Source organism: Rattus norvegicus, chromosome X (genome assembly GCF_036323735.1).
Source record: "Rattus norvegicus strain BN/NHsdMcwi chromosome X, GRCr8, whole genome shotgun sequence".
Classification (NCBI taxonomy): domain Eukaryota; kingdom Metazoa; phylum Chordata; class Mammalia; order Rodentia; family Muridae; genus Rattus; species Rattus norvegicus.
This window is the reverse complement of record NC_086039.1, coordinates 25,153,355-25,297,533: the sequence shown is the minus strand read 5'-3', so window position 1 is coordinate 25,297,533 and position 144,179 is coordinate 25,153,355. Positions and strand designations below refer to the sequence as shown.

Below are 144,179 nucleotides of genomic sequence, written 5' to 3'. Positions count from 1 at the left end.
GGAAAATCAGATGGGCTAATGTCCCTGAAGTGTTTAAATGACTCTCAAGATAATCACAGCTTAGGCTAGGAAGGCAAAGTTTGTGAGAGCCTATCAGCCAGCCCTTGATCTGAACTGAAATATCTGCCTAACAGTACTTCTTTTATTCAAGGTACTTCCACTCTTCTTGTGAGTCTGTCCATCTGTGGTTAACATTTCCTGCTACGGTGTAGTGAATTTGTAAATCTGTCATCTTCCAAATGGATCACTTCACCTACAAAACAAAAAGGTAAAAATTTAAAAATAAGTTATATGGAGGCTTCCTAAATTGGATCATTAAGAAATTTGGGCCTCCACTTTTGGTTTTCAGACATGGGGATCACAAAATTCTGCCAAGGATGTGAGGGCGATCTGGCTGCGACATCTGTCACCCCATTGATCGCCAGGGTTGATTCGGCTGATCTGGCTGGCTAGGCGGGTGTCCCCTTCCTCCCTCACCGCTCCATGTGCGTCCCTCCCGAAGCTGCGCGCTCGGTCGAAGAGGACGACCTTCCCCGAATAGAGGAGGACCGGTCTTCGGTCAAGGGTATACGAGTAGCTGCGCTCCCCTGCTAGAACCTCCAAACAAGCTCTCAAGGTCCATTGTAGGAGAACGTAGGGTAGTCAAGCTTCCAAGACTCCAGACACAAAATTCTGCCAAGTTAGCTCATTTATCTTGCATGACAGCATTCTCCACTGGTTTCCAATTGTGCTTCAAAACCTGCAGTCCACTGCCTCAGAATGGCATTGCCAACGAAAAGATTGTGAGCAGGGTATTATTTAAGCCACCATCAGTTGCATCCCCATCTTGCTGATGTAACTTCCCAAGTAGTGCAGTTTGTGTATTATCCTAGTTAGGAAGCACATTCCCCAGAGACTGTGGAGTAGTGGGGAGCCAACAAGGAAGGTTTCCTGGCTAGGAGATCCAGTATGTAGGCCCCTCACATCTTTTGCATAGGCAATGACAATGACATGATCCACATGCCTAATAGCTAAAGGACTATGCTTCCTTACTTTTGGCTTAATGAATCAGTGGGATTCCTCAGTGGGATTTTTCTCATTTTCATTATTGCTACATCCAAAGATTTGAGTTGACAAATGATTAACATAGTTGCTTCACAGTGTTAATGAGGAGTGTAAGTTTTTGTATCAAAGAAAATATTTGCTCAGCCAAAATACCTCAATATACTTTATATGTTGCACCTAAATAAAGCCAATTATGTTGAGTAAGAAAGGCTACAAAATGGACATATTTATGATTCCTCATCTTCTACATCCAGAGTTTAGTTTTGTGACCTCAGTGCATCATACATGATAGTTAGGTCATCACTACACCAAGCTGTATCTCCCAGTCACTTTCAAATAGAAGCTTAAGGTTTTGCTCACTCTTGTTTAAACTATAAAGCATCATGCATACATTTCTTTAGAAACGTACACATTTTAGGGAAATGTGCAAACAGGAATGTTCATGGCTACTCCACCAATTGATTTGCTTAGAGTTTCTAATTTTTGTGCAAGTTTTATGTTCCTCCTTCCTTGGCTATTTAAAGATGTTATGTTTTCTTTGGACACAATTGGGCATTCCATTTTTTTTTCATGTTGCTTGTCTTTTTCAAGATCATATATATTTATCAACTCTCTATAATAGTCGTATAATATTCCACTTACCATACTAGAGAAGTCACAATTAAACTGTGCATTTTCTGCTTTACTTACTGATTTACATTATTAATTTTTTTCTGTTTTGGAAACTGTACTGAAATAAATATCACTTTATATAAGATATTGTTAAACTCTTGTCTCTTACTATTAATTGCAAGAAATAAAATTCTGAGTAAACAAATGTGAACATTTCAACTTGTGAAAGGTATTGCCAAATTGTTGTCTAAAATATATTATATCGGGCTGGAGAGATGACTCAGTGAATAAGAAGAGCATTGGCTCTTCCAGAAGACACCTGTTCCCCTCTCAGTACCTACACCGTAGCTTACATCTATCTATAACTCCAGTTCCAGGGGATCCAATGCCCTTTTCTGGCCTCCACACAAAAGTGGGGCACCAGGCATGGATGTGGTTCACAGACATATGTACAGGTAAATAATAAAATAATTTTAAGAATCTTATAATGGCTACTCCTGTTACAATCATGGATTTCTTTTGTTCCTTCTCTAAAAAGATTTACTTTAGATTATGTATCCCTATGTCTGTGTAGATATGTCTGTGGATATGTGCATACAAGTACAGGTCCTTGTGGAGGCAGAAAAGGCCATCAGATCACTCAGAGTTATAAGCAATTGTAAGTCACCCAGTGTAAATGTTGGAAACTGAAATTGCATCCTCTGTAAGAACAGTACACGCTTTACCACTGAACTGTTTCTCTAGTTCTTCCTATATTCTTATCTATAATATTTAGATCATTTAAACACAAACTTCGAGACATCAGAGGCAAGAATGAATACTTCATACTTGAGAAACCATGACTCATTCTGTTTTTCACACTTTATGTTCCTACTTGAGTCGATAATTGTCCTGTCTCATCTTCAGATTTGCAGGGTTGAAGGAATGGATCTTCATATTGACTGGCTTCCTCTGCAGCCTTTTATCTTCGGGCCTTGGCATAATCCTTGCAAGAAGCAAATACTGGCGCCTCTGGGAATTCAACAGTAAGGTTGTCCAGTTTGTGTACATCGGACTGTGGGAGGCTTATTACCATCAGGAATTTAACATCTCTGGGTCGGCAACCAGAATTCTGATGCACAGCTCTATCAACTCGACCTGGACCATTTCACCTGAATTTCAGTACTCGCAGAACCTCGTATTGCTGGCAACGTTAATAAAGCCTGTTGTCCTGGTTTTCATCTCAGCAGCCATTAGGGTCAGCTTTACCAAAGCCTCATTACCATACATTCAGATAGTTTGCTACAAGTGCTCTGTCTTAATTCTGATCATCAGTAGCCTTTGTACCATTATTTCAGTGACCTGGAATCATGTGGTAGACCTCTATGGCAAAAGCACCCTTGACTTTCCACCAACCTTTCCAGTTAAGAAAGAAGCCCTGATAAAGAAACACAACACCCCTGTTTTTCCAATAGGGCTCCTGACAACCACCCTGTCACTCCTTGGTGTGTTTACGTTCCTCATTGAGATCAGGGCATTGAAAGTTCAGAGTAAGCTGAATGCCCAGCATGCTTCTAGACAGGCTGGTCAAAATGTCTGAAATATGAGCTCTGAAATTTGCAACATCTGTCAGGAGACTCCTCGAAGAAATTTCCCAGTTGCACACAATACTTGTGTAGTCATCAATTTATTTCAAATAAAACATCAATTTGCTTCCTGGGTATGTGTGTCCAAAGTGTATGTGTTCCCCTGCCGGTCAAATATGTTCCTTTCTTTAAATGTTTCACATCCTAAATTCTGCAGGCCATGGTCATGTCTTCAAATGCTGCCAACAGGCAATAGCAGGCAAGAGTACAGTATAAATAAGTACATGTTGTCTAAATAAACACAGTGAATCCCAAGTGAAAGAAGGTTTGTAAGCGGGCACCTCAACACAAAAAATGAACCACATTCTTACGTGGAGACACTTAAGTATTCATCTCTCCAGAGGATAGAGATGTACCTCTTAGCCTAGTGCCAAGTGATATCAGAACCAGGTGTCAGATCCTCTGAAACAGGAGTTACAGATGATTGTAAACCACCATATTAGTGCTGGGAACTGAGACAAGGCCCTATGCAAGAGCAACAAATACTCTTAGTTGTCAAGCTATCTCTTCAACCCAGTTTCTTACTGTTTTGTTTGTTTAATTTAATTTTTGTTTTTTGAGACAGGATCTCACTATGTAGCCTTGACTGGCCTGGAACTCACTATAAAGACCAGGTTGACCTCCAGTTAGTTTACCTAGACCCACCTGCCTCTAATTCCTGAGTAATGAGATTAAACGTTTGCACCACCATGCCTGGTAGCCAGCCCAGAGTCTTAAAATTTTGTTCTTTGGTTTCCATAGTGGAGAGGTCTGTGGACCCACTGAGATGTGGGCAGTCATATGGAGATAACTATTCATATAGAGACAAATCTGCTTTCCTTCTTAGGGCTGTTTTAGTCCTAAGCAAATCTAGAGTCAGTCTAAAGTGCTGGGATTTAAGACGTGTGCCACCACTGCTTGGCCTATTCTTGGCTCTTTTAAGCCAGTTTCAGTAAATATTACTGTAAGTAGGTAAAAATAAACATAAGGATTTTGATAATCAATTATCAAACATATATCATTCTTAAATGCCTCCACAAACCTTGTTCAACTAAGAACTTCTATGACTTCACTTTGAACCTTAATGGCTTTTGTCCTCTCCTTTCATCTTTTATTCTTAGGACAAAAGCTTTGTGTTATCATAACAAATCCATCCTTATGTAAAATATTCCTTTATCTTTTTAACCTTTGCAACAACAAAAATATATCCACAGACGCGAACCCTTCCCAGCAATTCTTTTTTGCCTACTTACTGTTGGTTTCTTGCTGCACTTCCCTAACAAGAATTGAGCTCAAATTGCATCTATGGCTCATGGTGACAAATTAAGATTACTTGTACACATAGGGTTAGCTACCAAGCAATTTTTTCTTTGTAAATCTCAAAGTTCCTCTCTGTTGGATTTTTAAACACACACACACTTTCCCCGGTGGTGTGGAGGTTTGAATGAGAGAAATGGTTCTCATACTCTCAGGTATTTGAGCACATGGTTCTCAGTTAATGGTGTGTTGGGAGGTGATGCAGCCTTGTTGGAGGAAGTTGATTGATGGGAGCAGGTTTTGAGAATCTATAGCATTAGCCTACATCCAGTTAGCTGTCCTCCCTCCAAGCCTGCTTGAGTTTAATTGAAGATAAGTGGAGGTGTGAGTGTTCAGCTTCCTGTTCCTGCTGCCATGCCTGCCCTTTGCTGCTATAAAAATCCCTCTGAAACCATGGTCCCAAATAAACTTTACTTTCTGTAAGTTGCCTTGGTCAGGGTGTTTTCATCACAACAACAGAAAAGAAAGTAATAGATGTAATCTTTTTTTTCATCTTTATTAACTTGAGTATTTCCTATTTACATTTGGATTGTTATTCCCCTTCCTGGTTTCCAGGTCAACATACCCCTAACCCCTCCACCTCCCCTTCTCTATGAGTGTTCCCCTCACCATCCTCCCCCCATTACCGCCCTCTCCCCAACAATCACGTTCACTGGGGGTTCAGTCTTGGCAGGACCAAGGGCTTCCCCTTCCACTGGTGCTCTTACTAGGCTATTCATTGCTACCTATGAGGTTGGAGCCCAGGGTCAGTCCATGTGTAATCTTTGGGTAGTGGCTTAGTCCCTGGAAGCTCTGGTTGGTTGGCATTGTTGTTCATATGGGGTCTCAAGTCCCTTCAAGCTCTTCCAGTCCTTTCTCTGATTCCTTAGACAGGGGTCCCATTCTTAGTTTAGTGGTTTAATGATGGTATTCGCCTGTGTATTTGCTGTATTCTGGCTGTGTCTCTCAGGAGAAATCTACATCTGGTTTCTGTCAGCCTGCACTTCATCCATCTACTCTAGCTTGGTGGCTGTATATGGATGGGCCACATGTGGGGCAGGCTCTGAATGGGTGTTCCTTCTGCCTCTGTTCTAAACATTGACTCCCTATTCCCTCCCAAAGGTATTCTTGTTCTCCTTTTAAAGAAGGAGTGAAGCATCTGCATTTTGGTCATCCTTCTTGAGTTTCATGTGTTCTGTGCATCTAGAGTAATTCAAGCATTTGGGCTAATAGCCACTTATCAATGAGTGCATACCATGTGTGTTTTTCTGTGATTGTGTTACCTCACTCAGGATGATATTTTCCAGTTCCAAACATTTGCCTATGAATTTCATAAAGTCATTGTTTTTGATAGCTGAGTAATATTCCATTGTGTAGATGGACATTTTCTGTATCCATTCTTCTGTTGAAGGGCATCTAGGCTCTTTCCAGCTTCTGGCTATTATAAATAAGGCTGCGATGAACATAGTGGAGCACGTGTCTTTGTTATATGTTGAGGCATCTTGTGGGTATATGCCCAAGAGAGGTATAGCTGGATCCTCAGGCAGTTCAATGTCCAATTTTCTGAGGAACCTCCAGGCTGATTTCCAGAATGGTTGTACCAGTGTGCAATCCCACTAACAATGGAGGAGTGTTCCTCTTTCTCCATGTCCTCGCCAGCATTGCTGTCACCTGAGTTTTTGATCTTAGCCATTCTCACTGGTGTGAGGTGAAATCTCAGGGTTGTTTTGATTTGCATTTCCCTTATGACTAAAGATATTGAACATTTCTTTAGATGCTTCTCAACCATTCAGCATGCCTCAACTGTGAATTCTTTGTTTACCTCTGAACCCCATTTTTTTAATAGGATTATTTGTCTCCCTGCAGTCTAACTTCATGACTTCTTTGTATATTTTGGATATGAGTCCCCTATCAGTTGTAGGATTGGTAAAGATCTTTTCTCAAACTGTTGTTGCTGTTTTGTCCTAACAACAGTATCATTTGCCTTACAAAAGCTTTTTAGTTTTATGAGATCCCATTTATTGATTCTTGATCTTAGAGCATAAGGCATTGGTGTTTTGTTAAGTAAATTTTCTTGAGTGCCCATGTGTTCCAGATGCTTCCCTAGTTTTTCTTCTTAGTTTGAGTGTATCTGGTTTGATGTGGAGGTCCTTGATCCACTTGGACTTAAGCTTTGTACAGGGTGATAAGAAGGATCGATCTGCATTCTTCTACATGCTGACCTCCAGTTGAACCAGCACCATTTGCTGAAAATGCTATCTTTTTTCCATTGGATGGTTTTGGCTCCTTTGTCAAAAATCAAGTGACCATAGGTGTGTGGGTTCATTTCTGGGTCTTCAATTCTATTCCACTGGTCTACCTGTCTGTCTCTGTACCAATACCATGCAGTTTTTATCACTATTGCATGGTAATACTGCTTGAGTTCAGGGATAGTGATTCCCCCTGAAGTCCTTTCATTGTTGAGGATAGCTTTAGCTATCGTGGGTTTTTTGTTATTCCAGATGAATTTGCAAATTGTTCTGTCTAACTCTTTGAAGAATTGGATTGGTATTTTGATGGGGATTGCATTGAATCTGTAGATTGCTTTTGGTAAAATGGCCATTTTTACTATATTAATCCTGCCAATCCATGAGCATGGGAGATCTTTCCATCTTCTGAGGTCTTCTTCAATTTCCTTCTTCAGTGTCTTGAAGTTCTTATTGTACAGATCTTTTACTTGCTTTGTTAAAGTCACTCCGAGGTACTTTATATTACTTGGGTCTATTATGAAGGGTGTCGTTTCCCTAATTTCTTTCTCGGCTTGTTTCTCTTTTGTATAGAGGAAGGCAACTGATTTATTTGAGTTAATTTTATACCCAGCCACTTTGCTGAAGTTGTTTATCAGCTTTAGTAGCTCTCTGGTGGAACTTTTGGGATCACTTAAATATACTATCATATCATCTGCAAATAGTGATATTTTGACTTCTTCTTTTCCGATCTGTATCCCCTTGACATCCTTTTGTTGTCTGATTGCTCTGGCTAGAACTTCAAGAACTATATTGAAGAAGTAGGGAGAGAGTGGGCAGCCTTGTCTAGTCCCTGATTTTAGTGGGATTGCTTCAAGTTTCTCTCCATTTAGTTTAATGTTAGCAACTGGTTTGCTGTATATGGCTTTTACCATGTTCAGGTATGGGCCTTGAATTCCTATTCTTTCCAGGACTTTTATCATGAAGGGGTGTTGAATTTTGTCAAATGCTTTCTCAGCATCTAATGAAATGATCATGTGGTTTTGATCTTTCAGTTTGTTTATATAATGGATCACGTTGATGGTTTTCCGTATATTAAACCATCCCTGCATGCCTGGGATGAAGCCTACTTGATCATGGTGGATGACTGTTTTGATGTGCTCTTGGATTCGGTTTGCCAGAATTTTGTTGAGTATTTTTGCGTCGATATTCATAAGGGAAATTGGTCTGAAGTTCTCTTTCTTTGTTGTGTCTTTGTGTGGTTTAGGTATAAGAGTAATTGTGGCTTCGTAGAAGGTATTCGGTAGTGATCCATCTGTTTCAATTTTGTGGAATAGTTTGGATAATATTGGTATGAGGTCTTCTATGAAGGTTTGATAGAATTCTGCACTAAACCCGTCTGGACCTGGGCTCTTTTTGGTTGGGAGACCTTTAATGACTGCTTCTATTTCCTTAGGCGTTATGGGGTTGTTTAACTGGTTTATCTGTTCCTGATTTAACTTCGGTACCTGGTATCTGTCTAGGAAATTGTCCATTTCCTGAAGATTTTCAAGTTTTGTTGAATATAGGTTTTTGTAGTAAGATCTGATGATTTTTGGAATTTCCTCTGAATCTGTTGTTATGTCTCCCTTTTCATTTCTGATTTTGTTAATTTGGACGCACTCTCTGGGTCCTCTCGTTAGTCTGGCTAAGGGTTTATCTATCTTGTTGATTTTCTCAAAGAACCAACTTTTGGTTCTGTTGATTCTTTCTATGGTCCTTTTTGTTTCTACTTGGTTCATTTCAGCTCTGAGTTTGATTATTTCCTGCCTTCTACTCCTCCTGGGTGTATTTGCTTCTTTTTGTTCTAGAGCTTTTAGGTGTGCTGGCAAGCTGCTGACATATCCTCTTTCCTGTTTCTTTCTGCAGGCACTCAGCGCTATGAGTTTTCCTCTTAGCACAGCTTTCATTGTGTCCCATAAGTTTGGGTATGTTGTACCTTCATTTTCATTAAATTCTAAAAAGTTTTTAATTTCTTTCTTTATTTCTTCCTTGACCAGGTTATCATTGAGTAGAGCATTGTTCAATTTCCAAGTATATGTGGACATTCTTCCTTGATTGTTATTGAAGACCAGTTTTAGGCCATGGTGGTCCGATAGCACACATGGGATTATTTCTATCTTTCTGTACCTGTTGAGGCCCGTTTTTTTTTTTTTTTTTTTTTTTTTTTTTTTTTTTTTTTTATTAACTTGAGTATTTCTTATATACATTTCGAGTGTTATTCCCTTTCCCGGTTTCCGGGCAAACATCCCCCTCCCCCCTCCCCTTCCTTATGGGTGTTCCCCTCCCAACCCTCCCACCATTGCCGCCCTCCCCCCATAGACTAGTTCACTGGGGGTTCAGTCTTAGCAGGACCCAGGGCTTCCCCTTCCACTGGTGCTCTTACTAGGATATTCATTGCTACCTATGGGGTCAGAGTCCAGGGTCAGTCCATGTATAGTCTTTAGGTAGTGGCTTAGTCCCTGGAAGCTCTGGTTGCTTGGCATTGTTGTACTTTTGGGGTCTCGAGCCCCTTCAAGCTCTTCCAGTTCTTTCTCTGATTCCTTCAATAGGGGACCTATTCTCAGTTCAGTGGTTTGCTGCTGGCATTCGCCTCTGTATTTGCTGTATTCTGGCTGTGTCTCTCAGGAGCGATCTACATCCGGCTCCTGTCGGTCTGCACTTCTTTGCTTCATCCATCTAGTCCAATTGGGTGGCTGTATATGTATGGGCCAAATGTGGGACAGGCTCTGAATGGGTGTTCCTTCAGTCTCTGTTTTAATCTTTGCCTCTCCCTTCCCTGCCAAGGGTATTCTTTTTCCTCATTTAAAGAAGGAGTGAAGCATTCACATTTTGATCATCCGTCTTGATTTTCGTTTGTTCTAGGGATCTAGGGTAATTCAAGCATTTGGGTTAATAGCCACTTATCAATGAGTGCATACCATGTATGTCTTTCTGTGATTGGGTTAGTTCACTCAGGATGATATTTTCCAGTTCCAACCATTTGCCTACGAATTTCATAAACTCGTTGTTTTTGATAGCTGAGTAGTATTCCATTGTGTAGATGTACCACATTTTCTGTATCCATTCCTCTGTTGAAGGGCATCTGGGTTCTTTCCATTTTCTGGCTATTATAAATAAGGCTGCGATGAACATAGTGGAGCACGTGTCTCTTTTATATGTTGAGGCATCTTTTGGGTATATGCCCAAGAGAGGTATAGCTGGATCCTCAGGCAGTTCAATGTCCAATTTTCTGAGGAACCTCCAGACTGATTTCCAGAATGGTTTTACCAGTCTGCAATCCCACCAACAATGGAGGAGTGTTCCTCTTTCTCCACATCCTCGCCAGCATCTGCTGTCACCTGAGTTTTTGATCTTAGCCATTCTCACTGGTGTGAGGTGAAATCTCAGGGTTGTTTTGATTTGCATTTCCCTTATGACTAAAGATGTTGAACATTTCTTTAGGTGTTTCTCAGCCATTCGGCATTCCTCAGCTGTGAATTCTTTGTTTAGCTCTGAACCCCATTTTTTAATAGGGTTATTTGTTTCCCTGCGGTCTAACTTCTTGAGTTCTTTGTATATTTTGGATATAAGGCCTCTATCTGTTGTAGGGTTGGTAAAGATCTTTTCCCAATCTGTTGGTTGCCGTTTTGTCCTAACCACAGTGTCCTTTGCCTTACAGAAGCTTTGCAGTTTTATGAGATCCCATTTGTCAATTCTTGATCTTAGAGCATAAGCCATTGGTGTTTTGTTCAGGAAATTTTTTCCAGTGCCCATGTGTTCCAGATGCTTCCCTAGTTTTTCTTCTATTAGTTTGAGTGTGTCTGGTTTGATGTGGAGGTCCTTGATCCACTTCGACTTAAGCTTTGTACAGGGTGATAAGCATGGATCGATCTGCATTCTTCTACATGTTGCCCTCCAGTTGAACCAGCACCATTTGCTGAAAATGCTATCTTTTTTCCATTGGATGGTTTTGGCTCCTTTGTCAAAAATCAAGTGACCATAGGTGTGTGGGTTCATTTCTGGGTCTTCAATTCTATTCCATTGGTCTATCTGTCTGTCTCTGTACCAATACCATGCAGTTTTTATCACTATTGCTCTGTAATACTGCTTGAGTCCAGGGATAGTGATTCCCCCTGAAGTCCTTTTATTGTTGAGGATAGCTTTAGCTATCCTGGGTTTTTTGTTATTCCAGATGAATTTGCAAATTGTTCTGTCTAACTCTTTGAAGAATTGGATTGGTATTTTGATGGGGATTGCATTGAATCTGTAGATTGCTTTTGGTAAAATGGCCATTTTTACTATATTAATCCTGCCAATCCATGAGCATGGGAGATCTTTCCATCTTCTGAGGTCTTCTTCAATTTCTTTCTTCAGTGTCTTGAAGTTCTTATTGTACAGATCGTTTACTTGCTTGGTTAAAGTCACACCGAGGTACTTTATATTATTTGGGTCTATTATGAAGGGTGTCGTTTCCCTAATTTCTTTCTCGGCTTGTTTCTCTTTTGTATAGAGGAAGGCAACTGATTTATTTGAGTTAATTTTATACCCAGCCACTTTGCTGAAGTTGTTTATCAGCTTTAGTAGTTCTCTGGTGGAACTTTTGGGATCACTTAAATATACTATCATATCATCTGCAAATAGTGATATTTTGACCTCTTCTTTTCCGATCTGTATCCCTTTGATCTCCTTTTGTTGTCTGATTGCTCTGGCTAGAACTTCAAGAACTATATTGAATAAGTAGGGAGAGAGTGGGCAGCCTTGTCTAGTCCCTGATTTTAGTGGGATTGCTTCAAGTTTCTCTCCATTTAGTTTAATGTTAGCAACTGGTTTGCTGTATATGGCTTTTACTATGTTTAGGTATGGGCCTTGAATTCCTATTCTTTCCAGGACTTTTATCATGAAGGGGTGTTGAATTTTGTCAAATGCTTTCTCAGCATCTAATGAAATGATCATGTGGTTCTGTTCTTTCAGTTTGTTTATATAATGGATCACGTTGATGGTTTTCCATATATTAAACCATCCCTGCATGCCTGGGATGAAGCCTACTTGATCATGGTGGATGATTGTTTTGATGTGCTCTTGAATTCGGTTTGCCAGAATTTTATTGAGTATTTTTGCGTCGATATTCATAAGGGAAATTGGTCTGAAGTTCTCTTTCTTTGTTGTGTCTTTGTGTGGTTTAGGTATAAGAGTAATTGTAGATTCGTAGAAGGAATTCGGTAGGGCTCCATCTGTTTCAATTTTGTGGAATAGTTTGGATAATATTGGTATGAGGTCTTCTATGAAGGTTTGATAGAATTCTGCACTAAACCCATCTGGACCTGGGCTCTTTTTGGTTGGGAGACCTTTAATGACTGCTTCTATTTCCTTAGGAGTTATGGGGTTGTTTAACTGGTTTATCTGTTCCTGATTTAACTTTGATACCTGGTATCTGTCTAGGAAATTGTCCATTTCCTGAAGATTTTCAAATTTTGTTGAATATAGGTTTTTATAGTAAGATCTGATGATTTTTTGAATTTCCTCTGAATCTGTAGTTATGTCTCCCTTTTCATTTCTGATTTTGTTAATTTGGACGCACTCTCTGTGTCCTCTCGTTAGTCTGGCTAAGGGTTTATCTATCTTGTTGATTTTCTCAAAGAACCAACTTTTGGTCCTGTTGATTCTTTCTATGGTCCTTTTTGTTTCTACTTGGTTGATTTCAGCTCTGAGTTTGATTATTTCCTGCCTTCTACTCCTCCTGGGTGTATTTGCTTCTTTTTGTTCTAGAGCTTTTAGGTGTGCTGTCAAGCTGCTGACATATGCTCTTTCCTGTTTCTTTCTGCAGGCACTCAGCGCTATGAGTTTTCCTCTTAGCACAGCTTTCATTGTGTCCCATAAGTTTGAGTATGTTGTATCTTCATTTTCATTAAATTCTAAAAAGTTTTTAATTTCTTTCTTTATTTCTTCCTTGACCAGGTTATCATTGAGTAGAGCATTGTTCAATTTCCACGTATATGTGGGCATTCTTCCCTTATTGTTATTGAAGACCAGTTTTAGTCCGTGGTGGTCCGATAGCACGCATGGGATTATTTCTATCTTTCTGTACCTGTTGAGGCCCGTTTTTTGACCAATTATATGGTCAATTTTGGAGAAAGTACCATGAGGAGCTGAGAAGAAGGTATATCCTTTTGCTTTAGGATAGAATGTTCTATAAATATCCGTTAAGTCCATTTGGCTCATGACTTCTCTTAGTCTGTCGACATCACTGTTTAATTTCTGTTTCCATGATCTGTCCATTGATGAGAGTGGGGTGTTGAAATCTCCCACGATTATTGTGTGAGGTGCAATGTGTGTTTTGAGCTTTAGTAAGGTTTCTTTTACGTATGTAGGTGCCCTTGTATTTGGGGCATAGATATTTAGGATTGAGAGTTCATCTTGGTGGATTTTTCCTTTGATGAATATGAAGTGTCTTTCCTTATCGTTTTTGATGACTTTTAGTTGGAAATTGATTTTATTTGATATTAGAATGGCTACTCCAGCTTGCTTCTTCTGACCATTTGCTTGGAAAGTTGTTTTCCAGCCTTTCACTCTGAGGTAGTGTCTGTCTTTGTCTCTGAGGTGTGTTTCCTGTAGGCAGCAGAATGCAGGGTCCTCGTTGCGTATCCAGTTTGTTAATCTATGTCTTTTTATTGGGGAGTTGAGGCCATTGATATTGAGAGATATTAAGGAATAGTGATTATTGTTTCCCTTTATATTCATATTTGGATGTGAGGTTATGTTTGTGTGCTTCCATTCTCTTTGTTTTGTTGCCAAGACGATTAGTTTCTTGCTTCTTCTAGGGTATAGCTTGCCTCCTTATGTTGGGCTTTACCATTTATTATCCTTTGTAGTGCTGGATTTGTAGAAAGATATTGTGTAAATTTGGTTTTGTCATGGAATATCTTGGTTTCTCCATCAATGTTAATTGAGAGTTTTGCTGGATACAGTAACCTGGGCTGGCATTTGTGTTCTCTTAGGGTCTGTATGACATCAGTCCAGGATCTTCTGGCCTTCATAGTTTCTGGCGAGAAGTCTGGTGTGATTCTGATAGGTCTCCCTTTATATGTTACTTGACCTTTTTCCCTTACTGCTTTTAATATTCTTTCTTTATTTTGTGCGTTTGGTGTTTTGACAATTATGTGACGGGAGGTGTTTCTTTTCTGGTCCAATCTATTTGGAGTTCTGTAGGCTTCTTGTATGCCTATGGGTATCTCTTTTTTTAGGTTAGGGAAGTTTTCTTCTATGATTTTGTTGAAGATATTTACTGGTCCTTTGAGCTGGGAGTCTTCACTCTCTTCTATACCTATTATCCTTAGGTTTGATCTTCTCATTGAGTCCTGGATTTCCTGTATGTTTTGGACCAGTAGCTTTTTCCGCTTTACATTATCTTTGACAGTTGAGTCAATGATTTCTATGGAATCTTCTGCTCCTGAGATTCTCTCTTCCATCTCTTGTATTCTGTTGGTGAAGCTTGTATCTACAGCTCCTTGTCTCTTCTTTTGGTTTTCTATATCCAGGGTTGTTTCCATGTGTTCTTTCTTGATTGCTTCTATTTCCATTTTTAATTCCTTCATCTGTTTGATTGTGTTTTCCTGGAATTCTTTCAGGGATTTTTGCCATTCCTCTCTGTAGGCCTCTACTTGTTTATTAATGATTTCCTGTGTTTCCCTAAGTGTGTTCATGTCTTTCTTGAAGTCCTCCAGCATCATGATCAAATATGATTTTGAAACTAGATCTTGCTTTTCTGGTGTGTTTGGATATTCCATGTTTGTTTTGGCGGGAGAATTGGGCTCCGATGATGGCATGCAGTCTTGGTTTCTGTTGCTTGGGTTCCTGCGCTTGCCTCTCGCCATCAGATTATCTCTAGTGTTACTTTGTTCTGCTATTTCTGACAGTGGCTAGACTGACCTATAAGCCTGTGTGTCAGGAGTGCTGTAGACCTGTTTTCCTCTCTTTCAGTCAGTTATGGGGACAGTGTGTTCTGCTTTCCGGCGTGTAGTTTTTCCTCTCTACAGGTCTTCAGCTGTTCCTGTGGGCCTGTGTCTTGAGTTCACCAGGCAGCTTTCTTGCAGCAGAAAATTTGGTCTTACCTGTGGTCCCGAAGCTCAGGTTCGCTCGTGGGGTGCTGCCCAGGGGCTCTCTGCAGCGGCAGCAACCAGGAAGACCTGTGCCGCCCCTTCCGGGAGCTTCAGTGCACCAGGGTTCCAGATGGTCTTTGGCTTTTTCCTCTGGCGTCCGAGATGTGTGTGCAGGGAGCAGTCTCTTCTGGTTTCCCAGGCTTGTCTGCCTCTCTGAAGGTTTAGCTCTCCCTCCCACGGGATTTGGGTGCAGAGAACTGTTTATCCGGTCTGTTTCTTTCAGGTTCCGGCGGTGTCTCAGGCGCAGAAGTCCTGCCGCTCCTGGGCCCTCCCCCACGGGAGCCCAGAGGCCTTATACAGTTTCCTCTTGGGCCAGGGATGTGGGCAGGGGTGAGCAGTGTTGGTGGTCTCTTCCGCTCTGCAGCCTCAGGAGTGCCCACCTGACCAGGCGGTTGGGTCTCTCTCTCACCGGGTCTGGGAGCAGAGAGCTGCTGCGGGCCGGGATCCGCGGGTGTGGGACTTCCGGTAAACACAGACCGTGCCTCCTAGAGAAATTCTGCTTCCGTGTCCCAAGCTCACCAGGCAGCTTTCTTGCAGCAGAAAATTTGGTCTTACCTGTGGTCCCGAGGCTCAGGTTCGCTCGTGGGGTGCTGCCCAGGGGCTCTCTGCAGCGGCAGCAACCAGGGAGACCTGTGCCGCCCCTTCCGGGAGCTTCAGTGCACCAGGGTTCCAGATGGTCTTTGGCTTTTTCCTCTGGCGTCCGAGATGTGTGTGCAGGGAGCAGTCTCTTCTGGTTTCCCAGGCTTGTCTGCCTCTCTGAAGGTTTAGCTCTCCCTCCCACGGGATTTGGGTGCAGAGAACTGTTTATCCGGTCTGTTTCTTTCAGGTTCCGGCGGTGTCTCAGGCGCAGAAGTCCTGCCGCTGCTGGGCCCTCCCCCACGGGAGCCCAGAGGCCTTATACAGTTTCCTCTTGGGCCAGGGATGTGGGCAGGGGTGAGCAGTGTTGGTGGTCTCTTCCGCTCTGCAGCCTCAGGAGTGCCCACCTGACCAGGCGGTTGGGTCTCTCTCTCACCGGGTCTGGGAGCAGAGAGCTGCTGCGGGCCGGGATCCGCGGGTGTGGGACTTCCGGTCGAGGCCCGTTTTTTGACCAATTATATGGTCAATTTTGGAGAAAGTACCATGAGGAGCTGAGAAGAAGGTATATCCTTTTGCTTTAGGATAGAATGTTCTATAAATATCCGTTAGGTCCATTTAGCTCATGACTTCTCTTAGTCTGTCTACATCTCTGTTTAATTTCTGTTTCCATGATCTGTCCATTGATGAGAGTGGGGTGTTGAAATCTCCCACTATTATTGTGTGAGGTCCAATGTGTGTTTTGAGCTTTAGTAAGGTTTCTTTTACACATGTAGGTGCCCTTGTATTTGGGGCATAGATATTTAGGATTGAGAGTTCATCTTGGTGGATTTTTCCTTTGATGAATATGAAGTGTCTTTCCTTATCGTTTTTGATGACTTTTAGTTGAAAATTGATTTTATTTGATATTAGAATGGCTACTCCAGCTTGCTTCTTCTGACCATTTGCTTGGAAAATTGTTTTCCAGCCTTTCACTCTGAGGTAGTGTCTGTCTTTGTCTCTGAGGTGTGTTTCCTGTAGGCAGCAGAATGCAGGGTCCTCGTTGCGTATCCAGTTTGTTAATCTATTTCTTTTTATTGGGGAGTTGAGGCCATTGATGTTGAGAGATATTAAGGAATAGTGGTTATTGCTTCCCGTTATATTCATATTTGGATGTGAGGTTATGTTTGTGTGCTTTCATTCTCTTTGTTTTGTTGCCAAGACGATTAGTTTCTTGCTTCTTCTAGGGTATAGCTTGCCTCCTTATGTTGGGCTTTACCATTTATTATCCTTTGTAGTGCTGGATTTGTAGAAAGATATTCTGTAAATTTGGTTTTGTCATGGAATATCTTGGTTTCTCCATCTATGTTAATTGAGAGTTTTGCAGGATACAGTAACCTGGGCTGGCATTTGTGTTCTCTTAGGGTCTGTATGACATCAGTCCAGGATCTTCTGGCCTTCATAGTTTCTGGCGAGAAGTCTGGTGTGATTCTGATAGGTCTCCCTTTATATGTTACTTGACCTTTTTCCCTTACTGCTTTTAATATTCTTTCTTTATTTTGTGCGTTTGGTGTTTTGACAATTATGTGACGGGAGGTGTTTCTTTTCTGGTCCAATCTATTTGGAGTTCTGTAGGCTTCTTGTATGCCTATGGGTATCTCTTTTTTTAGGTTAGGGAAGTTTTCTTCTATGATTTTGTTGAAGATATTTACTGGTCCTTTGAGCTGGGAGTCTTCACTCTCTTCTATACCTATTATCCTTAGGTTTGATCTTCTCATTGAGTCCTGGATTTCCTGTATGTTTTGGACCAGTAGCTTTTTCCGCTTTACATTATCTTTGACAGTTGAGTCAATGATTTCTATGGAATCTTCTGCTCCTGAGATTCTCTCTTCCATCTCTTGTATTCTGTTGGTGAAGCTTGTATCTACAGCTCCTTGTCTCTTCTTTTGGTTTTCTATATCCAGGGTTGTTTCCATGTGTTCTTTCTTGATTGCTTCTATTTCCATTTTTAATTCCTTCATCTGTTTGATTGTGTTTTCCTGGAATTCTTTCAGGGATTTTTGCCATTCCTCTCTGTAGGCCTCTACTTGTTTATTAATGATTTCCTGTGTTTCCCTAAGTGTGTTCATGTCTTTCTTGAAGTCCTCCAGCATCATGATCAAATATGATTTTGAAACTAGATCTTGCTTTTCTGGTGTGTTTGGATATTCCATGTTTGTTTTGGCGGGAGAATTGGGCTCCGATGATGGCATGCAGTCTTGGTTTCTGTTGCTTGGGTTCCTGCGCTTGCCTCTCGCCATCAGATTATCTCTAGTGTTACTTTGTTCTGCTATTTCTGACAGTGGCTAGACTGACCTATAAGCCTGTGTGTCAGGAGTGCTGTAGACCTGTTTTCCTCTCTTTCAGTCAGTTATGGGGACAGTGTGTTCTGCTTTCCGGCGTGTAGTTTTTCCTCTCTACAGGTCTTCAGCTGTTCCTGTGGGCCTGTGTCTTGAGTTCACCAGGCAGCTTTCTTGCAGCAGAAAATTTGGTCTTACCTGTGGTCCCGAAGCTCAGGTTCGCTCGTGGGGTGCTGCCCAGGGGCTCTCTGCAGCGGCAGCAACCAGGAAGACCTGTGCCGCCCCTTCCGGGAGCTTCAGTGCACCAGGGTTCCAGATGGTCTTTGGCTTTTTCCTCTGGCGTCCGAGATGTGTGTGCAGGGAGCAGTCTCTTCTGGTTTCCCAGGCTTGTCTGCCTCTCTGAAGGTTTAGCTCTCCCTCCCACGGGATTTGGGTGCAGAGAACTGTTTATCCGGTCTGTTTCTTTCAGGTTCCGGCGGTGTCTCAGGCGCAGAAGTCCTGCTGCTCCTGGGCCCTCCCCCACGGGAGCCCAGAGGCCTTATACAGTTTCCTCTTGGGCCAGGGATGTGGGCAGGGGTGAGCAGTGTTGGTGGTCTCTTCCGCTCTGCAGCCTCAGGAGTGCCCACCTGACCAGGCGGTTGGGTCTCTCTCTCACCGGGTCTGGGAGCAGAGAGCTGCTGCGGGCCGGGATCCGCGGGTGTGGGACTTCCGGTAAACACAGACCGTGCCTCCTAGAGAAATTCTGCTTCCGTGTCCCAAGCTCACCAGGCAGCTTTCTTGCAGCAGAAAATTTGGTCTTACCTGTGGTCCCGAGGCTCAGGTTCGCTCGTGGGGTGCTGCCCAGGGGCTCTCTGCAGCGGCAGCAACCAGGGAGACCTGTGCCGCCCCTTCCGGGAGCTTCAGTGCACCAGGGTTCCAGATGGTCTTTGGCTTTTTCCTCTGGCGTCTGAGATGTGTGTGCAGGGAGCAGTCTCTTCTGGTTTCCCAGGCTTGTCTGCCTCTCTGAAGGTTTAGCTCTCCCTCCCACGGGATTTGGGTGCAGAGAACTGTTTATCCGGTCTGTTTCTTTCAGGTTCCGGCGGTGTCTCAGGCGCAGAAGTCCTGCCGCTGCTGGGCCCTCCCCCACGGGAGCCCAGAGGCCTTATACAGTTTCCTCTTGGGCCAGGGATGTGGGCAGGGGTGAGCAGTGTTGGTGGTCTCTTCCGCTCTGCAGCCTCAGGAGTGCCCACCTGACCAGGCGGTTGGGTCTCTCTCTCACCGGGTCTGGGAGCAGAGAGCTGCTGCGGGCCGGGATCCGCGGGTGTGGGACTTCCGGTCGAGGCCCGTTTTTTGACCAATTATATGGTCAATTTTGGAGAAAGTACCATGAGGAGCTGAGAAGAAGGTATATCCTTTTGCTTTAGGATAGAATGTTCTATAAATATCCGTTAGGTCCATTTAGCTCATGACTTCTCTTAGTCTGTCTACATCTCTGTTTAATTTCTGTTTCCATGATCTGTCCATTGATGAGAGTGGGGTGTTGAAATCTCCCACTATTATTGTGTGAGGTCCAATGTGTGTTTTGAGCTTTAGTAAGGTTTCTTTTACACATGTAGGTGCCCTTGTATTTGGGGCATAGATATTTAGGATTGAGAGTTCATCTTGGTGGATTTTTCCTTTGATGAATATGAAGTGTCTTTCCTTATCGTTTTTGATGACTTTTAGTTGAAAATTGATTTTATTTGATATTAGAATGGCTACTCCAGCTTGCTTCTTCTGACCATTTGCTTGGAAAATTGTTTTCCAGCCTTTCACTCTGAGGTAGTGTCTGTCTTTGTCTCTGAGGTGTGTTTCCTGTAGGCAGCAGAATGCAGGGTCCTCGTTGCGTATCCAGTTTGTTAATCTATTTCTTTTTATTGGGGAGTTGAGGCCATTGATGTTGAGAGATATTAAGGAATAGTGGTTATTGCTTCCCGTTATATTCATATTTGGATGTGAGGTTATGTTTGTGTGCTTTCATTCTCTTTGTTTTGTTGCCAAGACGATTAGTTTCTTGCTTCTTCTAGGGTATAGCTTGCCTCCTTATGTTGGGCTTTACCATTTATTATCCTTTGTAGTGCTGGATTTGTAGAAAGATATTCTGTAAATTTGGTTTTGTCATGGAATATCTTGGTTTCTCCATCTATGTTAATTGAGAGTTTTGCAGGATACAGTAACCTGGGCTGGCATTTGTGTTCTCTTAGGGTCTGTATGACATCAGTCCAGGATCTTCTGGCCTTCATAGTTTCTGGCGAGAAGTCTCGTGTGATTCTGATAGGTCTGCCTTTATATGTTACTTGACCTTTTTCCCTTACTGCTTTTAATATTCTTTCTTTATTTTGTGCATTTGGTGTTTTGACTATTATGTGACAGGAGGTGTTTCTTTTCTGGTCCAATCTATTTGGAGTTCTGTAGGCATCTTGTATGCCTATGGGTATCTCTTTTTTTAGGTTAGGGAAGTTTTCTTCTATGATTTTGTTGAAGATATTTACTGGTCCTTTGAGCTGGGAGTCTTCACTCTCTTCTATGCCTATTATCCTTAGGTTTGATCTTCTCATTGAGTCCTGGATTTCCTGTATGTTTTGGACCAGTAGCTTTTTCCGCTTTACATTATCTTTGACAGTTGAGTCATTGATTTCTATGGAATCTTCTGCTCCTGAGATTCTCTCTTCCATCTCTTGAATTCTGTTGGTGAGGCTTGTATCTACAGCTCCTTGTCTCTTCTTTTGGTTTTCTATATCCAGGGTTGTTTCCATGTGTTCTTTCTTGATTGCTTCTATTTCCATTTTTAATTCCTTCAACTGTTTGATTGTGTTTTCCTGGAATTCTTTCAGGGATTTTTGCGATTCCTCTCTGTAGGCTTCTACTTGTTTATTAATGTTTTCCTGTGTTTCCCTAAGTGTGTTCATGTCTTTCTTGAAGTCCTCCAGCATCATGATCAAATATGATTTTGAAACTAGATCTTGCTTTTCTGGTGTGTTTGGATATTCCATGTTTGTTTTGGTGGGAGAATTGGGCTCCGATGATGGCATGTAGTCTTGGTTTCTGTTGCTTGGGTTCCTGCGCTTGCCTCTCGCCATCAGATTATCTCTAGTGTTACTTTGTTCTGCTATTTCTGACAGTGGCTAGACTGTCCTATAAGCCTGTGTGTCAGGAGTGCTGTAGACCTGTTTTCCTCTCTTTCAGTCAGTTATGGGGACAGAGTGTTCTGCTTTCGGGCGTGTAGTTTTTCCTCTCTACAGGTCTTCAGCTGTTCCTGTGGGCCTGTGTCTTGAGTTCACCAGGCAGCTTTCTTGCAGCAGACAAGTTGGTCTTACCTGTGGTCCCGAGGCTCAAGTTTGCTCGCGGGGTGCTGCCCAAGGGCTCTGTGCGGCAGCAGCAACCAGGAAGACCTGTGCCGCCCCTTCTGGGAGCTTCAGTGCACCAGGGTTCCAGATGGCCTTTGGTGTTTTCCTCTGGCGTCCGAGATGTATGTACAGAGAGCAGTCTCTTCTGGTTTCCCAGGCTTGTCTGCCTCTGTGAAGGTTCAGCTCTCCCTCCCACGGGATTTGGGTGCAGAGAACTGTTTATCTGGTCTGTTTCCCTCAGGTTCCGGCGGTGTCTCAGGCAGGGGTCCTGCCGCTCCTGGGCCCTCCCCCACGGGAGCCCAGAGGCCTTATACAGTTTCCTCTTGGGCCAGGGATGTGGGCAGGGGTGGGCAGTGTTGGTGGTCTCTTCCGCTCTGCAGCCTCAGGAGTGCCCACCTGACCAGGTGGTTGGGTCTCTTTCCCACAGGGTCTGGGAACAGAGAGCTGCTGCGGGCCCGGGATCCGCGGGCGTGGGACCTCCGGCAAACACAGGACGTGCCCGGTCCTAGATGAACTCTGCCTCTGTGTGTCCCGATCTCACCAGGCAGCTCTCTTGCAGCAGACAAGTTTGTCTTACCTGTGGTCCCGAGGCTCAAGTTTGCTCGCGGGGTGCTGCCCAAGGGCTCTCTGCGGCAGCAGCAACCAGGAAGACCTGTGCCGCCCCTTCCAGGAGCTTCAGTGCACCAGGGTTCCAGATGGCCTTTGGTGTTTTCCTCTGGCGTCCGAGATGTATGTACAGAGAGCAGTCTCTTCTGGTTTCCCAGGCTTGTCTGCCTCTCTGAAGGTTCAGCTCTCCCTCCCACGGGATTTGGGTGCAGAGAACTGTTTATCTGGTCTGTTTCCCTCAGGTTCTGGCGGTGTCTCAGGCAGGGGTCCTGCCGCTCCTGGGCCCTCCCCCACGGGAGCCCAGAGGCCTTATACAGTTTCCTCTTGGGCCAGGGATGTGGGCAGGGGTGGGCAGTGTTGGTGGTCTCTTCCGCTCTGCAGCCTCAGGAGTGCCCACCTGACCAGGTGGTTGGGTCTCTTTCCCACAGGGTCTGGGAACAGAGAGCTGCTGCGGGCCCGGGATCCGCGGGCGTGGGACCTCCGGCAAACACAGGACGTGCCCGGTCCTAGATGAACTCTGCCTCTGTGTGTCCCGATCTCACCAGGCAGCTCTCTTGCAGCAGACAAGTTGGTCTTACCTGTGGTCCCGAGGCTCAAGTTTGCTCGCGGGGTGCTGCCCAAGTGCTCTCTGCGGCGGCAGCAACCAGGAAGCAAGAAATCTTTTAAAAACAAGGGCATAGTGCCAAAATTTTTCACCTGTTTACCTTCGAACTGAAGTGTTAGATAATAGAAGGCAAATTCCCGTCCTTGTTCTAGCTAGAATAGAGTAGCACAGCTTCAAAGTTAGTCTGAAAAGTCATTTTCTCCTCCTCCATGTTTAACCACAAATCTGTTAATGTTTCCAATAGCACCCTAAGGCCCCTAATTTTCATCCAACACTTGAAATGAATTTCTTTTTTCCCCTCTTTTTTTCCTTCTGGGCACCATCTCTTAGACCTGTAACATTTACTAACCATTTTAGGATTCTTTACCTGAATTACCCTTTTCTCGTGTTTTAATTTCTTCTTGAAGCTAATGTAGGGATTGGGATGGGCTATCGAGTCAACTTCCTCTTCTATTACATAGTTTTCATGATCTGATCCATCTGCTACTGCTCACAGGTCATTTTGTCCTTTGCTTCATTTTATGGAACACAAGGAGGTGGCAATTCCATGAGGAGGGGATCCAGAACTTTTATCTGGATTTCCCATGTCTTTTTTTCCTTTTAATTTATTTGTGTGTGTGTGTGTGTGTGTGTGTGTGTGTGTGTGTGTGTGTGTGTATGCAATGTATCTGTGAATGCCAGTGGTGGTGGGGTGCAGAAGAGAGCTTCTCCCAAGTAATCTAGAATCCCTAAGTAACAAAGTGAAATATATGGATAAATGCCCAGATTTATTCAGGTAAAGATTTGATATGTCAAAATTTAATAATTTATGCTAATCCAAAAACCCCACCCTGTCTGAAGGAAATAAATTGTGCTTTCTGTTAGATGAAAGAGTTAACTCTTTTGTTCCCCTTCCAGTGTAACAGAGGAGGGCTAGAGAGATGTCTCAGCAGTAAAGAGTGCTTTCTACTCTTCCAGAGGACTCAGTTTTGATTCCCACAACCTACATAAGCTGCCTATAACTCCATATCCAGCAACATAGATTCATGTTGTCACAAACATCATGTTCCAGCATAATGAAATTTAATGAAGTGTTTGTAGACACAGAACAAATAATACAAATAACTTTTCAAATACATTGAAGCACCACATAGGCAGGTTATAGCAATGTAGGGAAATGTCTATTAAAGGTTTCAGGTGCTACCTGATGACATTCTTAGCTTTGGAGTTAGTGATATCTACTGATTTATTAAGTGAAGACAACCAAAAAGGCTTCATAAGATAGCCATGAGGCTGTTAGTTCAGATAGAGAGATGGACAACAGGTGGCTAATTGAAAGGGCTGCAGTTTGCCCAAGATTATACAATTAGAAAGTTCTAGTCAGCCAATCGGTTTTGTAGTTTATTGATCACACATCTGCCATTTTGTGGCCTCTTCAGTCCATAATCATCAACAAAAAGCAGCTTTTGATTATGTGCTTTAGTGTCTGAATCTAGATCGTCTATTGCTGTCCCATCACTAGGCCCACATTGCTCAAACTCTGGAGAGTTGCTGCCTCCAGCATTTGTTCTGTTTTCAGTAGTGAATGATTTTATCATGTCTGTAATAAATCATGCTTTGTGCTGCTTTACGTGAAGACTAAAGCAAGCAGGCAAACAAGCAAACAAATGGTACAGTGGCCCTCACCTCTACCCTAGACCTCGGCTTCAAGGAGATTGCCACACGTTCAACTCCAGCTTGTTCAACACTGTCTCAGAAAAGCAAAATCATGAAAAATGAATTTAAAACATGTTACAGAGCATTTATATACTAAGGAAGATTGATGTAAAGCCCCACTGCATGTTTAAAATGATTTTTTAAAAAATCAATATGGACTAAAAAGAGCAATTACTGAATGTAGTATCTTATTTGATATCAAATAAAAATATTTGTATCAATACATACATGATAATTCAGGCAGTTAAACTACAAAAAGAAGCCTTTCTTTAAAGAACCTAAAAGTAGACTCCCTAATTTCCAACAAAGAACATAGAAAACAACAAAAATATGTAAAAGGGGTGCTTCCACTGGATATTTTGGGCACAATGGTACTATCCTCTCTCTGAAGTCATCTCTTGGTGTTAATTAGGATCCCTTTTTCTCTTGCTTTCTCTGTCCCAGAGGTGGATTACAGAGGCCTATGAGAGGGCTTGTCAAGATATCAGCAAGGGTCAGTAAGGCTTCTGGGTCATGGTGGCCATGTTTGAAGCTGTCAGCCAATTGGTTTCCTCTACTGATTAGTTTATTGTACCTTTAATGTTCTCTTCATAATGTACTATAGTGACCTCGAGAGTTTTTACATGAAAAATTTTAGATGAAACAAGATCTGCAGTCTATATCTGATAGGACTATTTTGGGAATTTTAATGATCCCCCTTATTTCCAGGTTGCAGCGTTGGCATGTAACGGTGGGAAAGGATATTTACATTTTGTGTGTCCATGGTTACCTATGGCTGGCTATCTTCTGTCAATTCCAAGGCTTTAGTTGCAGTTATAAGCTTGGCTACTTGACTACATGGATCTGAGCTAGGCCCCTGTGCATATGTTATGAGTGTGTAGTTTGGTATTCTTGTGGGACTCCTCACAGTTGAAGTGGGGGCTGTTTCTGACTATCTTCCCTTCCTTTGGGATCATTTACCTCCTACTGGGTTGCTACATCCAGACTTAATATGAGGGGAGGTGCCTAGTCTTATTGCAACTTAATATGCCATGTTTGATTCATATCATGGGAGGTCTTCCCTTTTCTGAAGAAAAACAGGAGAAACAGAGGATGAGTGGATGAACAGGAGGCAGGGAATGACTGAGAGGGAAAGAGGGAGGAAGGGAGGGAAAACTGCTTTGGAGATGTAACATATGAGAGATGAATAAATAATTCACTCACCTGAACAGGCTTGTAAATAATAAACTGGCTATTCCATTTCTAAAGTACAAATTAATGCCAATGAAGATTTTGCTAGATAACAAAATAAATTACAGAGAATGTGACCAAAAGATACATTGCTTACAGGGCATTAAAGAAATATAGACTGTATTACTTAAAAATACAGTTTGGCTAATTGAACTGCAGTACCAAATGTTCTTCCCTTGTGGTGTCTTCAAGGGAGGTAATTCAGTGTCCCACTAACGTTGTTGTATCAATTATGTAAGCCAAACATAATCATGGTTTTTTAAGGGCAGGCCAGGGCTGGAGAGATGGCTCAGCCATTAAAGTCTAACCTCACAACCAAAAATATAAGGGCAGGCCTTCAGGTTGGTTTTTGGAAAATTGGATATGGAAATCACATCTAAACTGTCATAAGTAGCCTGACCTGAACTTTCAGGGAGAGCTAAAAAAGCAACTGTGTTATATAGAATAATTCCCTGGAGAGTAACCTAAGGGTTGTTTACTAAAAGGGACTGTTAATAGATAACCTTACTTTCTGGCTGAAGAGATTTGCTTGACTCTAATAAAGAAAGGAATCCATGCACATGAGAGACTCAAATGTGAACTCAAAGGTTCCTTAGCAGCCAAGTGATGATGATGCAAGCCTTTAATCCCAGCACTCAGGAGGCAGAGACAGGAGGAACCAGCCTAGTCTATAGAGTTCCAGGACAGTAAGGGCTACATAGAGAATCCCTGTTTTGAAAAACAGTTTCCTTAGCCGGTACTGTTCTGTCAATAGCCAGAGGAAGGGGTTTGGTCTCAGGCCACAAATTATATGGTTTCATGACTATGCCATGGGTTACTAGTATGGGCCTATGGTTCCCATAGTAATCCCTTGTTTTTGATGATATATGGTTAAAAATGTTTATCACTCCCAGGTAATTCCAAGGCTTAAAACTTCAGGAGAACTTTTAAATTTTTTAATGCAAATTTTTTCTTATCTACCAAGTTGTGTAAGAGGGAAAGGGAGCATGTATTCTGAGTTATTCTGAACTTGTTATATAGAGGCTTGGCTCTTTCCCTATAAGCCTGAACACATAGTTAACAGCCCCCAGTTCATCCAAGAAATGCCTGTATCTTCTTATGGGTCTGAGGAAGGGAGAGATGTGGGGAAGCTGAAATAGTATCTGTGGATAAGACCTAGTGTCCCAGGGTCAGAATGAAGCTCAGTTACTTTCCCCCTTTATTTAAAAAGTAAAGAGTTTTTGCCTCTTCTTGGAGACCTTATACTCCCTTTTAAGGCAAGGTTTCCTAAAGATTATTTATTCCTTGGACATAAGAATAACTACATGTTGAGTTATAATTCCCTCTGCAGGTTTCAGTTACTTTAGATCTCAGGTCTGGGCTTAGCCAAAAATAGTGAGGCTATCACAAAATCCTTGAGGTAGGGTAGTGTATGGAAGTTATTGTGGTCACCTGCCAGTTGTGGTTCATTCAAAGGCCAGTAAGAATGAAGGAACTGGGAATATTGGTCAAAGGGAATGAAGAAATCTAATCTGTACAACACTAGGTTTCTAGGTTTCTTGTCCCAGAAGTATATTAAGATTAGACTCTACCAGGTATAATAATGTGATCTCATTTACAATTCTTGTGTCCTATACTAATCTGTAAGAGCTATTAGGTTTTTGGCATAACCAATATGGGGGATCTCATAAGGGGCGTTGTAGCACTTAAAGGGCTAATGTTGTAGAAATTGGTCATAAGTGGGCTTAAGTCTACTAACATCCAAAGGTTTACAGGTGTATTCTTTCTTAAATGGGAATTGAGTAGGATCTTTTCGTTTTGTTTGACTGGGATGAGCAGATACAGCTTGACCTGAAATTCTTGACTTCCATCTATGTAGACAAGCAGGAAATGCTTACATTCCTTTGGGTTTGAGCCTGTCTTCTGAAAGCCCAATCGTGGGCAGCATCTTTTGAGTTATGACTATTAGGACATAGGTAAAATGTTAAGGTCTAGATAAAATGTTAAAGCCTAGGTTAACAGTTACCTAGCTAGCCTCTATTATAAGGAAACTTTCTCATATGTTTTTGCAGTTACTAGGAAATTTTCTAATGCTAAGATTGATTATTCTGTGCCCTGAGAAACCAATTATGATAAAAGTCAGTAGAACTGTTTTGTATTGTTACCCACAATAGGATTGGACTCAAACCAACTACCCAATTGCACCTCCTACACCTTTGTATAAGCTTTTATGGTATAGGCTGCCCCTGGGATGGACCCCAACATAAGAGAGACACCTGCACCAATATAAGAAACTATCTGGAATAACACTTCCATTTTGAGTAATGGTCAAGTAGAGTTTAAGTTCCCAAGACCTCCCTGTGAACTAACACCGTACTTGGCAGAAAGAGACATGTACGTGTTCCTGGTTGGCAAGTTAAGCCATGAACATTAGACAAATCCCATTCTGGTAGATAAGTTAAGACATGAACGTTAGACAAGGCAAGTCTTCTACCACAGTCGGATACATCTTCCATGGGTTGCAGTGGAAACAGGATGAATGTATAACAAAGCCATGTTCCTAAGGAAATTTCATATTCCTAAATTCTGATTGGTGGAATAACTTAAAAACCCTCTAGGATCTAATTCAGTGTCATGGTTCAGTTCCTGAATCTGGACCAGGGCTCTGTTTGACCAGCCCTGGGGGTGTATACTCAATAAACTATCCCTGTCTAAGATGGGTGTTGAGGTTATTTCTGGATCCCAAGAATGACCAGGGACAAGAATCTCTTTGGTTAAAAGCTCCCTTCCTGATAAAAGGGTGGCTTATGAGAACAGAATAATTAAGATTATTTTGTTTCTAATGCATTTGATTGGTTCTTGCTGCCATCTTGTGGTCTGATGGAAGAATGCTTTGTGGATGTAGATACTAGAAATTATTGTTTTCTATTTTTGAGATTCTAATTTCTCCCTTTTCTTTCTTACCTCTCAACACTCCCATATAACCCTCCTTGCTCTCTTGCAAATTCATTGTCTCTTTTTATTAATTATTATTATTATACACATGCATTCATAGATATCATATGCATATACATGCATTCCATCAGAGCATGAGATGGCAGCAAGAGCCAATCAAATGCTTTATGCATATGCATATGCGTATACATTACATACATACATACGTACATACATACATACATTACTAAATTCACAAATAGAACCTTCTCAGTCTACATAACATTACTTTTATGTATAATTTCAGGGATGAGCATTTGGTACTGAATAAACAATTGGTGTGCTCTTCCCTAGGAAAGACTATTTCTCCCACTCTTATTATTCCTTAGTTGCCTGTAGTTCATTGTATAGGGTTGGGGCTTTGTGGACTTTCCACATCCACTTTGACATATCTATTGCTGTTGTTCTTGTTCAGTTAAGACTGGGCTCTACAACTCTTCATTTTGATTGTGGGTTTTTTTTTGTTATAGTCTCTATCTTAGTTGTTCTATTACTGCAAAGAGACAGCATGACTAACACAACTCTTATACAGGAAAACATTTAATTGGGGGTCTTGCTTACAGTCTCAGAGGGTTGGTTCATTATCATCATTGCAGGAAGCAGATACAGATGGTGGTGTAGCAGTAGGTGGGAGCCATCTTGACCAACAGGCATCAGACACAGACAGCCACACTGGGTCTGTTGTGAGCTTTTGACACCAAACCCCAGGGACACACTTCCTTCAACAAAGCTACTCCTCCTAATCCTTCCAAACAGCTTACCAACTGGGGACTAAACCTTCAAATATGTGAGCCTATGAGAGCCACTCCTATTCAAACAAGCACAGTTTTTCTTGCAAAGAGCAGTTTCCTTGATGAGGGGGTGAGGATTATATTTAACTGTGGGTATAAGAACAAATATTTAGAACATAGTTAGGAATTATTCTACTTCAGTAAAGTGATGGTTGTAGGTTCTCCTCCAAGATCCATGACTTCATTAGCCCTGGGTACTTATCTAAGATTCTAGTACTAGGCATGATTTCCTCCTGTTGAGTGGTCTTAAGTACAGTTAAAGAGCTGTTGATTACCACAAAGGTATGAATGCCACTTCTGAGCCCTTAGGGTTACCATGTCAGGCTGGTCATTGTAGTTTACAGGTGTAATAGCTGGGTAAAACTGTTGCTTTCTTCTCTCCTTTAGAAGCTTTTGTGATGGTTTACATATGTTTGGCCCAGGGAGTGGCACTATTAGAAGGTGTGGTCTTGTTGGAGGAAGTGTGTCACCGTGGGCATGGGCTTAGAGACCCTCCTCCTAGCTGCCTGGGGATGCTCAGTCTGTTTCTGGCTTCCTTCGGATGAAGATGTAGAACTCAGCTCCTCCTGCATCATGCTGCCATGCTCCTGCCTTGATGATAATGGACTGAACCTCTGAACCTGTAAGCCACCCCCAATGAAATGTCCTTTTTAAAACTTGCTTTGATCACAGTGTCTGTTCACAGCAATAAAACCTAATTAAGACAGCTTGCATAGTACCTCCTCATACCGTGAAAGCTAGTCCTTAAGGAGGACTGTTTCAGGTCAGTTTTAGCTCCAGGTCCTCTGGATCCTATGTGTAAGGTGCATGATGTCTTCACCAATAGGGACTTCTTTTCCCTCTCTAGGGGACAACCAAGAGAATCTGCAATAGCCTTTAAGGTTTTAGAGCCTCTTGAACAATTCTGATGACCAATTCAAAAAAGGGATTATCATGTCTGATGTTGGGGGTTTTTGTTATATGGTCTTTGGCTCTTGGAGGAAGCATTATACACAGAGTTGAGTATATTATAGGTTTTTTTAAAGGGAGACAGTTAATAGTATGATTCATTATGACTTTTCAAACATCCTTTCTGCTATCATTCCTCTCTACAATAGCAATAGTCTTATTTGGGGATCTATGAGACTTAATCAGATAAGATTCTAAAATAAATAACTCATTTTTGCACTGGCTTTTTATTTGTTAGCATCTGGTATCTAGTAGGGGCATTGTTGCCCTATTATAGGGTAATCCCATTTTAACTGTGCATGCATGCATGAGAGCATTCGTGTGTGTGTGTGTGTGTGTGTGTGTGTGTGTGTGTGTGTGTGTGTGTGTGTTTAGGAAACTTCTACAGTAGTAGGTTTCAGTAGAACTTTCCCAGGTCCATTGTTATTTATCTGTCTCCATATTCCATCTTCTACCCTGACTACAACCCAATTTAACCCTTTCTAGTCCATTATTTCTTTTAAAGCATTTATACCAGTGTGTTCTATATACTCCCTTAAATCCCATCCTCCATAGCCTCTTGGTGATTTCCTGACCTCTATGGGAATTTCAACTAAAACACACATATCTGAAGATTTAAAGTTAACATTTTTATTCATTCACCAATTGGCCAATTCTCTTTGCTGGGTATTTTAAATGGAGCAGCAATGAATGTGAATGAACAGATGTCTCTAGAGTAGGATATGGAGCTCTTTGGGTGTATATTCAAAAGTAGTATAGCTGGGTCATCAGGTAGATCTAAGTCTTTTAAAGAACCTCCACATGGATTTCCATAGAGAGTGTACCAATTAACATCACCAGCAGCAGTGAATAAGTGTTCCCCTATCCCCACATCCATGGCAAAATGTTTTTTTTTAGTTTTTTTAAGTGGGGTAAGATGATATTTCAAAGTTGTTTTAATTTGAATTTCCCTGCAGCTAAAGGATTTTGTTTTCTTTTGATTGATTAATTTTGTTAGCTCCTCATATAGTCTAGATACTAATCCACTGTCAGATAAAATAGCTAGTGTAGATTTTTCTTACTCTGTAGCCTGTCTCTTCATTCCAGTGATGATATTTTTGATGCATGCAAATATTTTAATTTTTTTATAAGATAGCACTTTTTAATGTTTATTTTTCTTACAAACATGTTGCAAGAAAGTACCGATAACAGGAATTCCAGAAGTATTGTTCTGTAGTTTTCTTACCTATTGGCAGAACCATAAGTGTGGCAATGCAATATTATAAGAATATATCTTATATTCTATGAGGATGTATATCTTTTGCTGAAAACATCAAATATAGAGGCTGAAAGCAAACTTCTAAAATGAATATGCCTTTATAGATATTGGTTGATAAACAGTGATGCTTGTAATACAGTTTGTTATCTTAATCAGTTAAGGTCAGTTAGAGTCAGTGACTTAATCACTTGTAAAAACTTCCTTAAAGATTTCGGTAAAGTATCCCATTCCTTCCCCCATGTGATGCTTTTATTGCTGTTCAATAAAGACAGCAAAGCTCTTTGTTAAGGACAGACCCATAGAGATAACAAAAAGACATATACACAGAGACAGAAGACAGAGGGATTCATTCACAAGACAGCTTCAGGTAGGCAAAGGTTCAAACTAATGCAATAGATAGAGTATGGAATGCACAGGGAGCATGAAGTAGAGAATTCAAATGTGGACTCACTCTTAGTTAAATGATTCCAAGGGAAAAGGCTTTCATTTCTTTCCTTAATTCAATTCAGATGCTTTATTAATCACTAATGCATTTAATCCACTCACATATGCAGAAACTATTAGCTGATGATATTGTTTGTTTGCTTGTTTTGCATAAATATAAGCTGAGAAACATAAAACTCACCACAGTGTGAAACAATTAGCCCTGTCATTTGAAAGGCATGAGCTCAGAACCCTGAACTTTCAGGACAAACCTTAACTCTGGGTTTGTGTTTCTGAGCTCCCACCTCCTTGCAGAGCTAGGATACCTTTTAACCTGTCATGATCATGACAACACAGCTTGAACCTCAGAACACACCAGAGAAATCTGGTCCTCATTATAATCATGAAAAACCTATTTCTTAGCTAGACTATGTAAAAAGTCTATGGTAATTCTGTAGTATCTTTCCCCAGCCTATGCAGGAATATATGGGTATACACAGAAAATTATAAGGAACAATCAATAAAACATCGACAAATTGTTAAACAGTACAGTGTCTGTGGTAGTTAAATTTTTATGTTTTTTTAAATCTAGAGAGTTTTCTAAAGTGCCTACTCTAGTTTACACTCCCATAAGTAGCATATAATAGTGTTCCTTTCCTAACAATCATGTCAAACCTAATTTATTTTAGTAATGGGCGTTACAATTGGGTTGAGATGGAATCTTTTTTTTTATGCTGGAGCTACACAGTATTGCTAACTCTCATTCTTTTTTTTTTCTTCTCCATCTTTATTAAATTGGTTATTTCTTACTAACATTACAATGGTTGTTCTCTTTCCCAGTTTCCAGGTCAACATCCCCCCAACCCCTCCCATACCCCTTCTATCTAGGTGTTGCCCTCACCATCCTCCCACCATTACTGCCCTCCCCCCAACAATCACGTTCACTGGGGGTTCAGTCTTCGCAGGACCAAGGTCTTCCCCTTCCACTGGTGCTCTTACTAGGCTATTCATTGCTACCTATGAGGTTGGACCCCAGGGTCAGTCCATGTATAGACTTTGGGTCGTGGCTTAGTCCCTGGAAGCTCTGGTTGCTTGGCATTGTTGTTCATATGGGGTCTCAAGCCCCTTCAAGCTCTTTTAGTCCTTTCTAAGATTCCTTCAACGGAGGTCCTGTTCTCAGTTCAGTGGTTTAATGATGGCAATCACCTATCTACTTGCCACATTCTGGTTGTGTCTCTCAGGAGAGATCTACATCCGGTTCCTGTCAGCCTGCACTACTTTGCTTCATCCATCTTATCTAGTTTGGCGACTGTATATGTATGGGCCACATATGAGGCAGGCTCTGAATTGGAGATCTTTCCGTCTCTGTTCTAAACTTTGAAAGCTATTCCCTCCCAAGGGTATTATTGTTCCCCTTTTAAAGAAGGAGTGAAGCATCTGCATTTTGGTCATCCTTCTAGAGTTTCATGTGTAATGTGCATTTAAAGGAATTCGAGCATTTGGGCTAATATCCACTTATCAATGAATGCATACCATGTGTGTTTTTCTGTGGTTGGGTTACCTCACTCAGGATGATATTTTTCCTATGAATTCCATAAAGTCATTGTTTTTAATAGCTGAGTAATATTCCATTGTGTAGATGTACCACATTTTCTGTATCCATTCCTCTGTTGAAGGACATCTGGGTTCTTTCCAGCTTCTGGCTATTATAAATAAGGGTGCTATGAACATAGTGGAGCATGTGTCTTTGTTATATGTTGGGGCATCATTTAGGTATATGCACAAGAGAGGTATAGCTGGGTCCTCAGGTAGTTCAATGTCCAATATTCTGAGGAACCTCCAGACTGATTTCAAGAATGGTTGTACCTACCAGTCTGCAATCCCACCAACAATGGACGAGTGTTCTTTCTCCATATCCTCACCAGCATCTGCTATCGCCGGAGTTTTTGATCTTAGCCATTCTGACTGCTCTGAGGTGGAATCTCAGAGTAGTTTTGATATGCATTTCCCTTATGACTAAAGATGTTGAACAGTTTTTAGGTACTTGGCAGCCATTTAGCATGCCTCAGCTATGAATTCTTTGTTTACCTCTGAACCCCATTTTTAATAGGGTTATTTGTCTCCCTGCAGTCTAATTTTATGACTTCTTTGAATATTTTGGATATGAGTCCCCTATCAGTTGTAGGATTAGTAAAGATCTTTTCCAGAACTATTGGTTGCCATTTTGTCCTAACAACAGTATCATTCGCCTTACAAAAGCTTTGTAGTTTTATGAAATCCCATTTGTTGATTCTTGATCTTAGAGCATAAGCCATTGGTGTTTTGTTAAGGAAATTTTCTCCAGTGCCCATGTGTTCGAGATTCTTCCCCACTTTTATTCTATTAGTTTGAGTGTAATTGGTTTGGTGTGGAGGGCCTTGATCCACTTGGAATTATGCTTTGTACAGGGTGATAAGCATGGATCGATCTGCATTCTTTTACATGCTGACCTCCAGTTGAACCAGCACCATTTGCTGAAAATGCTATCTTTTTTCCATTGGATGGTTTTGGCTCCTTTGTCAAAAATCAAGTGACCATAGGTGTGTGGGTTCATTTTTGGGTCTTCAATTCTATTCCACTGGTCTACCTGTCTGTCTCTGTACCAATACCATGCAGTTTTTATCACTATTGCACGGTAATACTGCTTGAGTTCAGGAATAGTGATTCCACCATAAGTCCTTTTATTGTTGAGGATAGTTTTAGCTAACCTGGGTTTTTTGTTATTCCAGATGAATTTGCAAATTGTTCTGTCTAACTCTCTGAAGAATTGGATTGGTATTTTGATGGGGATTGCATTGAATCCATAGATCAATTTTGGTAAAATGGCCATTTTTACTATATTAATCCTGCTAATCCATGAGCATGGGAGAACGTTCCATCTTCTGAGATCTTCTTCAATTTCTTTCTTCAGAGACTTGAAGTTCTTATCATACAGATCTTTCTCTTGCTTGGTTAAAGACACACCGAGGTATTTTACATTATTTAGGACTATTATGAAGGGTATCGTTTCCCTAATTTCTTTCTCGGGTTGTTTCTCTTTTGTGTAGAGGAAGGCTACTGACTTATTTGAGTTAATTTTATACCCAGCCACATTGCTGAATGTGGTTATCAGGTTAAGAAGTTCTCTTGGAACTTTTGGGATCACTTAAATATAATATAATATCATCTGCAAAAAGTGATATTTTGACTTCTTTTCCAATCTCTATCCCTTTGATCTCCTTTTGTTGTCTGATTGCTCTGGATAGAACTTCAAGAACTATATTGAATAAGTAGGCAGTGAGTGGGCAGCCTAGTCTAGTCCCTGATTTTAGTGGGATTGCTTCAAGTTTCTCTCCATTTAGTTTAATGTTAGCTACTGGTGTGCTGTATATGGCTTTTACTATGTTTAGGTATGGGCCTTGAATTCCTAGTCTTTCCAGGACATTTATCATGAAGGGGTGTTGAATTTTGTCAAATGCTTTCTCAGCATCTACTGAAATGATCATGTGGTTTTGTTCTTTCAGTTTCTTTATATAGAGGATTATGTTGATGGTTTCCATATATTAAACCATCCCTGCATGCCTGGGATGAAGCCTACTTGATCATGATGGATGACTGTTTTGATATGCTCTTGGATTCGGTTTGCCAGAATTTTATTGAGTATTTTTGTGTCGATACTCATAAGGGAAATTGGTCTGAAGTTCTCTTTCTTTGTTGGGTCTTTGTGTGGTTTAGGTATAAGAGTAATTGTGGCTTCATAAAAGAAATTCAGTAGTGCTCCATCTGTTTCAATTTTGTGGAATAGTTTGCATAGTATTGGGATGATGTCTTCTATGAAGGTCTGATAGAATTGTACACTGAACCCAGCTGAACATAGGCTCTTTTTGGTTGGGAGACCTTTAATGAATGCTTCTATTTCTTTAAGAGTTATGAGGTTGTTTAAATGGTTTATCTGTTCCTGATTTAACTTCGGTACTGGTATCTGTCTAAGAAATTGTGAATTTCCTGCAGATTTTCTAGTTTTATTGAATATAGGCTTTTGTAGTAGGATCTGATGAATTTTTGAATTTCCTCTAGTTCTGTAGTTATATCTCGCTTCTCATTTCTGATTTTGTTAATTTGTACACACTCTCTATGTCATCTCGTTAGTCTGGTTAAGGGTTTATCTATCTTGTTGATTTTCTCAGAGAACCAACTTTTGGTTCTGTTGATTCTTTCTATGGTCCTTTTTGTTTCTACTTGGTTGAATTCAGCTCTGAGTTTGATTATTTCCTGCCTTGTACTCCTCATGGCTGTATTTGCTTTATTTTGTTCTAGAGCTTTTAGGTGTGCTGTCAAGCTGCTGATATATGCTCTCTCCTATTTCTTTCTGCAGACACTCAGACCTATGAGTTTTCCTCTTAGCACAGCTTTCATTGTGTCCCATAAGTTCGGGTATGTTGTACATTCATTTTCATTAAATTCTAAGAAGTCTTTAATTTCTTTCTTTATTTCTTCCTTGACCAGGTTATCATTGAGTAGGTGTATATGTGGACATTCTTCCCTTATTGTTATTGTAGACCAGCTTTAGCCCGTGGTGGTCTGATAGGAAGCATGGAATTCTCTCTCTATTGAGGCTGGTTTTATGACTTATTATATGATCAGTTTTGGAGAAAGCACCATGAGGTGGTGAGAAGAAGGTATATCCTTTTGTTTAGGATAGAATGTTCTATAAATATCTGTTAAGGCCATTTGGTTCATGACTTCTCTTAGTCTGTCTGTGTCTCTGTTTAATTTCTGTTTCCATGATCTGTCCATTGATGAGAGTGAGATGTTGAAACCTCCTACTATTATTGTGTGAGGTGTAATGTGTGCTTTGAGCTTTAGTAAGGTTTCTTTTATGTACATAGGTGCCCTTGTATTTGGAGCATAGATATTTAGGATTGAGAGTTCATCTTGGTGGATTTTTCCTTTGATGAATATGAAGTATCCTTCCTTATCTTTTTTGATGACTTTTGGTTAAAAATCGATTTTATTCTATATTACAATGGCTACTCCAGCTTGCTTCTTCAGACATTTGCTTGGAAAGTTGTTTTCCAGCCTTTCACTCTGAGGTAGTGTCTAAGACAGACACTAGCCTTTGCTTGGAAAGTTGTTTTCCAGCCTTTGTCTCTGAGGTGTGTTTCCTGTAGGCAGCAGAATGCAGGGTCCTCACTGCCTATGCAGTTTGTTAATCTATGTCTTTTTATTGGGTAGTTGAGTCTATTGATGTTGAGAGATATTAAGGAATAGTGATTGTTGCTTCCTGTTATATTTGTATTTGGATGTGAGATTATGTTTGTGTGCTTTTCTTCTCTTTGTTTTGTTGCCAAGACGATTAGTCTCTCCCCTTTGTTGGGTATTTCAGCTAATGACATCCCCATTGGGTCCTGGGAGCCTCTTGCTTTCCTGGCATCTGAAACTTTCTGGTGGCTACCCCCAGTTCCCCATCCCCCACTGCTACACTCTCTCCTTCCACACCAGATCCAGCCCTCCCTTTCTTTCTCCCTCCCAGATCCTTCCCTTCCTCTACCTCCCTTGATTATTTTGTTCCCCTTTCTAAGTAGGACTGAAGCATCCACACTTTGGTCTTCCTCCTTCTTGAGCTTCACATAGTCTGTGAGTTGTATTGTAGGTATCAAAGTAGGAGATTTTTTCCTAATATCCACTTATCAATGAGTGCATACCATGTGTGTTTTTCTGTGATTGGGTTACCTCACTCAAGATATTTTCTAGTTCCATCCATTTGACTATGAATTTCATGAAGCCATTGGTTTTGATAGCTGAATAGTATTCAATTGTGTATATGTACCACATTTTCTGTATCCATTCCTCTGTTGAAGGGCATCTGGGTTCTTTCTAGCTTCTAGCTATTATAAATAAGGCTCCTGTGAACATAGTGGAGCATGGGTCCTTTTTATATGTTGGAGCATCATTTGGATATATGCCCAGGAGAGGTATAGCTGGGTTCTCATGTAGTACAATGTCCAATTTTTTGAGGATCCTCCAGACTCACTCCAAAGTGGCTGTACCAGCTTGCAATCCCACCAACAATGGAAAGAGTGTTCTCCACATCCTTACCAGCATCTACCGTTACCTGAGTTTTTGATCTTAGCCATTCTGACTGGTGTGAATACATCCGGAATTTTATCCATTTTCCTTCCAATTTCTAGTCAATAGAATTACTTAATTTTGTTTTGCTGAGACACGGTCTGGCTGTTCTATAACTCACAACATAGATCCAGCTGGTCGCAAACTCACAAATATCTGCCTGCTTCTGCCTCTGCCCCTCTGCCCCTCTGCCCCTCTGCCCCTCTGCCCCTCTGCCCCTCTGCCCCTCTGCCCCTCTGCCCCTCTGCCCCTCTGCCCCTCTGCCCCTCTGCCCCTCTGCCCCTCTGCCCCTCTGCCTCTCTGCCCCTCTGCCCCAGCCTGTCTCCAGAATGCAAGGGTTAAAGGTGTGTGGCACCACACCTGAATATAGACTTTAAAATCATGTCTATGATTCTTTGAATTGCCTGAGTAGTTCTTGCAAATTAATTTTAGCCTTGAGATTTTTCAGATTTTCTTGCAAAGGGACCACAGTGCTGTAATCTTTCCTCTTATAATTACTTTTATTGTGCTTGTAGATTTATGTAAGTTGTGTTTTCATTTTCATTTTTATTAAATTCTAAGAATTTTAAATTTTCTTTCCTGATTTCTCTCTTGACTTTTCCATTCTATAGTGTGTTGTTTGGGTTTCCATGAGTTTATATAGTCTCTTCTTGCTGATATCAAGTTTTACTCCACTGTGCCCTAAAAGCATTCAGGATATTATTTCAATTTCCCTAAATTTGTTGAGACTTGTTTTGCATCCTAATTCATGGCTTATTTTGGAGAAATTTCCATGGGCTGCTGAGAGGAAAGTAGTTGTTCAGTGTTTGGGGTTTAGGTGGAAGCCTGTTAGAAATAGTTGTTTTCTTTTTCTTTCTCTCTTTCTGTTCTCTCTCTCTCTCTCTCTCTCTCTCTCTCTCTCTCTCTCTCTCTCTCTTTCTCTCCCTTCCTCCCTTTCCTCCTTCCCTGCCCCCTCTCCCTCTTCGTTTTCTGAGACAGGGTTTCTCTATGTACCCATAGATGTCCTGGAACTTGCTTTGTAGACCAGGCTAGCCTCGAACTCACAGAGCTCTGCATGCATCTGCTTCCAGAATGTTGGGATTAAAGTCATGACACACCACACTGAACTTGACATAGTTGTTTTCTAACTGGTAGAATAATTCTTTATGGATATAAATATTTAAAATAATTTCTTGCTTATTTTCTACTTATTCTGTCTTCTTGTGTACTGGTAGAAGAATGTGTTATGGAAATGAAGCATTGAAATATTTTGCTTGTACTGTATGTGCTGGTTCTCTGATTCGATCACATGGAAAACTGCAAGAACACTATATGAACATTGGATACCTGTTTCTGCTGTTTGTTGAGTTTCTGGTGCCATCTTGTGGCCATATAAGTTTAGAATAATTAAAATTCGTTTTGCTTTCTACAGCATTTGATAAATTTACACCACTGTGGAGGTATCCAAATCCCTTCAGGGAGAGAGCTGGACTCTCAGAAGTGCACACAATCCTGAGAGATCAGGGAATACTTCCACTTCTGCTCACATTTCTGCCCCAAGAGGAACCTGCTTAGGGTCCTCTGGATAGAAGAAACTAGGAGCAGTCAGGGACAGGAACCTTCTGGTTTCTGCCGGTCACCTGGAGCTCTGACATACCTGAGAGCAGAGGTAAGACCAATGTTGCAGCTCCAAGCGACACGCCTGGAGGCTTTAGGTCATGCAAACCCAGGAGCAATTATCTGTTCCTAGATCTGGCTGAAAAAAAAATAGGTCTACAGGAGTGCTGACACACAGGCTTACAGGAAGGTCAAGCCACTGTCAGAAACAGAAAGACAAACTATCACCAGAGAGATAGTGAGAGGCAAGCGCAGGAACCCAAGCAAATGAGACCAAGAATATTTGGCCTGAGCAAAGCCCAGTTCTCCCACCAAAACAAATACTGGATATCCAAACACACTGGAAAAGCAAGATTTGGATTTAATATCACATTGAATGATGATAGAGGACTTTAAGAAAGCCATGAATAACTCCCTTAAAGAAATACAGAACAACACAGGTAAACAAGTAGACGTTCTTAAAGAGGGAACACAAGAATCCCTTAAAGAATTACAAGAAAACACAACCAAACAGGTTAAGGAATTGAAGAAAACCATCCAGGATTTAAAAACGGAAATAGAAACAATAAAGAAAGCACAAAGGGAAACAAGCCTAGAGATAGAAAACCTAGGAAGGAGATAAGAAGTCATTGATGCAAGCATCATCAACAGAATATAAGAGATAGAAGAGAGATTCCAGGGGCAGAAGATACCATAGAAAATATTGACACAACCATGAAAGATAATGTAAAATGCAAAAAGCTCCTAGCACAAAAAATCCAGGAAATCCGGGACACAATGAAAAGGTCAAACCTAAGGATAGTAGGTATAGAAGAGGACGAAGACTCCAAAATTAAAGGGTGAGTAAACATCTTCAAGAATATTATGGAAGAAAACTTTCCTAACCTAAAGAAAGAGATACCCATAGGCATACAAGAAGCCTACAGAACTCCAAATAGATTGGACCAGAAAAGAAATTCCTCCCATCACATAATGGTTAAAACAACAAATGCACAAAACAAAGAAAGAATATTAAAAGCAGTAAGGGAAGAAGGTCAAGTAACATACAAAGGCAGAACTATCAGAATTACACAAGATTCTCACCAGAGACTATGAAAGCCAGAAGATCCTGGACAGATGTCATACAGACCCTAAAAGAACACAAATGCCAGTCCAGGTTACTGTACCCAGCAAAACTCTCAATTAACATAGATGGAGAAACCAAGATATTCCACGACAAAACCAAATTTAAACAACATCTTTCTACAAATCCAGCCCTGCAAAGGATAATAAATAGCAAAGCCCAACAAAAAGAGGCAAGCTACACCCTAGAAAAAGCAAGAAACTAATCTTTTTGCAAGAAAAGTAAAAGAAGAGAAGCACACAAACATAATCCACCTTCAAATAGGAAAATAAGAGGAAGCAACAATCATCACTATTCCTTAAAATCTCTCAACATCAATGGACTCAATTCCCCAATAAAAAGACACAGATTAACAAACTGGACACATGATGAGGACCCAGCATTTTGCTGCCTACAGGAAACACATCTCAGAAACAAAGACAGATTCTACCTCAGAGTAAAAGGCTGGAAAACAATTTTCCAATCAAATGGTCTGAAGAAGCAAGCTGGAGTAGCCATTCTAATATCGAATAAAATCGACTTTCAACCAAAAGTCATCAAAAAAGATAAGGAAGGACACATCTTATTCATCAAAGGAAAAAATCAACCAGAATGAACTCTCACTCCTAAATATCTATGCTCCAAATACAAGGGCACCTACATACATAAAAGAAACCTTATTAAAGCTCAAAGCACACATTTTACCTCACACAATAGTAGTAGGAGATTTCAACATCCCACTCTCATCAATGGACAGATCATGGAGACAGAAATTAAACAGAGACATAGACAGACTAACAGAAGTTTTGAAACAAATGGACTTAACAGATATTTATAGAACATTCTATCCTAAAACAAAAGGATATACCTTCTTCTCAGCACCTCATGGTACCTTCTCAAAAATTGACCATATGATCAGTCACAAAATATGCCTCAACAGTTACAGAAAGATAGAAATAATCCCATGCATCCTATCAGACCACCACAGACTAAGGCTGGTCTTCAATAGCAACAATAACGAAAGAATGCCCACATATACATCGAAGTTGAACAATGCTCTACTCAATTATAATTTGGTCAAGGAAGAAATATAGAAATTAAAGGCTTCTTAGAATTTAATGAAAATGAAGGTACAACATACCCAATCTTATGGGACACAATGAAAACTGTGCTAAGAGAAAAACTCATAGCGCTGAGTGCCTGCAGAAAGAAACAGGAGAGAGCATATGTCACCGGCTTGAAAACACACCTAAAAGCTCTAGGACAAAAACAAACAAGGACACCCAGGAGGAGCAGAAGGCATGAAATAATCAAACTTAGAGCTGAAATCCACCAAGTAGAAACACAAAGGACTATACAAAGACTCAACAGAACCAAAAGTTGGTTCTTTGAGAAAATCAACAAGATATATAAACCCTTAGCCAGACTAACCAGAGGACACAGACAGTGTGTCCAAATTAACAAAATCAGAAATGAAAAGGGAGAAATAACAACAGAGCCAGAGGAAATTCAAAAAATCATCAGATCCTACTACAAAAGCCTATATTCAACAAGCCTTGAAAATGTAGAGAAAATGGACAATTTTCTAGACAAATCCAGGTACCAAAGTTAAATAAGGAACAGATAAAGCATTTAAAAAGCCCCATAACTCCTAAAGCAATAGAAGCAGTCATTAAAATCTCCCAACCAAAAAGAGCCCACAACTAAGTAGGTTTAGTCCAGAATTCTATCAAGCCTTCATAGAAGACCCCATACCAATACTGTCCAAAATATTCCACAAAGTTGAAACAGATGGAGCACTACCAAATTCCTTCTATGAAACCACAATTACTCTTATACCTAAAACACACAAAGACCCAATAAAATAAGAGAGCTTCAGAACAATTTCCCTTATGAGTATTGACACAAAATTACTCAATAAAATTCTGGCAAACTGAATCCAAGAACACATCAAAACAATCATCCATCATGATCAAGTAGGCTTCTCCCAGGTCTGCAGGGTTGGTTCAATATACAGAAAATCATCATTGTAATCCACTATATAAACAAACTCAAAGATAAAAACCATATGATCACTTCATTAGATGCTGAGAAAGCATTTGACAAAATTCAACACCCCTTCATGATAAAAATTCCTGGAAAGAATAGGAACTCAAGGCCCATACCTAAACATAGTAAAAGCCATATACAGCAAACCAGTAGCTAACATTAAACTGAATGGAGAGAAACTTGAAGCGATCCCACTAAAACCAGGGACTAAACATGGCTGCCCACTCTCTCCCTACGTATTCAGTATAGTTCTTGAAGTCCTAGTCAGAGCAGTCAGACAGTGAAAGGAGGTAAAACGGATACAAACTGGAAAAGAAGTCAAAATATCACTATTTCCAGATGATATGATTGTATACTTCAGTGACCCCAAAAGTTCAACCACAGAACTACTAAGCCTGAAAAACAATTTCAGCAAAGTAGATGGGTATAAAATTAACTCAAACTAATCAGTAGCCTTCCTCTACACAAAAGATAAACAGGCTGAGAAAGAAATTAGAAAAACAACGTCCTTCATAATACTTGCAAATAATGTAAAATTAGGGAAACTACACCCTTCATAATAGAGCCAAATAATATAAAGTACCTCGGTGTGACTTTAACCAAGCAAGTAAAAGATTTGTACAATAAGAACTGAAGAATTGAAGACCCAGAAATGAATCCACACACCTATGGTCACTTGATTTTTGACAAAGGAGCCAAAACCATCCAATGGAAAAAAGATAGCATTTTCAGCAAATGGTGCTGGTTAAATTGGAGGGCAACATGTAGAAGAATGCAGATCGATCCATGCTTATCACCCTGTACAAAGCTTAAGTCCAAGTGGATCAAGGACCTCCACATCAAACCAGACACACTCAAACTAATAGAAGAAAAACTAGGGAAGCATCTGGAACACATGGGGACTGGAAAAAATTTTCTGAGCAAAACACCAATGGCTTATGCTCTAAGATCAAGAATCGACAAATGGGATCTCATAAAACTGCAAAGTTTCTGTAAGGCAAAGGACACTGGTTAGGACAAAACGGCAACCAACAGATTGGGAAAAGATCTTTACCAATCCTACAACAGATAGAGGCCTTATATCTAAAATATACAAAGAACTCAAGAAGTTAGACCACAGGGAGACAAATAACCCTATTAAAAATGGGGTTCAGAGCTAAACAAAGAATTCACAGCTGAGGAATGCCGAATGACTGAGAAGCACCTAAAGAAATGTTCAACATCTTTAGTCATAAAGGAAATGCAAATCAAAACAACCCTGAGATTTCACCTCACACCAGTGAGAATGGCTAAGATCAAACACTCACGTGACAGCAAATGCTGGCGAGGATGCGGAGAAAGAGGAACACTCCTCCATTGTTGGTGGGATTGCAGACTGGTACAACCATTCTGGAAATCAGTCTGGAGGTTCCTCAGAAAATTGGACGTTGAACTGCCTGAGGATCCAGCTATACCTCTCTTGGGCATATACCCAAAAGATTCCCCAACATAAAAAAAAGACACGTGCCCCACTATGTTCATCACAGCCTTATTTATAATAGCCAGAAGCTGGAAAGAATCCAGATGCCCTTCAACAAAGGAATGGATACAGAAAATGTAGTCCATCTACACAATGGAATATTACTCAGCTATCAAAAACAATGACTTTATGAAATTCATAGGCAAATGGTTGGAACTGGAAAATATCATCCTGAGTGAGCTAACCCAATCACAGAAAGACATACATGGTATGCACTCATTGATAAGTGGCTATTAGCCCAAATGCTTGAATTACCCTAGATGCCTAGAACAAATGAAACTCAAGACAGATGATCAAAATGTGAATGCTTCACTCCTTCTTTAAAAGGGGAACAAGAATACCCTTGGCAGGGAAGAGAGGCAAAGATTAAAACAGAGACTGAAGGAACACCCATTCAGAGCCTGCCCCACATGTGGCCCGTACATATACAGCCACCCAATTAGACAAGATGGATGAAGCAAAGAAGTGCAGACCGACAGGAGCCGGATGTAGATCGCTCCTGAGAGATACAGCCAGAATACAGCAAATACAGAGGCAAATGCCAGCAGCAAACTAATGAACTGAGAATAGGACCCCCGTTGAAGGAATCAGAGAAAGAACTGGAAGAGCTTGAAGGGGCTCCAGACCCCATATGTACAACAATGCCAAGCAACCAGAGCTTCCAGGGACTAAGCCACTACCTAAAGACTATACATGGACTGACCCTGGACTCTGACCTCATAGATAGCAATGAATATCCTACTAAGAGCACCAGTTGAAGGGGAAGCCCTGGGTCCTGCTAAGACTGAACCCCCAGTGAACTAGACTGTTGGGGGGAGGGCGGCAATGGGGGGAGGGTGGGGAGGGGAACACCTATAAGGAAGGGGAGGGGGGAGGGGGATGTTTGCCTGGAAACCGGGAAAGGGAATAACACTTGAAATGTATATAAGAAATACTCAAGTTAATAATAAAAAAAAATGGCCATTTCACCAAAAGCAATCAACAGATTCAATGCAATCCCCATCAAAATTCCAATCCAATTCTTCAGAGAGTTAGACAGAACAATTTGCAAATTCATCTGGAATAACAAAAACCCAGGATAGTTAAAATTCTCCTCAACAATAAAAGGAATTCCAGGGGAATCTCTATCCCTGAACTCAAGCAGTATTACAGAGCAATAGTGATAAAAACTGCATGGTATTGGTACAGAGACAGACAGATAGACCAATGGAACAGAATTGAAGACCCAGAAATGAACCCACACACCTATGGTCAGTTGATATTTGAGAAAGGAGCCAAAACCATCCAATGGAAAAAAGATAGCATTTTCAGCAAATGGTGCTGGTTCAACTGGAGGTCAGCATGTAAAAGAATGCAGATCGATCCATGCTTATCACCCTGTACAAAGCTTAATTCCAAGTGGATCAAGGCCCTCCACATCAAACCAGATACACTCAACCTAGTAGAAGAAAAAGTGGGGAAGCATCTAGAACACATGGGCAATGGAGAAAATTTCCTGAACAAAACACCAATGGCTTATGCTCTAAGATCAAGAATCAACAAATGGGATCTCATAAAACTAAAAAGCTTCTGTAAGGCAAATGATACTGTTGTTAGGACAAAACGGCAACCAACAGTTTCGGAAAAGGTCTTTACCAATCCTACAACTGATAGGGGACTCATATCCAAAATATTCAAAGAAGTCATGAAGTTAGACTGCAGGGAGACAAATAACCCTATTTAAAAATGGGGTTCAGAGGTAAACAAAGAATTCACAGTTGAGGCATGCTGAATGGCTGAGAATCATCTTAAAAATGTTCAACATCTTTAATCATAAGGGAAATGCAAATCAAAACAACCCTGAGATTTCACCTCACACCAGTGAGAATGGCTAAGATCAAAAAACTCAGGGGACAGCAAATGCTGGCGAGGATGTGGAGAAAGAGGAACACTCCTCCATTTTTGGTGGGATTGCAGACTGGTACAACCATTCTGGAAATCAGTCTGGAGGTTCCTCAGAAAATTGGACATTGCACTACCTGATGACCCAGCTATACCTCTCTTGGGCATATACCCAAAAGATTCCCCGACATATAAAAAAGACACATGCTCCACTATGTTCATAGCAGCCTAATTTATAATAGCCAGAAGCTGGACAGAACCCAGATGCCCTTCAACAGAGGAATGGATACAGAAAATGTGGTACATCTACACAATGGAATATTACTCAGCTATCAAAAACAATGACTTTATGAAATTCATAGGCAAGTGGATGGAACTGGAAAATATCATCCTGAGTGAGCTAACACAATCACAGAAAAACACACATGGTATGCACTCATTGATAAGTGGCTATTAGCCCAAATGCTTGAATTACCATAGATACAGAGAACACATGAAACTCAAGAAGGATGATCAAAATGCGAATGCTTCACTCCTTCTTTAAAAGGGGAACAAGAATACCCTTGGCAGGGAATAGGGGGGCAAAGTTTAGAACAGAGGCAGAGGGAACACCCATTCAGAGCCTGCCCCACATGTGGCCCATACATATACAGCCAGCAAACTAGATAAGATAGATGAAGCAAAGAAGTGCAGACCGACAGGACCCAGATGTAGATCTCTCCTGAGAGACACAGCCAGAATACAGCAGATACATAGGCGAATGCCAGCAGCAATCCACTGAACTGAGAACGGGACCCCCGTTGAAGGATTCAGAGAAAGGACTGGAAGAGCTTGAAGGGGCTCAAGACCCCATATGAACAACAATGCCCACCAACCAGAGCTTCCAGGGACTAAGCCACTACCCAAAGACTATACATGGACTAACCCTGGACTCTGACCTCATAGGTAGCAGTAAATATCCTAGTAAGAGCACCAGTGGAAGGGGAACCCCTTGTCCTCCCAAGACTGAACCCCCAGTGAATGTGATTGTTGGGGGGAGGGTGGTACAAGGGGGAGGATGTGGAGGGGAAACCCATATAGAAGGGGAGGGGGAGGGGTAGGGGGATGTTGACCCGAAAACCAGGAAGGGGATTAACAATCGAAATGTAAATAAGAAATACTCAAGTTAATAAAAAAAATGGGGTATAGACCTAAACTACTCATTCTCAGCTAAGGATTATTGAATGGCCAAAAAGCACCTAAAAAATGTTCAACATCCTTAGTCATCAAATACAAATCAAAACAACTCTGAGATTCTACCTCACACCAGTCAGAATGGCTAAGATAAAAAAACTCAGGTGACAGCAGATGCTGGCAAGGATGTGGAGAAAGAGGAACACTCCTCCATTACTGGTGGGATTGCAAATGGGTACAAACACTCTGGAAATCACTCTGGAGGTTCCTTAGAAAATTGGACATTGGTGCAGCAGGAACACTGTGTCTGAGACACCGCCAGAACCTGAAGGGCCTGACCGGATAAACAGTTCTCTGCACCCAAATCCTGTGGGAGGGAGAGCTAAACCTTCAGAGAGGCAGACACGCCTCCAGACACAGGCCCACAGGCACAGCTGAGGACCTGTAGATAGGAAAAACTACCCGCCCGAAAGCAGAACACTCTGTCCCCATAACTGGCTGAAAGAAAACAGGAAAACAGGTCTACAACACTCCTGACACACAGGCTTATAGGACAGTCTAGCCACTGTCAGAAATAGCAGAACAAGGTAACACTAGAGATAATCTGATGGCGATAGGGAAGCGCTGGAACCCAAGCAACAGAAACCAAGACTACATGGCATCATCGGAGCCCAATTCTCCCACCAAAACAAACATGGAATATCCAAACACACCAGAAAAGCAAGATATAGTTTCGAAATCATATTTGATCAATATGCTAGAGGACTTCAAGAAAGACATGAAGAACTCCCTTAGAGAAACACAGGAAAACATTAATAAACAAGTAGAAGCCTACAGAGAGGAATCACAAAAATCCCTGAAAGAATTCCAGGAAAACACAATCAAACAGTTGAAGGAATTAAAAATGGAAATAGAAGAAATCAAGAAAGAACACGTGGAAACAACCCTGGATATAGAAAACCAAAAGAAGAGACAAGGAGCTGTAGATACGAGCTTCACCAACAGAATACAAGAGATGGAAGAGAGAATCTCAGGAGCAGAAGATTCCATAGAAATCATTGACTCAACTGTCAAAGATAATGTAAAGCTGAAAAAGCTACTGGTCCAAAACATACAGGAAATCCAGGGCTCAATAAGAAGATCAAACCTAAGGATAATAGGTATAGAAGAGAGTGAAGACTCCCAGCTCAAAGGACCAGTAAATATCTTCAACAAAATCATAGAAGAAAACTTCCCTAACCTAAAAAAAGAGATACCCATAGGCATACAAGAAGCCTACAGAACTCCAAATAGATTGGACCAGAAAAGAAACACCTCCCGTCACATAATAGTCAAAACGCCAAACACACAAAATAAAGAAAGAATATTAAAAGCAGTAAGGGAAAAAGGTCAAGTAACATATAAAGGCAGACCTATCAGAATCACACCAGACTTTTCGCCAGAAATATGAAAGCCAGAAGATCCTGGACAGATGTCATACAGACCCTAAGAGAACACAAATGCCAGCCCAGGTTACTGTATCCTGCAAAACTCTCAATTAACATAGATGGAGAAACCAAGATATTCCATGACAAAACCAAATTTACACAATATCTTTCTACAAATCCAGCACTACAAAGGATAATAAATGGTAAAGCCCAACATAAGGAGGCAAGCTATACCCTACAAGAAGCAAGAAACTAATCGTCTTGGCAACAAAACAGAAGAAAAGCACACAAACATAACCTCACATCCAAATATTAATATAACAGGAAGCAAAAATCACTATTCCTTAATATCTCTCAACATCAATGGCCTCAACTCCCCAATAAAAAGACATAGATTAACAAACTGCATAGACAGTGAGGACCCTGCATTCTGCTGCCTACAGGAAACACACCTCAGAGACAAAGACAGACACTACCTCAGAGTGAAAGGCTGGAAAAAAACTTTCCAAGCAAATGGTCAGAAGAAGCAAGCTGGAGTAGCCATTCTAATATCAAATAAAATCAATTTTCAACGAAAAGTCATCAAAAAAGATAAGGAAGGACACTTCATATTCATCAAAGGAAAAATCCACCAAGATGAACTCTCAATCCTAAATATCTATGCCCCAAATACAAGGGCACCTACATACGTAAAAGAAACCTTACTAAAGCTCAAAACACACATTGCACCTCACACAATAATAGTGGGAGATTTCAACACCCCACTCTCATCAATGGACAGATCATGGAAACAGAAATTAAACAGAGACGTAGACAGACTAAGAGAAGTCATGAACAAAATGGACTTAACAGATATTTATAGAACATTCTATCCTAAAGCAAAAGGATATACCTTCTTCTCAGCTCCTCATGGTACTTTCTCCAAAATTGACCATATAATTGGTCAAGAAATGGGCCTCAATAGGTACAGAAAGATAGAAATAATCCCATGCGTGCTATCGGACCACCACGGCCTAAAGCTGGTCTTCAATAAAAATAAGGGAAGAATGCCTACATATACGTGGAAATTGAACAATGTTCTACTCAATGATAACTTGGTCAAAGAAGAAATAAAGAAAGAAATTAAAGACTTTTTAGAATTTAATGAAAATGAAGGTACAACATACCCAAACTTATAGGACACAATGAAATCTGTGCTAAGAGGAAAACTCATAGCGCTGAGTGCCTGCAGAAAGAAACAGGAAAGAGCATATGTCAGCAGCTTGACAGCACACCTAAAAGCTCTAGAACAAAAAGAAGCAAATACACCCAGGAGGAGTAGAAGGCAGGAAATAATCAAACTCAGAGCTGAAATCAACCAAGTAGAAACAAAAAGGACCATAGAAAGAATCAACAGAACCAAAAGTTGGTTCTTTGAGAAAATAAACAAGATAGATAAACCCTTAGCCAGACTAACCAGAGGACACAGTGTGTCCAAATTAACAAAATCAGAAATGAAAAGGAAGACATAAATACAGACTCAGAGGAAATTGAAAAAATCGTCAGATCTTACTATAAAAGCCTATATTCAACAAAACGTGAAAATCTGCAGGAAATGGACAATTTCCTAGACAGATACCAGGTACCGAAGTTAAATCAGGAACAGATAAACCAGTTAAACAACCCCATAACGCCTAAGGAAATAGAAGCAGTCATTAAAGGTATCCCAAAAAAAAGAGCCCAGGTCCAGATGGGTTTAATGCAGAATTCTATCAGACCTTCATAGAAGACCTCATACCAATATTATCCAAACTATTCCACAATATTGAAACAGATGGAGCACTACCGAATTCCTCCTATGAAGCCACAATTACTCTTATACCTAAACCACACAAAGACCCAACAAAGAAAGAGAACTTCAGACCAATTTCCCTTATGAATATCGATGCAAAAATACTCAATAAAATTCTGGCAAACCCAATCCAAGAGCACATCAAAACAATCATCCACCATGATCAATACCAGGCATGCAGGGATGGTTTAATATATGGAAAACCATCAACGTCATCCATTATATAAACAAACTGAAAGAACAAAACCACATGATCATTTCATTAGATGCTGAGAAAGCATTTGACAAAATTCAATACCCCTTCATGATAAAAGTCCTGGAAAGAATAGGAATTCAAGGCCCATATTTAAACATAGTAAAAGCCATATACAGCAAACCAGTTGCTAACGTTAAACTAAATTGAGAGAAACTTGAAGCAATCCCACTAAAATCAGGGACTAGACAAGGCTGCCCACTCTCTCGATACTTAGTCAATATACTTCTTGAAGTTCTAGCCAGAGCAATCAGACAACAAAAGGAGGTCAAGGGGATACAGATCAGAAAAAATAGTCAAAATATCACTATTTGCAGATGATATGATAGTATATTTAAGTGATCCCAAAAGTTCCACCAAAGAACTACTAAAGCTGATAAATAACTTCAGCAAAGTGGCTGGGTATAAAATTAACTCAAATAAATCAGTAGCCTTCCTCTACACAAAAGAGAAACAAGCTGAGAAAGAAATTAGGGAAACGACACCCTTCATAATAGACCCAAATAATATAAAGTACCTCGGTGTGACTTTAACCAAGCAAGTAAAAGATTTGTACGATAAGAAATTCAAGACTCTGAAGAAAGAAATTGAAGAGCTCAGAAGATGGAAAGATCTCCATGTTCATGAATTGGCAGGATTAATATAGTAAAAATGGCCATTTTACCAAAAGCGATCTACAGATTCAATGCAATCCCCATCAAAATTCCAATCCAATTCTTCAGAGAGTTAGACAGAACAATTTGCAAATTCATCTGGAATAACACAAAACCCAGGATAGCTAAAACTATCCTTAACAATAAAATGACTTCAGGGGGAATCACTATCCCTGAACTCAAGCAGTATTACAGAGCAATAGTGATAAAAACTGCATGGTATTGGTACAGAGACAGACAGATAGACCAATGGAACAGAATTGAAGACCCAGAAATGAACCCACACACCTAAGGGCACTTGATTTTTGACAAAGGAGCCAAAACCATCCAATGGAAAAAAGACAGCATTTTCAGCAAATGGTGCTGGTTCAACTGGAGGTCAACATGTAGAAGAATGCAGATCGATCCATGCTTATCACCCTGTACAAAGCTTAAGTCCAAGTGGATCAAGGACCTCCACATCAAACCAGATACACTCAAACTAATACAAGAAAAACTAGGGAAGCATCTGGAACACATGGGCACTGGAAAAAATTTCCTGAACAAAACACCAATGGCTTATGCTCTAAGATCAAGAATCGACAAATGGGATCTCATAAAACTGCAAAGCTTCTGTAAGACAAAGGACACTATGGTTAGGACAAAACAGCAAACAACAGATTGGGAAAAGATCTTTACCAGTCCTACAACAGATAGAAGCCTTATATCCAAAATATACAAAGAACTCATGAAGTTAGACCGCAGGGAGACAAATAACCCCATTAAAAAATGGGATTCAGAGCTAAACAAAGAATTCACAGCTGAGGAATGCCGAATGGCTGAGAAACACCTAAAGAAATGTTCAACATCTTTAGTCATAAGGGAAATGCAAATCAAAACAACCCTGAGATTTCACCTCACACCAGTGAGAATGGCTAAGATCAAAAACTCAGGTGACAGCAGATGCTGGCGAGGATGTGGAGAAAGAGGAACACTCCTCCATTGTTGGTGGGAATGCAGACTGGTACAACCATTCTGGAAATCAGTCTGGAGGTTCCTCAGAAAATTGGACATTGAACTGCCTGAGGATCCAGCTATACCTCTCTTGGGCATATACCCAAAAGATGCCCAAACATATAAAAAAGACACATTTTCCACTATGTTCATCGCAGCCTTATTTATAATAGCCAGAAGCTGGAAAGAACCCAGATGCCCTTCAACAGAGGAATGGATACAGAAAATGTGGTACATCTACACAATCTAATATTACTCAGCTATCAAAAACAATGACTTTATGAAATTTGTAGACAAATGGTTGGAACTGGAAAATATCATCCTGAGTGAGCTAACCCAATCACAGAAAAACACACATGGTATGCACTCATTGATAAATGGCTATTAGCCCAAATGCTTGAATTACCCTAGATGCCTTGAACAAATGAAACTCAAGACGGATGATCAAAATGTGAATGCGTCACTCCTTCTTTAAAAGGGGAACAATAGAAATACTCAAGTTAATAAAAAAAAAAGAAAAAAGAAAAAAAAAAAGAAACACCCAATTTAATAAAGATGGAAAAAAGTGAAAAAATGAAAAAAATAAATTCAGAAGTACATAAAAGCTTGTATATTCTCTACATGTTGTAATAAAAATCATTTTTTAGACACCCGCGGATCCCGGCCCGCAGCAGCTCTCTGCTCCCAGACCCGGTGAGAGAGAGACCCAACGGCCTGGTCAGGTGGGCACTCCTGAGGCTGCAGAGCGGAAGAGACCACCAACACTGCTCACCCCTGCCCACATCCCTGGCCCAAGAGGAAACTGTATAAGGCATCTGGGCTCCTGTGGGGGAGGGCCCAGGAGCGGCAGGACTTCTGCGCCTGAGACACCCCGGAACCTGAAAGAAACAGACCGGATAAACAGTTCTCTGCACCCAAATCCCGTGGGAGGGAGAGCTAAACCTTCAGAGAGGCAGACAAGCCTGGGAAACCAGAAGAGACTGCTCCCTGCACACACATCTCGGACGCCAGAGGAAAAAGCCAAAGACCATCTGGAACCCTGGTGCACTGAAGCTCCCGGAAGGGGCGGCACAGGTCTTCCTGGTTGCTGCCGCTGCAGAGAGCCCCTGGGCAGCACCCCACGAGCGAACCTGAGCTTCGGGACCACAGGTAAGACCAAATTTTCTGCTGCAAGAAAGCTGCCTGGTGAACTCAAGACACAGGCCCACAGGAACAGCTGAAGACCTGTAGAGAGGAAAAACTACACGCCGGAAAGCAGAACACACTGTCCCCATAACTGACTGAAAGAGAGGAAAACAGGTCTACAGCACTCCTGACACACAGGCTTATAGGTCAGTCTAGCCACTGTCAGAAATAGCAGAACAAAGTAACACTAGAGATAATCTGATGGCGAGAGGCAAGCGCAGGAACCCAAGCAACAGAAACCAAGACTGCATGCCATCATCGGAGCCCAATTCTCCCGCCAAAACAAACATGGAATATCCAAACACACCAGAAAAGCAAGATCTAGTTTCAAAATCATATTTGATCATGATGCTGGAGGACTTCAAGAAAGACATGAACACACTTAGGGAAACACAGGAAATCATTAATAAACAAGTAGAGGCCTACAGAGAGGAATGGCAAAAATCCCTGAAAGAATTCCAGGAAAACACAATCAAACAGATGAAGGAATTAAAAATGGAAATAGAAGCAATCAAGAAAGAACACATGGAAACAACCCTGGATATAGAAAACCAAAAGAAGAGACAAGGAGCTGTAGATACAAGCTTCACCAACAGAATACAAGAGATGGAAGAGAGAATCTCAGGAGCAGAAGATTCCATAGAAATCATTGACTCAACTGTCAAAGATAATGTAAAGCGGAAAAAGCTACTGGTCCAAAACATACAGGAAATCCAGGACTCAATGAGAAGATCAAACCTAAGGATAATAGGTATAGAAGAGAGTGAAGACTCCCAGCTCAAAGGACCAGTAAATATCTTCAACAAAATCATAGAAGAAAACTTCCCTAACCTAAAAAAAGAGATACCCATAGGCATACAAGAAGCCTACAGAACTCCAAATAGATTGGACCAGAAAAGAAACACCTCCCGTCACATAATTGTCAAAACACCAAACGCACAAAATAAAGAAAGAATATTAAAAGCAGTAAGGGAAAAAGGTCAAGTAACATATAAAGGGAGACCTATCAGAATCACACCAGACTTCTCGCCAGAAACTATGAAGGCCAGAAGATCCTGGACTGATGTCATACAGACCCTAAGAGAACACAAATGCCAGCCCAGGTTACTGTATCCAGCAAAACTCTCAATTAACATTGATGGAGAAACCAAGATATTCCATGACAAAACCAAATTTACACAATATCTTTCTACAAATCCAGCACTACAAAGGATAATAAATGGTAAAGCCCAACATAAGGAGGCAAGCTATACCCTAGAAGAAGCAAGAAACTAATCGTCTTGGCAACAAAACAAAGAGAATGAAAGCACACAAACATAACCTCACATCCAAATATGAATATAAAGGGAAACAATAATCACTATTCCTTAATATCTCTCAATATCAATGGCCTCAACTCCCCAATAAAAAGACATAGATTAACAAACTGGATACGCAACGAGGACCCTGCATTCTGCTGCCTACAGGAAACACACCTCAGAGACAAAGACAGACACTACCTCAGAGTGAAAGGCTGGAAAACAACTTTCCAAGCAAATGGTCAGAAGAAGCAAGCTGGAGTAGCCATTCTAATATCAAATAAAATCAATTTCCAACTAAAAGTCATCAAAAAAGATAAGGAAGTACACTTCATATTCATCAAAGGAAAAATCCACCAAGATGAACTCTCAATCCTAAATATCTATGCCCCAAATACAAGGGCACCTACATACGTAAAAGAAACCTTACTAAAGCTCAAAACACACATTGCACCTCACACAATAATAGTGGGAGATTTCAACACCCCACTCTCATCAATGGACAGATCATGGAAACAGAAATTAAACAGTGATGTCGACAGACTAAGAGAAGTCATGAGCCAAATGGACTTAACGGATATTTATAGAACATTCTAACCCAAAGCAAAAGGATATACCTTCTTCTCAGCTCCTCATGGTACTTTCTCCAAAATTGACCATATAATTGGTCAAAAAACGGGCCTCAACAGGTACAGAAAGATAGAAATAATCCCATGCGTGCTATCGGACCACCACGGCCTAAAACTGGTCTTCAATAACAATAAGGGAAGAATGCCCACATATACGTGGAAATTGAACAATGCTCTACTCAATGATAACCTGGTCAAGGAAGAAATAAAGAAAGAAATTAAAAACTTTTTAGAATTTAATGAAAATGAAGATACAACATACTCAAACTTATGGGACACAATGAAAGCTGTGCTAAGAGGAAAACTCATAGCGCTGAGTGCCTGCAGAAAGAAACAGGAAAGAGCATATGTCAGCAGCTTGACAGCACACCTAAAAGCTCTAGAACAAAAAGAAGCAAATACACCCAGGAGGAGTAGAAGGCAGGAAATAATCAAACTCAGAGCTGAAATCAACCAAGTAGAAACAAAAAGGACCATAGAAAGAATCAACAGGACCAAAAGTTGGTTCTTTGAGAAAATCAACAAGATAGATAAACCCTTAGCCAGACTAACGAGAGGACACAGAGAGTGCGTCCAAATTAACAAAATCAGAAATGAAAAGGGAGACATAACTACAGATTCAGAGGAAATTCAAAAAATCATCAGATCTTACTATAAAAACCTATATTCAACAAAATTTGAAAATCTTCAGGAAATGGACAATTTCCTAGACAGATACCAGGTATCAAAGTTAAATCAGGAACAGATAAACCAGTTAAACAACCCCATAACTCCTAAGGAAATAGAAGCAGTCATTAAAGGTCTCCCAACCAAAAAGAGCCCAGGTCCAGATGGGTTTAGTGCAGAATTCTATCAAACCTTCATAGAAGACCTCATACCAATATTATCCAAACTATTCCACAAAATTGAAACAGATGGAGCCCTACCGAATTCCTTCTACGAATCTACAATTACTCTTATACCTAAACCACACAAAGACCCAACAAAGAAAGAGAACTTCAGACCAATTTCCCTTATGAATATCGACGCAAAAATACTCAATAAAATTCTGGCAAACCGAATTCAAGAGCACATCAAAACAATCATCCACCATGATCAAGTAGGCTTCATCCCAGGCATGCAGGGATGGTTTAATATACGGAAAACCATCAACGTGATCCATTATATAAACAAACTGAAAGAACAGAACCACATGATCATTTCATTAGATGCTGAGAAAGCATTTGACAAAATTCAACACCCCTTCATGATAAAAGTCCTGGAAAGAATAGGAATTCAAGGCCCATACCTAAACATAGTAAAAGCCATATACAGCAAACCAGTTGCTAACATAAAACTAAATGGAGAGAAACTTGAAGCAATCCCACTAAAATCAGGGACTAGACAAGGCTGCCCACTCTCTCCCTACTTATTCAATATAGTTCTTGAAGTTCTAGCCAGAGCAATCAGACAACAAAAGGAGATCAAAGGGATACAGATCGGAAAAGAAGAGGTCAAAATATCACTATTTGCAGATGATATGATAGTATATTTAAGTGATCCCAAAAGTTCCACCAGAGAACTACTAAAGCTGATAAACAACTTCAGCAAAGTGGCTGGGTATAAAATTAACTCAAATAAATCAGTTGCCTTCCTCTATACAAAAGAGAAACAAGCCGAGAAAGAAATTAGGGAAACGACACCCTTCATAATAGACCAAAATAATATAAAGTACCTCGGTGTTACTTTAACCAAGCAAGTAAAAGATCTGTACAATAAGAACTTCAAGACACTGAAGAAAGAAATTGAAGAAGACCTCAGAAGATGGAAAGATCTCCCATGCTCATGGATTGGCAGGATTAATATAGTAAAAATGGCCATTTTACCAAAAGCAATCTACAGATTCAATGCAATCCCCATCAAAATACCAATCCAATTCTTCAAAGAGTTAGACAGAACAATTTGCAAATTCATCTGGAATAACAAAAAACCCAGGATAGCTAAAGCTATCCTCAACAATAAAAGGACTTCAGGGGGAATCACTATCCCTGAACTCAAGCAGTATTACAGAGCAATAGTGATAAAAACTGCATGGTATTGGTACAGAGACAGACAGATAGACCAATGGAATAGAATTGAAGACCCAGAAATGAACCCACACACCTATGGTCACTTGATTTTTGACAAAGGAGCCAAAACCATCCAATGGAAAAAAGATAGCATTTTCAGCAAATGGTGCTGGTTCAACTGGAGGGCAACATGTAGAAGAATGCAGATCGATCCATGCTTATCACCCTGTACAAAGCTTAAGTCGAAGTGGATCAAGGACCTCCACATCAAACCAGACACACTCAAACTAATAGAAGAAAAACTAGGGAAGCATCTGGAACACATGGGCACTGGAAAAAATTTCCTGAACAAAACACCAATGGCTTATGCTCTAAGATCAAGAATTGACAAATGGGATCTCATAAAACTGCAAAGCTTCTGTAAGGCAAAGGACACTGTGGTTAGGACAAAACGGCAACCAACAGATTGGGAAAAGATCTTTACCAACCCTACAACAGATAGAGGCCTTATATCCAAAATATACAAAGAACTCAAGAAGTTAGACCGCAGGGAAACAAATAACCCTATTAAAATATGGGGTTCAGAGCTAAACAAAGAATTCACAGCTGAGGAATGCCGAATGGCTGAGAAACACCTAAAGAAATGTTCAACATCTTTAGTCATAAGGGAAATGCAAATCAAAACAACCCTGAGATTTCACCTCACACCAGTGCGATTGGCTAAGATCAAAAACTCAGGTGACAGCAGATGCTGGCGAGGTTGTGGAGAAAGAGGAACACTCCTCCATTGTTGGTGGGATTGCAGACTGGTAAAACCATTCTGGAAATCAGTCTGGAGGTTCCTCAGAAAATTGGACATTGAACTGCCTGAGGATCCAGCTATACCTCTCTTGGGCATATACCCAAAAGATGCCTCAACATATAAAAGAGACACGTGCTCCACTATGTTCATCGCAGCCTTATTTATAATAGCCAGAAAATGGAAAGAACCCAGATGCCCTTCAACAGAGGAATGGATACAGAAAATGTGGTACATCTACACAATGGAATACTTCTCAGCTATCAAAAACAACGAGTTTATGAAATTCGTAGGCAAATGGTTGGAACTGGAAAATATCATCCTGAGTGAACTAACCCAATCACAGAAAGACATACATGGTATGCACTCATTGATAAGTGGCTATTAGCCCAAATGCTTGAATTACCCTAGATCCCTAGAACAAACGAAACTCAAGACGGATGATCAAAATGTGAATGCTTCACTCCTTCTTTAAATGAGGAAAAAGAATACCCTTGGCAGGGAAGGGAGAGGCAAAGATTAAAACAGAGACTGAAGGAACACCCATTCAGAGCCTGTCCCACATTTGGCCCATACATATACAGCCACCCAATTGGACTAGATGGATGAAGCAAAGAAGTGCAGACCGACAGGAGCCGGATGTAGATCGCTCCTGAGAGACACAGCCAGAATACAGCAAATACAGAGGCGAATGCCAGCAGCAAACCACTGAACTGAGAATAGGTCCCCTATTGAAGGAATCAGAGAAAGAACTGGAAGAGCTTGAAGGGGCTCGAGACCCCAAAAGTACAACAATGCCAAGCAACCAGAGCTTCCAGGGACTAAGCCACTACCTAAAGACTATACATGGACTGACCCTGGACTCTGACCCCATAGGTAGCAATGAATATCCTAGTAAGAGCACCAGTGGAAGGGGAAGCCCTGGGTCCTGCTAAGACTGAACCCCCAGTGAACTAGTCTATGGGGGGAGGGCGGCAATGGTGGGAGGGTTGGGAGGGGAACACCCATAAGGAAGGGGAGGGGGGAGGGGGATGTTTGCCCGGAAACCGGGAAAGGGAATAACACTCGAAATGTATATAAGAAATACTCAAGTTAATAAAAAAAAAAATTCAAAAAAAATCATTTTTTAATAAATTCATAAAATTTTAAAAAAAAGGGGGGGAACAATAATACCCTTGGCAGGAAATAGAGAGGCAAAGATTAAAACAGACATAGAAGGAACACCCATTCAGAGCCTGCCCCACATGTGGCCCATGCATATACAGTCATCCAATTAGACAACATGGATGAAGCAAAGAAGTGCAGACCGACAGGAGCCGGATGTAGATCTCTCCTGAGAGACACAGCCAGAATACAGCAAACACAGAGGCGTATGCCAGCAGCAAACCACTGAATTGAGAATAGGACCCCCGTTGAAGGAATCAGAGAAAGAACTGGAAGAGCTTGAAGGGGCTGGAGACCCCATAGGTACAACAATGCCAAGCAACCAGAGCTTCCAGGGACTAAGCCACTACCTAAAGACTATACATGGACTGACCCTGGACTCTGACCTCATAGGTAGCAGTAAATATCCTAGTAAGAGCACCAGTGGAAGGGGAAGCCCTAGGTCCTGCTAAGACTGAACCCCCCAGTGAACTAGATTGTTGGGGGTGGGCGGCAGGGGGGGAGGATGGGGAGGGGAACGCCCATAAAGAAGGGGAGGTGGGAGGGAGATGTGTGCCCGGAAACCGGGAAAGGGAATAATACTTGAAATGTATATAAGAAATACTCAAGTTAATAAAAAATAAAAATAAAAAAATAAAAAACAATAAAAGGGGAACAAGAATACCCTTGGAAGGGAATAGAGAGGCAAAGATTAAAACAGACACAGAAGGAACACCCATTCAGAGCCTGCCCCACATGTGGCCCATACATATACAGCCATCCAATTAGACAAGATGGATGAAGCAAAGAAGTGCAGGCCGACAGGAGCCAGATGTAGATCGCTCCTGAGAGACACAGCCAGAATACAGCAAACACAGAAGCGAATGCCAGCAGCAAACCACTGAACTGAGAATAGGACCCCCATTGAAGGAATCAGAGAAAGAACTGGAAGAGCTTGAAGGGACTCGGGACCCCATATGTACAACAATGCCAAGCAACCAGAGCTTCCAGGGACTAAGCCACTACCTAAAGACTATACATGGACTGACCCTGGACTCTGACCTCATAAGTAGCAATAAATATCCTAGTAAGAGCACCAGTGGAAGGGGAAGCCCTGGGTCCAGCTAAGACTGAACCCCCAGTGAACTAGATTGTTGGTGGGAGGGCGGCAATGGGGGGAGGATGGGGAGGGGAACACCCATAAAGAAGAGGAGAGGGGAGGGGGATGTTTGCCCGGAATCCGGGAAAGGGAATAACACTTGAAATGTATATAAGAAATACTCAAGTTAATAAAAAAAAAAGAAAATTTGACATTACATTACCTGAGGACCCAGCTATACCTCTCTTGGGTATATACACAAAAGATGCTCCAGCATACAACAAAGACACATGCTCCACTATGTTAATAGCAACCTCATTTATAATAGCCAGCAGCCGGAAACAACCCAGATGCCCTTCAACAGAGGAATGGATTCAAAATATATGGTACATTACTACTCAGCTATCAAAAACAAAGACTTCATAAAATTCATAGGCAAATGGAGTGAACTAGAAAATATCCTGAGTGAGGTTACTCAATCACAGAAAAACACAATTGGTATGCACTCACTGATAAGTGGATATTAGCCTACATGCTCGAATTACCCTAGATGCAATCCACAGACCACAGGAAGCTCAAGAAGAAGGATGACCAAAATTCAGATGCCCTCACTCCTTCTTAAAAGGGGAAAAATATCCATAGGAGTGGATATGGAAGCAAAGTTTAGAGCAGTGACTCAAGGAATGGCCATTCAGAGACTGCCCCACATGTGGCCCATATATATATACAGCCACTAAAACTAGATAAGATTGATGAAGCTTAAAAGAAAATGCACACTGAAAGGGACTGGATATAGATCTCTCCTGAGAGACATATCCAAACATGTCCAATACAGAGGTCAATGCTACAGCAAACCACGAAACTGAGAATAGTCCCCCCTTGGGGGGAATTAGAGGAAGTATTGAAAGAGTTGAAGGAGCTTGCAACCCCATAAAAACAACGCCAACCAACCAGAGCTTCCAGGGACTATACCACTACCAAAAGACTATACATGGACTGACCCTGGGCTCCAACTGCATATGTAGCAGAGAATAGCCTTATTGGGGTACCAGTGAAAGGGGAATCCCTTGGTCCTGCCAAGGTTGGACCCCCAATGCAGGGGAATATGGGGGAACAATAAGGGAGAAGTATGTGGGGAATACCCGTATGGGGGAGGGTGTGGGGAGGGATGGGGTTTATGAACAGGAAACCGGGAAGGGGAATAACATTTGAAATGTAAGTAAAAAAATATATCTAATAAAAAATTTTAAAAAGAGGATAATGAGAATTTTAATTTCTGTAGTAAAAGCAATATATCCATTGTACATACTAATATTTATGCTAGTATATTATAATATACTTTTGGAAAATTTAGACACAGAAGGGAACTGTCTAGTTCAGTTTTTCCCTCTGGAAAGACGAAAAGCTTTTTGGCTCTGAAATCTTTGATAAAAGTAGTACATAATTTTCGTATCTACAGAATATTGCCACTAGTAGGACCTCCAAATTTGAGTCTCCAACACTATGTAATCCGGATAGGGTTTAACCCTATATCTTGCATGCCTTCATTAGGGGACTTAAACACACAGTTCAGGAATTCCTTATACTAATTTATACATTTCTTTTCTAGGAATGCTACAAGAAGCATTACATAATAAATGAATGCTGTTAAAAATAAGTTCTGATTAGTTAAAAGTAACAAGCATTAGCAGATACAAAACAGCCTGTTCAGAATGGATCGTGGGCACCAGCCTTCCCACAGAATCTTCAAGGAGGGGTAGGGGTAAAAAGTCCCACAAAACTGTCTTAAAATAATATAATTAGATACATATGCACTGTGAACAGTTCTCCCACTCTCCAGTGGACAGAAGAATCTTTCCATGCCCACTGCACTTCAGAGTGCCCAGGGTTTCCATCATGAGCCATACAACTTATGGTGAGCCTCTGGAGCCCTCACAGATACAAGTTGGAATTCTCTCTCTCTCTCTCTCTCTCTCTCTCTCTCTCTCTCTCTCTCTCTCTCTCTCTCGTGTGTGTGTGTGTGTGTGTGTGTGTGTGTGTGTGTGTTAGATAACTGTGTTTGGCAGAATTACTTTTGACAGCTGGATGCTAAAAATCATGTTCTGTTTAGAGGAGGAGGGACACACATTGAAGACCTAGGTGCAAGTTCTGGGTCTATAAAACACTCTGTGCTCTGTGATCACCACCCCTTCAACAACTTCATCTCTCATCAGAGGCATTGGCTGAGTCATTCTTGTCTAGCTTGACGGGTTCAGGGAATTCATTGTATAGCTCGACTTCTGTTTCCTGCTTAAGGGTGTTCTGAGCAATTGTCTGAAAAGCCTGCTCCACATTGATGAACTCTTTGGCAATGGTCTTGAAGCAGTGAATATTGTTTGCTCTGTAGCACCAAGCCCATACCCTCTTTGTGGCCACATGTCTTGTCTTTGAGGTCAATTTTGTTTCCCAACACAAAAGGGAAGTTCTTTGGCTCCTAGGTGCTGGCCTGAATAAGAAATTTGTCTCTTTTGCTGTCCAGGGTTTTGAATGTGTTGGAGGCAGTCATATCAAACACCAGAATGCAGCAATCTGTACCTGTGTAGAAGGCCACACCAAGAGACTGGAACCATTCTTGACCAGCTGTATCCCAGATCCACACGGTAACAATTCTGTAATCCACCATCACCCCCTGCTCTTATTGTGGTTTTGTACTGGCTACTAAACTTATTCATATGCTAGTTCATGAGACATGTCTTTCCAGCAACCACAATCTCCCAGGCTGATGCCCTTCAGCAGGACTTTATTCTTAGATGTCATCCTTTAAGTGTAGGGTCCACTGAGGAGGAGGCACAACAGCAAACAGATACAGAAGTCCAACTCAGGTTTCAGGGGGTTCTTCAGAGCTACCCAGCCCCAACCACAATAGCCAATGCCACCCCATCGGGTTTTATCATCAGTAAACCTTTTAATTCCTTTGCATTTAAGAGTATTATCAGTTCAGAGAACCTGATTAGGGTCCTTAAGAGTAATTGTGACAGAAATGACTGTTAATGAGTTCTCCGGAACGGAAGAATTCTAGAATTTAGGAAGGATATTTTTGGACGAGGTATGGGTCTATACACAGACTGTGGGGTGATGTTGTCTGAGGTCCCAGTGAACTCTAGACCATTACAGGATAGAGCACTGAAGGACAAGAATGTTATAAGAATCACTAGATTATCAATGAGACTTAAATGAACCTGAACTTTAGACATGATATCCCTATCTAGGAGAGAAATAGGGCAACAATGTAAGACAAGAAATAGAGTGAAAGGATATTTGTTTATCATATATAAAGTTTTTATAGTTGGGGCTGGGGATTTAGCTCAGTGGTAGAGCGCTTACCTAGGAAGCGCAAGGCCCTGGGTTCGGTCCCCAGCTCCGAAAAAAAAAGAACCAAAAAAAAAAAAAAGCTAAAGTTTTTATAGTTACTCATGAAACTTTTATGGTTAAGGAACAAAATGAGGTCATAATCCAAGGCATCTTTCAATGCACTGGTATGAATATTAAGTAGTTGAATTACAACAAAGTAGGTAAATCTCTGATATAGATTTCATATATTATTGGATGATATTCTTGGTTTTGAGTTAGTTGTACCTAGTGGCCTGCTAGCAGGAGTCAAAAGGTTTTATATGATAGTCTCAAGGGCTCTTAGGTCAGACACAGAGGTGGGAAATGATTGCTTATTAAAGGAAATATACACATCTTCAGATTATTGAGTTTCTTAATATACAGGGGAAGTTTTTAAAACTGATCTGTTAACTTGAATACATTTGGAAAACTTCTTAGGGCAGAGATGTGATTATTATGACACGGTAAATATGTCAGCTTTTGTTTTTAGACTTGAAATCAGAGAGCGATATGAAAGATTAATGTGCTCTGACATTCATTTTCATATATTCTAGGTTTATTAATCATTTTTCCTTCAGTGCCATCAATTAAAACTGTAATTTCATAAGATCACTTGACAAGTAGGTAAGTTCATTTTAATGAAAGTCCATAATCCGACCAATGAAGTAATAAAACAAATGAGACAGAAAAGATAATAAAGAGGCATTTGGCCATTTTCTGTCACAGGCCATTTGGACATTGCTGAGTCCTTGGAAATTTTAGTCATCTCAAAAATCCTTGCTGTAGCAACATGAAGTTTTGGATTGTTTTTCAAGGTGAAGTACATTCAGTTTCAGATATTAGGAAGAACTTGTATGTTTAAGGGAAATGTGAAAGAAATGAAAATCACACCACTGCACAAAAACAGGATGGCTGCTAGAAATGCCACTACCATGGCAATGCCAACCTGCTGAATATGTGGGTAAAAAGGCATATGGAAAGATGGTGGAAAAGCAATCCCTTCATTGTTTATGATGGAGAAATAATTGCACAAGACAGCAAGGAAGACAAAGCTACTGGCAATGATGTTCAGAACCGCTGAAAGGCCAAAGGCATTGTAGGTGACATCCCGCTCTTGTCTTCCTGTGTACACATTTCTAAGAGCAACAACAGTGGCTGCTTTTCCAATCAGGCAGAAAATGCAGGTGATCAACATCAGGTGCTGAGCAACACGAATATCCAAAGGAACGAAGGTGTCATGGTAGCTGTATTGGTAACACATTCTAATATTGCTGAAGTTGTCATGGTGGTAGATGCAGGTTTTCCACACTCCCACAAAGGCCACAGTAGGGTAAGAGATCACAGGTTCCTTCGAGTACCACACTCGCCACTGTGGGAGGCCCATGGAAGTGATGCAAAGAATCCATGCTATGGTGGACAAAGCAAAACCTCCTACCTGGCAACTGGAACCTTTGTTGAACAATATCATGATGACAGTGAACACAACTGCAAAGAAATACAAGACAAAATAAGGACAGGCTCCTCAAGCCTGAGACACTGTCAGTTAGGTGACTAGTAACAGGAAGTAATAAATGTAATAAATGTTTGAGAAAATGAATGTAATAAATGTAATAAATGTTTCTGAAAATTGCTATTGGGAATGTGGCCTGAGCAAATTACAAGAAGATCCTTCTAAGAGAATTTACTATGGCTTGACAATAAATTCTAACAGTTCCATTTCTGATGGTTGGTTCAGATATACAATGAGGCTTGAATACAGATATTCAGCCACGAAGATGATCACCAATTTGTAATATTGGGAAATATCAAGACCAGCATAACCTATGTTTCAAGTTCCAGGCCAGCCAGGGCTTCATAGTGAGACCCTATATAAAATAAATAAACAAACAAAAAAAGTAATATAGCAAAACCAATAAATGATTAATTAATTAACAAAAATAATATAAGATTCTGGAAAACAAATACAGTTCAGTGTACATCACCTTGAAGCAAACCAATTCACTAGAATATTTGTCATATGTCTTAAGAACTTAAGAAAATGTTCACCAGGAAGCAAATCTAAAATGCATAGAAACCAGTACTTGGTTGGAGCTCCGTCTTCCCTCCTGTCTGCACCTACACCTGCAGCAGTGGCATATCAGCACACTGCACCCCACCCCACAGCTCTGCCTGCCTCCCAAGAAGCTGACTCTACAGGTGAGACACATACCCCACCCCAAACATCCACACCTGCTGTGGCCCCAACAAGCCTAGCAGCCCTGGGCTCTGCACTGCCCAGTTGAAGCTCCATCTTCCAGCCTCACCTACACCTGGAACAGTCTTGGATCAGTAAAGTACACCCTATCTCACAGCTCCACCTGCCTCCCAGGTGGCTGGCTCTAACCTGAAACACATGGTTCTGCCTACCTTCCAGGAGGACTGCTCAAACCTGAGGCACACAATTCCAACTGCGTTGCTGGATGGCTGCTCCAACCCAGGATACCTAGGCCAGCCAATACCAGAAACAACAAGAAGGTGAAAGGCAAGTGCAAGAACATAATCAATAGAAACCAATACAATATAGCACAATCAAAACCCAGCTCTCCTACGAGCAGCAAGCCCTGAATATACTAACACACCTGAAGAGTAAGACCGTGACCTTGAATCCCATCTCATGGAGATAACAGAGACCTTAAATGATGATATAAAATAATTCCCTTAAAGAAATACAGGAAAATACAATCAAGCAGGTGAAGGAAATGAATAAAATGTTCCAACACCTAAAAGGGAAATAGAAGCAGTAAAGAAAACACAAATGGGGACAACCGTGGAAGTGGAAAGCCTAAGGAATAGAACAGGAACTACAGGTACAAGCATCACCAAGAAGATACAAGAGATGAAAGAGAAAATCTTAGGTGTAGAAGATACCATAGAAGAAATGGATACATCAATCAAAATAAATGACAACGTGAAAAGTTCCTAACTCCTATCTCCAATCTATAATTAGGTTGAAGACTAAATAGTTAGTCCCACAATTTAAGTTGTTTAACATTTAAGAAGATGGTCTAGGTTTAAAAAGATGTTATTAGGATGAAAATACAAGTTAGGATAGAAAATCATTTAGACATAAAGCTCTAAACTCATCAAGAGAAGAAAGATAATTGAATACTTTATCTAAGCTGCCAAATATAAATGGACTAGATATTGTTAATGTGTATCATACCACATAGTTTTCAATTTTTTGTAATTATTATAATTGTATTCAATTTATATTTGAAAGAAAAAGAGCCTGTTTCTGAACTAAAAGGGAGAATTGTAGAGAGAAAAAATCTAATCATAAAAGAATGGCAAGGGTAACATTTAATGATCCACTCACAACTGAAAAATCAAATGAAAGAACTAGAACTCTAGTCACTTGTCAAACTAACCTCCATCACTACTTGGAAAACTCTCCTAGTAATTCAAACTTTATAGTTCATATTAGACCATTTTATTATAGATGAGAATCTCAAGGAAAAAAATTCTACTAAAGTGGATACTTTAGGAATATATTGATCCATAGTTTCCAACTGGAAACTTGACAATTTATGCTATTACATTTTCCACTTGTTTTAAAGGACATTTAATAAAACCTCAAAAATTAAATGAGTCAAATGTGGTGGTGCACTTGAGAGGCAGAGGTCATGGGATCATGGCTTGAGGCCAGCCTGGGATATTGAATATTGAAATATTGTAAGACCTATTTCAAAATAACAACAATGGCAACAACAACAAAGAAAAATGAAGGCTGGCTATACAGCTCAGCTGCTTGACCTTGATATGCAAGACTATATATTTTTATAGCACTGTAAAAACAGTAAATTAATTATTCTTAGTATATTCATAGAATAGAAATTTTGATAGTGTACTCATTTTAAAGTGAATAAACAATGGGCAATATTACCAAAATAAAATACTCATTAATGTAAAAAATATGTTCCTACCTCAAAACATCCAGGAAACTTAGGACACTATGAAAACATCAAACCTAAAACTAATAGGAATAGAAGGTGAAGATTTAAGTTCAAAGGGGCCAGAAAACATCTTCGACAAAATCATAGAAGAAAATTCTCCTAACCTAAAGAAAGAGATGGCAATAAATGTACAAGAAGGTTACAGAACAGCAAACAGATTCGACTAGAAAAGAAAATCCTCTTGCCACATAATAATCAAAACACTAAATATACAGAAGAAAAGTGATTAAAACCTGCAAGGTAAAACTGCCAAGTAACATATAAAGGCAGACCTCCAGAATTACACCTGACTTCTCAACAGAAACTCTAAAAGCCAGAAGATTCTGGACAGATGTCTTGCAGACCCTAAGAGACTGCAGACGCCAGCCCCGACTACTATACTCAGCAAATGTCTCAATCACCATAGATGGAGTAACCAAGATATTCAATGACAAAACCAAATTTTAACAACATATTTCTACTAACCTAGGCCTACAGAGGATGCTAGAAGGAAAACGCCAACACAAGGAGGATAACTACACCCAAGAAAACACAAGTTACTAATCATCTCACAGTAAAACCAAAAGAAGAGAAACATACACACACACAGTAACACCTCCAAAAAACAAAATAACAGGAACTAACAATCATTTGTCATTAATATCTCACAACATCAATAGACTCAAATCACCAATAAAAAGACACAGGCTAACAGACTGGATGCCAAAATAGGATTGATCATTCTGCTGTATACAAGAAACACACTTCAGAAACAAAAATAAACGTTATCTCAGAGTAAAGGGTTGGAACATGATTTTACAAGCAAACAGAACCAAGAAACAAGCTGGAGTAGCCATTCTAATATCTAGTAAAATAGACTTTCAACCAAAAGTTATCAAAAGGGTTGGGGAAAGGACACTTCATACTCAAAGAAAATATCCACCAAGATGACATCTCAATTTTGAACATCTATGCCCCAAATGCAAGGGTACTCACATTTGTAAAAGAAACTTTACTAAAGTTCAAATCACACATTGAACTCCACACAATAACACCAATGGGCAGGTTATCAAACAGAACTAAAAAGAAAAACAATGAAAGTAACAGATATTATGAACCAAATGGATTTAACATGCATCTGCAAAACCTTTCAACCAAAAACAAAAGAATACACCTTCTCAGCACCTTATGGAATCGTCTCCAAAACTGACCATATAATTGGACTCAAAGGAAACCTCAACAGATACAAGAAAATAGAAATAACCCCTTGCATTCTATCACATCACCATACAGCAAGGTGAGCTTCAACAACAGAAACAACAGAAAGCCTACGTACTAATAGAAAGTGAACAACTCTCTACTCCATGATCATATGGTCAGGGAAGAAATAAAGAAAATGAAGACTTTCTAGAATTCAATGAAAATGAAGGCACAACATTCTCAAACTTATGGGACACAATGAAAGCATTGCTAAGAGGAAAATTCAGAGCACAAAGTGCCTTAATAAAGAAATAAGAGAGATCTCAAACTAGCAACTTAACAGCACACCTAAAAGCTCTAGAACAAAAGAAAGTAAATACACCCAAGAGAAGTAGATGGGAGAAAATAGTCAAACTCAGGGCTGAAACCAACCAATGCAATACAAAGAATCAACAAAACCGAGAGCTGGTTCTTCGAGAAAATCAAGAAGATGGGTAACCCTTAGATAAACTAACTAAAAGCCACAGAGACAGTATCCAAACTAACACTATTGGAAATGAAAAGGGAGATGTAACAATAGAAACTGAGGAAATTTTAAAAATCATTAGGTCTTACTTCAAAAGCTGTACTCCACAAAACTGGAAAATCTAAATGAAATGGATGTGTTTCTAGACAGATACCACCTACCAAAATTACATCAAGATTGGGTAATCTATCTGAACAGTCCGATAAACCCCTAAAGAAATAGAAGTAATCATTAAAATTCTCCCAAACAACAACAAAAAAAGCCCAAGGCCAGATGGTTTTAGTGAAGAACTCTACCAGACCTTCAAAGAATAATACAAATACTCCTCAAACTATTTGACAATAGAAACAAAAGGAATGCCACCTAATTCATTCTGAGGCCACAGTTACCCTGAAGCCTACACTGCACAAAAATTCAACAACAACAAAAAAAGAGAACTTCAGACAAATTTCTTTCAAACCAAATCCAAGAACAAATCAAAAGCATCATTCACCACAATCAAGTAGGCTTCATCCCAGGGATGCAGGAATGGTTCAATATAAAAAAGAACTCCATCAACATAATCTACTATACAAACAAACTGAAAGAAAAATCACATGATCATTTCATTAGATGCTGAAAAATCCTTCTACGAAATCAAACACCCATTCATGTTAAAATTTTGGAGAGATCAGGGATTCAAAGTACATACATAAAAATAATAAAAGATACATATACAAACCAACAACCAACATCAAATTAAATGGAGAGAAACTTGTAGCAATCCCAGTAAAATCAGAGACAAGACCTTTTCAGTGTAGTACTTGAAGTTCTAGCTAGAACAATAAAACAAAAGGAGATCAAGGGGATACAAGAAAAGGAAGAGTCATGGTGTCATTATCCGTGGATAATATGATAGTATTTATAAACAATCCCCAAAATTCTACCAGATAACTCTTACAGCTGATAAATACCTTCAGCAAAGTGGCTGGATGTGAAGCTAACTCAAAGAAATCAGCAGTTCTCCTTTATACAAATGATAAACAGACTGAGAAATTATGGAATAACATAAATTAACTAAGCAAGTGAAAGATCTGTATAACAAGAACTTCAAGTCTCTGTAGAAAGAAATTGAAGTAGATATCAGAAAATAGAAACATCTTCCATACTCATGGATAGATAAGATTAACAGTGAAAATGGCCAACTTACCAAAAGCAATCTACAGATTGGATGCAATCTCCATCAACATTCCAACACAATTTTTTAACAGACCTTGAAAGAACAATTCTCAACTTCATATGGAAAAGCAAAAAAACTGGGATGCCAAAACCAAGTCTGAACAATAAAAGAACTCCCACAGACATCACAGAGCAATAACGATTTTTTTAAAAATGAATAAAACAGTATGGTATTGGTGTAGAAACAGACAGGTTGATCAATGGAATCATATTGAACTTCCAAAAGTAAACTCACACATCTATGAGCACTTAATTTTTGACAAAGAAGCCAAACCATATGTTTTGGCTATACAAACATCATGATCAAGAAGCAAATTGGAGAGGTTTATTCAACTTACACATCCACAATGCTGTTCATCACCAACAGAAGTCAGGACTGGAACTCAAGCAGGTCAGGAAGCAGGAGCGATGCAGAGGCCATGGAGGAATGCTGCTTACTGGCTTGATTCCCCTGGCTTCCTCAGCTTGCTTTCTTATAGAACTCAGGACTACCAGCACAGGGATAGTACCACCACCAACGGGCTGGGCCCTCCCCACTTGATCCCTAATTGAGAAAATGCCTTACAGTTGGATTTCATGGAGGCATTTCCTCAAGGGAGGCTCCTTTCTCTGTGATAACTCCAGCTTGGGTCAAGTTGACACAGAAAACCAGCCATTACAACTGACCCCTTGTCAACTTGACACACAAATACATTACTATTAAGCCTCAACCCTTACTTTCTTATTTATCCCCAAAATCTAAAGAATTTTAAAAGTCCCATAGTCTACAAATTCTTACATATTAAAATTTCAACCCCTTTAAAATATCCAATCTCTTTTGAAATTCAAAGTCTTTTTACAATTTGAAGTCTCTTAACTGTGGGCTCCACTAAAATATTTTCTTACTTCAAGAGGGAAAACTATCAGGGCACAGTCACAGTCAAAAGCAAAAACAAACTCTAACCATCCAATGTCTAGGATCCACTCACGATCTTCTGGGCTCCTCCAAGGTCTTGGGTCACTTCTCCAACTCTGCCTTTTGTAGCACACAGCTTGTCTTCTAGGCTCCAGCTGCCTGTTCTCCACTGCTTCTGGTATTCTTCATGGTCATCCCATGGTACTGGCATTTCCTCTGCTGCAACTGGACTGAACTTTCACAAATAGTCTCTCATAGGCTCTTTTCATGGTGCCAATCCTCAAATTCCCTGCATAACTCTTTCAGTACTAGGCCTTCAACTGCCACTGAGGGTACACCTTCACCAATGGCCTCTCCTGGCCTCTCCTAGTACCAAGCATCTGCTGCTACCCCTTCATGTTTCAAAACCAGTACCACCTGGGTGACTCTTATACATTACCAAGCCAACATGAGGTACAACCATGGCTGCCTCTGGACACAGCTCTCTGTACTCTCAGGAAACACTTCTCAGATTTCACCTCAGTGATGCTAGTCTCTTCTTAATCACTGCTAACTTCTTAGCTCCAGCTAACCAGCATCAATCATCCCAGGAATGCAAAGGTTTCACTTTAGTAGTTCTGGCATCTTGTTAATCACAGATGATTCTTCAACCCCAGCTAACCAAAACCACAGCATAATCAAAACAGCAATGGCCATGATCTTTAACCTTCCCAATGGTTATACTTCCAGACAGGAGCCTATTATAGCTGTCTTTTGAGAGGCTCTATTCAGCAGCAGACTGAAACAGATGCAGTTACACACAGCCCAACATTGGATGGAAGTCGGGTACATTTATGGGAGAGTTGGGGGAAAGATTGAAGACCCTGGAGGAAAAGGGAACCCTATACGAAGACCAAAAGAGTCAACTAACCTGGACCCCTCAAAGACTCAGCCACCAATCGAATAACATATTCCGACTGCAACAAGGTCCCCAACACTTATGTAGCAGACATGCAGCTCAGTCTCCATGACTGGACTATCTAGCCTCAGTGAGACAATGTGGCAGAGACTTGATGTGTCAGGGTGGGGAGATATTCAGGGGGACCACCCTCTCAGAGGAGAAAGGGAAGGAGAATTTGGGGTAGGAGTCTGTGAAGGAAGGACTGGGAAGGTGAAAAGTATTTGATATATAGATAGGTAGATAGATAGATAGATAGATAGATAGATAGATAGATAGATAGATAGATAGATAGATAGGAAACCAGTAAGCATATTTTTGTGCTATTGTTCTGTCATATTTTTAAATATCTTTTATTTAGATATAGTTGTTTTTCTTCCCTTTTCTTTTCTTTTTTGAATTTTATTTTGCTTTTTGAGACATAGCCTCACTAGTATACAAGGATTTTCTCCAACTCACTAAGTGGCCCAGGTTGTCACATACTCAAGGAAATTCAGGTGCCTCCAAATTCTGAATACTTGGATTATAGGCATGTGCTACTATGCCTGCATTGTGTCAGGTTTTATATTGTTGTTTTATGGCTGTTGTTATTTTTTGAAGTGATGTTGTTAGAACTCAGGGACTTGAGTGTGCTAGATAAATGGTTTGCCTCACCATCTCCAAAAGTGTGTTTTCAGGGTCTTTATTTTCAGGTACTATCTATAATCATGTCCTTGGTGACAAAGAAAGAAAATATGAGAAATGAACTGCTAGATCGGATCCAAGGGAAAACATTTTCCTGAAGTCAATTATCTTCTGCATGAGAACGTAACTCCTGGAAACAAAGATCTAAAGAAGTTTCCATTTTCATTGCTTAAGAAGGAGCACTTAGGGGCTGGAGAAATGGCTCAGCATTTAAGAGCACTTACTACTCTTGCAAATGACCTGGGTGCAGTACCCAGCACCCACATGGTAGTTCATAATTATAACCAGGTCCAGTGGATCTGATGCCTCTTCTGATTCCTTGGGCTCCAGCACACACACACACACACAATATTAAAATATTTTAAAAGCAGCATTTACAGATGGCACTTACTCACTGTTTGGTCCATAGTTTGCATTTCTTATGTGACTGCTATTTGTCTGCTACTAAAAACTGTTTCAGCTTCAGTCAGTGTGGAAAGACGTATCAATGCTTGTTTCAGCTGGGGAGATGGTGGATAGATGAAGCTACATAATGGAGGTGTAATGATGGGAAATATTCTCAAAGCATACTGTGATGGTTTGTATATGCTTGGCCCAGGGAGTGGCACTATTAGAAGGTGTGGCCTTGTTGGAGTAGGTATGTCACTGTGGGTATGGGCTTTAAGACCCTCTTCCTAGCTGCCTGGAAGTCAGTGTCTAGCAGCTTTCAGATGAAGATACAGAACTCTCAGCTCCTCCTGCACCATGCCTGCCTAGATGCTGCCATGCTTCCACCTTAATGATAATGGACTGAACCTCTGAACCTGTAAGCCAGCCCCAATTAAATGTCTTTTATAAAGACTTGCCTTATCATGGTGTTTGTTCACAGTAATAAAACCCTAACTAAGACAGATCCTTTTCCTAGCTCAACCAAAAGGAGAAGTCTAAATGTGAGAAACAGGGAGAGGGGATGCCACCATGTGTCTGAGACCTGCTCTGGATGGTGAGGTCAAAATGTAGCCTAGCCTTAGAGGCTGCTGAATGGCAGGTGTAGGTTCAGGTGAATGAAGGACAAGTGAGAGAAGATATCCAATTTAGTCTGTGAAGATTACTGAGTTCTGGAAGTTCTAGTGGCAGTATCCTAGACAGAGGCACAGAGTGAAAGAATGTGGCAAGCTGGTTCCTGAAATCACATTTAATCTCCAAAACAATCTGCCAAGGACCATATTAACTATTATCATTATTTTTGAACAGATAATCCTGACCAAATTAGTTTTTGGCAACGGAGATTGAAGTTATGGTGTCACACATACTAGGTAAGCAGTAAACTACTGCACTATATTGCTAGCCCTGTAAAAATTTATATTTTGAGACAGAGTGTTGAAAGGTGTCCAAAGTCGTTCAGGAAGACATTTTTTGAGATGGGGTCTCTCTGTGTAGTTCCGGCTGTCCTGGAACTCTCTATGTAGACCAAGCTTGACTTCCAAGTGCTGTGATTAATGGCATGTGCCACAGCCTTCAGCTTAATGAAAACATTCTCTTTGATATAGTTTGTTTGATCTGAGTTATGACTTTAATATGCTGGATTTAAACTCACTATGTACCCCAGACTGTACCTAAACTTGTGTGACTGGCCTCAAATCCAGTGTGGAGAGAGACTGGACTTGAAATGGTGTTCCTCATGCTTTGGCCCCCACCCTGGGTACCATGTTGCATTTATATGAATAGTATTTAGAAGACAATGAATACTTGCTTGCATTAAATTCCTGGGATGCCTTTGCGGTTGAAGGGTGGATGAAATGAAGGAGTACACATTTTATCCCTAGTCTAAAAGCTCCCACCAGAGAAGCCATTTTGTGTTTAATTGACATCAACAGATTCAACAAACTAGCTCTTTGTTCTAGGACTATCTCTACTGCCAAAAGTCTAAAAGAATCAAAAGTTCTATTAAATGGCCACTTAAGTGGGTAAGAGAAATAAGGGAGTTCAGGTAGACCATAGAAACAGAAGAGACACTACCTTGCACTCTGCACAGTGTGTGTGTGTGTGTGTGTGTGTGTGTGTGTGTGTGTGTGTGTGTGTTTTGCAGGCTGTGTAGCTCTGGAAAAGAACAAGGAAGGCTACTAAGGACATCACAAAAACATAAGAATAGTCTTGGATGGTTTTTAATGTGTTTAAAACAACCTTTTATAGGAAGAGGACTTTTCCAAATCATGAGGATACTCAAGTTGCCCAGGTATCTTGGTTGTGCAGCAGAAAATCACCTCTAGGAGGCAGAAGTGGAGTCAAAGAAGGTAGCCACAGGACTGATCTACCCATCATGATGAGAACTGTCCACAACACATACACACATATGCACACACGCCCATATACACACACAGAGAACACCACACACCAAAACATTACTTACAAACAGGTGTTTATTTACATATAGGCACACAGACACTCTCACACATCAAAACATGTAAACATAGACACAGGTGCATAGGCACATGGTATGACAATGAGGATAGCTTCTCTACAAGGTGTCAATATTACAAAATTACGCTATCTCATGTGCTGCTTGATGTACATTGAGAACATACATGTCTTACCAGACTTGTAAGTATGCCTGCATAAATCAAAAGGTCTGGCACCTGCAGCTTTTCATAAAGACAGGCCTGTGAGTGGAAGTGGGAATCACAGATGAGAATGAGACTTCAGGCCACATTTCCTGACCTTTTGCTACAATTCAGATAGGGAACATAAGACACAGAATGTAACAACAAAGGAAGGCAGGAATGTCACAGAAAGACAGACAAAGAGACAGAGGAGAGACAGAGAATGGTGCTAATGCATGATGGTATCATTGCCATACTACATATCACTAACCTGGATGAAAGTCCACACTCAAAATTCAAAGCATGTCTCTACAGAGTTTGTTCTGTCTTTCATATTACTGTGATGTTGAGAAAAAATTCATTAATTTGAACCATCATAACTCAAAGCTTCAGTGTTGCTCAGATTTCCACAGGTGTGGCCAAAATACTTGAGAAAAAACTTAGAAAGGAATTATTTAGTTTGGGTCAGATTTCAGAGATTTAAGTCCATTGTCCTTGGCTTTATGGATTCCGTGAGGACTGAAGCCAGACATCTCTGTGGTAAGAGCCTTTGACCAATGCTATTCACCTCATAGAGTACAGGAGTCAGAGACAGAAGGGACCAGGCATAAGGTAAAATCTTCAAAGGCGTGCATGCTGGTACCTACTGTGAGCTATGTCCTGTCAAGAACCTCACACAACAATGCCACCATATAGAGACCAAATATTTAACACATGAGCCTTGTAGCAGAAATATCACATGAGAACTATAACATTATCTCAGAAGAACAAACACTGTGTGATTGCCCTAAGGGGATCCCTGGGGTGCTCAATTCCTCAGAGGCAGAAAGTAGAATGGTGGTTACTAGTAGCTAGGGAAGTCAGAAATGGGAGATGACATTCAATGAGGACAGCATTTCTGTTAGGAAAGATGAACAGTGGTGGCTGCTCCATGGCACTATGAATATATTTATAGCCACAGATCTGTACACATAGACATGTCAGTGACAAATTGTGGTATGTATATTTAGCCACATTAGTATATATAACAAAGATGGGTGGAGCTTCTACTAACCAGCAATGCTGTCTTCAAGTGAACCAGTGACCAGCTATGTGGCAAAACAAACAGCTATCTGGGCCAGCAGAGATGATGAGGACACAGCTCTCCTAATATGTCCTTTGATGCTTGTTGCTGGCGACACAGTCGGCCTGATTTGTAGTTCTGAGAATTCTATGATGTCATCAAATTCCAACCCTTTTGAACCCCTGTTTTCAGACATTAATGTGTGGATATCATGATACTGCCTTTGCTTTCTTTTGTCACTTACTTTCCCCCCTCTTTTGCAGGGTGGGCTGTATATACTAGTGGTCCTTCCTGCTCATGGACAAGACCCATTTGAGTTATTCAGACATGTCTGACATCACCTTCTTTATTCCTTCCCTTTGAGGCATAGTTTCTCACCCTTGTCATTGAAAGCAGTGACAACTTAGAAGAGTCATTGCCATATTTAGATTCAAGTGCTAGCAGAGATGACCTCAACACACTAGGAAAGATCCTGGTAAATTCATCAAGACGTGCACAAAGTCCCAGGTATATGGAATGAGGTTATAGTTGGGACAAAATGAAAAAGCTAAAATATCTCAATGAATCATGTGTAGTTACTATTGTATATTCCCACATACTACACAGTCAAACCACATAATGTCGAATTATATCAAAAGAAACTTCTCCAAACTGCTTGAAATGGAATTCAGAAATGCTTAATATAAAGTGGAATTCAGAAATATATCATTTGTCTAATCCTGTATCTATTTGAAAAAAGAGAAAGAGATGGAAGCTGAAAATTATTTCAGAGAAGGAAAGAAAGGATTGGTAGCAATATAGTGTTTTCTGTATCTTTTCCCTTGTGTTTAAGACAGTTTCACTATGCAGCTCATGTTCAATTTGAACTTCTGATTCTCTAACCTCTGACCCCAGAGATGTGGGATTTCTGGCCTGTGCCACTATGTACTTCCTAAACACCCATAGATATCTAGTATAATGACTATACCTGACAGTATCATTGAAAAATGTTTTTTGTTTCTTTAATGTTTTGTAATAGGTCAATCTATATTTCTGTGCTAATGGTTGCCTTTTGAAACAGAAAAACAACACTGATATGAATTTTCCTCCAATATGTAGACTATTATGTGATGGTTCAGATAGCCACAGACACCCCAGACAGATTCCCCTGAAAATAAGAAGGACAACTATACGAAGAACTTAGGCAGAGTGTCTTTACGAGGCCTGGGTTTCAAACACATTAGCATGTCTCTCATATCAAAATGACACATCTCTAATTGTGATGATATGTGTAGTAGGTCAGCAAGACTGAGTCACTTTCTCAGGCCACACAACTGTGAAGTGAAAGGTTCCTGGCACCAGGCTAGTTTCTCAGGGTTTGAATGCTTTTGCAATTAGTCGTGTGATTTGCTTCAGCCAATAGAAAGTTGCCAGGTATGAAATGTCCAAATCTATGACAAGTATCTTTATAATTGGGCTTGTGCTTTGTTTTATCTGCTAAGAACATGCCTAATTCATACAATTGTTTCTGACAACAAGATGAGGCCACATGGCATAGAATACAGCCTGTACCAGCTGCTGTACCTAGGAACTGCACGCTGCTGAGAATTTATAATTGTTACACATCACAGATTTAAACAATTACCCAATACAATCTGTGCTCCCTCACCATTATTGGACTGCAAATTATAAATTTATGATCAATAGCAGAAATTGCTTAAATAATTTAAGTCTCTCCCTTAGTGAAGTTCTTCCTCTCCCTCCTGCTCTTCTTTCCTTTTTCCCCTTTCTTCCTCTTCCTCTCTTCATCCCCATCTTTTACCCCAACCTCTTCTTTTCCTATTCTGCATCTTGTTATATGGCCCAGACTGGTTCTGAACTCTTATCAATGCTCTTCTAGTATTTCAGATGTGTGCTTACATGCCTGGTTTAGGTTTTCCTCTTGGTGAAAAAAGAATAGGAGGTAAATAGTTTGGTTGGCTTTTGGACAGTCAGCTTCACCTTTTGTAATGTGATCCATGCTCATAGGAAGGACTGACCACATGGAAGGAAGAGGAGGCTGTGTTGGCAGAGCAAGGACTTTGTGAGGTAAAAGTAGATTCATTTAACAGGAATCAACACTTTTGTAAAGATTTTTATCCAACCAGGATTGGTAGGCTGTCAACAGGCCATTTGTGTTCTCCAATCTTGAACCTTGTCAGCCTTGACTCAACTGTTTTGAGGGAGGTATCATCTTCAACTGAGCCTCTAGCACCAACTTTGGCTCCTCTGGCTCAAGGAGGAGACAACATGAGCCTATGTACCTACACATGAATGTAATTGTGTGTGTATATTTTGGGAAGACTGCGGTTACTGATGTAAAAGGGAACTCTCTGCAACCATGGCAAACTCAGGAGAGAACAAGACATAAACGGTCTCTTGTTAGACTACTGTAGTGAGATATAAAATTCAGGGCTTCTGGGGACTTCCTCACTGTTTTCAATGTATTTGGTTACAGAACCATCATTTTTGAGGAACTACACAAAGTCTATACACATTTAAAAGTAGGTCATAACCAAGCCATTGGTGCTTGAACTTTTCATGCACTTCCTTGAACATATATATTCTTTTTGGCAAAGTATCTCATAAAATTCTCTGTCCACTTTTTAATTTGAGCTGTTTGTTTTCCTAATTGGGTTTTGGGAGTTCTTTATATATCCAAGAAACAAAACCTTTATTAGACATATGCAACCATGAAGAAAGCATGCTAGTGTATGTCTGTGATCCCAGCTCTCAGGAGATGGGAGCAGGAAGCTCAGATCAAAACAAGTTTAGCTACACAGGAAGATTTATGTGAAGCTAAGCTACATGAAACCCTTCTTATTAAAATAAGCAAACAAATCAAAAACATGGCTTTCACATGTATTTCCCCCAGTTTCTGTTTTGTCAACTGGAAATTAATAGGATGCCAATGTTTTCCTAGTGAGTAAGACTATATTTACCATTGTCCATTTTAATTGATTAGAATGGCGTAGAACTTTGAAATTCTGTTTCAAATGTAGTTGTTAGTCAGTCCCCAGGAACACTGACAAACTAGTGTGCTAACTTGTTTCTATGTCAGCTTGACACAAGCTAGGATCATCTGAGAAAAGGAAACTTCAACTAAGAAAATACCTCCATTTGATTGGCCTATAGGCAAGCCTGGTAATGATTTTATTGGTTAATGATTGATGTGGAAGGGTCTAGCCCATGGAGGAGGGGTGATGCTGCCCCTGGGCTGGTGGCCCTGAATTGAGTAAGAAAGCAGGCTAAGAACAACATGAGGAGAAGCAAGCCAGTAAACAACACTTCTTCATGGGGACTGCGTTAGTTTCTGCCTCCAGGGTCCTTCCTTGAGTTTCTGCCCTGATTTCCCTAAACGAAGTTATAAGATAAAATAACATGCCCCCAAGTTGCTTTTGGTTGTAGTGTTTTATCACAATAATAGAAAGTAACCAATACATACAAGAAGGAGGCCTTACATGTACTTGTGTGATATGGTAATAGCAGGGAGGTAAAATCCACCAACTAAAGGATCACATATAAAAATGTTTCAAGGAAGGCAACCTCAAAATATTCCATTTGATTCAGGAAACCAAGAATTAGCAAGAACATTATTAATAACTAAACACACTTTTCCTTTGTTTTGTTTTGAGATAGGATCCCAGAGTATAGCACTGACTGACTGGCCAAGAACTTACTGTGTAGACCAAGCTAGCCTCAGAACTCAGAACTCAGGGAGATCTACCTCATCGCTTCCCAAATATTAGGATTAAAGGCATTCACCACCAGAACTGGCATGGACACACTTTAACCAAGTATGTTACTTGGCTGGAAAATATTGTTTAGCCTGTGACAAAGGAAAAAAACTTTATTTTGCATGTGTTTTAACATGCAGAGTAGCTATTTAACAATTGTAATTGAATGCACTTAACACATTGGTTGTCTGTTTCACAGTTGGCTTTTAACCACTATAAAATCATTCATGTTTCTCACACATTAATAAGTTACCATCATCACTGATTTTTTTCTCAGTCGGAGAACAACTTGATTGACACAATGAATGCTCACACAGTTGAATAAACAAGGACAAAACAGCTCATGCCTGGCTAAACACAAGGGTCTAGCCAGTGTTAGATACTTTGTAAGATCTTCTTTCTTCCACGTTTTTTCTACCCTTTGAACCCCCTAGCACTAAAGAAGAAAGAAAAAAGATAGAAAGGAAAAGGGTGAGGTTATCATTAGACTACTTACTGCTTATTAGGGACATTGAGTTCCTTGGGGCAAGTTTAATGTTCGCCATCTTGATATCTAATTTTTTTCTTCTTTCTTCTTTTTACATTATTTAAGAAAATTGTGACCAACAACAACCCACAGCAACCAAACAACAACCCATCCTACCTCTCAGGGCCCTAGCATTTATGTATTCTAAAAAGTTCCCAGAATTACAAGCATCACACAATCACAGAAATGATCTGCAGCTGGCAAAATCACACCCCTACTAGAGCACAAGACAAATCAGAGTCAGCTCCTGTGGACAGTTAAGCAACCCCTTATCCCACACCTGGGATTAAAATAAAACATATTTTTATACTAGTATTGGGTTCTTTAAAGAAACCAAAATTCTTACTACACAAGGGTCTCTCCTCTTCTGCACCTTAGGGATGCGTTGTGTATCTACACATAGGAAGAATGACAGTCCTACCTTAGCAAAAGACTGCTCATGTGTTGTACAGTTGGTCCATTCCTCATCCATCCTAGGGATCATGCCAATCAGCAGAGCGCAGGGCTCATATCCTGGGTAGTCACGTGTAATAAGAAACACTGCTGAGCAGTCCAACAGAAACACAAAGTTAAACTACCACACATTGACAGGATGTTGTCACCTTTCTAGTATTTTCTAGTAACTTGAGATGGTATCTCTCTAGGAAATTAACACATAGGCTAGAGTTTTCTCTTGTGCTCCCAGATATAGAGCCACTTACCTTTGAGGACCAGCCTTGCCTCTTTATTCCTTTTACCCACATTTTTGATCCACATGAAATGCATAATCATTCCAGATTGTAATCTAAACAAATGCACTATTTCTGATTGTCCCAAAGAATTCCTGTACACAGTCTACCTGAGTTGCCTCAGGATTAAAATTACTTTTTAAAAGTTTTAAGTGTTATTTGTCTTTACTTCATCTGTGTAAAAGTTTTGCCTACATCTTATGTGCCTTATGAATGCCTGGTGCCTGCTGATATCAGAAAGAGGTTTTGAATCCTATCCTAGTCAGTGTTTTATTGCTGTGAAGAGACACCATGAACAAGGCAACTCTAAATATTTAATTGGGACTTGCTTACAGTTCTGGAGATTTAGTCCATTATCATCATGGAGGAAAGCATGGTACCATGCAGGAAGACATTGTGCTGGAGAAGTAATTGAGAGCTAATGTGTTGAGGTGAGACAGAGCAGATGTCCCTCCATCTTGTATTCTGGAAGAGGCCATTTCAACTTTAACTGGAATTTCATCTTCTTGATGAAGAATACCATGGAAAACTACCCAGCTCTACTCAAAAAACCAAAGATCAGAGTGCCCTAGTTATCTTAGTTTATGTTAAAACTGCCTGTTTGTATGGAACCCCTTCCATAAAAATAACTGCTTATCTAAGCTTCTGTTAAAATGACTTGCTTCAAAATTTCTTCAAAGCCCCACATAGGTGCCAAACAAGTTGTCAGATTATGTTTTCTTCTTTTAAAAATCCAGTGATCTGCACACTCATGGCTATACCCAGAGAGATCTGAGTAAGCATGCTTGGTCTATCTTTCCTCATGGTGCCCTCCATGTTGCTATTGAGGCATGATAGGAAGACAGGAACTATTATTATAGGAACATGAGAATGGAGAGCCATCCCTAACCCAAGAATCTAGTTGAAGCCATTGCTATCAGGGAAGCAAGAATTCCAGCACAATTAACAACTGCTTCAGACCTTTCTCCTTTCCCAGATACATATCTGCAGTTTTCTAGGAATCTCGCCACAGACCTCATTTATAGGCAAACTCCATGTGTTCAAACCCCTCAAGAACACTGATGGCTCCCTGCTTTACCTTAGCAAGCAATCATACTATCCAAGGCAGGTCCAACAGCACCCTATATCTTATATTGCGTGCGTATGCACACACACACACACACACACACACACACACACACACACACAGAGAGAGAGAGAGAGAGAGAGAGAGAGAACACAAACCAATAATATTAATAATCATCATCACCATCAACAACAACAACAACAACTACCTGGTCAGGAATTTCAGGTGCTTGGCACTTGAGGCAACTAGTCCACTCTATTGAAAAAATAAATTTTTCATTTGCAAGTACACATCAATTGATAATAGCTTCATGGTTAGGGATAAGAACTTCTTCCCCCTCTCAACACTGAGACCCCATCTAGCTTGGACCTCTGTAGGTCTTGTAATGGCTAGATACTATTGCAATGCAGAACATAAGGGTTTCTACTATTCACCTTCTATATATCACTGAGTCTTGTCAGTTGAAGCAATCTACCTTGGAAGGGAGGTTTTTATTATTAATGGTCCTTCAAACTATCTTCCCCATGAGGTGGAATGAAGAAAAAGACAACTCACTTTGTAGAAGGTGGAGATGCTGGCAACAGGGAAGACCAGATAAACAGGCTTACTAGATGAATGAACTAAGGTATTGCCCATTGTATTTTTATAATCTGGTCAATTAATAAACAGTCACAGCTTGGCAAAAAAAAAAGAAATCTAGAAATATCTCATGAGGTCATATAAGGAAGTGATTCACTTCCTTATATGATTCAATATAAACAAAGGAAAAAGCAAAAGTCAAACAAAAATAAAGTAAAATATACCTTCATGACATGAAAGCCAGTTTGATATTTCTCTTAACTTTAGATATAAAAATATTAGAGGAAAGAGTCAAGCTTTTACCTTGTTTGTCTGTATGAATTTGATAGTGGAATAACGAACTGGTCATAGAAGATAAACCCAAACTTTAAAAAGCTTCTCAGCTAATTAGAAGAAAACACATTGGAAAGTGACTTTTGGGGATCCCAGTGTGATCACTGATGGAAACAGGGGCCACCAGAGAATCAAACTATCAGGAAGTTTTAGAATCCACGAGGCTTAAGTACAAATCTGATTAGAAAATTTAAACAGGAAGTGTGCTTTCCCTTCCTGGAGCAATGTGTTTATGTATCAAACCCAAGTAGCACTAAAAGTACTAGTATCATGTTGTACCTGATATACTATAGCTAGTTAAAATGCCAGCACTTAGGAAATGCTCTTTCTCAAAGTGTTCAGCTGGAGTTTGTTAACTGACAGGACAATTAAAACAAGTTGTTGAGCAAGTCAAAATAGAACTGCAAGCATGAGAGGAACAAGGCACATCATAGGAGAGCACAGACATGCAAAGGTATTGTCAATTATGAGCTAGGAGGCAGACCTAGAAAATTATGTGTAAATGGATTGAAGAAAAACTTTTGGGGGCTGGGGGTATTGTGAAACAAATTAATCTGAACTGAACCATTCCATTTTGACTCAGGAAGCATCTGGGCATTGTAATGCATACTTTTGGCCCCAGTATTTAGGAGGCAGAGGCAGGCAGATTTCTGTGAATTTGAGACCCACTTCTTCTGTAACAGCAAATTTCAGGACAACCAGGGCTACATAGGGAGATTCTGTCAAAATAACAATGACCCTGAAATGGATATATATATATATATATATATATATATATATATATATATATATATATGGATATATATATATATATATCCTAAAATGAGGAAAGGAGACTATAATATCCCTTTGAGCTCCTTTCCTGAGTAGACACCCATACTGCAGTGACCTTTTTGGTGAAACACTTTGTATTGTCCCCGCTCCTATAAGTAACTCGTTACCCATACTACTGTAAGTAACCACAATAAACACATTAACTTACCTACTTGGGTTGATTTCCTAGGTAGAATCATTTCTTTGTTCTCTTGCTGATGCCCTGTGAAGGGTCATACTGAGAAAGTGTGGTCTGAGCAAACTAAGGGCAATATTTACTGGCAGGTAGATAATCAACACACCCTCTAAAACTGACCACAAATATTTAGAAAACAGTATGGTCACCACAGCACTATTTTTCATACTGAAAACGAGAGACCACTTTAGGTCTGACAGTTGCATAATTTATGCTCTAACCATTCCACAGAGATATATGCCAACATTATGGATGCAAGTGGAGTCATGCATTCACATTGTAATTTTTTGGGTTCAATGCCTTTCACTTAGCTTCTTTTTTCTTTAAGATATAATGTGACCATGTGTCCAGGGCTGGCCTGGAACTATGTCCTCAGGCTGGACTTTAATTAGAGGTACTCTTGCTGCCTCTCCTTCTCTTCCCTTCCCTAGTGCTGGCATTAAAGGCATGAGCCACATCAAATTACAAGGATCATTTTTCCAAAGTCCATCCATTTTGTATCTCATGTCAAAAGTTTGTTCTTTTTCACACTATTTTTTCAGGGTATAGATGAAACAGATTTCCTCTTCTCACTCATAAAGTTTGGACATCTAAATTAGCTCCAAGTTTTACCTATCAGGAATAATGGTGATTGATAGATGTGAGCATACATAATATAAAATTTTGTGATGATAGACAATCGTGATTCTCTTGAGTCTCTTATAAGAGAACTAGAAAAATGACATGGTGTCTAGTTCATACTTTAGAATTTACTAAACTTTTTCACCAAGTGGTTACATCATTTTATACTCCCAGTAGCAAGATAAGAAGAATCCATCGTGTTCATATCTCAATACATTGGCTATCTCAAACAACAACAACAATATACCCATACCAATAAACTATGAATGATTTTTTAAAAAAAAACTGCCAATTAATAGAGTATTAACTTTTGGTCCTTTTAACTTAGTACTTAGTATACATTTTCTTGAAGAAGCCTGTTCACTGGACTACCTAACTAACACATGTCAAATATAAAACAACCTAGGAACAGAGCTGGGATTTGGGGAGATAATGTTCATCTGTAGGCAAATGTAAAACACAGAGAAAAGTGTACGTACATGATTATTATGATGGTTAGTTTGATTGTCCACTTACCCAATTTAGAATCACCCAACTGGATGATTCTCTCTGTGAGGAAGTATATTGATTTGTGTTGATTGGGTTGCTTATGGGCATGCCTGTAAAGGATTGTATTATCTTAAGTTGGATGACCAACATATTGTGGATGACATCAGTTCTTAGGAATGGATTCTGAACTGTATCAGAGTAGAGAAAACTATCTGCATGCTAGTATGAATCCAAGAATTCATTATTCTCTATTCATAGGTGGGGACATAATGTGATTGTTTCAAGTTCTTGCCCTCTTGACTTCTCCACAATGATGGACCTTGACCCACAATAATTATATTTCTAAATATGTTGCTTTTGTGGTATTATTTTATCATTGCAATAGGAAGAGAAGCTAAGACATGTAGTATAATTGTTGGTATAATTTTTTATTTTGCCTATCATGATATGTTATGTAGATGTAAAAAACAAACAAAAAACAAGGTGCAGCTGAATCCTGGGATTAAAGGTAAGTTTTATTTTCTTTTTGCTTTAAGCTAAAAATCCACCACACTTGGGTTGTTTTATTTTGTTTGCTTTGTGCTTTTATTTTTCTGGAACTGGGTTGCATGATGTAGGTTAGGATTTTTCAAAACCAATACTTGGTTCAGATTGATCTCAAACTGAAAGAAATTAATGTGCCTCAGATTCCCTTATGCCAGGATTGTGGACATGTACTTAGGTGTTCTGGATAGTTCTATGTCAACTTGACACAAGTTAAAGTCATCTGAGAAGAAGGAACTTCAATTAGGAAAATGTCTTCATGGGATCAAGCTATAGACAAGTCTGTAGGGCATTTTCTTATTTGCTGACTATTGTGGGAGGGCTTAGCCCATTGCAGATGATAGCATCATTGAGCTGGTGGCCCTGGGTTCTACAAAAAACAGGCTGAACAAGCCATGATGAGCAAGCCAGTAAACAGCACTCTTCCATGGCCTCTGTATCAGCTCCTGCATTCAGATATCTGTCCAGCTTGAGTTCTTAGCCTGACTTCCTTTGATGATGGACTGGTGTGGAAGTATAAACCAAATGAACCCATTTCTCCGCCAGTTGCTTTTGACCATGGTGTTCCATCATAGTAATAGTAATCAAAATCTGTCTTCCAGTAGTGGAGACTGAAGCCAGGGCACCATGCATATTAGGCAAGCACTCTACAACTGAACTATTTCCCAGCACTCTTTACATTTATGTTTTGAAGCATGTCTTGAAAGGTACACAGGCTGGCCCTGATATACTGAGTAGCATGGAAGAAGCTCTCTTTGCTGTGCTTTGTTTGTTTGCTCTAACAGTGTCCTCATTATGTAGATCAGGCTGGCTTCATCCTAGAGCCCAGACTGGATTTCAAGCCCTATTCCCTTTTCCTTTGCTTTTCTGTACCTGGTGACTGTGGTGCAGTTGTGGTAACAGTATTTAGAAGGAAATGAACACACATGCTTAAATTAAATTTACAGACTGCCTTTGTCATCCAGGAGCAGGTGAGGGAGGAAGTACAGACTGTTCCTGGGGCAAAAGTTCCTATTGGAAAGCTCATTCTGTGCTAACCTGGCATCAGCAGATTCAACAAACCAACACTTTGTTTCAGGTTTGGCCCTATTTCTAAAACTTCTAACAAAAGCAAAAAGTTCCAAGGATCAAATGGCCACTCAGAAGAGGAGGGGAAGGGACAGACCGGATAAACAGATCTCTACACCCAAATCCCGTGGGAGGGAGAGCTAAACCTACAGAGAGGCAGACACGCCTGGGAAACCAGAAGAGACTGCACTCTGCACACATCTCTGACGCCAGAGGAAAACACCAAACACCATCTGGAACCCTGGTGCACTGAAGCTCCCGGAAATGGCGGCGCAGATCTTCCTGGTTGCTGCCGCCGCAGAGAGTTCATGGGCAGCACCCCGCAAGCGAACTTGAGCCTCGGAACCACAGGTAAGACCAACTTTTCTGCTGCAAGAGACCTGCCTGGTGAACTCAGGACGCACAGAGGCAAAATTCCTCTAGGACCGGGCACTTCCTGTGTTTACCGGAAGTCACAAACGTGCGGATCCCGGCCCGCAGAAGCTCTCCACTCCCAAACCCCGTGGGAGAGAGACCTCACCACCTGGTCAGGTGGGCACTCCTGAGGCTGCACAGCAGAAGAGACCACCAACACTGCCCACCCCTGCCCACATCCCTGGCCCAAGAGGAATCTGTATACGGCCTCTGGGTTCCCATGGGGGAGGGCCAAGGAGCGGCAGGACCCCTGCGCCTGAGACACCGCCAGAACCTGAAGGGACAGACCAGATAAACAGTTCTCTGCACCCAAATCCCGTGGGAGGGAGAGCTAAACCTTCAGAGAGGCAGACACGCCTGGGAAACCAGAAGAGACTTCACTCTGCACACATCTCTGACGCCAGAGGAAAACACCAAACACCATCTGGAACCCTGGTGCATGGAGACTCCCGGAAACGGTGGTGCAGATCTTCCTGGTTGCTGCTGCCGTGGAGCGCTCGTAGGCAGCACCCCACGAGCAAACTTGAGCCTCGGGACCACAAGTAAGACCAACTTTTCTGCTGCAAGTGAGCTACCTGGTGAACATCAGACACAGGCCCACAGGAACAGCTGAAGGCCTGGAGATAGGAAAAACTACAGGCCCGAAAGCAGAACACTCTGTCCCCAAGACTGGCTGAAAGAAAACAGGAAAACAAGTCTACAGCACTCCTGACACACAGGCTGATAGGACAGTCTAGCCACTGTCAGAAATAGCAGAACAAAGTAACACTAGAGATAATCTGATGGCTATAGGCAAGCGCAGGAACCCAAGCAACAGAAACCAAGACTACATGGCATCATCGGAGCCCAAATCTCCCATCGAAACAAACACAGAATACCCAAACACACCATAAAAGCAAGATCTAGTTTCAAAATCATATTTGATCATGATGCTGGAGGACTTCAAGAAAGACGTGAAGAATTCCCCTAGAGAACAAGTAGAAGCCAACAGAGAGGAAGCACAAAAATCCCTAAAAGATTTCCAGGAAATCATAAATAAACAAGTAGAAGCCCATAGAGAGGAGTCACAAAAATGCCTGAAAGAATTCCAGGAAAACACAATCAAACGGTTGAAGGAAATAAAAAAGGAAATAGAAGCAATCAAGAAAGAACACATGGAAACAATCCTGGACATAGAAAACCAAAAGAGGAGACAAGGAGCTATAGATACGAGCTTCACCAACAGAATACAAGAGATGGAAGAGAGAATCTCAGGAGCAGAAGATTCCATAGAAATCATTGACTCAACTGTCAAAGATAATGTAAAGCGGAAAAAGCTACTGGTCCAAAACATACAGGAAATCCAAGACTCAATGAGAAGATCAAACCTAAGGATAATAGGTATAGAAGAGAGTGAAGACTCCCAGCTCAAAGGACCAGTAAATATCTTCAACAAAATCATAGAAGAAAACTTCCCTAACCTAAAAAAAGAGATACCCATAGGCATACAAGAAGCCTACATAACTCCAAATAGATTGGACCAGAAAAGAAACACCTCCCGTCACATAATGGTCAAAAAACCAAACACACAAAATAAAGAAAGAATATTAAAAGCAATAAGGGGAAAAGGTCAAGTAACATATAAAGGCAGACCTGTCAGAATCACACCAGACTTTTCGCCAGAAACTATGAAGGCCAGAAGATCCTGGACAGATGTCATACAGACTCTAAGAGAACACAAATGCCAGCCCAGGTTACTGTATCCTGCAAAACTCTCAATTAACATAGATGGAGAAACCAAGATATTCCATGACAAAACCAAAGTTACATAATATCTTTCTACAAATCCAGCAATGCAAAGGATAATAAATGGTAAACCCCAACATAAAGCGGCAAGCTATACCCTAGAAGAAACAAGAAACTAATCATCTTGGCAACAAAACAAAGAAAAGAAAATCACATAAACATAGCCTCACATCCAAATATGAATATAACAGGAAGCAATAATCACTATTCCTTAATATCTCTCAACATCAATGGCCTCAACTCCCCAATAAAAAGACATAGATTAACAAACTGAATACGCAACGAGGACCCTGCATTCTGCTGCCTACAGGACACACACCTCAGAGACAAAGACAAAGACTACCTCAGAGTAAAAGGCTGGAAAAAAACTTTCCAAGCAAATGGTCAGAAGAAGAAAGCTGGAGTAGCCATTCTAATATCAAATAAAATCAATTTTCAACTAAAGGTCATCAAAAAAGATAAGGAAGGACACTTCATATTCATTAAAGAAAAAGTCTACCAGGATGAACTCTCAATCCTAAATATCTATGCCCCAAATACAAGGGCACCTACATACATAAAAGAAACCGTACTTAAGCTCAAAGCACACATTGCACCTCACTCAATAATAGTAGGAAACTTCACCACCCCACTCTCATCAATTGACAGATCATGGAAACAGAAATTAAACAGAGACGTAGACAGACTAAGAGAAGTCATGAGTCAAATGGACTTAACAGATATTTATAGAACATTCTATCCTAAAGCAAAAGGATATACCTTCTTCTCAGCTCCTCATGGTCCTTTCTCCAAAATTGACCATATAATTGGTCAAAAAACGGGCCTCAACAAGTACAGAAAGATAGAAATGATCCCATGCGTGCTATCGGACCACCATGGCATAAAACTAGTCTTCAATAACAATAAGGGAAGAATGCCCACATATAGGTGGAAATTGAACAATGCTCTTGTCAATGATAACCTGGTCAAGGAAGAAATAAATAAAGAAATTAAAGACTTTTTAGAATTTAATGAAAATGAAGGTGCAACATACCCAATCTTATGGGACACAATGAAAGCTGTGCTAAGAGGAAAACTCATAGCGCTGAGTGCCTGCAGAAAGAAACAGGAAAGAGCATATGTCAGCAGCTTGACAGCACACCTAAAAGCTCTAGAACAAAAAGAAGCAAATACACCCAGGAGGAGTAGAAGGCAGGAAATAATCAAACTCAGAGCTGAAATCAATCAAGTAGAAACAAAAAGGACCATAGAAAGAATCAACAGAACCAAAAGTTGGTTCTTTGAGAAAATAAACAAGATAGATAAACCCTTAGCCAGACTAACGAGAGGACACAGAGAGTGTGTCCAAATTAACAAAATCAGAAATGAAAAGGGAGACATAACTACCGATTCAGAGAAAATTCAAAAAATCATCAGATCTTACTATAAAAGCCTGAAGACCTGTAGAGAGGAAAAACTACACACCCGAAAGCAGAACACTCTGTCCCCATAACTGACTGAAAGAGAGGAAAACAGGTCTACAGCACTCCTGACACACAGGCTTATAGGACAGTCTAGCCACTGTCAGAAATAGCAGAACAAAGTAACACTAGAGATAATCTGATGGCGAGAGGCAAGCGCAGGAACCCAAGCAACAGAAACCAAGACTACATGCCATCATCGGAGCCCAATTCTCCCACCAAAGCAAACATGGAATATCCAAACACACCAGAAAAGCAAGATCTAGTTTCAAAATCATATTTGATCATAATGCTGGAGGACTTCAAGAAAGACATGAAGAACTCCTTTAGGGAAACACAGGAAAACATTAATAAACAAGTAGAAGCCTACAGAGAGGAATCGCAAAATCCCTGAAAGAATTCCAGGAAAACACAATCAAACAGTTGAAGGAATTAAAAATGGAAATAGAAGCAATCAAGAAAGAACACATGGAAACAACCCTGGATATAGAAAACCAAAAGAAGAGACAAGGAGCTGTAGATACAAGCTTCACCAACAGAATACAAGAGATGGAAGAGAGAATCTCAGGAGCAGAAGATTCCATAGAAATCATTGACTCAACTGTCAAAGATAATGTAAAGCGGAAAAACCTACTGGTCCAAAACATACAGGAAATCCAGGACTCAATGAGAAGATCAAACCTAAGGATAATAGGTATAGAAGAGACTGAAGACTCGAGCTCAAAGGACCAGTAAATATCTTCAACAAAATCATAGAAGAAAACTTCCCTAACCTAAAAAAAGAGATACCCATAGACATACAAGAAGCCTACAGAACTCCAAATAGATTGGACCAGAAAAGAAACACCTCCCGTCACATAATTGTCAGAACACCAAACGCACAAAATAAAGAAAGAATATTAAAAGCAGTAAGGGAAAAAGGTCAAGTAACATATAAAGGAAGACCTATCAGAATCACACCAGACTTCTCGCCAAAAACTATGAAGGCCAGAAGATCCTGGAAGGTGTCATACAGACCCTAAGACAACACAAATGCCAGCCCAGGTTACTGTATCCTGCAAAACTCTCAATTAACATTGATGGAGAAACCAAGATATTCCATGACAAAACCAAATTTACACAATATCTTTCTACAAATCCAGCACTACAAAGGATAATAAATGGTAAAGCCCAACATAAGGAGGCAAGGTATTCCCTAGAAGAAGCAAGAAACTAATCGTCTTGGCAACAAAACAAAGAGAATGAAAGCACACAAACATAACCTCACATCCAAATATGAATATAAAGGGAAACAATAATCACTATTCCTTAATATCTCTCAATATCAATGGCCTCAACTCCCCAATAAAAAGACATAGATTAACAAACTGGATACGCAACGAGGACCCTGCATTCTGCTGCCTACAGGAAACACACCTCAGAGACAAAGACAGACACTACCTCAGAGTGAAAGGCTGGAAAACAACTTTCCAAGCAAATGGTCAGAAGAAGCAAGCTGGAGTAGCCATTCTAATATCAAATAAAATCAATTTCCAACTAACAGTCATCAAAAAAGATAAGGAAGGACACTTCATATTCATCAAAGGAAAAATCCACCAAGATGAACTCTCAATCCTAAATATCTATGCCCCAAATACAAGGGCACCTACATATGTAAAAGAAACCTTACTAAAGCTCAAAACACACATTGCATCCCACACAATAATAGTGGGAGATTTCAACACCCCACTCTCATCAATGGACAGATCATGGAAACAGAAATTAAACATTGATGTTGACAGACTAAGAGAAGTCATGAGCCAAATGGACTTAACGGATATTTATAGAACACTCTATCCTAAAGCAAAAGGATATACGTTCTTCTCAGCTCCTCATGGTACTTTCTCCAAAATTGACCATATAATTGGTCAAAAAACGGTCCTCAACAGGTACAGAAAGATAGAAATAATCCCATGCCTGCTATCGGACCACCACGGCCTAAAACTGGTCTTCAATAACAATAAGGGAAGAATGCCCACATATACGTGGAAATTGAACAATGCTCTACTCAATGATAACCTTGTCAAGGAAGAAAGAAAGAAAGAAATTAAAAACGTTTTAGAATTTAATGAAAATGAAGATACAACATACTCAAACTTATGGGACACAATGAAAGCTATGCTAAGAGGAAAACTCATAGCACTGAGTGCCTGCAGAAAGAAACATGAAAGAGCATATGTCAGCAGCTTGACAGCACACCTAAAAGCTCTAGAACAAAAAGAAGCAAATACACCCAGGAGGAGCAGAAGGCAGGAAATAATCAAACTCACAGCTGAAATCAGCCAAGTAGAAACAAAAAGGAACATAGAAAGAATCAACAAAACCAAAAGTTGGTTCTTTGAGAAAATCAACAAGATAGATAAACCCTTAGCCAGACTAACGAGAGGACACAGAGAGTGCGTCCAAATTAACAAAATCAGAAATGAAAAGGGAGACATAACTACAGATTCAGAGGAAATTAAAAAAATCATCAGATCTTACTATAAAAACCTATATTCAACAAAATGTAAAAATCTGCAGGAAATGGACAATTTCCTAGACAGATACCAGGTATCGAAGTTAAATCAGGAACAGATAAACCAGTTAAACAACCCCATAACTCCTAAGGAAATAGAAGCAGTCATTAAAGGTCTCCCAACCAAAAAGAGTCCAGGTCCAGACGGGTTTAGTGCAGAATTCTATCAAACCTTCATAGAAGACCTCATACCAATATTATCCAAACTATTCCACAAAATTGAAACAGATGGAGCCCTACCGAATTCCTTCTACGAAGCCACAATTACTCTTATACCTAAACCACACAAAGACACAACAAAGAAAGAGAACTTCAGACCAATTTCCCTTATGAATATCGATGCAAAAATACTCAATAAAATTCTGGCAAACCGAATTCAAGAGCACATCAAAACAATCATCCACGTTTATCAAGTAGGCTTCATCCCACGCATGCAGGGATGGTTTAATATACGGAAAACCATCAACGTGATCCATTATATAAACCAACTGAAAGAACAAAACCACATGATCATTTCATTAGATGCTGAGAAAGCATTTGACAAAATTCAACACCCCTTCATGATAAAAGTCCGGGAAAGAATAGGAATTCAAGGCCCATACCTAAACATAGTAAAAGCCATATACAGCAAACCAGTTGCTAACATTAAAATAAATGGAGAGAAACTTGAAGCAATCCCACTAAAATCAGGGACTAGACAAGGTTTCCCACTCTCTCCCTACTTATTCAATATAGTTCTTGAAGTTTTAACCAGAGCAATCAGACAACAAAAGGAGATCAAAGGGATACAGATCAGAAAAGAAGAGGTCAAAATATCACTATTTGCAGATGACATGATAGTATATTTAAGTGATCCCAAAAGTTCCACCAGAGAACTACTAAAGCTGTTAAACAACTTCAGCAAAGTGGCTGGGTATAAAATTAACTCAAATAAATCAGTTGCCTTACTCTATACAAAAGAGAAACAAGCCGAGAAAGAAATTAGGGAAACGACACCCTTCATAATAGACCCAAATAATATAAAGTACCTTGGTGTGACTTTAACCAAGCAAGTAAAAGATCTGTACAATAAGAACTTCAAGACACTGAGGAAAGAAATTGAAGAAGACCTCAGAAGATGGAAAGATCTCCCATGCTCATGGATTGGCAGGATTAATACAGTAAAAATGGCCATTTTACCAAAAGCAATCTACAGATTCAATGCAATCCCCATCAAAATACCAATCCAATTCTTCAAAGAGTTAGACAGAACAATTTGCAAATTCATCTGGAATAACAAAAAACCCAGGATAGCTAAAGCTATCCTCAACAATAAAAGGACTTCAGGGGGAATCACTATCCCTGAACTCAAGCAGTATTACAGAGCAATAGTGATAAAAACTGCATGGTATTGGTACAGAGACAGACAGATAGACCAATGGAATAGAATTGAAGACCCAGAAATGAACCCACACACCTATGGTCACTTGATTTTTGACAAAGGAGCCAAAACCATCCAATGGAAAAAAGATAGCATTTTCAGCAAATGGTGCTGGTTCAACTGGAGGGCAACATGTAGAAGAATGCAGATCGATCCATGCTTATCACCCTGTACAAAGCTTAAGTCCAAGTGGATCAAGGACCTCCACATCAAACCAGACACACTCAAACTAATAGAAGAAAAACTAGGGAAGCATCTGGAACACATGGGCACTGGAAAAAATTTCCTGAACAAAACACCAATGGCTTATGCTCTAAGATCAAGAATCGACAAATGGGATCTCATAAAACTGCAAAGCTTCTGTAAGGCAAAGGACACTGTGGTTAGGACAAAACGGCAACCAACAGATTGGGAAAAGATCTTTACCAATCCTACAACAGATAGAGGCCTTATATCCAAAATATACAAAGAACTCAAGAAGTTAGACCGCAGGGAAACAAATAACCCTATTAAAAAATGGGGTTCAGAGCTAAACAAAGAATTCACAGCTGAGGAATGCCGAATGGCTGAGAAACACCTAAAGAAATGTTCAACATCTTTAGTCATAAGGGAAATGCAAATCAAAACAACCCTGAGATTTCACCTCACAACAGTGCGATTGGCTAAGATCAAAAACTCAGGTGACAGCAGATGCTGGCGAGGATGTGGAGAAAGAGGAACACTCCTCCGTTGTTGGTGGGATTGCAGACTGGTAAAACCATTCTGGAAATCAGTCTGGAGGTTCCTCAGAAAATTGGACATTGAAATGCCTGAGGATCCAGCTATACCTCTCTTGGGCATATACCCAAAAGATGCCTCAACATATAAAAGAGACACGTGCTCCACTATGTTCATCGCAGCCTTATTTATAATAGCCAGAAAATGGAAAGAACCCAGATGCCCTTCAACAGAGGAATGGATACAGAAAATGTGGTACATCTACACAATGGAATATTACTCAGCTATCAAAAACAACGAGTTTATGAAATTCGTAGGCAAATGGTTGGAACTGGAAAATATCATCCTGAGTGAGCTAACCCAATCACAGAAAGACATACATGGTATGCACTCATTGATAAGTGGCTATTAGCCCAAATGCTTGAATTACCCTAGATCCCTAGAACAAACGAAACTCAAGACGGATGATCAAAATGTGAATGCTTCACTCCTTCTTTAAATGAGGAAAAAGAATACCCTTGGCAGGGAAGGGAGAGGCAAAGATTAAAACAGAGACTGAAGGAACACCCATTCAGAGCCTGCCCCACATGTGGCCCATACATATACAGCCACCCAACTAGACAAGATGGATGAAGCAAAGAAGTGCAGACCGACAGGAGCCAGATGTAGATCGCTCCTGAGAGACACAGCCAGAATACAGCAAATACAGAGGCGAATGCCAGCAGCAAACCACTGAACTGAGAATAGGTCCCCTATTGAAGGAATCAGAGAAAGAACTGGAAGAGCTTGAAGGGGCTCGAGACCCCAAAAGTACAACAATGCCAAGCAACCAGAGCTTCCAGGGACTAAGCCACTACCTAAAGACTATACATGGACTGACTCTGGACTCTGACCCCATAGGTAGCAATGAATATCCTAGCAAGAGCACCAGTGGAAGGGGAAGCCCTGGGTCCTGCTAAGACTGAACCCCCAGTGAACTAGTCTATGGGGGGAGGGCAACAATAGGGGGAGGGTTGGGAGGGGAACACCCATAAGGAAGGGGATGTGGGAGGGGGATGTTTGCCCGGAAACCGGGAAAGGGAATAACACTCGAAATGTATATAAGAAATACTCAAGTTAATAAAAAAAAAAAAGTCAAACATAATTAGTATTATGTTCGAATGGTGCTGATCTTCGAGCTTCTTTCAAAGAGTGCTTTCCATATGTAGGTATGTGGGTCTGGGTTCATTTCAGTGGAAAGGGGCTGATGATCTTACAACTTGTTCCAAGTCCTTGTTTGTTTTTGCGTGTTTTTTTTTAAATTGAAAGAATAATAGTATTTCAATAAATACTAAAAAGTCTTCTAAGGTCAACTTAGAGGATGGGAAATTCAACATTACTATCAGATTGGTAGCATCCACATGTTCTGAATAATTTCCATCTAGATTTTAATAAGTCTATTACTCATTGATCATAAAAACTTAAAACATAAATGCCTATGGGTCTTTATTGAAATTTGTTATGATGTGTTGGGTTGATATACCTGGGAGGCTTTTTTTGTTTTAAGGGAGATAGAAGAGGAATGGATGTGGGGAAGAAGGGGGGAGTCTAGAAGGAGTGGAGGGTAGGGGAAACTGGTTGGAATATAATGTATGTAAACAATAAAAACAAAACAAAATAAAAATAAAAGGTAAAATGCTAAAAAAAAAAAAGAAATACTCAAGTTAATAAAAAAAAAAAAGAATCAACAGAAATAAAAGACGGTTCTTTGAGAAAATCAACAAGCTAGATAATCCCTTAGCCAGACTACCGGGAGGACACAGAGTGTCTCCAAATTAACAAAATTGGAAATGAAAAGGGAGACATAACTACAGATTCAGAGGAAATTCAAAAAATCACCAGATCCTACTACAAAAGCCTATATTCAACAAAACTTGAAAATCTGCAGGAAATGGACAATTTCCTAGACAGATACCAGGTACCGAAGTTAAATCAGGAACATATAAACCATTTAAACAACCCCATAACTCCAAAAAGAAGCAGTCATTAAAGGTCTCCCTACCAAAAAGAGCCCAGGTACAGATAGGTTCAGTGAAGAATTCTATCAGACCTTCATAGAAGAAATCATACCAATATTGTCCAAACTATTCCACAAAATTGAAACATATGGAGCGCTGCCGAATTCCTTCAATGAAGCCAGAATTACTCTTCTACCAAAGCCACACAAAAACCCAACAAAGAAAGAGAACTTCAGACCAATTTCCCTTATGAATATCAACGCAAAAATACTCAAAATTCTTGCAAACCGAATCCAAGAGCACATCAAAACAATCATCCATCGTGATCAAGTAGGCTTCATCCCAGGGATACAAGGATGATTTAATATACGGAAAACCATCAACGTAATCCACTATATAAAACTGAAAGATAACCCCTGTGCCTGAGACACCGTCGGAACCTGAAGGAACAGACCGGATAAACAGTTCTCTGCACCCAAATCCCGTGGGAGGGAGAGCTAAACCTGCAGAGAGGCAGACACGCCTGGGAAACCAGAAGAGACTGCACTCTGCACACATCTGTGACGCCAGAGGAAAACACCAAACGCTATCTGGAACCCAGGTGCACTGAAGCTCCCGGAAATGGCGGCGCAGATCTTCCTGGTTGCTGCCGCCGCAGAGAGCTCGTGGGCAGCACTCCGCAAGTGAACTTGAGCCTCGGGACCACAGGAAAGACCAACTTTTCTGCTGCAAGTGACCTACCTGGTGAACTCAAGACACAGGCCCAGAGGAACAGCTGAAGACCTGTAGAGAAGAAAAACTACAGGCCCGAAAGCAGAAAACTCTGTCCCCATAACAGGCTGAAAGAAAACAGGAAAACAGGTCTACAGCACTCCTGACACACAGGCTGATAGGACAGTCTAGCCACTGTCAGAAATAGCAGAACAAAGTAACACTAGAGATAATCTGATGGCTAGAGGCAAGCGCAGGAACCCAAGCAACAGAAACCAAGACTACATGGCACCATCGGAGCCCAATTCTCCCATCAAAACAAATATGGAATATCCAAACACACCAGAAAAGCAAGATCTAGTTTCAAAATCATATTTGATCATGACGCTGGAGGACTTCAGGAAAGACGTGAAGAACTCCCTTAGAGAAACACAGGAAAACATTAATAAACAAGTAGAAGCCTACAGAGAGGAATCGCAAAAATCCCTGAAAGAATTCCAGGAAAACACAATCAAACAGTTGAAGGAATTAAAAATGGAAATAGAAGCAATCAAGAAAGAACACATGGAAACAATCCTGGATATAGAAAACCAAAAGAAGAGACAAGGAGCTGTAGATACAAGCTTCACCAACAGAATACAAGAGATGGAAGAGAGAATCTCAGAAGCAGAAGATTCCATAGAAATCATTGGCTCAACTGTTAAAGATAATGTAAAGCAGAAAAAGCTACTGATCCAAAACATACAGGAAATCCAGGAATCAATGAGAAGATCAAACCTAAGGATAATAGGTATAGAAGAGAGTGAAGACTCCCAGCTCAAAGGACCAGTAAATATCTTCATCAAAATCATAGAAGAAAACTTCCCTAACCTAAAAAAAGAGATACCCATAGGAATACAAGAAGCCTACAGAACTCCAAATAGATTGGACCACAAAAGAAACACCTCCTGTCACATAATAGTCAAAACACCAAACACACAAAATAAAGAAAGAATATTAAAAGCAGTAAGGGGAAAAGGTCAAGTAACATATAAAGGCAGACCTATCAGAATCACACCAGACTTTTCGCCAGAAACTATGAAGGCCAGAAGATCCTGGACTGATGTCATACAGACCCTAAGAGAACACAAATGCCAGCCCAGGTTACTGTATCCTGCAAAACTCTCAATTAACATAGATGGAGAAACCAAGATATTCCATGACAAAACCAAATTTACACAATATCTTTCTACAAATCCAGCACTAAAAAGGATGATAAATGGTAAAGCCCAACATAAAGCGGTAAGCTATAAACAGGAAGCAATAATCACTATTCCTTAATATCTCTCAACATCAATGGCCTCAACTCCCCAATAAAAAGACATAGATTAACAAACTGCATACTCAATGAGGACCCTGCATTCTGCTGCCTACAGGAAACACACCTCAGAGACAAAGACAGAAACTACCTCAGAGTGAAAGGCTGGAAAAAAACTTTCCAAGCAAATGGTCAGAAGAAGCAAGCTGGAGTAGCCATTCTAATATCAAATAAAATCAATTTTCAACTAAAGGTCATCAAAAAAGATAAGGAAGGACACTTCATATTCATCAAAGGAAATATCCACCACGATGAACTCTCAATCCTAAATATCTATGCCACAAATACAAGGGCACCTACATACGTAAAAGAAACCTTACTAAAGCTCAAAGTACACACATTGCACCTCACACAATAATAGTAGGAGATTTCAACGCTCCTCTCTTATCAATGGACAGATCATGGAAACAGAAATTAAACAGAGACGTAGACAGACAAAGAGAAGTCATGAGTCAAATGGACTTAAAAGATATTTATAGAATATTCTATCCTAAAGCAAAAGGATATACCTTCTTCTCAGCTCCTCATAGTACTTTCTCCAAAATTGACCCTATAAATGTCAAAAAACGGGCCTCAACAGGTACAGAAAGTTAGAAATAATCCCATGCGTGCTATCGGACCACCATGGCCTAAAACTAGTCTTCAATAACAATAAGGGTAGAATGCCCACATATACGTGGAAATTGAACAATGCTCTAGTCAATGATAACCTGGTCAAGGAAGAAATAAAGAAAGAAATTAAAGACTTTTTAGAATTTAATGAAAATGAAGGTACAACATACCCAAACTTATGGGACACAATGAAAGCTGTGCTAAGAGGAAAACTCATAGCGCTGAGTGCCTGCAGAAAGAAACAGGAAAGAGCATATGTCAGCAGCTTGACAGCACACCTAAAAGCTCTAGAACAAAAAGAAGCAAATACACCCAGGAGGAGTAGAAGGCAGGAAATAATCAAACTCAGAGCTGAAATCAACCAAGTAGAAACAAAAAGGACCATAGAAAGAATCAACAGAACCAAAAGTTGGTTCGTTGAGAAAATCAACAAGATAGATAAACCCTTAGCCAGACTAACGAGAGGACACAGAGAGTGTGTCAAATTAACAAAATCAGAAAGGAAAAGGGAGACATAACTACAGAAACAGAGGAAATTCAAAAAATCATCAGACCTTACTATAAAAACCTATATTCAACAAAATGTAAAAATCTGCAGGAAATGGACAATTTCTTAGACAGATACCAGGTACCGAAGTTAAATCAGGAACAGATAAACCAGTTAAACAACCCCATAATTCCTAAGGAAATAAAAGCAGTCATTAAAGGTCTCCCAACCAAAAAGAGCGCAGGTCCAGACGGGTTTAGTGCAGAATTCTATCAGACCTTCATAGAAGACCTTATACCAATATTATCCAAAATATTCCAAAAAATTGAAACAGATGGGGCACTACCGAATTCCTTCTATGAAGCCACAATTACTCTTATACCTAAACCACACAAAGACACAACAAAGAAAGAGAACTTCAGACCAATTTCCTTATGAATATCGACACAAAAATACTCAATAAAATTCTGGCAAACCGAATCCAAGAGCACATCAAAACAATCATCCACCATGATCAAGTAGGCTTCATCCCAGGCATGCAGCGATGGTTTAATATATGGAAAACCATCAACGTGATCCATTATATAAACAAACTGAAAGAACAAAACCACATGATCATTTCATTAGATGCTGAGAAAGCATTTGACAAAATTCAACACCCCTTCATGATAAAAGTCCTGGAAAGAATAGGAATTCAAGGCCCATACCTAAACATAGTAAAAGCCATATACAGCAAACCAGTTGCTAACATTAAACTAAATGGAGAGAAACTTGAAGCAATCCCACTAAAATCAGGGACTAGACAAGGCTGCCCACTCTCTCACTACCTATTCAATATAGTTCTTGAAGTTTTAGCCAGAGCAATCAGACAACAAAAGGAGGTCAAGGGGATACAGATCGGAAAAGAAGAAGTCAAAATATCACTATTTGCAGCTGATATGATAGTATATTTAAGTGATCCCAAAAGTTCCACCAGAGAACTACTAAAGCTGATAAACAACTTCAGCAAAGTGGCTGGGTATAAAATTAACTCAAATAAATCAGTTGCCTTCCTATACACAAAAGAGAAACAAGCCGAGAAAGAAATTAGGGAAACGACACCCTTCATAATAGACCCAAATAATATAAAGTACCTCGGTGTGACTTTAACAAAGCAAGTAAAAGATCTGTACAATAAGAACTTCAAGACACTGAAGAAGGAAATTGAAGAACACCTCAGAAGATGGAAAGATCTCCCATGCTCATGGATTGGCAGGATTAATATAGTAAAAATGGCCATTTTACCAAAAGCGATCTACAGATTCAATGCAATCCCCATCAAAATACCAATCCAATTCTTCAAAGAGTTAGACAGAACAATTTCCAAATTCATCTGGAATAACAAAAACCCAGGATAGCTAAAGCTATCCTCAACAATAAAAGGACTTCAGGGGGAATCACTATCCCTGAACTCAAGCAGTATTACAGAGCAATAGTGATAAAAACTGCATGGTATTGGTACAGAGACAGACAGATAGACCAATGGAACAGAATTGAAGACCCAGAAATGAACCCACACACCTGACAAAGGAGCCAAAACCATCCAATGGAAAAAAGATAGCATTTTCAGCAAATGGTGCTGGTTCAATTGGAGGTCAACATGTAGAAGATTGCAGATCGATCCAGGCTTACCACCCTGTACAAAGCTTAAGACCAAGTGGATCAAGGACCTCCACATCAAACGAGACACACTCAAACTAATAGAAGATAAACTAGGGAAACATCTGGAACACATGGGCACTGGAAAAAATTTCCTGAACAAAACACCAATGGCTTATGCTCTAAGATCAAGAATCGACAAATGGGATCTCATAAAACTGCAAAGCTTCTGTAAGGCAATGGACACTGTGGTTAGGACAAAATGGCAACCAACAGATTGGGAAAAGATCTTCACCAATCCTACAACAGATAAAGGCCTTATTTCCAAAATATACAAAGAACTCAAGAAGTTAGACCACAGGGAGATAAATAACCCTATTAAAAATAGGGGTTCAGAGCTAAACAAAGAATTTACAGCTGAGGAATGCCGAACGGCTGAGAAACACCTAAAGAAATGTTCAACATCTTTAGTCATAAGGGAAATGCAAATCAAAACAACCCTGAGATTTCACCTCACACCAGTTAGAATGGCTAAGATCAAAAACTCAGGTGACAGCAAATGCTGGCGAGGATGCAGAGAAAGAAAAACACTCCTCCATTGTTGGTGGGGTTGCAGACTGGTACAACCATTCTGGAAATCAGTCTGGAGGTTCCTCAGAAAATTGGACATTGAAGTGCGTGAGGATCCAGCTATACCTCTCTTGGGCATATACCCAAAAGATGCCCCAACATATAAGAAAGACACGTGCGCCACTATGTTCATCGAAGCCTTATTTATAATAGCCAGAAGCTGGAAAGAATCCAGATGCCCTTCAGCAGAGGAATGGATACAGAACATGTGGTCCATCTACACAACGGAATACTACTCAGCTATCAAAAACAACGAGTTTATGAAATTCGTAGGCAAATGGTTGGAACTGGAAAATATCATCCTGAGTGAGCTAACCCAATCACAGAAAGACATACATGGTATGCACTCAATGATAAGTGGCTATTAGCCCAAATGCTTGAATTATCCTAGATGCCTAGAACAAATGAAACTCAAGACAGATGATCAAAATGTGAATGCTTCACTCCTTTAAAAGGGGAACAAGAATACCCTTGGCAGGGAAGAGAGAGGCAAAGATTAAAACAGAGACTGAAGGAACACCCATTCAGAGCCTGCCCCACATGTGGCCCATACATATACAGCCACCCAATTAGACAAGATGGATGAAGCAAAGAAGTGCAGACCAACAGGAGCCGGATGTAGATCGCTCCTGAGAGACACAGCCAGAATACAGCAAATACAGAGGCGAATGCCAGCAGCAAACCACTGAACTGAGAATAGGACCCCCGTTGAAGGAATCAGAGAAAGAACTGGAAGAGCTTGAAGGGGCTCGAGACCCCATATGTACAACAATGCCAAGCAACCAGAGCTTCCAGGGACTAAGCCACTACCTAAAGACTATACATGGACTGACCCTGGACTCTGACCTCATAGGTAGCAATGAATATCCTAGCAAGAGCACCAGTGGAAGGTGAAGCCCTGGGTCCTGCTAAGACTGAACCCCCAGTGAACTAGACTGTGGGGGGGAGGGTGGCAATGGGGGGAGAGTGGGGAGGGGAATACCCATAAGGAAGGGGAGATGGGAGGGGGATGTTTGCCCGGAACCGGGAAAGGGAATAACACTCGAAATGTATATAAGAAATACTCAAGGTAATAAAAAAAAAAGCAAAAAAAATCACATGACCATTTCATTAGATGCTGAGAAAGCATTTGACAAAATTCAACACCCCTTGATGATAAAAGTCCTGGAAAGAATAGGAATTCAAGGCCCATTACCTAAACATAGTAAAAGCCATATACAGCAAACCAGTGGCTAATATTAAACTAAATGGAGAGTAACTTGAAGCAATCCCACTAAAACCAGGGACAAGACAAAGCTGCCCACTCTCTCCCTACTTATTCAATATAGTTCTCGAATTCCTAGCCAGAGGAATCAGACAACAAAAGGAGATCAAAGGGATACAGATTGTAAAGGAAGAAGTCAAAATATCACTATTTACAGATGATGTGATAGTATATTTAAGTGATCCCAAAAGTTCCACCAGAGAACTACTAAACCTGATAAACACCTTCAGCAAAGTGGCTGGGTTTAAAATTAATTCAAATAAATCAGTAACCTTCCTCTACACAAAAGAGAAACAAGCCAAGAATGAAATTAGGGAAACGACACCCTTCATAATAGTCCCAAATAATATAAAATACCTCGGTGTGACTTTAACCAAGCAAGTGAAAGATCTGTATGATAAGATCTTCAAGCCTCTGAAGAAAGAAATTGAAGATTTCAGAAGATGGAAAGATCTCCCATGCTCATGGATTGGCAGGATTAATATAGAAAAATGGCCATTTTACCAAAAGCCATCTACAGATTCAATGCAATCCTGATCAAAATTCCAACCCAATTCTTCAAAGAGTTAGAGAGAACAATTTACAAATTCATCTGGAATAACAACAACAAAAAAAAAAAACATCAGGATAGCTAAAAGTCTCCTCAACAATAAAAGAACTTCAAGTGGAATCACTATCCCTGAACTCAAGGAGTATTACAGAGCAACAGTGATAAAAAAAACTGTATTGTATTGGTACAGAAACAGGCAGATAGACCAGTGAAATAGAATTGAAGACCCAGAAATGAACCCACACACCTATGGTCACTTGACTTTTGAGAAAGGAGCCAAAACCATCCAATGGAAAAAAGATAGCATTTTCAGCAAATGGTGTTAGTTCAACTGGAGGTCAGCATGTAGAAGAATGCAGATCGATCCATGCTTATCACCCTGTACAAAGCTAAAGTCCAAGTGGTTCAAGAACCTCCAAATCAAACCAGATACACTTAAAAAAATAGAAGAAAAATTGGGGAAGAATCTTGAACACATGGGCACCGGATAAATCTTCCTGAACAAAACACCAATGGCTTATGCTCTAAGATCAAGAATTGACAAATGGGATCTCATAAAACTACAAAGCTTCTTTAAGGCAAAGGACAGTGTTGTTAGGACAAAAAGGCAACTAACATATTGGGAAAAGATCTTTACCAATCCTACAACTGATAGAAGGCTCATATCCAAAATATACAAAGAACTCATGAAGTTAGACTGCACAGAGACAAATAACCCTATTAAAAAATGGGGTTCAGAGCTAAACAAAGAATTCACAGCTGAGGCGTGCCTAATGGCTGAGAAGCATCTAAAGAAATGTTTAACATCTTTCATCATAAGGGAAATCCAAATCAAAACAACCCTGAGATTCCACCTCACACCAGTCAGAATGGTTATGATCAAAAACTCCAGCGACAGCAGATGCTGGCCAGGATGTGGAGAAAGAGGAACACTCCTCCATTGTTGGTGGGATTGCACACTGGTACAACCTATCTGGAAATCAGTCTGGAGGTTCCTCAGAAAATTGGACATTGAACTACCTGATGACCCAGCTATACCTCTCTTGGGCATATACCCAAAAGATGCCCCAACATTTAACAAAGAAATATGCTCCACTATGTTCATAGCAGCCTTATTTATAATAGCCAGAAGCTGGAAAGAACCCACATGCCCTTCAACAGAGGAATGGATACAGAAAATGGGGTACATCTACACAATGGAATATCACTCAGCTATCAAAAACAATGACTTTATGAAATTCATAGGCAAATGGATGGAACTGGAAAATATCATCCTGAGTGAGGTAACCCAATCACAGAAAAAACACACATGGTATGCACTCATTGATAATTTGATATTAGTCCAAATGCTCAAATTATCCTAAATGCACAGAACACATGAAACTCAAGAAGGATGACCAAAATGAGAATGCTTCATTCCTTCTTTAAAAGGGGAACCAGAATACCCTTGGGAGGGAATAGGGAGGCAAAGTTTAGAACAGAGGCTGAAGCAACGCCCATTCAGAGACTGCCCCACATGTGGCCCATACATATACAGCCAGCAAACTAGATAAGATTGATGAAGCAAAGAAGTGCAGGCTGACAGGAACCAGATGTAGATCTCTCCTGAGAGACACAGCCAGAATACAGCAAATACATAGGCAAATGCCAGCAGCAAACCACTGAACTGAGAACGGGACCCCTGTTGAAGGAATCAGAGAAAGAACTGGAAGAGCTTGAAGGGGCTCGAGACCCCATATGTACAACAATGCCAAGCAACCAGAGCTTCCAGGGACTAAGCCACTACCTAAAGACTATACATGGACTGACCCTGGACTCTGACCTCATAGGTAGCAATGAATATCCTAGCAAGAGCACCAGTAGAAGGGGAAGCCCTGGGTCCTGCTAAGACTGAAACCCCAGTGAACTAGTCTGTTGGTGGGAGGGCGGCAATGGGGGGAGGGTGGGGAGGGGAATACCCATAAGGAAGGGGAGGTGGGAGGGGGATGTTTGCCCGGAACCGGGAAAGGGAATAACACTCGAAATGTATGTAAGAAATACTCAAGTTAATAAAAAAAAAAAAAAAGAAAGCAAAAAAAAAAATCACATGACCATTTCATTAGATGCTGAGAAAGCATTTGACAAAATTCAACACCCCTTGATGATAAAAGTCCTGGAAAGAAAAGGAATTCAAGGCCCATTACCTAAACATAGTAAAAGCCATATACAGCAAACCAGTGGCTAATATTAAACTAAATGGAGAGTAACTTGAAGCAATCCCACTAAAACCAGGGACAAGACAAAGCTGCCCACTCTCTCCCTACTTATTCAATATAGTTCTCGAATTCCTAGCCAGAGGAATCAGACAACAAAAGGAGATCAAAGGGATACAGATTGTAAAGGAAGAAGTCAAAATATCACTATTTACAGATGATGTGATAGTATATTTAAGTGATCCCAAAAGTTCCACCAGAGAACTACTAAACCTGATAAACACCTTCAGCAAAGTGGCTGGGTTTAAAATTAATTCAAATAAATCAGTAACCTTCCTCTACACAAAAGAGAAACAAGCCAAGAATGAAATTAGGGAAACGACACCCTTCATAATAGTCCCAAATAATATAAAATACCTCGGTGTGACTTTAACCAAGCAAGTGAAAGATCTGTATGATAAGATCTTCAAGACACTGAAGAAAGAAATTGAAGATTTCAGAAGATGGAAAGATCTCCCATGCTCATGGATTGGCAGGATTAATATAGAAAAATGGCCATTTTACCAAAAGCCATCTACAGATTCAATGCAATCCTGATCAAAATTCCAACCCAATTCTTCAAAGAGTTAGAGAGAACAATTTACAAATTCATCTGGAATAACAACAACAACAAAAAAAACATCAGGATAGCTAAAAGTCTCCTCAACAATAAAAGAACTTCCAGTGGAATCACTATCCCTGAACTCAAGGTGTATTACAGAGCAACAGTGATAAAAAAAACTGTATTGTATTGGTACAGAAACAGGCAGATAGACCAGTGAAATAGAATTGAAGACCCAGAAATGAACCCACACACCTATGGTCACTTGACTTTTGAGAAAGGAGCCAAAACCATCCAATGGAAAAAAGATAGCATTTTCAGCAAATGGTGTTAGTTCAACTGGAGGTCAGCATGTAGAAGAATGCAGATCGATCCATGCTTATCACCCTGTACAAAGCTAAAGTCCAAGTGGTTCAAGAACCTCCAAATCAAACCAGATACACTTAAAAAAATAGAAGAAAAATTGGGGAAGAATCTTGAACACATGGGCACCGGATAAATCTTCCTGAACAAAACACCAATGGCTTATGCTCTAAGATCAAGAATTGACAAATGGGATCTCATAAAACTACAAAGCTTCTTTAAGGCAAAGGACAGTGTTGTTAGGACAAAAAGGCAACTAACATATTGGGAAAAGATCTTTACCAATCCTACAACTGATAGAAGGCTCATATCCAAAATATACAAAGAACTCATGAAGTTAGACTGCACAGAGACAAATAACCCTATTAAAAAATGGGGTTCAGAGCTAAACAAAGAATTCACAGCTGAGGCGTGCCTAATGGCTGAGAAGCATCTAAAGAAATGTTTAACATCTTTCATCATAAGGGAAATCCAAATCAAAACAACCCTGAGATTCCACCTCACACCAGTCAGAATGGTTATGATCAAAAACTCCAGCGACAGCAGATGCTGGCCAGGATGTGGAGAAAGAGGAACACTCCTCCATTGTTGGTGGGATTGCACACTGGTACAACCTATCTGGAAATCAGTCTGGAGGTTCCTCAGAAAATTGGACATTGAACTACCTGATGACCCAGCTATACCTCTCTTGGGCATATACCCAAAAGATGCCCCAACATTTAACAAAGAAATATGCTCCACTATGTTCATAGCAGCCTTATTTATAATAGCCAGAAGCTGGAAAGAACCCACATGCCCTTCAACAGAGGAATGGATACAGAAAATGGGGTACATCTACACAATGGAATATCACTCAGCTATCAAAAACAATGACTTTATGAAATTCATAGGCAAATGGATGGAACTGGAAAATATCATCCTGAGTGAGGTAACCCAATCACAGAAAAACACACATGGTATGCACTCATTGATAATTTGATATTAGTCCAAATGCTCAAATTATCCTAAATGCACAGAACACATGAAACTCAAGAAGGATGACCAAAATGAGAATGCTTCATTCCTTCTTTAAAAGGGGAACCAGAATACCCTTGGGAGGGAATAGGGAGGCAAAGTTTAGAACAGAGGCTGAAGCAACGCCCATTCAGAGCCTGCCCCACATGTGGCCCATACATATACAGCCAGCAAACTAGATAAGATTGATGAAGCAAAGAAGTGCAGGCTGACAGGAACCAGATGTAGATCTCTCCTGAGAGACACAGCCAGAATACAGCAAATACATAGGCAAATGCCAGCAGCAAACCACTGAACTGAGAACGGGACCCCTGTTGAAGGAATCAGAGAAAGAACTGGAAGAGCTTGAAGGGGCTCGAGACCCCATATGTACAACAATGCCAAGCAACCAGAGCTTCCAGGGACTAAGCCACTACCTAAAGACTATACATGGACTGACCCTGGACTCTGACCTCATAGGTAGCAATGAATATCCTAGCAAGAGCACCAGTAGAAGGGGAAGCCCTGGGTCCTGCTAAGACTGAAACCCCAGTGAACTAGTCTGTTGGTGGGAGGGCGGCAATGGGGGGAGGGTGGGGAGGGGAATACCCATAAGGAAGGGGAGGTGGGAGGGGGATGTTTGCCCGGAACCGGGAAAGGGAATAACACTCGAAATGTATGTAAGAAATACTCAAGTTAATAAAAAAAAAAAAAAGAAAGCAAAAAAAAAATCACATGACCATTTCATTAGATGCTGAGAAAGCATTTGACAAAATTCAACACCCCTTGATGATAAAAGTCCTGGAAAGAAAAGGAATTCAAGGCCCATTACCTAAACATAGTAAAAGCCATATACAGCAAACCAGTGGCTAATATTAAACTAAATGGAGAGTAACTTGAAGCAATCCCACTAAAACCAGGGACAAGACAAAGCTGCCCACTCTCTCCCTACTTATTCAATATAGTTCTCGAATTCCTAGCCAGAGGAATCAGACAACAAAAGGAGATCAAAGGGATACAGATTGTAAAGGAAGAAGTCAAAATATCACTATTTACAGATGATGTGATAGTATATTTAAGTGATCCCAAAAGTTCCACCAGAGAACTACTAAACCTGATAAACACCTTCAGCAAAGTGGCTGGGTTTAAAATTAATTCAAATAAATCAGTAACCTTCCTCTACACAAAAGAGAAACAAGCCAAGAATGAAATTAGGGAAACGACACCCTTCATAATAGTCCCAAATAATATAAAATACCTCGGTGTGACTTTAACCAAGCAAGTGAAAGATCTGTATGATAAGATCTTCAAGACACTGAAGAAAGAAATTGAAGATTTCAGAAGATGGAAAGATCTCCCATGCTCATGGATTGGCAGGATTAATATAGAAAAATGGCCATTTTACCAAAAGCCATCTACAGATTCAATGCAATCCTGATCAAAATTCCAACCCAATTCTTCAAAGAGTTAGAGAGAACAATTTACAAATTCATCTGGAATAACAACAACAAAAAAAAAAAAAACATCAGGATAGCTAAAAGTCTCCTCAACAATAAAAGAACTTCCAGTGGAATCACTATCCCTGAACTCAAGGTGTATTACAGAGCAACAGTGATAAAAAAAAACTGTATTGTATTGGTACAGAAACAGGCAGATAGACCAGTGAAATAGAATTGAAGACCCAGAAATGAACCCACACACCTATGGTCACTTGACTTTTGAGAAAGGAGCCAAAACCATCCAATGGAAAAAAGATAGCATTTTCAGCAAATGGTGTTAGTTCAACTGGAGGTCAGCATGTAGAAGAATGCAGATCGATCCATGCTTATCACCCTGTACAAAGCTAAAGTCCAAGTGGTTCAAGAACCTCCAAATCAAACCAGATACACTTAAAAAATTAGAAGAAAAATTGGGGAAGAATCTTGAACACATGGGCACCGGATAAATCTTCCTGAACAAAACACCAATGGCTTATGCTCTAAGATCAAGAATTGACAAATGGGATCTCATAAAACTACAAAGCTTCTTTAAGGCAAAGGACAGTGTTGTTAGGACAAAAAGGCAACTAACATATTGGGAAAAGATCTTTACCAATCCTACAACTGATAGAAGGCTCATATCCAAAATATACAAAGAACTCATGAAGTTAGACTGCACAGAGACAAATAACCCTATTAAAAAATGGGGTTCAGAGCTAAACAAAGAATTCACAGCTGAGGCGTGCCTAATGGCTGAGAAGCATCTAAAGAAATGTTTAACATCTTTCATCATAAGGGAAATCCAAATCAAAACAACCCTGAGATTCCACCTCACACCAGTCAGAATGGTTATGATCAAAAACTCCAGCGACAGCAGATGCTGGCCAGGATGTGGAGAAAGAGGAACACTCCTCCATTGTTGGTGGGATTGCACACTGGTACAACCTATCTGGAAATCAGTCTGGAGGTTCCTCAGAAAATTGGACATTGAACTACCTGATGACCCAGCTATACCTCTCTTGGGCATATACCCAAAAGATGCCCCAACATTTAACAAAGAAATATGCTCCACTATGTTCATAGCAGCCTTATTTATAATAGCCAGAAGCTGGAAAGAACCCACATGCCCTTCAACAGAGGAATGGATACAGAAAATGGGGTACATCTACACAATGGAATATCACTCAGCTATCAAAAACAATGACTTTATGAAATTCATAGGCAAATGGATGGAACTGGAAAATATCATCCTGAGTGAGGTAACCCAATCACAGAAAAACACACATGGTATGCACTCATTGATAATTTGATATTAGTCCAAATGCTCAAATTATCCTAAATGCACAGAACACATGAAACTCAAGAAGGATGACCAAAATGAGAATGCTTCATTCCTTCTTTAAAAGGGGAACCAGAATACCCTTGGGAGGGAATAGGGAGGCAAAGTTTAGAACAGAGGCTGAAGCAACGCCCATTCAGAGCCTGCCCCACATGTGGCCCATACATATACAGCCAGCAAACTAGATAAGATTGATGAAGCAAAGAAGTGCAGGCTGACAGGAACCAGATGTAGATCTCTCCTGAGAGACACAGCCAGAATACAGCAAATACATAGGCAAATGCCAGCAGCAAACCACTGAACTGAGAACGGGACCCCTGTTGAAGGAATCAGAGAAAGAACTGGAAGAGCTTGAAGGGGCTCGAGACCCCATATGTACAACAATGCCAAGCAACCAGAGCTTCCAGGGACTAAGCCACTACCTAAAGACTATACATGGACTGACCCTGGACTCTGACCTCATAGGTAGCAATGAATATCCTAGCAAGAGCACCAGTAGAAGGGGAAGCCCTGGGTCCTGCTAAGACTGAAACCCCAGTGAACTAGTCTGTTGGTGGGAGGGCGGCAATGGGGGGAGGGTGGGGAGGGGAATACCCATAAGGAAGGGGAGGTGGGAGGGGGATGTTTGCCCGGAACCGGGAAAGGGAATAACACTCGAAATGTATGTAAGAAATACTCAAGTTAATAAAAAAAAAAAAGAAAGCAAAAAAAAAATCACATGACCATTTCATTAGATGCTGAGAAAGCATTTGACAAAATTCAACACCCCTTGATGATAAAAGTCCTGGAAAGAAAAGGAATTCAAGGCCCATTACCTAAACATAGTAAAAGCCATATACAGCAAACCAGTGGCTAATATTAAACTAAATGGAGAGTAACTTGAAGCAATCCCACTAAAACCAGGGACAAGACAAAGCTGCCCACTCTCTCCCTACTTATTCAATATAGTTCTCGAATTCCTAGCCAGAGGAATCAGACAACAAAAGGAGATCAAAGGGATACAGATTGTAAAGGAAGAAGTCAAAATATCACTATTTACAGATGATGTGATAGTATATTTAAGTGATCCCAAAAGTTCCACCAGAGAACTACTAAACCTGATAAACACCTTCAGCAAAGTGGCTGGGTTTAAAATTAATTCAAATAAATCAGTAACCTTCCTCTACACAAAAGAGAAACAAGCCAAGAATGAAATTAGGGAAACGACACCCTTCATAATAGTCCCAAATAATATAAAATACCTCGGTGTGACTTTAACCAAGCAAGTGAAAGATCTGTATGATAAGATCTTCAAGACACTGAAGAAAGAAATTGAAGATTTCAGAAGATGGAAAGATCTCCCATGCTCATGGATTGGCAGGATTAATATAGAAAAATGGCCATTTTACCAAAAGCCATCTACAGATTCAATGCAATCCTGATCAAAATTCCAACCCAATTCTTCAAAGAGTTAGAGAGAACAATTTACAAATTCATCTGGAATAACAACAACAACAAAAAAAAACATCAGGATAGCTAAAAGTCTCCTCAACAATAAAAGAACTTCCAGTGGAATCACTATCCCTGAACTCAAGGTGTATTACAGAGCAACAGTGATAAAAAAAAAACTGTATTGTATTGGTACAGAAACAGGCAGATAGACCAGTGAAATAGAATTGAAGACCCAGAAATGAACCCACACACCTATGGTCACTTGACTTTTGAGAAAGGAGCCAAAACCATCCAATGGAAAAAAGATAGCATTTTCAGCAAATGGTGTTAGTTCAACTGGAGGTCAGCATGTAGAAGAATGCAGATCGATCCATGCTTATCACCCTGTACAAAGCTAAAGTCCAAGTGGTTCAAGAACCTCCAAATCAAACCAGATACACTTAAAAAATAGAAGAAAAATTGGGGAAGAATCTTGAACACATGGGCACCGGATAAATCTTCCTGAACAAAACACCAATGGCTTATGCTCTAAGATCAAGAATTGACAAATGGGATCTCATAAAACTACAAAGCTTCTTTAAGGCAAAGGACAGTGTTGTTAGGACAAAAAGGCAACTAACATATTGGGAAAAGATCTTTACCAATCCTACAACTGATAGAAGGCTCATATCCAAAATATACAAAGAACTCATGAAGTTAGACTGCACAGAGACAAATAACCCTATTAAAAAATGGGGTTCAGAGCTAAACAAAGAATTCACAGCTGAGGCGTGCCTAATGGCTGAGAAGCATCTAAAGAAATGTTTAACATCTTTCATCATAAGGGAAATCCAAATCAAAACAACCCTGAGATTCCACCTCACACCAGTCAGAATGGTTATGATCAAAAACTCCAGCGACAGCAGATGCTGGCCAGGATGTGGAGAAAGAGGAACACTCCTCCATTGTTGGTGGGATTGCACACTGGTACAACCTATCTGGAAATCAGTCTGGAGGTTCCTCAGAAAATTGGACATTGAACTACCTGATGACCCAGCTATACCTCTCTTGGGCATATACCCAAAAGATGCCCCAACATTTAACAAAGAAATATGCTCCACTATGTTCATAGCAGCCTTATTTATAATAGCCAGAAGCTGGAAAGAACCCACATGCCCTTCAACAGAGGAATGGATACAGAAAATGGGGTACATCTACACAATGGAATATCACTCAGCTATCAAAAACAATGACTTTATGAAATTCATAGGCAAATGGATGGAACTGGAAAATATCATCCTGAGTGAGGTAACCCAATCACAGAAAAACACACATGGTATGCACTCATTGATAATTTGATATTAGTCCAAATGCTCAAATTATCCTAAATGCACAGAACACATGAAACTCAAGAAGGATGACCAAAATGAGAATGCTTCATTCCTTCTTTAAAAGGGGAACCAGAATACCCTTGGGAGGGAATAGGGAGGCAAAGTTTAGAACAGAGGCTGAAGCAACGCCCATTCAGAGCCTGCCCCACATGTGGCCCATACATATACAGCCAGCAAACTAGATAAGATTGATGAAGCAAAGAAGTGCAGGCTGACAGGAACCAGATGTAGATCTCTCCTGAGAGACACAGCCAGAATACAGCAAATACATAGGCAAATGCCAGCAGCAAACCACTGAACTGAGAACGGGACCCCTGTTGAAGGAATCAGAGAAAGAACTGGAAGAGCTTGAAGGGGCTCGAGACCCCATATGTACAACAATGCCAAGCAACCAGAGCTTCCAGGGACTAAGCCACTACCTAAAGACTATACATGGACTGACCCTGGACTCTGACCTCATAGGTAGCAATGAATATCCTAGCAAGAGCACCAGTAGAAGGGGAAGCCCTGGGTCCTGCTAAGACTGAAACCCCAGTGAACTAGTCTGTTGGTGGGAGGGCGGCAATGGGGGGAGGGTGGGGAGGGGAATACCCATAAGGAAGGGGAGGTGGGAGGGGGATGTTTGCCCGGAACCGGGAAAGGGAATAACACTCGAAATGTATGTAAGAAATACTCAAGTTAATAAAAAAAAAAAAAAGAAAGCAAAAAAAAAATCACATGACCATTTCATTAGATGCTGAGAAAGCATTTGACAAAATTCAACACCCCTTGATGATAAAAGTCCTGGAAAGAAAAGGAATTCAAGGCCCATTACCTAAACATAGTAAAAGCCATATACAGCAAACCAGTGGCTAATATTAAACTAAATGGAGAGTAACTTGAAGCAATCCCACTAAAACCAGGGACAAGACAAAGCTGCCCACTCTCTCCCTACTTATTCAATATAGTTCTCGAATTCCTAGCCAGAGGAATCAGACAACAAAAGGAGATCAAAGGGATACAGATTGTAAAGGAAGAAGTCAAAATATCACTATTTACAGATGATGTGATAGTATATTTAAGTGATCCCAAAAGTTCCACCAGAGAACTACTAAACCTGATAAACACCTTCAGCAAAGTGGCTGGGTTTAAAATTAATTCAAATAAATCAGTAACCTTCCTCTACACAAAAGAGAAACAAGCCAAGAATGAAATTAGGGAAACGACACCCTTCATAATAGTCCCAAATAATATAAAATACCTCGGTGTGACTTTAACCAAGCAAGTGAAAGATCTGTATGATAAGATCTTCAAGACACTGAAGAAAGAAATTGAAGATTTCAGAAGATGGAAAGATCTCCCATGCTCATGGATTGGCAGGATTAATATAGAAAAATGGCCATTTTACCAAAAGCCATCTACAGATTCAATGCAATCCTGATCAAAATTCCAACCCAATTCTTCAAAGAGTTAGAGAGAACAATTTACAAATTCATCTGGAATAACAACAACAAAAAAAAAAAAACATCAGGATAGCTAAAAGTCTCCTCAACAATAAAAGAACTTCCAGTGGAATCACTATCCCTGAACTCAAGGTGTATTACAGAGCAACAGTGATAAAAAAAAACTGTATTGTATTGGTACAGAAACAGGCAGATAGACCAGTGAAATAGAATTGAAGACCCAGAAATGAACCCACACACCTATGGTCACTTGACTTTTGAGAAAGGAGCCAAAACCATCCAATGGAAAAAAGATAGCATTTTCAGCAAATGGTGTTAGTTCAACTGGAGGTCAGCATGTAGAAGAATGCAGATCGATCCATGCTTATCACCCTGTACAAAGCTAAAGTCCAAGTGGTTCAAGAACCTCCAAATCAAACCAGATACACTTAAAAAAATAGAAGAAAAATTGGGGAAGAATCTTGAACACATGGGCACCGGATAAATCTTCCTGAACAAAACACCAATGGCTTATGCTCTAAGATCAAGAATTGACAAATGGGATCTCATAAAACTACAAAGCTTCTTTAAGGCAAAGGACAGTGTTGTTAGGACAAAAAGGCAACTAACATATTGGGAAAAGATCTTTACCAGTCCTACAACTGATAGAAGGCTCATATCCAAAATATACAAAGAACTCATGAAGTTAGACTGCACAGAGACAAATAACCCTATTAAAAAATGGGGTTCAGAGCTAAACAAAGAATTCACAGCTGAGGCGTGCCTAATGGCTGAGAAGCATCTAAAGAAATGTTTAACATCTTTCATCATAAGGGAAATCCAAATCAAAACAACCCTGAGATTCCACCTCACACCAGTCAGAATGGTTATGATCAAAAACTCCAGCGACAGCAGATGCTGGCCAGGATGTGGAGAAAGAGGAACACTCCTCCATTGTTGGTGGGATTGCACACTGGTACAACCTATCTGGAAATCAGTCTGGAGGTTCCTCAGAAAATTGGACATTGAACTACCTGATGACCCAGCTATACCTCTCTTGGGCATATACCCAAAAGATGCCCCAACATTTAACAAAGAAATATGCTCCACTATGTTCATAGCAGCCTTATTTATAATAGCCAGAAGCTGGAAAGAACCCACATGCCCTTCAACAGAGGAATGGATACAGAAAATGGGGTACATCTACACAATGGAATATCACTCAGCTATCAAAAACAATGACTTTATGAAATTCATAGGCAAATGGATGGAACTGGAAAATATCATCCTGAGTGAGGTAACCCAATCACAGAAAAACACACATGGTATGCACTCATTGATAATTTGATATTAGTCCAAATGCTCAAATTATCCTAAATGCACAGAACACATGAAACTCAAGAAGGATGACCAAAATGAGAATGCTTCATTCCTTCTTTAAAAGGGGAACCAGAATACCCTTGGGAGGGAACAGGGAGGCAAAGTTTAGAACAGAGGCTGAAGCAACGCCCATTCAGAGCCTGCCCCACATGTGGCCCATACATATACAGCCAGCAAACTAGATAAGATTGATGAAGCAAAGAAGTGCAGGCTGACAGGAACCAGATGTAGATCTCTCCTGAGAGACACAGCCAGAATACAGCAAATACATAGGCAAATGCCAGCAGCAAACCACTGAACTGAGAACGGGACCCCTGTTGAAGGAATCAGAGAAAGAACTGGAAGAGCTTGAAGGGGCTCGAGACCCAATATGTACAACAATGCCAAGCAACCAGAGCTTCCAGGGACTAAGCCACTACCTAAAGACTATACATGGACTGACCCTGGACTCTGACCTCATAGGTAGCAATGAATATCCTAGCAAGAGCACCAGTAGAAGGGGAAGCCCTGGGTCCTGCTAAGACTGAAACCCCAGTGAACTAGTCTGTTGGTGGGAGGGCGGCAATGGGGGGAGGGTGGGGAGGGGAATACCCATAAGGAAGGGGAGGTGGGAGGGGGATGTTTGCCCGGAACCGGGAAAGGGAATAACACTCGAAATGTATGTAAGAAATACTCAAGTTAATAAAAAAAAAAAAAGGAAGCAAAAAAAAAATCACATGACCATTTCATTAGATGCTGAGAAAGCATTTGACAAAATTCAACACCCCTTGATGATAAAAGTCCTGGAAAGAAAAGGAATTCAAGGCCCATTACCTAAACATAGTAAAAGCCATATACAGCAAACCAGTGGCTAATATTAAACTAAATGGAGAGTAACTTGAAGCAATCCCACTAAAACCAGGGACAAGACAAAGCTGCCCACTCTCTCCCTACTTATTCAATATAGTTCTCGAATTCCTAGCCAGAGGAATCAGACAACAAAAGGAGATCAAAGGGATACAGATTGTAAAGGAAGAAGTCAAAATATCACTATTTACAGATGATGTGATAGTATATTTAAGTGATCCCAAAAGTTCCACCAGAGAACTACTAAACCTGATAAACACCTTCAGCAAAGTGGCTGGGTTTAAAATTAATTCAAATAAATCAGTAACCTTCCTCTACACAAAAGAGAAACAAGCCAAGAATGAAATTAGGGAAACGACACCCTTCATAATAGTCCCAAATAATATAAAATACCTCGGTGTGACTTTAACCAAGCAAGTGAAAGATCTGTATGATAAGATCTTCAAGACACTGAAGAAAGAAATTGAAGATTTCAGAAGATGGAAAGATCTCCCATGCTCATGGATTGGCAGGATTAATATAGAAAAATGGCCATTTTACCAAAAGCCATCTACAGATTCAATGCAATCCTGATCAAAATTCCAACCCAATTCTTCAAAGAGTTAGAGAGAACAATTTACAAATTCATCTGGAATAACAACAACAAAAAAAAAAAACATCAGGATAGCTAAAAGTCTCCTCAACAATAAAAGAACTTCCAGTGGAATCACTATCCCTGAACTCAAGGTGTATTACAGAGCAACAGTGATAAAAAAAAACTGTATTGTATTGGTACAGAAACAGGCAGATAGACCAGTGAAATAGAATTGAAGACCCAGAAATGAACCCACACACCTATGGTCACTTGACTTTTGAGAAAGGAGCCAAAACCATCCAATGGAAAAAAGATAGCATTTTCAGCAAATGGTGTTAGTTCAACTGGAGGTCAGCATGTAGAAGAATGCAGATCGATCCATGCTTATCACCCTGTACAAAGCTAAAGTCCAAGTGGTTCAAGAACCTCCAAATCAAACCAGATACACTTAAAAAATAGAAGAAAAATTGGGGAAGAATCTTGAACACATGGGCACCGGATAAATCTTCCTGAACAAAACACCAATGGCTTATGCTCTAAGATCAAGAATTGACAAATGGGATCTCATAAAACTACAAAGCTTCTTTAAGGCAAAGGACAGTGTTGTTAGGACAAAAAGGCAACTAACATATTGGGAAAAGATCTTTACCAATCCTACAACTGATAGAAGGCTCATATCCAAAATATACAAAGAACTCATGAAGTTAGACTGCACAGAGACAAATAACCCTATTAAAAAATGGGGTTCAGAGCTAAACAAAGAATTCACAGCTGAGGCGTGCCTAATGGCTGAGAAGCATCTAAAGAAATGTTTAACATCTTTCATCATAAGGGAAATCCAAATCAAAACAACCCTGAGATTCCACCTCACACCAGTCAGAATGGTTATGATCAAAAACTCCAGCGACAGCAGATGCTGGCCAGGATGTGGAGAAAGAGGAACACTCCTCCATTGTTGGTGGGATTGCACACTGGTACAACCTATCTGGAAATCAGTCTGGAGGTTCCTCAGAAAATTGGACATTGAACTACCTGATGACCCAGCTATACCTCTCTTGGGCATATACCCAAAAGATGCCCCAACATTTAACAAAGAAATATGCTCCACTATGTTCATAGCAGCCTTATTTATAATAGCCAGAAGCTGGAAAGAACCCACATGCCCTTCAACAGAGGAATGGATACAGAAAATGGGGTACATCTACACAATGGAATATCACTCAGCTATCAAAAACAATGACTTTATGAAATTCATAGGCAAATGGATGGAACTGGAAAATATCATCCTGAGTGAGGTAACCCAATCACAGAAAAACACACATGGTATGCACTCATTGATAATTTGATATTAGTCCAAATGCTCAAATTATCCTAAATGCACAGAACACATGAAACTCAAGAAGGATGACCAAAATGAGAATGCTTCATTCCTTCTTTAAAAGGGGAACCAGAATACCCTTGGGAGGGAATAGGGAGGCAAAGTTTAGAACAGAGGCTGAAGCAACGCCCATTCAGAGCCTGCCCCACATGTGGCCCATACATATACAGCCAGCAAACTAGATAAGATTGATGAAGCAAAGAAGTGCAGGCTGACAGGAACCAGATGTAGATCTCTCCTGAGAGACACAGCCAGAATACAGCAAATACATAGGCAAATGCCAGCAGCAAACCACTGAACTGAGAACGGGACCCCTGTTGAAGGAATCAGAGAAAGAACTGGAAGAGCTTGAAGGGGCTCGAGACCCCATATGTACAACAATGCCAAGCAACCAGAGCTTCCAGGGACTAAGCCACTACCTAAAGACTATACATGGACTGACCCTGGACTCTGACCTCATAGGTAGCAATGAATATCCTAGCAAGAGCACCAGTAGAAGGGGAAGCCCTGGGTCCTGCTAAGACTGAAACCCCAGTGAACTAGTCTGTTGGTGGGAGGGCGGCAATGGGGGGAGGGTGGGGAGGGGAATACCCATAAGGAAGGGGAGGTGGGAGGGGGATGTTTGCCCGGAACCGGGAAAGGGAATAACACTCGAAATGTATGTAAGAAATACTCAAGTTAATAAAAAAAAAAAAAAGAAAGCAAAAAAAAAATCACATGACCATTTCATTAGATGCTGAGAAAGCATTTGACAAAATTCAACACCCCTTGATGATAAAAGTCCTGGAAAGAAAAGGAATTCAAGGCCCATTACCTAAACATAGTAAAAGCCATATACAGCAAACCAGTGGCTAATATTAAACTAAATGGAGAGTAACTTGAAGCAATCCCACTAAAACCAGGGACAAGACAAAGCTGCCCACTCTCTCCCTACTTATTCAATATAGTTCTCGAATTCCTAGCCAGAGGAATCAGACAACAAAAGGAGATCAAAGGGATACAGATTGTAAAGGAAGAAGTCAAAATATCACTATTTACAGATGATGTGATAGTATATTTAAGTGATCCCAAAAGTTCCACCAGAGAACTACTAAACCTGATAAACACCTTCAGCAAAGTGGCTGGGTTTAAAATTAATTCAAATAAATCAGTAACCTTCCTCTACACAAAAGAGGAGCAAGCCAAGAATGAAATTAGGGAAACGACACCCTTCATAATAGTCCCAAATAATATAAAATACCTCGGTGTGACTTTAACCAAGCAAGTGAAAGATCTGTATGATAAGATCTTCAAGACACTGAAGAAAGAAATTGAAGATTTCAGAAGATGGAAAGATCTCCCATGCTCATGGATTGGCAGGATTAATATAGAAAAATGGCCATTTTACCAAAAGCCATCTACAGATTCAATGCAATCCTGATCAAAATTCCAACCCAATTCTTCAAAGAGTTAGAGAGAACAATTTACAAATTCATCTGGAATAACAACAACAAAAAAAAAAAACATCAGGATAGCTAAAAGTCTCCTCAACAATAAAAGAACTTCCAGTGGAATCACTATCCCTGAACTCAAGGTGTATTACAGAGCAACAGTGATAAAAAAAACTGTATTGTATTGGTACAGAAACAGGCAGATAGACCAGTGAAATAGAATTGAAGACCCAGAAATGAACCCACACACCTATGGTCACTTGACTTTTGAGAAAGGAGCCAAAACCATCCAATGGAAAAAAGATAGCATTTTCAGCAAATGGTGTTAGTTCAACTGGAGGTCAGCATGTAGAAGAATGCAGATCGATCCATGCTTATCACCCTGTACAAAGCTAAAGTCCAAGTGGTTCAAGAACCTCCAAATCAAACCAGATACACTTAAAAAAATAGAAGAAAAATTGGGGAAGAATCTTGAACACATGGGCACCGGATAAATCTTCCTGAACAAAACACCAATGGCTTATGCTCTAAGATCAAGAATTGACAAATGGGATCTCATAAAACTACAAAGCTTCTTTAAGGCAAAGGACAGTGTTGTTAGGACAAAAAGGCAACTAACATATTGGGAAAAGATCTTTACCAGTCCTACAACTGATAGAAGGCTCATATCCAAAATATACAAAGAACTCATGAAGTTAGACTGCACAGAGACAAATAACCCTATTAAAAAATGGGGTTCAGAGCTAAACAAAGAATTCACAGCTGAGGCGTGCCTAATGGCTGAGAAGCATCTAAAGAAATGTTTAACATCTTTCATCATAAGGGAAATCCAAATCAAAACAACCCTGAGATTCCACCTCACACCAGTCAGAATGGTTATGATCAAAAACTCCAGCGACAGCAGATGCTGGCCAGGATGTGGAGAAAGAGGAACACTCCTCCATTGTTGGTGGGATTGCACACTGGTACAACCTATCTGGAAATCAGTCTGGAGGTTCCTCAGAAAATTGGACATTGAACTACCTGATGACCCAGCTATACCTCTCTTGGGCATATACCCAAAAGATGCCCCAACATTTAACAAAGAAATATGCTCCACTATGTTCATAGCAGCCTTATTTATAATAGCCAGAAGCTGGAAAGAACCCACATGCCCTTCAACAGAGGAATGGATACAGAAAATGGGGTACATCTACACAATGGAATATCACTCAGCTATCAAAAACAATGACTTTATGAAATTCATAGGCAAATGGATGGAACTGGAAAATATCATCCTGAGTGAGGTAACCCAATCACAGAAAAACACACATGGTATGCACTCATTGATAATTTGATATTAGTCCAAATGCTCAAATTATCCTAAATGCACAGAACACATGAAACTCAAGAAGGATGACCAAAATGAGAATGCTTCATTCCTTCTTTAAAAGGGGAACCAGAATACCCTTGGGAGGGAATAGGGAGGCAAAGTTTAGAACAGAGGCTGAAGCAACGCCCATTCAGAGCCTGCCCCACATGTGGCCCATACATATACAGCCAGCAAACTAGATAAGATTGATGAAGCAAAGAAGTGCAGGCTGACAGGAACCAGATGTAGATCTCTCCTGAGAGACACAGCCAGAATACAGCAAATACATAGGCAAATGCCAGCAGCAAACCACTGAACTGAGAACGGGACCCCTGTTGAAGGAATCAGAGAAAGAACTGGAAGAGCTTGAAGGGGCTCGAGACCCCATATGTACAACAATGCCAAGCAACCAGAGCTTCCAGGGACTAAGCCACTACCTAAAGACTATACATGGACTGACCCTGGACTCTGACCTCATAGGTAGCAATGAATATCCTAGCAAGAGCACCAGTAGAAGGGGAAGCCCTGGGTCCTGCTAAGACTGAAACCCCAGTGAACTAGTCTGTTGGTGGGAGGGCGGCAATGGGGGGAGGGTGGGGAGGGGAATACCCATAAGGAAGGGGAGGTGGGAGGGGGATGTTTGCCCGGAACCGGGAAAGGGAATAACACTCGAAATGTATGTAAGAAATACTCAAGTTAATAAAAAAAAAAAGCAAAAAAAAAAATCACATGACCGTTTCATTAGATGCTGAGAAAGCATTTGACAAAATTCAACACCCCTTGATGATAAAAGTCCTGGAAAGAAAAGGAATTCAAGGCCCATTACCTAAACATAGTAAAAGCCATATACAGCAAACCAGTGGCTAATATTAAACTAAATGGAGAGTAACTTGAAGCAATCCCACTAAAACCAGGGACAAGACAAAGCTGCTCACTCTCTCCCTACTTATTCAATATAGTTCTCGAATTCCTAGCCAGAGGAATCAGACAACAAAAGGAGATCAAAGGGATACAGATTGTAAAGGAAGAAGTCAAAATATCACTATTTACAGATGATGTGATAGTATATTTAAGTGATCCCAAAAGTTCCACCAGAGAACTACTAAACCTGATAAACACCTTCAGCAAAGTGGCTGGGTTTAAAATTAATTCAAATAAATCAGTAACCTTCCTCTACACAAAAGAGTAACAAGCCAAGAATGAAATTAGGGAAACGACACCCTTCATAATAGTCCCAAATAATATAAAATACCTCGGTGTGACTTTAACCAAGCAAGTGAAAGATCTGTATGATAAGATCTTCAAGACACTGAAGAAAGAAATTGAAGATTTCAGAAGATGGAAAGATCTCCCATGCTCATGGATTGGCAGGATTAATATAGAAAAATGGCCATTTTACCAAAAGCCATCTACAGATTCAATGCAATCCTGATCAAAATTCCAACCCAATTCTTCAAAGAGTTAGAGAGAACAATTTACAAATTCATCTGGAATATTAACAACAACAAAAAAAAAACATCAGGATAGCTAAAAGTCTCCTCAACAATAAAAGAACTTCCAGTGGTATCACTATCCCTGAACTCAAGGTGTATTACAGAGCAACAGTGATAAAAAAAAACTGTATTGTATTGGTACAGAAACAGGCAGATAGACCAGTGAAATAGAATTGAAGACCCAGAAATGAACCCACACACCTATGGTCACTTGACTTTTGAGAAAGGAGCCAAAACCATCCAATGGAAAAAAGATAGCATTTTCAGCAAATGGTGTTAGTTCAACTGGAGGTCAGCATGTAGAAGAATGCAGATCGATCCATGCTTATCACCCTGTACAAAGCTAAAGTCCAAGTGGTTCAAGAACCTCCAAATCAAACCAGATACACTTAAAAAAATAGAAGAAAAATTGGGGAAGAATCTTGAACACATGGGCACCGGATAAATCTTCCTGAACAAAACACCAATGGCTTATGCTCTAAGATCAAGAATTGACAAATGGGATCTCATAAAACTACAAAGCTTCTTTAAGGCAAAGGACAGTGTTGTTAGGACAAAAAGGCAACTAACATATTGGGAAAAGATCTTTACCAATCCTACAACTGATAGAAGGCTCATATCCAAAATATACAAAGAACTCATGAAGTTAGACTGCACAGAGACAAATAACCCTATTAAAAAATGGGGTTCAGAGCTAAACAAAGAATTCACAGCTGAGGCGTGCCTAATGGCTGAGAAGCATCTAAAGAAATGTTTAACATCTTTCATCATAAGGGAAATCCAAATCAAAACAACCCTGAGATTCCACCTCACACCAGTCAGAATGGTTATGATCAAAAACTCCAGCGACAGCAGATGCTGGCCAGGATGTGGAGAAAGAGGAACACTCCTCCATTGTTGGTGGGATTGCACACTGGTACAACCTATCTGGAAATCAGTCTGGAGGTTCCTCAGAAAATTGGACATTGAACTACCTGATGACCCAGCTATACCTCTCTTGGGCATATACCCAAAAGATGCCCCAACATTTAACAAAGAAATATGCTCCACTATGTTCATAGCAGCCTTATTTATAATAGCCAGAAGCTGGAAAGAACCCACATGCCCTTCAACAGAGGAATGGATACAGAAAATGGGGTACATCTACACAATGGAATATCACTCAGCTATCAAAAACAATGACTTTATGAAATTCATAGGCAAATGGATGGAACTGGAAAATATCATCCTGAGTGAGGTAACCCAATCACAGAAAAACACACATGGTATGCACTCATTGATAATTTGATATTAGTCCAAATGCTCAAATTATCCTAAATGCACAGAACACATGAAACTCAAGAAGGATGACCAAAATGAGAATGCTTCATTCCTTCTTTAAAAGGGGAACCAGAATACCCTTGGGAGGGAATAGGGAGGCAAAGTTTAGAACAGAGGCTGAAGCAACGCCCATTCAGAGCCTGCCCCACATGTGGCCCATACATATACAGCCAGCAAACTAGATAAGATTGATGAAGCAAAGAAGTGCAGGCTGACAGGAACCAGATGTAGATCTCTCCTGAGAGACACAGCCAGAATACAGCAAATACATAGGCAAATGCCAGCAGCAAACCACTGAACTGAGAACGGGACCCCTGTTGAAGGAATCAGAGAAAGAACTGGAAGAGCTTGAAGGGGCTCCAGACCCCATATGTACAACAATGCCAAGCAACCAGAGCTTCCAGGGACTAAGCCACTACCTAAAGACTATACATGGACTGACCCTGGACTCTGACCTCATAGGTAGCAATGAATATCCTAGCAAGAGCACCAGTAGAAGGGGAAGCCCTGGGTCCTGCTAAGACTGAAACCCCAGTGAACTAGTCTGTTGGTGGGAGGGCGGCAATGGGGGGAGGGTAGGGAGGGGAATACCCATAAGGAAGGGGAGGTGGGAGGGGGATGTTTGCCCGGAACCGGGAAAGGGAATAACACTCGAAATGTATGTAAGAAATACTCAAGTTAATAAAAAAAAAAAAGCAAAAAAAAAAATCACATGACCGTTTCATTAGATGCTGAGAAAGCATTTGACAAAATTCAACACCCCTTGATGATAAAAGTCCTGGAAAGAAAAGGAATTCAAGGCCCATTACCTAAACATAGTAAAAGCCATATACAGCAAACCAGTGGCTAATATTAAACTAAATGGAGAGTAACTTGAAGCAATCCCACTAAAACCAGGGACAAGACAAAGCTGCTCACTCTCTCCCTACTTATTCAATATAGTTCTCGAATTCCTAGCCAGAGGAATCAGACAACAAAAGGAGATCAAAGGGATACAGATTGTAAAGGAAGAAGTCAAAATATCACTATTTACAGATGATGTGATAGTATATTTAAGTGATCCCAAAAGTTCCACCAGAGAACTACTAAACCTGATAAACACCTTCAGCAAAGTGGCTGGGTTTAAAATTAATTCAAATAAATCAGTAACCTTCCTCTACACAAAAGAGAAACAAGCCAAGAATGAAATTAGGGAAACGACACCCTTCATAATAGTCCCAAATAATATAAAATACCTCGGTGTGACTTTAACCAAGCAAGTGAAAGATCTGTATGATAAGATCTTCAAGACACTGAAGAAAGAAATTGAAGATTTCAGAAGATGGAAAGATCTCCCATGCTCATGGATTGGCAGGATTAATATAGAAAAATGGCCATTTTACCAAAAGCCATCTACAGATTCAATGCAATCCTGATCAAAATTCCAACCCAATTCTTCAAAGAGTTAGAGAGAACAATTTACAAATTCATCTGGAATAACAACAACAACAAAAAAAAAACATCAGGATAGCTAAAAGTCTCCTCAACAATAAAAGAACTTCCAGTGGAATCACTATCCCTGAACTCAAGGTGTATTACAGAGCAACAGTGATAAAAAAAAACTGTATTGTATTGGTACAGAAACAGGCAGATAGACCAGTGAAATAGAATTGAAGACCCAGAAATGAACCCACACACCTATGGTCACTTGACTTTGAGAAAGGAGCCAAAACCATCCAATGGAAAAAAGATAGCATTTTCAGCAAATGGTGTTAGTTCAACTGGAGGTCAGCATGTAGAAGAATGCAGATCGATCCATGCTTATCACCCTGTACAAAGCTAAAGTCCAAGTGGTTCAAGAACCTCCAAATCAAACCAGATACACTTAAAAAAATAGAAGAAAAATTGGGGAAGAATCTTGAACACATGGGCACCGGATAAATCTTCCTGAACAAAACACCAATGGCTTATGCTCTAAGATCAAGAATTGACAAATGGGATCTCATAAAACTACAAAGCTTCTTTAAGGCAAAGGACAGTGTTGTTAGGACAAAAAGGCAACTAACATATTGGGAAAAGATCTTTACCAATCCTACAACTGATAGAAGGCTCATATCCAAAATATACAAAGAACTCATGAAGTTAGACTGCACAGAGACAAATAACCCTATTAAAAAATGGGGTTCAGAGCTAAACAAAGAATTCACAGCTGAGGCGTGCCTAATGGCTGAGAAGCATCTAAAGAAATGTTTAACATCTTTCATCATAAGGGAAATCCAAATCAAAACAACCCTGAGATTCCACCTCACACCAGTCAGAATGGTTATGATCAAAAACTCCAGCGACAGCAGATGCTGGCCAGGATGTGGAGAAAGAGGAACACTCCTCCATTGTTGGTGGGATTGCACACTGGTACAACCTATCTGGAAATCAGTCTGGAGGTTCCTCAGAAAATTGGACATTGAACTACCTGATGACCCAGCTATACCTCTCTTGGGCATATACCCAAAAGATGCCCCAACATTTAACAAAGAAATATGCTCCACTATGTTCATAGCAGCCTTATTTATAATAGCCAGAAGCTGGAAAGAACCCACATGCCCTTCAACAGAGGAATGGATACAGAAAATGGGGTACATCTACACAATGGAATATCACTCAGCTATCAAAAACAATGACTTTATGAAATTCATAGGCAAATGGATGGAACTGGAAAATATCATCCTGAGTGAGGTAACCCAATCACAGAAAAACACACATGGTATGCACTCATTGATAATTTGATATTAGTCCAAATGCTCAAATTATCCTAAATGCACAGAACACATGAAACTCAAGAAGGATGACCAAAATGAGAATGCTTCATTCCTTCTTTAAAAGGGGAACCAGAATACCCTTGGGAGGGAATAGGGAGGCAAAGTTTAGAACAGAGGCTGAAGCAACGCCCATTCAGAGCCTGCCCCACATGTGGCCCATACATATACAGCCAGCAAACTAGATAAGATTGATGAAGCAAAGAAGTGCAGGCTGACAGGAACCAGATGTAGATCTCTCCTGAGAGACACAGCCAGAATACAGCAAATACATAGGCAAATGCCAGCAGCAAACCACTGAACTGAGAACGGGACCCCTGTTGAAGGAATCAGAGAAAGAACTGGAAGAGCTTGAAGGGGCTCGAGACCCCATATGTACAACAATGCCAAGCAACCAGAGCTTCCAGGGACTAAGCCACTACCTAAAGACTATACATGGACTGACCCTGGACTCTGACCTCATAGGTAGCAATGAATATCCTAGCAAGAGCACCAGTGGAAGGGGAAGCCCTGGGTCCTGCTAAGACTGAAACCCCAGTGAACTAGTCTGTTGGTGGGAGGGCGGCAATGGGGGGAGGGTGGGGAGGGGAATACCCATAAGGAAGGGGAGGTGGGAGGGGGATGTTTGCCCGGAACCGGGAAAGGGAATAACACTCGAAATGTATGTAAGAAATACTCAAGTTAATAAAAAAAAAAAAGAAAGAAAGCAAAAAAAAAAATCACATGACCATTTCATTAGATGCTGAGAAAGCATTTGACAAAATTCAACACCCCTTGATGATAAAAGTCCTGGAAAGAATAGGAATTCAAGGCCCATTACCTAAACATAGTAAAAGCCATATACAGCAAACCAGTAGCTAATATTAAACTAAATGGAGTGTAACTTGAAGCAATCCCACTAAAACCAGGGACAAGACAAAGCTGCCCACTCTCTCCCTACTTATTCAATATAGTTCTCGAATTCCTAGCCAGAGGAATCAGACAACAAAAGGAGATCAAAGGGATACAGATTGTAAAGGAAGAAGTCAAAATATCACTATTTACAGATGATGTGATAGTATATTTAAGTGATCCCAAAAGTTCCACCAGAGAACTACTAAACCTGATAAACACCTTCAGCAAAGTGGCTGGGTTTAAAATTAATTCAAATAAATCAGTAACCTTCCTCTACACAAAAGAGAAACAAGCCAAGAATGAAATTAGGAAAACGACACCCTTCATAATAGTCCCAAATAATATAAAATACCTCGGTGTGACTTTAACCAAGCAAGTGAAAGATCTGTATGATAAGATCTTCAAGCCTCTGAAGAAAGAAATTGAAGATTTCAGAAGATGGAAAGATCTCCCATGCTCATGGATTGGCAGGATTAATATAGAAAAATGGCCATTTTACCAAAAGCCATCTACAGATTCAATGCAATCCTGATCAAAATTCCAACCCAATTCTTCAAAGAGTTAGAGAGAACAATTTACAAATTCATCTGGAATAACAACAACAGAAAAAACCCCCAGGATAGCTAAAAGTCTCCTCAACAATAAAAGAACTTCCAGTGGAATCACTATCCCTGAACTCAAGGAGTATTACAGAGCAATAGTGATTAAAAAAAACTGTATTGTATTGGTACAGAAACAGGCAGATAGCCCAGTGAAATAGAATTGAAGACCCAGAAATGAACCCACACACCTATGGTCACTTGACTTTTGAGAAAGGAGCCAAAACCATCCAATGGAAAAAAGATAGCATTTTCAGCAAATGGTGTTAGTTCAACTGGAGGTCAGCATGTAGAAGAATGCTGATCGATCCATGCTTATCACCCTGTACAAAGCTAAAGTCCAAGTGGTTCAAGAACCTCCAAATCAAACCAGATACACTTAAAGAAATAGAAGAAAAATTGGGGAAGAATCTTGAACACATGGGCACTGGAGAAATCTTCCTGAACAAAACACCAATGGCTTATGCTCTAAGATCAAGAATTGACAAATGGGATCTCATAAAACTACAAAGCTTCTTTAAGGCAAAGGACAGTGTTGTTAGGACAAAAAGGCAACTAACATATTGGGAAAAGATCTTTACCAATCCTACAACTGATAGAAGGCTCATATCCAAAATATACAAAGAACTCATGAAGTTAGACTGCACAGAGACAAATAACCCTATTAAAAAATGGGGTTCAGAGCTAAACAAAGAATTCACAGCTGAGGCGTGCCTAATGGCTGAGAAGCATCTAAAGAAATGTTTAACATCTTTCATCATAAGGGAAATCCAAATCAAAACAACCCTGAGATTCCACCTCACACCAGTCAGAATGGTTATGATCAAAAACTCCAGCGACAGCAGATGCTGGCCAGGATGTGGAGAAAGAGGAACACTCCTCCATTGTTGGAGGATTGCACACTGGTACAACCTATCTGGAAATCAGTCTGGAGGTTCCTCAGAAAATTGGACATTGAACTACCTGATGACCCAGCTATACCTCTCTTGGGCATATACCCAAAAGATGCCCCAACATTTAACAAAGAAATATGCTCCACTATGTTCATAGCAGCCTTATTTATAATAGCCAGAAGCTGGAAAGAACCCACATGCCCTTCAACAGAGGAATGGATACAGAAAATGGGGTACATCTACACAATGGAATATCACTCAGCTATCAAAAACAATGACTTTATGAAATTCATAGGCAAATGGATGGAACTGGAAAATATCATCCTGAGTGAGGTAACCCAATCACAGAAAAACACACATGGTATGCACTCATTGATAATTTGATATTAGTCCAAATGCTCAAATTATCCTAAATGCACAGAACACATGAAACTCAAGAAGGATGACCAAAATGAGAATGCTTCATTCCTTCTTTAAAAGGGGAACCAGAATACCCTTGGGAGGGAATAGGGAGGCAAAGTTTAGAACAGAGGCTGAAGCAACGCCCATTCAGAGCCTGCCCCACATGTGGCCCATACATATACAGCCAGCAAACTAGATAAGATTGATGAAGCAAAGAAGTGCAGGCTGACAGGAACCAGATGTAGATCTCTCCTGAGAGACACAGCCAGAATACAGCAAATACATAGGCAAATGCCAGCAGCAAACCACTGAACTGAGAACGGGACCCCTGTTGAAGGATTCAGAGAAAGGACTGAAAGAGCTTATAGTGGCTTGAGACCCCATATGAACAACAATGCCCACCAACCAGGGCTTCCAGGGACTAAGCCACTACCCAAAGCCTATACATGGACTGACCTTCTGCTCCAACTGCATAGGTAGCAATCAACAGCCTAGTAAGAGCACCAGTGGAAGGGGAAGCCCTTGGTCCTGCCAAGACTGAACCTCCAGTGAATGGGATTGTTGGGAGGAGGGCAGTAATGTGGGTAGGATTGGGAGGGGAGCATCCATTTAGAAGGGAAGAGGGAGGGGTTATGGGAATGTTGACCTGGAAACCGGGAAAGGTAGTAACAATTAAAATGTAAATAAGAAATACTCAATTTAATAAAGATGGAGGAAAAAAAGGAAAAAGAAACCAGGTCCTGGAGAAGCAGGAGAGGACATTTAATGAGAACAGTGTTTCAATTAGAGATGCTGGGCGGTGGTAAGACTTCCACATCACTGTGAATGTAGTCATAGCCATGGAACTGTACACTAAGAAAGGTAAGTGGTAAACAGTGATATGTAGATTTAGTCACATTAACTAGAGTGTACAACAAAGATGGATCTACTAACCAGTGACGCTGTTCTCATACAAACCAGTGACCAGTGATGTAGGAGAGTATGCCACTAGCTGGGCCAGGAGAACTGATGAGGAGCCAGCTCTCTTCGAGTGTCCTTGGAGTCTCATTACTGCCTTCACACTGACCTGTGAATTCTTGACCTGCTTCACTGTTCTGAGAATTCTATTGTGTCATCAAATTCCAATTCTTACTTAGCTTATCTTCCCATTTTCAGCCACTAGTGTATGAGTGCTGTGATGTCATTAGGAGCTAATGATGCCCGGTCCTTAGGTCTTCGTGACACATGCTTTCTTATATATCTTTTTCAGGGTATGTATTTTACTGGCAGTCTGTCCTGCTCATACTCACCTGCTTGACTGTTTCAAACCTGTCATCCCTTTCTTTACTCCTCCTCTTTAAGGCATAATTTCTAACACCTGTCAGTGGAGGTAAGGACATGTTAGAAAAGTCACTACCATGTACGAAGGTACTAGCAGAGGTGACATCAACTCTCTTGGAATGAGATTACTTAATTAATTAGAGATGTGTAGCATATTTCACTATGCATTTGCCAGTTGAAGGGCATTGAAGTTGTTTCCATTTCCTACTTATTGTGAATAGAGCACCATCTTGTAGGATGTCAAGCCCTTTAGACATATGCCAAGAAGTGGTACCACCGTATCACACGGTAGACTTGTAGCTTTTTAAAATTCATACTGATTTCAACAGTGGCTCTACCAGTTTTCAATCTCACCAACAGTGTTTCCTCTCCCCCCACCCAGCCCCTCCAGTATTTGTTTTCATTTGCTTTCTTGATCTTAATCACTCCGGGTAAAATGAAATCTCAAAATAGTTTTAATTTACATATCTCTAATTGCTAAGGATGATGAACACTTGTAGAAGAAGGGGAGGGGAATGGGATAGGGGGCTTATGTCTTGGAAAATGGGAAAGGGAATAACATTTGAAATGTAAATAAAAATATTCAATAAAAGAAAAAAAATTATTTCTTGGCCATTTTAGTTTCTTCATTTGAGAATCCTCTCTTCACATCCATAGCCCAACTTTTAATTGTGTCATTTGTTTTCTTGGCTCTTTTGTTTTTGAAGCTTTTAAATATTTGGATATGAATCTCCAACCAGATCTATAGCTAGAAAAGATTCTCTCCCATTCTGTGAGCTTCCTCATTATTCAGCTGATTTTTTTTCTTTAGCAGTGAAGAAGCTTCTTAGTTTTATAAAGTCCTACTTGTCAATTGTTCATCTTAATTATTAGGCAAAGGCACTCCTATCCAGAAAGTCCTTTCTTACACAGATATGGAGGCTACTGCCTGTATTTTCTTCTAGCAGTTCCAGGGTTTCAGATTTTATGTTTCAGGTTTGTGTCTTTGACCCATTTGAAGTTAGTTTTTGTGTAAGGTAATAAATATGGGCCTACTTTCATTGTTCTTCATGTGGACATCCAGTTTTCCAGAACCATTTATTGAAGATACTTTCTTTTCTCCACTTTAAGTTTCTGGGCATCTTTATCAAATTTTAAGTGGCTGAATTTAGGTCTACTTATATTTCAGTCTTTAATTTGGTTCCATTGGTCTAAATGTCTGTTTTTGTACCAGAACCACATTGTCTTTATTACCATGATTCTGTAATATATCTTAAGATCTGGAACTGTAAATTCTCCAGAATTATTCTTCTTTGTTCTTTTGTCTCTTAAATTTTTATTTAACATTAATTTTTACAATAAACTGTCTTTTTCATTAATTAATTTATTTATTCACTTTACATCTCAATGTCAACCATCCCTCTCCTCTTTGCTTAGGATTGTTTTGGCTATCTAAGGAATTTTGTGTTTTCATATGAGTTTTAAGATAGCTTTTTCTATTTTATATAGACTTAAATAAGTCTAACCGGGATGGCATTGAATCAGTAAATTGGGTTTTTTTTATTGGATATTTGTTTTATTTTTTTATTTACATTTCAAATGTTATTCCCTTTCCCGGTTTCCCAGACATAAGTCCCCTATCCCATCCTCCCCTCCCCTTCTTTTATAAGGGTGGTCCACTCCCCATCTTCCCACCCCGCCCCCCAAAATTCCCCTACACTGGGGGTCCAACCTTGGCAGGACCAAGGGCTTCTCCTTCCATTGGTGCCCAACAAGGCCATCCTCTGTTACATATGCAGATGGAAACATGTATAGTCTTTGGGTAGTGGTTTAGTGCCTGGGAGCTCTGGTTGGTTGGCATTGTTGTTCTTATGGCATTGCAAGCCCCTTCAGCTCTTTCAATGCTTTCTCTAATTCCTCCAACGGGGTCCAGTTCTCAGTTCAGTGGTTTGCTGCTAGCATTCGCCTCTGTATTTAACAGGGTCTGGTTGTGTCTCTCAGGAGACATCCTTCTTGAGCTTCACGTGGTCTGTGGATTGCATCTTGGGTAATTCGAGCTTTTGTTTTTTATAAAGTGATCATTGTCACAGTTTGCTGCTGGCATTCGCCTCTGTATTTGCTGTATTCTGGCTGTGTCTCTCAGGAGCGATCTACATCCAGCTCCTGTCGGTCTGCACTTCTTTGCTTCATCCATCTTGTCTAATTGGGTGGCTGTATATGTATGGGCAACATGTGGGGCAGGCTCTGAATGGGTGTTCCTTCAGTCTCTGCTTTAATCTTTGCCTCTCTCTTCCCTGCCAAGGGTATTCTTGTTCCCCTTTTAAAGGAGTGAAGCATTCACATTTTGATCATCCGTCTTGAGTTTCATTTGTTCTAGGCATCTAGGGTAATTCAAGCATTTGGGCTAATAGCCACTTATCAATGAGTGCATACCATGTTTGTCTTTCTGTGATTGGGTTAGCTCACTCAGGATGATATTTTCCAGTTCCAACCATTTGCCTACGAATTTCATAAAGTCGTTGTCTTTGATAGCTGAGTAATATTCCATTGTGTAGATGTACCCCATTTTCTGTATCCATTCCTCTGTTGAAGGACATCTGGGTTCTTTCCAGCTTCTGGCTATTATAAATAAGGCTGCGATGAACATACTGGAGCATGTGTCTTTTTTATATGTTGCGGCATTTTTGGGTATATGCCCAAGACAGGTACAGCTGGATCCTCAGGCAGTTCAATGTCGAATTTTCTGAGGAACCTCCAGACTGATTTCCAGAATGGTTTTACCAGTCTGCAATCCCACCAACAATGGAGGAGTGTTCCTCTTTCTCCACATCCTCGCCAGCATCTGTTGTCCCCTGAGTTTTTGATCTTAGCCATTCTCACTGGTGTGAGGTGAAATCTCAGGGTTGTTTTGATTTGCATTTCCCTTATGACTAAAGATGTTGAACATTTCTTTAGGTGTTTCTCAGCCGTTCGGCATTCCTCAGCTGTGAATTCTTTGTTTAGCTCTGCACCCCATTTTTTAATAGGGTTATTTGTTTCCCTGCGGTCTAACTTCTTGAGTTCTTTGTATATTTTGGATATAAGGCCTCTATCTGTTGTAGGATTGGTAAAGATCTTTTCCCAATCTGTTGGTTGCCGTTTTGTCCTAACCATAGTGTCCTTTGCCTTACAGAAGCTTTGCAGTTTTATGAGATCCCATTTGTCGATTCTTGATCTTAGAGCGTAAGCCATTGGTGTTTTGTTTAGGAAATTTTTTCCAGTGCCCATGTGTTCCAGATGCTTCCCTAGTTTTTCTTCTATTAGTTTGAGTGTGTCTGGTTTGATGTAGAGGTCCTTGATCCACTTGGACTTAAGCTTTGCACAGGGTGATAAGCATGGATCGATCTGCATTCTTCTACATGTTGACCTCCAGTTGAACCAGCACCATTTGCTAAAAATGCTATCTTTTTTCCATTTGATGGTTTTTGCTCCTTTGTCAAAAATCAAGTGCCCATAGGTGTGTGGGTTCATTTCTGGGTCTTCAATTCTATTCCATTGGTCTATCTGTCTGTCTCTGTACCAATACCATGCAGTTTTTATCACTATTGCTCTGTAATACTGCTTGAGTTCAGGGATAGTGATTCCCCCTGAAGTCCTTTTATTGTTGAGGATAGCTTTAGCTATCCTGGGTTTTTTGTTATTCCAGATGAATTTGGAAATTGTTCTGTCTAACTCTTTGAAGAATTGGATTGGTATTTTGATGGGGATTGCATTGAATCTGTAGATTGCTTTTGGTAAAATGGCCATTTTTACTATATTAATCCTGCCAATCCATGAGCATGGGAGATCTTTCCATCTTCTGAGGTGTTCTTCAATTTCCTTCTTCAGTGTCTTGAAGTTCTTATTGTACAGATCTTTTACTTGCTTTGTTAAAGTCACACCGAGGTACTTTATATTATTTGGGTCTATTATGAAGGGTGTCGTTTCCCTAATTTCTTTCTCGGCGTGTTTCTCTTTTGTGTATAGGAAGGCAACTGATTTATTTGAGTTAATTTTATACCCAGCCACTTTGCTGAAGTTGTTTTTTTTTAACACCATAATAATAGAATTTTATATCGTTTCAAACACAAGAAAAGGGGAGCATTTTCAGTTACAAAAATCCTTACAATTTTTTAAAACTTTCTAAGTGGACCAATGTAATAAATATATTCAGTGATCCATCATGTCTAATTCTTTTTTTTTTTATTTCCTAAGTTATTTTTATTTTAAACTTTTTTTTATTTTTTTTTATTTTATTTTTTTTTTTATTATCTTGAGTATTTCTTATATACATTTCAAGTGTTATTCCCTTTCCCGGTTTCCGGACAGACATCACCCTCCCCCCTCCCCTTCCTTGTGGGTGTTCCCCTCCCAAACCTCCCCCCATTGCCACCCTCCCCGCATAGTCTAGTTCACTGGGGGTTCAGTCTTAGCAGGACCCAGGGCTTCCCCTTCCACTGGTGCTCTTACTAGGATATTCATTGCTACCTATGGGGACAGAGTCCAGGGTCAGTCCATGTATAGTCTTTAGGTAGTGGCTTAGTCCCTGGAAGCTCTGGTTGCTTGACATTGTTGTACTTTTGGGGTCTCGAGCACCTTCAAACTCTTCCAGTTCTTTCTCTGATTCCTTCAACGGGGGACCTATTCTCAGTTCAGTGGTTTGCTGCTGGCATTCGCCTCTGTATTTGCTGTATTCTGGCTGTGTCTCTCAGGAGCGATCTACATCTGGCTCCTGTCGGTCTGCACTTCTTTGCTTCATCCATCTTGTCTATTGGGTGGCTGTATATGTATGGGCCACCTGTGGGGCAGGCTCTGAATGGGTGTTCCTTCAGTCTCTGTTTTAATCTTTGCCTCTCCCTTCCCTGCCAAGGGTATTCTTTTTCCTCATTTAAAGAAGGAGTGAAGCATTCACATTTTGATCATCCGTCTTGAGTTTCCTTTGTTCTAGGGATCTAGGGTAATTCAAGCATTTGGGCTAATAGCCACTTATCAATGAGTGCATACCATGTATGTCTTTCTGTGAGTGGGTTAGCTCACTCAGGATGATATTTTCCAGTTCCAACCATTTGCCTACGAATTTCATAAACTCGTTGTTTTTGATAGCTGAGTAATATTCCATTGTGTAGATGTACCACATTTTCTGTATCCATTCCTCTGTTGAAGGGCATCTGGGTTCTTTCCAGTTTCTGGCTATTATAAATAAGGCTGCGATGAACATAGTGGAGCACGTGTCTCTTTTATATGTTGAGGCATCTTTTGGGTATATGCCCAAGAGAGGTATGGCTGGATCCTCAGGCAGTTCAATGTCCAATTTTCTGAGGAACCTCCAGACTGATTTCCAGAATGGTTTTACCAGTCTGCAATCCCACCAACAATGGAGGAGTGTTCCTCTTTCTCCACATCCTCGCCAGCATCTGCTGTCACCTGAGTTTTTGATCTTAGCCATTCTCACCGGTGTGAGGTGAAATCTCAGGGTTGTTTTGATTTGCATTTCCCTTATGACTAAAGATGTTGAACATTTCTTTAGGTGTTTCTCAGCCATTCGGCATTCCTCAGCTGTGAATTCTTTGTTCAGCTCTGAACCCCATTTTTTAATAGGGTTATTTGTTTCCCTGCGGTCTAACTTCTTGAGTTCTTTGTATATTTTGGATATAAGGCCTCTATCTGTTATAGGATTGGTAAAGATCTTTTCCCAATCTGTTGGTTGTCGTTTTGTCCTAACCACAGTGTCCTTTGCCTTACAGAAGCTTTGCAGTTTTATGAGATCCCATTTGTCGATTTTTGATCTTAGAGCATAAGCCATTGGTGTTTTGTTCAGGAAATTTTTTCCAGTGCCCATGTGTTCCAGATGCTTCCCTAGTTTTTCTTCTATTAGTTTGAGTGTGTCTGGTTTGATGTGGAGGTCCTTGATCCACTTGGACTTAAGCTTTGTACAGGGTGATAAGCATGGATCGATCTGCATTCTTCTACATGTTGCCCTCCAGTTGAACCAGCACCATTTGCTGAAAATGCTATCTTTTTTCCATTGGATGGTTTTTGCTCCTTCGTCAAAAATCAAGTGACCATAGGTGTGTGGGTTCATTTCTGGGTCTTCAATTCTATTCCATTGGTCTATCTGTCTGTCTCTGTACCAATACCATGCAGTTTTTATCACTATTGCTCTGTAATACTGCTTGAGTTCAGGGATAGTGATTCCCCCTGAAGTCCTCTTATTGTTGAGGATAGCTTTAGCTATCCTGGGTTTTTTGTTATTCCAGATGAATTTGCAAATTGTTCTGTCTAACTCTTTGAAGAATTGGATTGGTATTTTGATGGGGATTGCATTGAATCTGTAGATTGCTTTTGGTAAAATGGCCATTTTTACTATATTAATCCTGCCAATCCATGAGCATGGGAGATCTTTCCATCTTCTGAGGTCTTCTTCAATTTCTTTCCTCAGTGTCTTGAAGTTCTTATTGTACAGATCTTTTACTTGCTTGGTTAAAGTCACACCGAGGTACTTTATATTATTTGGGTCTATTATGAAGGGTGTCGTTTCCCTAATTTCTTTCTCGGCTTGTTTCTCTTTTGTATAGAGGAAGGCAACTGATTTATTTGAGTTAATTTTATACCCAGCCACTTTGCTGAAGTTGTTTATCAGCTTTAGTAGTTCTCTGGTGGAACTTTTGGGATCACTTAATATACTATCATATCAGCTGCAAATAGTGATATTTTGACTTCTTCTTTTCCGATCTGTATCCCCTTGACCTCCTTTTGTTGTCTGATTGCTCTGGATAGAACTTCAAGAACTATATTGAATAAGTAGGGAGAGAGTGGGCAGCCTTGTCTAGTCCCTGATTTTAGTGGGATTGCTTCAAGTTTCTCTCCATTTAGTTTAATGTTAGCAACTGCTTTGCTGTATATGGCTTTTACTATGTTCAGGTATGGGCCTTGAATTCCTATTCTTTCCAGGACTTTTATCATGAAGGGGTGTTGAATTTTGTCAAATGCTTTCTCAGCGTCTAATGAAATGATCATGTGGTTTTGTTCTTTCAGTTTGTTTATATAATGGATCACGTTGATGGTTTTCTGTATATTAAACCATCCATGCATGCCCTGGATGAAACCTACTTGGTCATGGTGGATGATTGTTTTGATGTGTTCTTGGATTCGGTTTGCCAGAATTTTGTTGAGTATTTTTGCGTCGATATTCATAAGGGAAATTGGTCTGAAGTTCTCTTTCTTTGTTGTGTCTTTGTGTGGTTTAGGTATAAGAGTAATTGTGGCTTCGTAGAAGGAATTCGGTAGGGCTCCATCTGTTTCAATTTTGTGGAATAGTTTGGATAATATTGGTATGAGGTCTTCTATGAAGGTCTGATAGAATTCTACACTAAACTCTTCTGGACCTGGGCTCTTTTTGGTTGGGAGAACTTTAATGACTGCTTCTATTTCCTTAGGAGTTATGGGGTTGTTTAACTGGTTTATCTGTTCCTGATTTAACTTTGGTACCTGGTATCTGTCTAGGAAATTGTCCATTTCCTGAAGATTTTCAAGTTTTGTTGAATATAGGTTTTTATAGTAAGATCTGATGATTTTTTGAATTTCCTCTGAATCTGTAGTTATGTCTCCCTTTTCATTTCTGATTTTGTTAATTTGGACGCACTCTCTGTGTCCTCTCGTTAGTCTGGCTAAGGGTTTATCTATCTTGTTGATTTTCTCAAAGAACCAACTTTTGGTTTTGTTGATTCTTTCTATGGTCCTTTTTGTTTCTACTTGGTTGATTTCAGCTCTGATTTTGATTATTTCCTGCCTTCTACTCCTCCTGGGTGTATTTGCTTCTTTTTGTTCTAGAGCTTTTAGTTGTGCTGTCAAGCTGCTGACATATGCTCTTTCCTGTTTCTTTCTGCAGGCACTCAGCGCTATGAGTTTTCCTCTTAGCACAGCTTTCATTGTGTCCCATAAGTTTGGGTATGTTGTACCTTCATTTTCATTAAATTCTAAAAAGTTTTTAATTTCTTTCTTTATTTCTTCCTTGACCAGGTTATCATTGAGTAGAGCATTGTTCAATTTCCAAGTATATGTGGGCATTCTTCCTTGATTGTTATTGAAGACCAGTTTTAGGTCGTGGTGGTCCGATAGCACGCATGGGATTATTTCTATCTTTCTGTACCTGTTGAGGCCCGTTTTTTGACCAATTATATGGTCAATTTTGGAGAAAGTACCATGAGGAGCTGAGAAGAAGGTATATCCTTTTACTTTAGGATAGAATGTTCTATAAATATCCGTTAAGTCCATTTGGCTCATGACTTCTCTTAGTCTGTCTACATCTCTGTTTAATTTCTGTTTCCATGATCTGTCTATTGATGAGAGTGGGGTGTTGAAATCTCCTACTATTATTGTGTGAGGTACAATGTGTGTTTTGAGCTTTAGTAAGGTTTCTTTTACATATGTAGTTGCCCTTGTATTTGGGGCATAGATATTTAGGATTGAGAGTTCATCTTGGTGGATTTTTCCTTTGATGAATATGAAGTGTCCTTCCTTATCTTTTTTGATGACTTTTAGTTGAAAATTGATTTTATTTGATACTAGAATGGCTACTCCAGCTTGCTTCTTCTGACCATTTGCTTGGAAAATTGTTTTCCAGCCTTTCACTCGGAGGTAATGTCTGTCTTTGTCTCTGAGGTGTGTTTCCTGTAGGCAGCAGAATGCAGGGTCCTCGTTGCCTATCCAGTTTGTTAATCTATGTCTTTTTATTGGGGAGTTGAGGCCATTGATGTTGAGAGATATTAAGGAATAGTGATTATTGCTTCCTGTTATATTCATATTTGGATGTGAGGTTATGTTTGTGTGCTTTCATTCTCTTTGTTTTGTTGCCAAGATGATTAGTTTCTTGCTTCTTCTAGGGTATAGCTTGCCTCCTTATGTTGGGCTTTACCATTTATTATCCTTTGTAGTGCTGGATTTGTAGAAAGATATTGTGTAAATTTGGTTTTGTCATGGAATATCTTGGTTTCTCCATCTATGTTAATTGAGAGTTTTGCAGGATACAGTAACCTGGGCTGGCATTTGTGTTCTCTTAGGGTCTGTATGACATCAGTCCAGGATCTTCTGGCCTTCATAGTTTCTGGCGAAAAGTCTGGTGTAATTCTGATAGGTCTGCCTTTATATGTTACTTGACATTTTTCCCTTACTGCTTTTAATATTCTTTCTTTATTTTGTGCGTTTGGTGTTTTGACTATTATGTGACGGGAGGTGTTTCTTTTCTGGTCCAATCTATTTGGAGTTCTGTAGGCTTCTTGTATGCCTATGGGTATCTCTTTTTTTAGGTTAGGGAAGTTTTCTTCTATGATTTTGATGAAGATATTTACTGGTCCTTTGAGCTGGGAGTCTTCACTCTCTTCTATACCTATTATCCTTAGGTTTGATCTTCTCATTGAGTCCTGGATTTCCTCTATGTTTTGGACCAGTAGCTTTTTCCGCTTTACATTATCTTTGACAGTTGAGTCAATGATTTCTATGGAATCTTCTGCTCCTGAGATTCTCTCTTCCATCTCTTGTATTCTGTTGGTGAAGCTTGTATCTACAGCTCCTTGTCTCTTCTTTTGGTTTTCTATATCCAGGGTTGTTTCCATGTGTTCTTTCTTGATTGCTTCTATTTCCATTTTTAATTCCTTCAACTGTTTGATTGTGTTTTCCTGGAATTCTTTCAGGGATTTTTGTGTCTCCTCTCTATGGGCTTCTACTTGTTTATTTATGTTTTCCTGGAATTCTTTCAGGCATTTTTGTGATTCCTCTCTGTAGGTTTCTACTTGTTCTCTAAGGGAGTTCTTCACGTCTTTCTTGAAGTCCTCCAGCATCATGATCAAATATGATTTTGAAACTAGATCTTGCGTTTCTGGTGTGTTTGACATTCCATGTTTGTTTTGGTGGGAGAATTGGGCTCCGATGATGCCATGTAGTCTTGGTTTCTGTTGCTTGGGTTCCTGCGCTTGCCTCTCGCCATCAGATTATCTCTAGTGTTACTTTGTTCTGCTATTTCTGACAGTGGCTAGACTGTCCCTATAAGCCAGTGTGTCAGGAGTGCTGTAGACCTGTTTTACTGTTTTCTTTCAGCCAGTTATGGGGACAGAGTGTTCTGCTTTCGTGCGTGTAGTTTTTCCTCTCTACAGGTCTTCAGCTGTTCCTGTGGGCCTGTGTCTTGAGTTCACCAGGCAGGTCACTTGCAGCATGCAAGTTGGTCTTACCTGTGGTCCTGAGGCTCAAGTTTGCTCGTGGGGTGTTGCTCACGGGCTCTCTGCGGCAGCAGCAACCAGGAAGCTGCTTTCTTTTTTCTAAGAGTTGCCTTGGCCATAACATCTCTTCGCACCAATAAAACAGTGACTAAGACACTTGGTTAGGTTTATTCCTAGATATTTTATTTTCTTTAAGCTATTATCAATATGTATACATTATCACTTTTTTGTATGTTGTTGGTGTATATGAAAGCTATTATTGATTTGGGCAAGTTGACTCTGTATCCTACCACATTGCTGAATTTCCTTATCATTTCTAGAAGTTTTCTGGTAGATGTTTTTGGAGGGGTCTGTAATACATAATATCATGTCAACTACAAATAGGTTTAATTTGATTTCTTCTTTTCATATTGTATCACTTTAATTTCCTCTTCTTGACCCATTATCCAGTGAGTATTTTGAGTACAATATTGAAAAGGAGTGGAGAGAGTAGATGTCTCTGTGGCATTCCTTACTTCAGCAGGATTGCTTCAAGTTTTTCTTCATTTAGGCTATGGGTTTCTCATATATAGCTTTTGTTTTGTTGAGATATGTTCCCTCTAATCCTACATTCACTAGGATTTTTACCATGGGGGTATGTTGACCTATTGTCAAAGGCTTTTTATTCATCTACTTTAATGATCGTGTGACTTTTAAGTCCATGTATGTGGTCTATTACATTTATTGACTTGTATATACTAGGAGAGAAGAATTAGTTATGCATGAGAAAGTTGGCCTTTTTTTCCCAAA

General features: G+C 40.2%; 2 protein-coding genes and 1 pseudogene across 4 annotated transcripts in view; 1 reads left to right on the top strand and 2 right to left on the bottom strand.

Moving 5' to 3' along the window:
- Window positions 1–3,356, top strand: part of Samt2l3 (spermatogenesis associated multipass transmembrane protein 2 like 3) — a 4,926-nt gene extending 1,570 nt beyond the window's left edge. Inside the window, exons 2-3 of the mRNA XM_006256821.5 lie at window positions 152–268; window positions 2,563–3,356. Coding sequence (XP_006256883.1) covers window positions 240–268; window positions 2,563–3,235 — 702 coding nt within the window. The 5' untranslated portion in view covers window positions 152–239 and the 3' untranslated portion in view covers window positions 3,236–3,356. The remainder of the gene's footprint in view (window positions 1–151; window positions 269–2,562) is intronic.
- Window positions 3,357–62,525: 59,169 nt separating this feature from the next.
- Window positions 62,526–64,328, bottom strand: Rab7a-ps1 (RAB7A, member RAS oncogene family, pseudogene 1; annotated as a pseudogene).
- A 131-nt stretch (window positions 64,329–64,459) lies between these two features.
- Window positions 64,460–132,948, bottom strand: Cldn34a (claudin 34A). Of its 3 annotated transcripts, XM_063280263.1 has the most exons (3): window positions 132,796–132,928; window positions 81,712–81,833; window positions 64,471–65,421 (listed from the first exon to the last, which is right to left on the bottom strand). In XM_063280263.1, the coding sequence occupies exon 3, from the start codon at window positions 65,402–65,404 to the stop codon at window positions 64,769–64,771; it is 636 nt and encodes a 211-aa protein (XP_063136333.1). In that variant the 5' UTR covers window positions 65,405–65,421; window positions 81,712–81,833; window positions 132,796–132,928; the 3' UTR covers window positions 64,471–64,768. The 3 variants fall into 3 exon arrangements, with proteins under 3 accessions (NP_001102836.1, XP_063136333.1, XP_063136332.1); NM_001109366.2 differs by lacking the exon at window positions 132,796–132,928 and having other exon boundaries at window positions 64,460–65,421; window positions 81,712–84,722; XM_063280262.1 differs by lacking the exon at window positions 81,712–81,833 and having other exon boundaries at window positions 132,796–132,948.
- Window positions 132,949–144,179: the final 11,231 nt, after the last annotated feature.

Coding starts and splice junctions, on each gene's coding strand:
- Cldn34a (XM_063280262.1), bottom strand. CDS start 132,910: ATGAGACTCCAAGGACACTCGAAGAGAGCTGGCTCCTCATCAGTTCTC. Junction 65,422..132,795: donor GTATGAGAACAGCGTCACTG/GTTAGTAGATCC, acceptor ATTTCTTTGCAG/TTGTGTTCACTGTCATCATG.